The sequence below is a fragment of the Gouania willdenowi genome, chromosome 18 (assembly GCF_900634775.1).
Source record: "Gouania willdenowi chromosome 18, fGouWil2.1, whole genome shotgun sequence".
In the NCBI taxonomy this organism is placed as follows: domain Eukaryota; kingdom Metazoa; phylum Chordata; class Actinopteri; order Blenniiformes; family Gobiesocidae; genus Gouania; species Gouania willdenowi.
The window spans coordinates 17,814,023-17,958,201 of record NC_041061.1 but is presented as its reverse complement, the minus strand read 5'-3'; the positions used below and the strand labels follow the sequence as shown (position 1 = coordinate 17,958,201).

Genomic DNA, 144,179 nt, shown 5'->3' with positions numbered 1-144,179 from the left:
GGCCGAGTCTGACAAAGATATTGAATATTTTGAGCGTTGTAAAGTGGATGTTTTAAAAGAATATTGTAAGAGACGTGGACACGTTGTTACTGGGAAGAGGAAGAAAGAACTGGTGGCCCTTGCTTGGGCATTGTCATTTCAAAAAGCGCCTATAGTTTTGACAAAACAGCAGGAACGAAAGGCTGTCAACCTTGATTATAAATCTCTGCTCGAGATCGATGTTGACAGTTGATCCTGGGGGGATCGGGCATATTGTGGCGAGAAAGAAAAGGACGCCAACAAACCCCCGAAACCTGCTGGGTGAGAGACACCTCTCTAACATGTACACCACAATATAATATTTATATACTAGTTTACTAGTTAGCTTTAATGTAGTACAGTATCTGTCAAACTTACTGATTAAATCCATTCGGCACGACGTTCTGGATCTTTTATTCAGTAGGAAATGGGATGAGTACGTATGGCGGGTCGCATATACATCGTGAGGTTCCTTTATTGCACTCGTGAACGGGGCAAAACTCTTTCATCCACGTATTAAGCCCACGTGTACCGTTGGAACAGCCACGCACTGAACAATGGGACCCTGGCATATTGCCTTAAAACGACCTTAAGCAAAGTAAATGCCTAAAAGTCCGTATAAGTAGCCGGTTGTTCCGCTAGACAGGGGCTTTGTTGACACGCTGGGTAGTCGTGAACTCTGACCCGGATATATTGACCCGGGAATCGCGCATGCGTACTGATAATGCTGATTTGGCTTATTAACAAAGGTTTCCAACTGTAACTGTAAAAGTGAAACTTTCTAAAATAAAACTACAAACAAGTTGTCAGCAGTGTAAAAAACATAGAGCTACAGGTAGATGTGAAACTAAATAAAACAAACTCAAACCCTGGAACAGTCATGTGACAAATCAATCAATAGTTCTTGTTGAGAATTATTATTCTGGATACAGTGGAAACAGAAACTATAAAAAATAATTATATTGTGAACCTGTTTATATTGTGGGGAACATATTATATACATAAATGTAATTGAGTCTGAAGCCACAAAAAAACACCACTTTAAAAAGATAATAGACTAATATAAGACCTCTTTACAGTTATTTGACTCATTCTGTGCTAGTGCAACTCTGCGGCGATGACGCGCTGGTGACGACATAAACCAAGATGGCGGCGGCCCGGACTACAGCCGACATTATGTAATAAAGCCTTGAAAGTCATGGATATAATTAAAAGAGTGGATGGACAGATCCATAAACATGCAGACTTTCACACGGACACACACAGACTTATTAAACACACACGGACCTCAGTACACATGGTAAACGGAACAGGCTTCACCGCTCGGCTGGCACTAGGACCCAGAAGCAGAATAAGTGCGTCCCCTATCCAGCCTTCACAGGCTGTAATATCATCAGTTTATCATTTTACCAGTTGTTAGAGCTACTGTCTTTACCAGGGAGATAATATTTATTCCTGGTGATTGTTTTCTGGAGTTTTACTGGGATTTTTACCGGTGATTAGTTCATATCTCCCTTGCGCTCCGCGGTCCAAACTGACACCGTAGCCACACACGTATGAGTGTGTCACACACGTATGAGTGTGTCACACACGTCACATTAAGGAAGGTTGTGGTCATTATACGGGGTGGATTAAATAATGAATAAAGGATTGTTTTATCCCGTTCTTCTCCGTATTATCACATTATAAAAAAAGTTTAAAAATAGCAGGAATTAGTGCTGGTCTCGAACGGTCTTGACGGAAAATCCCGAGTCCGGGCAGCCCGAGTCCGAGACAAGACCGAGTCAAAATGCTTCAGAGTCCGAGACAAGACCAAGACCTTTAAAATTTGGTCCCGAGACCAAGACTGGTCTTGACCACAACAACACTACAAAAAATTCCTGCTATTAAAAATAGCAGGAATTAGTGCTGGTCTCGAACGGTCTTGACGGAAAATCCCGAGTCCGGGCAGCCGGAGTCCGAGACAAGACCGAGTCAAAATGCTTCAGAGTCCGAGACAAGACCAAGACCTTTAAAATTTGGTCCCGAGACCAAGACTGGTCTTGACCACAACAACACTACAAAAAACACAGAGCACACAGAGCTGTGTATGTCTGAAGAACATGCTTGGATAAAAATTAAAACAAAGAAGCTGATTTTCATCAATAACTTCAATGCACTTTGTGTTTTAATGAGAGAACATGTTTAATGTGACACTCTTTCAGCAGCTCAGTCAGTTATAGGGCTGTACAATATTATTTCATGGTTGAGTGAGGTCAGGTTGGAATGTCAATGCTAAATAAATATTTTCATGTTTTTATTTGATTTATTCTTTGAAGCATTAATATTAACTAGTACAGCGCCCGTCGGAAGTATGTATTTATATAGTGGGAGCTTAAGTGTGGTTGTCAATTATGGCCAAATGAGTATGTGTTTGAAGGTTGGATGTACAAAGAGGTGTACATACTCTGTACTGTTATAAAGGGGTATATTTGTGGGTGCAAAGTAAAATAGTGTGTGCAATTTCCCAGGTTTAATTCTATGGGACATGCACATGATAAATGTGTTTTTTTACTTATTTTTATTTATTTTTTTGTTTGGTGTATTTTTCTGTAATGTGTGTTTTTTCACGTCATTTTGTGTGTTTTTGGAGCCTTTTTGTATATTTCTTATTTTACTCATTTTTATTATAAATACTTTGTGAGGTGAGGGCATATTTGAGATAGCGTGCGTGCAACTCGCTACCTGTCCTCCTGGTTGCCGTAATGCGTGTGTCCCCACCCAATGCGTGCAAAAACAGTCCTGAAAGTACCACAACGCGACGTTTTGCATTACACTTACATAGCTTTTCGCAGTACAAAAATGTTACCTTCTTTTGTGGACTGGAAGAGGGTATTCTACTGATTATTAGAGGTTGTAAATAAACAGATTGGTGCGCTAGCACCCACTCACACTGAGGTTAAAAGCTGAATAGGTTTAATTTCTGGGTATATATAAATGTGCCGTCCGGGCTAAATAAAATGAAAGTAAACATTTTGCAACACCAAAGAAGTCCAAAAAAATGGATGCACACTCGAAGTATGTGGAACCTGTTAAAAAAGTTTCAGGTCGAACAGACACCGCGTCAGGGAGAAATTCACTCCACAAACACACACACGGTCCTGTAATTAATAGAAGGATTTATACAAATTGCAATCTTTTAATTAAAGTGGTTACTACTCGGGTTGGGCATCGTTTAGTTTAACGATTCTGATTCCGATTCCTGTTCTGAACGATTCTCGATTCCGATTCTTTGAGTTGTACTGGTCAACAGGTCACAGATTTCACAGGATAATTTTTTAATTTGAAAAAGCCTTTAAACAGGTAATTTTTTTACTCCACTTAGTTGATACAGTTTAATTTGGTTGCTGTACTGTAACTAGGGTATTCAATTACATAGGTCCCCAACTGTAACTGTAAAAGTGAAACTTGCTGAAATAAAACTAAAAACAAGTTGGCAACAGTCTAAAAAACAAAGAGCTTCAGCCCAGGTAGATGTGAAACTAAATAAAACAAACTCAAACAAACCCTGGAGCAGTCATGTGACAGTTCTTGTTGAGAAAGATTATTATTCTGATACAGTGGAAACAGAAACTATAAAAATAGTTATATTGTGAACCTGTTTATATTATAGAAAATATATTATATACATAAATGCAATTGGAGTCTAAAGGCACAAAAAACACCACTTTAAAAAGAAAATAGACTAATATAATACCTCTTCACAGTTATGTGGGTAATTCTGCGCTTGCACGACTTGAGGCGATGACACGTTGGTGACGACATAATCCAAGATGGCAACGGCTCGGACTACAGCCGACACTATTTAATAAAAGCCTTAAAAGACATGGATATAATGAAAAGAGTGGATGGACTAAGGCATAAACATGCAGACTTTCACACGGACACATCGAACACACACGGACCTCAGTAAATGGAACAAACTTGATTGGTTCATATCTCCCTTCCGCTCTGCAGTCCAAACTGAAACCGTAGCCACACACACACACACACACAAACACACACACACACACAGTTCTGAACGCAGATTATACAAACTCCACGTAAACAGAACACCGCGGAAAAAAACTAGTGAATCGAAAAAAAGAATCGAAATTGCAAACATCTTCATAACGGTTCTGGAACCGGACGTTAGGACGTTCTCAGTGGCCAACCCTAGTCAATACACATTCAAAGCTAGATATGCATTGGCGCTAATAATTTGCCAAATATTTTATTTATTAATTTATTTCGGTTTCAGCCAAAAAATTAGTTTTGGTGTATCCCTAATGAAAGGGGTCTCATCCTTTAGTTTGATGGAATGTTGCATGTCCGTAGTGAAGATCATGATGTGAGAATATCTTGGAAAACATGTTTAACTTGTCTGTCATACTAGCATCCAAGGTCAAAGCTTAGGTTAGAACTCGGCTGATTGTTTGGCTAGTAGACTGGCAGTGGCTATTGCAACTAGCAGTGTTTTTAGTCTGAACTATTTCTTTTACAGCACTAAGTTCACCAACGACACACCTAACAGGTAGGTAAACGTGTCGATCAGTCTCATTCCGTACCACTACAGGTATTCTGTAAGGGGAGTCTCTTGGGATATTAATGAGACAACATTCAACAAATGTTCTCCCAGGTAAGGATGACATGGTAGGTTTCTCAAGTAGGAGACATTTTTCATTGTTTATATTGCCAATATTTGCATACCCCTCTAGCACTAACTTTTCACCAGCAGGGATTTCACTTGGCCCATCATATCTTAGGTTGATAAGGCCAAGCTGGTCATCTAAACTTTGCCTATGCCTGATTTGTAAAGTTCTCAAGACTTGGTGTTAGCCACAGTAAGCACCATTATGAAATGCATTGTCATCACAAAACTGTTCATAAAATGGATCAAGAGTATTTGTTTCCGAATAACAGTGGGGTGAGACTATTTGAACGAACATCTGGCACTATAAGGGCAAGTGTTGCTATTTCAGGCTGAGTAACAATGAACTATTTTGGGAACTGGAGTGTAAATTAAACATACCCCAGGTAAGACACTGACTGGCCGTTTGCCCCCTCAATCTCTAGTAAGTCACCAACTGGTTGAATCGTCTGATCTGAAAGGTGACGATTATAAAAGGACAAGGACATGGTTGTTACCTGAGACCCATTATCAAGTAATGAGTTGCACACAAGCCCATTAACTTTAACATTAGCAGTGGTCTTGCTACCAACTAGCCCTTTAAGTAAGGTTCTGGTTTATGCCACTCTGTGCTCTTTTAACTTGGCTCTTGGTTTTGTTTCCACTTGTTTCCATTTGTCCCTCAATAGAACCACTGTTTAGTTTAAATGTTTGTCAGGTGTTGGATTGTCTTTTTGCCAAGCAAGTTGTTTCTCTTTTAACAGAGTTTTTTTCATTTACACTAATTTCGGATTGGAAGGATCATTACAGCTTGTGGCAATATGCCCATCCTTGCCACAGTGAAAGCAGTACCATGGTTTTGGCTTTGGTTTAACTGTAACAGATGTGGCTTCTGAGGTTGTTATCTTTTTGTTAACTGGTTTGTGTTTTTGTTTGTCTTTTTCCTTTTTCTTGGTAGGTTTGTTTGCTGCAGACATTAGTTGTTTAGGAATCGAGAGAGCAGCGATTTAAGCCTACAGTTCAACAATTTGCTTCTGAAGTTGTTGCATAACTGGTGGTTGGGTGGAGAAAAACTGAGGAGCATCAAATGGGTCAGAAAGATATGCTTCATGCACATTTGCTGCAGCTTGAGCTTTTGGTTTCTAGAACCCCAAATGTTGTTTCATCTAATTTGCTTTTGCAGTTTGTTTGTCCTCCTCTTTGCGTAAAAGGAGTAAAAACTCTGGAAAAGTGGGTGTGTTATCAGAATCAGAATCCTTTAATTGTCATTGTTACTCTTTAGAAGCACAACGAAGTTAAAAAAAAAAAAAAAAAAACAGCTCTCGTAAAAAAAAAGGGTGAACAGCAGAAGGTAGTGCAAAGATAATTAGTGCAAAAAACATTGAATCAAAGTCTGTAAAAAATTGCAAAAAAAAAATAGAAGAGTGAAGGACATTTTAATCTTAAAAACTGTACAGTCCCCAGAAGATATTTACAAGACAAGAGGTATATTTTACAAGAAAAGATTAAAACAGCAGATTCGGGGTTTGTTGAGGTTTAAGGCGTTCAGGGCAACAACAGCTCTTGGGTAGAAACTGTTTTTTGGTCTGTTTGTTTTTGTCTTGCCCTGAAACGCCTCCCTGAGGGCAAAGTTGGAAAAGGAGGTGACCGGGGTGTGAGGAGTCCCGAAGCATGTTGTGAGCTCTCCTGAGGCAGTGGGTGTTGTATATGTAGTCCAGGAATGGGAGAGGGCAGCCAATCAGACTCTGGGCAATGTTTATGATCCTCTGGAGCTTCTTCCTGTGTGCTGTGGTGCAGCTGGCAAACCACAGCGAGATGCCGCAGCTCAGCACAGACTCCACCGAGCAGTGGTTGAAGCACAAGAGCTCAGATTTTAAGTTGTTGTTCCTGAGGATCCTCAGAAAGTAGAGTCTCTGTTGTGCCTTCTTCAGGATTGCGGTGGAGTTAACAGTCCAGCTCAATTCCCCACTGATGTGGATGCCCAGGAACCTAAAGTCTGACACCATCTCCATCCCATCCCCATTTATGGTGATTGGTTGAATGACCGGTTTACACCTCCTGAAGTCGACAATCAGTTCCTTCGACTTCGAAGTGTTCAGGGTGAGGTTGCCGGTGGTGCGCCATTTTGACACCTCTCCACCTCCACCCTATAGGCCGTCTCATCTCCTCCTGAGATTAGCCCCACCATCGTGGTATCATCTGCAAACTTAACGATAGTGTTGCTCGGGTGGATGGGGGTGCAGTCACACGGTGCAGAGTAGGAGGCTTAGTACACAGCCCTGTGGAGAACTGGTGCTCAGTGCTGAGGACAGGTGGTGTCCTACTCTCACCTTCTGGGAGCGGTCTGTCAGGAAGGCCATAATCAAGTTGCAGATGTTGTGGGGGAGACCCAGATCCTCCAGCTTGCCTACCAGTGTGCTTGGGATGATGGTGTTGAAGGCCGAGCTGAAGTCCATGAAGAGCAGCCTTGCGTAGCTCCCTTGCTGTTCCAGGTGTGTCAGTGTGGTGTGCAGAGCGGTGGTGTCCTACGTAGACCGGTTGGCTATGTAGGCAAACTGATGGAGGTCGAATGTGTGCAGCAGGCATGATATGATGTGACTCCAGACCAGTTTCTCAAAGCACTTCATGATGATGAGGGTGAATGATACTGGTCGGTAGTCATTAAGGCTGCTAATATTGTCCTTTTCCGGCAGAGGGATGATGGTGAAGGACTTTAAGCAGGATGGGATGGAGCACTGGGAGAGGGACTGGTTAAAGCTTTTCGGGGGTTCACTGCCCTCAGGGCCCTCCTCACTTCCTGTTCCTCCATGGTGAAGGTCTGGCTATGGAGGAATGTCAGCTGCAGTGTGGGTCCCGCCGGTGTCTCAACCTCAAAACGGGCGAAGAAGTGGTTAAACTCCTCCGCCAATAAGGTGTCCCCAGAGATTGTGGTGGTGTTGCTGGATTGGAAGTTGGTGATGTGCTGGATCCCTTGCCACATCTGCTGGCTGTTGTTGCTGCTTAAGTCCTCCTTGATCCTCTGCTTGTAGACTGCCTTGGTCTCTCTGATGCCTCTCTTCAGAGCAGCACGAGCGCAGCTGTACAGCTCCTTGTCTCCAGACCTGAAAGCACTGTTCCTCTCCTTCAGCAGTTCCTTGACCTGCTTGTTCATCCAAGGCTTCTGATTTGGAAACACCCGGATGTGCTTATCCACTGTGACGGTGTTAACACAGTGTTGGATGTTGCCAAGTACTGCTGATGTGAATACCTCCAAGTCCTGATGGCAGAACATGTCCCAGTCTGTGCATTCAAAGCAGTCCTGCAGCTTCTGCGGAGCACCGTCAGGCCAAGATGTCATAGTCCGAGTTGTGGGGGGTGAACGCCTTTTCAGTGATTTGTATGCCTGAGTCAAGACCAGTGACATATGATCAGAGGAGCCCAGGTGGGGCAGCTGAGTGGTCCTGCAGCCACGCTTAATGTTGGAGTAGGCTTTATCCAAGGTGCTAGCTCCCCTGGTGGCACATTTAATGTGCTGGTGAAATTTAGAAAGCACTACTTTCAAATCAGCATGGTTAAAGTCCCCTGCGATCACATGCACTGCTCCGGGGTGATTGTTCTGTTGCTGGCTAAGTGCATTGTCCAAGTGGCTAAGATATCTTTTCGTTGCTCTAGCGGGAGGTTGTTAATCAGCGCGTTGTTCCAGAAGCCTCGACAAAACTGCTTTAAGAGCTGCTTGTCAGAATCCTGTGGTGAAATAGTTTTCATTTTCACAATTTGATTCAAAAAGATCTCTAGTCTTTGAAGATAGTTGGAAGGTTTCTCGCCTGAGTTTTGACTGACATTAAGGAACTGGGCTAAAAGTTTGTCCCCTTCTTCCACCGTAGCATAAGCTGAGTCAAGCAGGTCGATAAAAGCTTTTGGATTTGCATTGGGACCTAGTGATTTGACTACAGCAGCGGCAGGGGGAAGTAAACTATCAACAATACGTCTTACAAGCTGTGCACTAGAAACAGTTGGTTCGGCCAAGTGGCATCAATACTATTCCTCCAAGTATCAGGACTCTACACTAACATTTCCAGTGGTGGCACTGGTGCAACCACCTTTTTCAGTTGCTCACACCAGCACAGAATTTGATCGCATCCTTTTTTTGAACGGGGGTGTACAGCTAGCCACGCATGCTGATAAATAGTTGACTTAACTGGCGTACCGTAGTTTGTATGAAGTAAAGATTGAAGAAAGATTTGAGATATTTGCAAAATGTTTTCAAGTTTTAGTGACAATATTAAGTTTTTCTGCAACAAGCAGTGGCTGAAATAAGAAGTAATTTATTTTATTTCATTTTAAAAGAAGATATAGCTTTTTTTTAAAATAACAGCAAAGCATAACAGGTTACATGTATTCTGTTTTTTTATTTTGCAGAAAGGCCGTACTTGAATTAACTTAACAGTAGCATAACCAACTTTGCATCTGCATTGCTTCACCCCATGGAATTAAATTCAGAGGGTCCAGCTCTTATAGTGGGGTCTCCTAACCCTCTTCCCCTGGTCAGGGGTCTGCAACCTTTACTCTACAAGTAACCATTTAACCTCATCTCACCTGGATTAAAGCCAAAAAAAAATGCCTTCTCAATAAAGACAATACAGTGGTTTAAATTCTATAAAATTATATCAAATAATGTTTGACTTGATTTTTATTGATCATGTAAATGGAAACTTAACAGTTTATAATAAAATAAAATAAATTGACATCAAGAAATAAAACAGTATCTTGCATCTTCAAATTCTTAACACATCTCAGTTTACATGAACACATTGTTACATACATTTTTTAGTTAATGTATTTGAAAGGCTACAAAATCTACTTGAATTTGATAACACACAATCATGTGGTCATCACAAGCAAGCATGCATATTTAACCGGCACATTCGTGGTTAAATGAATCTGTCCCCACACAATTAAAATCTCTATTTTATTCTAGAATAGTGTTTTTGTTGGTTTAGTCTTAATAAGTCTTAATCTTACCAGGGATTTAAAACTTAAGGTTTGCCACAGGTGCAAGGAAAATTTATGGTCTGTAGATGTTGCAGGAGGTGAACTAGGAAGGTGCTGAGTCATTGCACAACGTGATTTATTTATAGGTTAACAAATTGTTATATCTTGATTTTATTTGTCATTCTTCATTAATATCCTCTGTAAAAAATAACTTTATTTCAATTGTTTTTTTGTTTGTTTTTTTAAGCTATAGGGAGCCATTGCAAAAGAGTCAAAGGGCCACATTAGGCCCCAGAGCCGCAGGTTGTAGACCGTCACTGCGCTCCGTGGGTTCTTCATTTTTACTGCTGCCCTCAATGTAAGCGCACACTCAGTGAAGGGCTCGTTATGCCTGGATCCGTTCGCCGACCGCGCGCACTCCAAAGGAGCACATTAGTGTTTACACTCGGCGCATTCACCGTTGTATGACCCAAAGCCAAGTTACGTGAGCGCACACCGTCTCCTCACCCACAGTGCGGAGCGAGAGAGAGAGAAACAGAGAGACAGAAAGAAGTGCACTCTGTGGGACGTGATGAAGCTCTGAGCCGCTCCGTCCAATATAATGTCACCCATACGCACTCACACGAACGCAACCAGATAAAATTTTCACTCGCGCACAATGAAAATATACTCCCATATGCGACCATTTTGGACGCAGTCTCAAGCAATGAATTGCTTTAAATACTCATGGAATTCCTTGTCTACATCAGTATTTGTAAAACCTGATACAATGACAGCGTTTGGAACCTAATACTTTCTCTCTCAATCACATACATTTTGGTATAGTGTACCAGTTCACACTTACAGGACTCAGGACACTTTTAGTTGTAAGGATCTCAGAGTTATCAAAGTTTAAGTCACAAGTCAGGGAGATAGTCTAAGTCAGAAAAGGTATCCAAAATAGGCTCTCGTTGGTGTCGGTCAGTGGGACTGACACAATCCTACCACAGAATCCATTGAGTGATGGGATGGAGGCTCACCATCAACTGGCTCACTGGTCAGCCTCGTTGAAAACCAGGAATGAAGCTGATGAGGTGGAGGCTCAAAGTTCAGCTGGGAGACTCGACATCAACTGAATCGAAGATCCGCCTCGTTGTAGACAAGGACTGGAGCTTCACTTTTTTCCACGCATCAAATAAAGACCTGACCTGTAATTACAAAACAGGTCTTCAGTTTAGGTTGTAATCCTATATTATCCATTTAGATTCAAAGTGTTGTACAGCATTAAAACGTATCTTTTCTATTAGAAAAACAAAATACTGTAGTTTACAGGCAGATAACTACAGTTATTTTCCCAACAATTATAACAGTGTTAGAATATATCATTCTAAACAAAATTAATTACAATGAAATGAAATTGTAATATCACATTTTACAAATTAATTCACCTACAGTATTTATAAGAGATACATTACCCTCTACGGTAAAGTGCATAACTTGTATTTTTCTACATGTATGGTCTCTCTTTTTAACCCTTTTCAACATAGGATTTTAGATTTTTAATGAGATAATCAAAATTAATTGTTTAAAAAAACAAATTAAATGAATCATTTACAGCTTTTCTGCTTTTTTTATTTTACCTTTCTGCTGAATATGGTGTTAACCTTCAGTCACATATAGAGAACATGACCAGGCACTTCACAGTGTAAAAGTCTCACAAGACATTCTTCAAAAACAACATAAAATGTGCAATACACTAAGGCTGAACGATTTACCTTAATGGCATCAATATTAAGGTTCTCACTACTGCAATAACTTCACCTCAGATGCTGGAGGTTTTTTCTCCGTCTCCATCATTTGAGTGATATACAGTATATGTTCACCAATCAGGATTGCCGAGAACCGCCTTCTTGGGCTGCCAGCCAATCAGAGATGGCTAAAGGACACACGCTTTTATGTGCTACAGCGAGGTTTTTTTTTTTTTGCTGGAGCAAGTCTTTGAGTGCGCTAAACAACTACTCTAGGGCCCTATAAAATCCACGTTAATGGAATCAGAATCAAACAATTAAAACAGAATCTACTGTTGAACGCTGAAATGGACAGAATTAATGATAACTTCTGATACTTTAAAATATTCTAGGCCCTAATAGTGAAATACCACTTCTTACACGAGATGTGTTTTGCACAATTATTTTTGTTTAATCATTACGGTCTGGAATGATGTCATCAGGATCATTTAAATTAGGTTAATTTAAATTAAGCTGATCAAAACTTAATAAACCTGATCAGATTAAATAAACTATTGATCCCTGAGGGGATGCATTTAAATGTATGAAATAAAAAAAAAAAAAAAAAAAAAAATGGGAATCAAATCGAAATATGTCAGAAAAATCACAATTAGGTTTTTTTTTGTCAAAATCGTGCAGCTCTTTAATGCTCCCTTAGTTGCAGCGAACATGGTCACCACGTGGTATTTCCACACACACTCAATTAAGAACACATGGAAGCTAGCTTACCAAGAAGGTGAATTTCACGGACGAAATCAGGTCAATTAAAAGTACCTGTTTGGTTCTCTGTCCTCTACAATGGAATTTAAACCAGTTTACACACTTAACAAAATAACTAATTAGATTTTTTAGCAAAACAAGCATATTTTCATACCTTTTTTTCTTGTTTCCTAACCTCATGGAAGGACAGAAGCTTCTGCTCCACCGTGTGTATTAGCGGTGTTAAGCTACATTGGAGATTTTAGCATACTACTTCCGGTCGTCCAAAATAAAGTTCCGGTTTTTCAAAATAAAACAGACAATATTTACAAACAAGGAAATAATAAGAAGAATGTTTTTATTAAATAAATAATAATTAATTAACCCTTCTTTAGTAAGGTTACATAATAAAAACATTTAAATACTTTAGGGCAGTGGTTGTCAACCTTTTTCTTGTTTTGACCCCAAATTCTGGTGACCCCAGGGACTTTCTTGGTCTAAAATATTTTTTTTTTGATCATGTTTGTTGTACTGTGACAAATACAGAGCATCCTGCATTAGTGGACAAAGTTTTTATACTGCATTTGAGAAAGTGAAAGTATAGAATACACTTGTTTGAGAATTTATTTGGTAGACATTTCATGCAACCCAATTAATTTCCAGGTGACCCCACATGGGTCATGACCCAATGTTGAAAAAAACTGCTTTTGGGAGACTTAAAAGGTGAATGTTTCATTTAAATTATTTGACAGAGATGTAGTAGTTATACTTTCAGTTTACAGACATACGTTTCCCACAGTTCTGTCAAGCACCCGAAGCTTTATGCACATATATGCCAGATTTACCTCTTTATTTATTTATTTATTTATTTAAATGATAAATCTACTACCGCTAACACTTTAAAAAGGTTAATCAAAAACAACAGAACTAAGGAGATCACGGCTAGTCTGAGTTTTTATCTTCTTGTCTGCTCTGTTTGAACCACCTCTCCTTTTTTCTCATTGAAACAGGATGTGTTTGTGGTCACATCTTTGTGTCTGTCAGTGGTTTTGTACAGAAAAGTCTGTAGTTGTTTTTAAACATATTATTTTTAATCTTTTTGAAAAAAAAAAAAAATAGCAATGACCCACACTAACATTTTACAAGCCACAAAATGATACCAGTAGAAGTCAAGTGACTGTTTTCAGCAACAAGTCTTTAGTGATGGAGAGTCACTCCATTTACACAGCTTTTGTATTTTTAGGACATTCTGTAGAACGAATAGAGAAATTTAATAAATTCAGTTTAATTACAAATAAAAAAATAACAACTTTATGTCCATTTAAGTTTTCAGTGTGTACACAGAGACACAAAGACTTAGAATTTTCATTTCTTATACAGGTGTAGAGAAAATGAAACAACTCCTTGAACAAATTTGTAATATTTGAATCACAAACCTGCTTTATAATCTCTTTGCCTATAGAATTACAATTTAAAGTTTTTTTTTTTTTTTTTTTACGCCTTACCCTTAAAAATAGAAATTCCTTTAGTTTTTTTAGACTTCCAAATCAATTCTTTAAATTTATGCCAAAAATTTTAAAAATCCAATCAAAAACTTTTTGCTGCAAAAATGTATGACTCTCTCCAACTAAATTTTTATTTTTTTTTTTTTCATTTTAAAAACTGTCGGCAAATTAAAAACATATCAGGTATGTTGAGTTTTGGGTGAATGAAATAAAATTAAACATCACATTTTCTGGGAGAAACTCATGAATACAAATGATTGCAGATCATTTTTCCTGTGCTGGAGATTTGAAGTTTGAGAGAAAAACACAAAACAATAATAAGGTTAAAATAGGCTGTAATGTTGTAGCAGAGGTGTGTGAGTTTCTTTGAAGCGACACCTCGACTGACAGCACTGTTTACCTCTCAGTGCTGTGGTAAAAGCAAAAGGTGAACTTTCCACTGATGGAAACTTCTTTCAGCAGTGAATGAAACTTCAAATACAAGCTTGTAATAAACCACAGGGAGAGTTCAGTTGATCTCAGTCTGTTCTCTACACAATACACACAACCATCACAGGTCAAGGTCAAATCAACCTGTTTGAGATGGACTTAAAAATCCTGCTTAAGACTTAGAAAAAAAGTGTATTGTGGGCAAAAACCAAATGAATAAAATTCCAGTAAGAAGAGAAGCAAAAAGCATTCTCCCCAAGAAATAAATGTAGATAAAAAGTCACTGCTGTAAATCTCCTTGTGTTTAAAGTTCTGTGGGAACTGAACAAATCTGTTCCCTCCACCTTTTAAAGACAAGACTGATCCGATCAGATGGAACATTTTACAGTATGGGAAATACAAAGTGTGTCAGGTCTTTGACCAAAGTGCTGACTTCGCATAATTTGGGTAAGGCCAATGCTAGGTTAAAGCTACAGTATGTAAGTTTCAAAAAAACCTAATCATCTTTGAACATATTGTAATCCAATGTGTTCTGAGTAGACAGTGAATCCCTGCTCCTTCTCTTGGCCCTGTAAATGAACTTTAGAAATCCAGGAGCTGGATTTCAGCCAATCAGAGATCTTTCTACAAACAGAGTACTCCATGCGCTGTTTTGGGTGTTACTATTGGCTGCTTGACTGAAGTCAAGCACACTCACGTACCGTCAATAGTAAAAGTGCAATGGTGGACGTTCCAGCAGAAGTCTCCATCGCAGGCACAGGGATTACACAGCAAAGCAAAGGAAATAGGAAGACTGAGGTAGAAAAGCAACATCTAAAGACACAATTATACAAGAGAGGAATGGACCACTTTGCATCTTTGTGGATCCCCCTGACTGTGCAGGGTCTGCCTCACGTACTGGCTTCAGAGCGAGAGTGTGAACAGATCATCACAGGTAAACCTTAGAGAAGCTTGTTCAAGATGGAGAGAACAGACGCAGATTATTTTACAGCCTTAATACGGAGTGATGGTTGTCAGACTGCCCTGAGCGGCAGCTGGGATCACAACCGCCTCTGTGAGCTGTGAGACGTGCATTCAAGCCAGAACACTCTGCAAAATGTAAGATAACTGTTAATGATGGGGGTATGTGCCATTCTGATGGATCGTATGCTGAGACGGCTTTCCGAGGATATCAAGGCACTTTGAAAGAAGAAGAACTTTTCGTTTGGAGAGCTGGAGGAACGTAAACAACGCCTGGAAAAAAAAGCCAGAGTGGATACGGATAACAACGAGAGAGAGGAGGAGTAATAACAGGAACAAGGACTGCAGATGAGAACACATCCAACACAAAAGAGGGACAAAAAAAACATAATTGTGGTATGAAGAAGATAAGAATGTACGACCAGGAAAGAAACATGCTTTGATGTCAAATTTACTGTATTCAAAACGGGACGGATTTAGATAAGCAAACTGCTTTTTTCGTCTCCCTTTCCTTTGCAACCATGTCGAAAATGAACTGAATAAATTAAAAATAAAAATAAAATAAAGTCCTTAAATTTGTCACTCGTCTCTATTGAGAAAAACTCACAAAGAGCGACACACAGGATGTCGTTAAGGTAGGTTAAGTTAAGTTTGTGTTTTGAAACAGGAAGCGGAGGCAGAATTCTACATACTGCAGCTTTAAGAGAAAACTTGATGAAAATGAAAAAGAAAAACAATGTCAACCAAGTACAGCTATGCAGATGACCTGGCCATAATGAAACTGATGGTTTAAATTGGTTTTAACTGAAGGAAAAAAGAAATGCTTTCAAAGTAAAAAAAAAAAAAAAAAAAAAAAAAGTCCAAATATGCATTCCCACACACTTCTAAGTGTGTCTACTACATGTTAACACCAGAGTACACACACTCGTTCTGTCTCTGAGTGTGAGATCTTCTGGGTGGGTTAAAGCTCAAAGCAGCATAGTTCAGGTCTTCTGTGCGTTGGCTGATGTCCTGATAAGGAAGAATAAAACATGTCAGAAACGTTCAGAGGAAGTGATTTAAAAGCATGCTGAGCTATTAAAACGTACCTCTGTGACTGATGCTGAAAAAAGGACCAAAGAAGACATAAAGTGTTTATCACGAAAAAAATCCACATTTAAAGAACAAAAAGGTGAAGAGTTGTAGCTATCGTACCTGTGGATCCTCTGCTTGTTTTCTTATGCATCTTATATATTAGATAAGTTAGAACAATAACCAGTGTGGTGCTGAGAAACAAAGCTGCACTCAAGATATACTCTGGAGTTGATTTATCTGCAGGAAATCAGACACAAAGACAAAATGAGGAAATGACAGTTTTGTAGTTTGAGCATTGGTTCATAAAATTGGAAGTGAAAGGTTTTGATTTATTGGTATATTATGAAATACTGCTAATTATTTCACTTATCTAGCAATTGTTAAAGAATCTCCTAAAACTTCTATTATTGATGATTATGTATTATTACATGTTCAAAAACAAAACCAGTAATGGAGGATCTTACCTTTGAGCTCCAGTCTGGATCCATTTCCAAACACGATGCGTCCACACACAGTAACTGCACAGTAGTAGGTTCCAGCATTAGACTGATCCAGGTTGTTCAATGACAGGTTGTAGACACAGGTGTGTGTTTTATTTGTTTTCCTCTCACACTGATCACTGTTGTCACTTTGGGTGTAGATGAGACTTGAATGATGATCCTCAGAGTTCTTGAACCAGTAAACACTGGGTTCTCCATCACAGCTCCCAGTGGATGCTGTGCAATTTAGAGTCACTGATTCTCCTGGATGGATTGTCTCAGAGTCTGATTGTTGGACCAAAGCGTTAATGAAAGAATTTGCGTCTTTTACAACAACAGTGGTTCCCTCTGAAAACTGCATCTTAAACTGATAGCTGTATTTTAAACAGTAGTAAGTAGCTGAGTCTGAAGCTTTCACATCAGAAATTTTTAGGTATAAAGTGTTGTTTCTCATATTTAATGTTAAGCGTGTGTAATTCATAAATTCATCATGGAACGTTCCTTCTTTTTTATATTTATGATATGTAGAAATTATCATTGGTTGTTTCCCCAGAGGCTGTTTGTACCAAAAGATCAATGATGCATCATCATCATCATCATAGAAACACTGCAGAGTTACACTGTCACCAACATTAACTGAAATCAAACGTCTCTCCTGATACAGAGATGAGGACGATGATTGACAGGTTTCTTGAGCTGAAACATGGAGAAAAACAAACACACCATCATTTACAGCTAAAGAAAAGTCTGAGTCTCTACAAAGTGAAGAGTATAAAGTTAAAGTGTCAGAAAGAAAACTCACCGATGCTGAGCAAACAGATCAGAGAGAGGACAAAGTGTGCACAAGTCATGGTGCTGGAATTCTGGGGTTGACAGGAACTGAAGCCGCTCTTAAGAACAAGGATTACACTTGATTGGTCGGACTGAAGTGACACTGCACGCCCAACTAAGGAAACATCATCACATGTTCACTGGTAGCTTTGATGTCAGCAGGTTCTGTACATGAGCAGATTCACTGCATCCACTGATAGAAGACTTTTATATTCAACATCTGGATGTAAATCACTGAAAATACACATTAGTCACTAAGAAACACACAGCTGATGATGTTATATAATAAAACTTTATTAATGTGCTGAGACAATGATGTAAATTGTAAAACTTTATATAATTCAGGACAGCATTATTTTAAAGTATAGCATACACTTTTGCAATGTTAGGTGTTTATTGGAATCAGATGTTGTTCTAATCCATTATTAGGAAATCCACTGTTTTCTTTTTTTTCTGTTGTTGAACACTTTTTGTACTTTTAAAACTGTGTCTCACATGACTAATGCAAAGTTTCTCATCATAATTTAAACATTTACCAATAAATAGTCAGTGGTCAGTTGCTCTTTGTGTGTTTAGGTGGGACTGCATGTTTTCTACATCCTGTAAAAACCACATCAGCCTCTGTCTGCACTGACTGTTTTCCTGTTACTTTGTTTGTGTCTCTGGTTTCTCTCTGTGAATGGGTTGTAATCTAGGGTACACATAACTTTTTGATCTATTGCTCAGAGGAGTACCTGGGGTTGTTCCTTGGTGCTCACGTTTTTCAAAAACCCCCTCACAGGAGGAACATAATAGATGGATGAATAAATAATGTGAAATATATTTTCATTTAAGCTGAATATGGTTAAAAAGCCTGTGTTCTCCAAAGCCTCAAAGAATATGAAGCTTTTAATAAAAGGACTGAAAACTAATCCTATAAATATCTGAAAACCAAATACAATAACATACACAGAACCTTTACTATTTTAAAACACTGATGGTTATGTTATCCTACAGAATTTTGTCATCATATAATACATTATATATTAAATAGTTTGTGTTTTTCCAAATAGATTTATCTTACGGGACTTCCTGGTAAAATAAAGGTTTGATAACCATTTTTAGTCTTTCACAATATGTGGTGGCACATTTAATGCTTGTTTTTTTATTTTATTTTTAAAATTAGTCACAATATTTTCTTTTTCAATAAAGGTTCCTTTTTTTGACTCATTTTGTTGAAATTTCCTTTAAAGGAGGCGCAATAAAAAAAAGTCTGAGAACCATCAAGTTAGTGTCAATGATGGATGAACTGCTCTCATGCCTGTGTAATGTGAAAAGTTGACATGGCTCAGTCTATACTCTGTTCTGGAATAATCCATCACATTAAAATGTGTCCAAACTTTGTTCATTTTTCTTTCACTCATTTCTCTCATCTCCACCTCTAAGTTTCTGGGTCTGAATAAATATCTTTTCATTATTTTTTTATTAATTCAGTTTATTTCCGACATGGTTACATTCACTTTTTTTTTTTTTTTGTACATGCCGAAAAAGGAGACGAGAGAAGCAGTTTGCTTATCTGGGTCCCGTCCCGTTTTACCATCGCAAATTTACATGGGTTTACATGTCTCTCTGGTCAAACATTCTTGAGTTCTTTCTTGTGTATTCTCATCTGTAGTCAGTGTTGTCTTGTTTTTATTCCTCCTCCTCTATCGTTGTTCGTGTTGGCCTTGTTCCCTGCCAGACGTTGTTAGCATTCCTCCAGTTCAAGAATAGTTCCTCTTTCGAAGGTGTTTGGAAGTTTTTTCCCTTTTCATCCATAATGTCACCACTCGGGAATGTCTCTTTTGGACACACAAGTTTGCAGCTTGTTTTGTCTCTACGTCAAGGTTAATCCAGCTGTTGTTAGTTCTATTGGCAGTGTTGTATTTTCCACTGTTAGATTTAACTTGTATAAACACATTATTAAATCTTAGTTCATAAGCAAGGTAGTAATTTCATTGTATTATATCTTAGTTCATAAGCAAGGTAGTAATTTCATTGTACAGGAAAACGTGTTTCTAACAGCACATATGACAATAAACACTTTGAATTTAAATTTAATGTAATCTTTAATCACCCCACCACCTAGGAATTGAAATGAATAAATGACAGACCTTTTTTACTCTTGGTTTCCACATTTAATTCAGTCTCCGTAAAATAATCACAGTCTGAGTTTTGTTTCCAGTGTTTATATAGATCTGGGTCCATATCCATGATTACCATCAGTAATGTTGTTGTTTAGGTGGATCCTTCGTATTTATTTATTTTATTTATTTATTTATTCAGTTCATTTCCGACATGGTTGCATTCACAGAAATTCATTTGACATTCAGAGCAAAATCACATCATTGTTTTTTTTTTTTTTTTGTCCTTTTTCATGCCGGAAAGGGCGACGGAAAAAAGCATTATGCTTATCTAGATCCGTCCCCTAATTTGAACACAGATAATTTTACATCCAACCTCGTTTCTTCCCCCTTTTTTTTTTTTTTTTTTTTTTTTTTTTTTGTGATGTGTTCTCGTCTGCAGTCATTGTTCCTGCTGTTACTCCTCATCACAGTCTTTTTCCCCCGTATTTCCACGAGCTTTCTTTTCCAGTCGTTGTTTACGTTCCTCCAACTCTCCAAACGTGAAGTTCTTCTTCTCTCTGAGAACCTTCATATCCTCTGAGAGTCGCCTCAGCTTACGATCCATCCGGAAGGCACATGCACAGACACATACCCCCATCATTAGCAGTCCAAAGATCATGACTCCTAGCAGATAGATTTTTACTCGTATTGTCTCTCTCCCTCCCTTCCTGTTCAATGTGCTTAGCTGACTCAGCTGAGTCTGCTCCCAGATGAGTTACATACAAATCTAAAATATATCAGCAACCAATAGGAAGCTCGCTCCCATCATTCACTTTTATCTATCCTCAAATCTTTGGTGTCCAAATGCAAATTTCAGTATTTGTTTTTTTTTTTTTTGCACCACTTATGTTCACCCCTGGTTATGGTCCTCCTTGTGTAATTCACCCTCTGTTCTGTTTGTGTGTTGATTCACAGTGATTGAGTAGTTTTTCCTGTTTCTACTGAAGTGTTTCTCATTCCTTGATTGCCTTTCCTGCACTATCCCAGGAGTGTTTGTTCACAATCTGTTTGCTGTTGGATTGTCCTTCAAGTCTTGAAGTATAGCTTCTCATGTTCCCAGGTTCTTCTAATGTGTTTTTTTGTGTTTTTCCCTGAGACCATTATTCTGATTACTGTTTGGACACTTTTTCACTCTTCAGTTTTATTGTGTAAAGACACTTCCTGTTTTCCTGTTACAAAACAACTCTGCACCCCCTCGACTCCAGCACCTCACCTCTCTGACAGAATAACTATGGCACTTTTTTTGCATTGCTGTATACCATATTAGTTTCATCTCTTGTACAATAAATCAATGAGCAGGAAAAAGTTGTGTTACTGTAGTTATTATTGAAAAGAAAAAGTTATAGTCCCATTGCATCATATTCAACAATGAAAAGAACTAATAACTAGTGTTTGTTTTGAGAACAAATTTTTATTTAGTTTTAGCCATAGTCTTTTTTTATTAAATTTGACTTTGATTAAGTCATCAGAATTATTATAGTTTAGTTATAATCACTAAATGACAAGGAGATTTTAGTCCACTAGAATATGAAACATAGTTTATGCAATGTTTTAAAGATTCAACTACCATTGTTTAACCTGATATGGAACAATATTATTTTTTGTAAATACACAAAGAAAGAGTCTTCTTATATCTACAAACACAATCAGCTTACTCCCTATTGGATCACTTAACGACTTGTCCCGCCTTCCACACAGTAAAAGTAAACTTTGTTCTGATAGGATTTCGTCCCATGTGACAAAATTACATTTTAGTTTTTATTAGTTAACCAACAAAACCACAAATTAGTTCATCGTTCATCGGCTCTACATTAACCAGTGAGTGGCTTGGATTTCATTGCGCCTCTGCACATTTTCTGGATTCACCAGAGCTGCACTCGGATGAGAGTCGCTTTCAGCGCTACTTCCGTCTCTCTCGTGCCCAGTTTGACAACCTGCTGACCCGCATCGGCGTGCGCATCTCCGACTAGGACCCCAACTATAGGCGCTATATTCCAGCAAAGAGCGCCTATTCAACTGTCTCCACCTCCGGTTAGTGTTTTTTTCTTCTTCTCATTATTCTGAAACATCATGGTTGGGGAACGCTCTTGATTGGTCGACGTGCCGTGATATGCCCCAAAAGTTCAAGAATCCCAACTCCAGCATTGGCCGCGTTGGAGGCGCCGGACGCACGCTTAAAGGCCCCGCCGCGTGAAAAAGCTTCAAAACGCGCCGCACAGGAGGCGCGGGATTCACAGCGGAACCTCCAACGCTCCCTAGAAGCATGTCCACCATGTATTGTGAATGTATACCTGCCGCTTTCGTTGCTTTCCACGTGTTTGGTGTGAACGCTACGTTCAGACAACAGGTCATTATGCACAATTCAGATTCAGATTTTTGTGTACATGTTCATATTACACAATAAGTGCAACTTCAATCAGTTTACAGAAGGAACTGAATCTGAACCACATGCGCAAAAATGATTCTGAGGTAATACGTGACGATACAGGCCATTCAAACAGCAGTGGCATTGAAAAATATTTAGATACAGTACATATCGGATTTCAGGGCACATATGAAAGAAGCCTCAGTCGTAATTAAAAAAATCTTATTTGTGCAATGTGAACGGTCATTAACAGCTCGGATACAATTTGCATATGGGCAAAAAAAAAAAATTTGAATTGGGTCGTATTTGCCTGCAGTCTGAGTGTAGCCTCACATGAACTACAGTAAAGCTCAACAAAATGAGGCAATTGGAAGCATAAACTGATTTGAACTTATTTTTATTCAACAACAATCCCTATTCACGTCTTAGCTACACCTAAACACAATTATATAAAATTTATACACATATCTCAATGAATATTTCCAAAGCACGGGAAACAATTTACAGAGTAAAAATTAGAAGAAATGAAATTATCATGAAGTAAAACCATAACATTGAGCTGCAGATATATTGATTAAAAAAGATTAATTATCAGAGAGACTAAAACTATCTAATTTTTCACTGTAGAGTACACACACTCAGTTTTGGTGATGTTTCGTTTCCGTCCTGTTTTGCTCACTTGAATAACATTTAAAGCTGCATAGTGAAGGATTTCCTCCTAGAAACAAACACATGAATCCATTACCAGTGTGCAGAAAAATACTTTAAAATACACTTTAGAGTCAGTGGTCACCTCTGTGTTTGGTGCTGATGATGATGATGACACGACTGGTCGTAAAATAAAAAAGATATAATTTAATTAGAGTCCAAAAGGTCAATATATGCAGCTTTGTGTTTAAATATGATGTCAGTTACCTGTGCGTTGGCTTTTCTTGTACAGTGTGTATAAGACGAAAGCCAATAATAGAATTAAAATGATGTTAAATGCTAAAGCTCCACCCAAGATATGCACCATCTTCAGTGAATGCTCAACAGCTGGGAAAAGTAGTAAAATCAATCAATTTGAGTTACAAAATATGTCAAAATGTAACACGAGAGAAGTTTCTCACCTTCACCGATGACCACAGTCGTGTTTCTGAAGAGTTTGTGTCCACATGAAGCAATAGCACAGAAGTTGAACCCAGCATTAATGTGATCTTTACCTTTTATCATCTCATTGTAGAGACACGTGTGATGGTTTGATCTGAGAATCCTTAAACACTGAGGGGTCAGATTTTCATGAGGGATCTTTGACTCTTTAACACTGAGTTGGTCCCAACAGCCTCCAGTGAACACTGTACAGTTCAGAGACTGGGATGCAGAACCATCGGCCGACACTTTAACGTCCAAAGCTGAACCTTTAACTCTGACTCTGGTTCCTTTCTCAAATGTCACCTTACCCAGCTCACCATGTGCACAAAAGTACGTTGCTGTGTCAGAAAACTGCACAGGTGATATTTTTATTTGATTATCACGTTCAGTAATCTCCTGTCTGAAACGTGGGTTTTCTTTAAAATCGCCATTGAAAGAAAAGAACTGACCCTGTTTATAAGCACTGGAGATGAGGTGCAGCCTCTGGTCCAATGTTTGCTTGTACAAAAAATACATCTTTGCATTGTTGTAGAAACAGGTGAGAGTCAAGTTGTCGCCGACTTTCACTACTATTAACTTTTCGTCCAGAAGAAGAGTTGAGTTCTGATTGGAAATTTCCATTAAAGCTGAAAAATAAAATTTAAAAAAGAGAGAGAAAGAATGAGTGTAATTAAATTTCACCCAAAGTACATAAATCAATTATTTAAAAAATAATGCGCACCTTTTTTGTCGAGGTTCAGCAAGATCAGTAAGAAGACCAACTGGAGAGGTGTCATCGTGTCGATGTTTGCCGTGTTGAGTGAGAAGCACCTCAATACATTCTTGTTCTCTTCACAGAGGGTGGGACTCACACTGCTGAGTGGAAACTTTACATTTCTGTTTCTTCACAGAAATCCTGTGTTTTGGTCAGACCTGAAGATTCTTAGGCAGCTCTGACGTCACCCTCAGTGACCAAAATTCTGAATTGTTTTGTATAGGTGAGACCAAACACTTTTAAGGAATGTGTACATTTAACATGATTTCCAGCTTTGTTTGCTCAAATGCAACCTCACGTTTTAAGGGAGCTCCTGCATGCAATACATTATTTTATCGTTATTATTTAATTAATCAATATATTTACTATAATTTTATTTATATATATATATATATATATATATATATATATATATATATATATATATATTTTATTCTACAAATAAACTTATTCTTTATTCTCACTCATTGGTACAAATATCATGTGATGTCATAATTTGAGTTTTTTGGCCAGATAAATTCTAATTTTATTTTCTAAAATTAGCTAGTTATCCTCTCCTTCTTTTTCTGTTCCTTTGCTAATGATGTAAAAACCACATTTCACAGTTCATCTAAAAAATATTTATAATAACTCCAAAAAGACAAAACACTTTTTATTGACTTCTGTCATAAAGTCTTCCCTTCCTAACCAATAGGTGTATTTCTACAATAATATCTTAGTCTTTCATTACAGTTTTCAGCCAAATTCTGGTGATATTAAATATTTACTTGATGTTTTATATATAAGGCTGGCATTATGCCGTCATAAGGAAGGCTGTCAATAAGTGTTGTTTGCTAAATTATGAAATCTTTGCAGCTAGTATGTCGGTATTTATTGGGTTAGGTGGAAGGATCTAGTGAGGTTAGGTAGGGTTAAACCTGATATATGCTTCTGCGTCAGGACCTATGCCATCAACGTGATGTAGCGGTTGGCCAACTGTAGTTCTGCGTCGAGGAAACACATCGCTATGCGATTGTCCGCCATGCCGCTAGAGGTTCTGTGTGTGTGTGTTTGTTTCATAGTTATAATAATAATAATTAAAAGCTCTCGTTTATCTTCCAGTCACAAAAAACAATGTTTTACATTTTTTAAGCATCTTAAAATGTAATGTATTTCTGGATTATTACTTAACTACTGTACCTAACCATGAGTGTATTGTTGGACACAAAAATGAAAACGGTTTCAAAACATAAAAACATGCAAACAAAGTATAAAAGTGTATCGAGCACACTTTTGAACGCTCCAGTCGACGGTCACGCTGAGGTCAATGGGGCTTTGACCCCGACGTAGAGTGGAGAGGGAAGCAGCGTGTTGGGAGCAGAGCAGCGGTGTAAAACTCGCTTTAAACATAACATCATGTCTGCTCCTCTGGTAGCCTCCACAGCACGTTGGTCATTGTTTACTGTTAATAAAACACACACACAAACACACTGTAGGTACAGAGACGAGGCAGAGTAGTGATAATAACAGTAAACACACACTTTTTGACTGTGATTGGCTCCGTTTGGCGGTGCTTCACGAGAGCTTTAGCCATGAAAAGAAATAATAAAACTCTGGCACTTTCTGTCCATCTCGGTTCTCTCTTTGACTCAATCTACTGTAGAAACAACTCTCGTATCGCTCCCCAAAACGATGAAACATAGCAATGTTGACTGGAAAAGCAGTGACCGGGCTGGGGTTTGGAGCCGACCAATAACAGCGCTTACGTTCCGCATCCCCTCGACGCCCAATCAGGATTTTTGGAAGGCGCTTATCAGGTTAAGGCTTGGGGGTTTACGTCAATGTAGAGCGCTTCGTGCGGCTACGGCATCGACCTGACGCAGAAGCCAGTGACCGGGGCTGAGGTTTGGAGAGGAGCAATCACAGCCCTTATGTTCTACGTCGCCTTGACATGTAGTCAGGATTTTTGGGAGGCGCACGTCACATTACAGCAGAGGGTCTATGTCTACGTAGAGCGCTAAGTGCGGCTACGGCGTTGATTTGACGCGGAGTCATATCAGGCTTTAGGGTTAGGGGTTATGGTAACAAAGGGTTAGGTTAACAAACATCACTCAATGACAGCTTTCATAACACCTTATTCATAAAAATGACAGCATGAAGTCAGCTTTATGTATAAAACTTCAAGTAAAGTGTTACCAAGATGGGTAAGGCACATTAGTGGTTTCTAAGGATACTGGACAGGGGACTCTAGGAAGAGTGTTTATGGTTCAGATAATCATGTATCCGTGAGGCTGGGATACATAACACATACACAACAACACTGCAGAAGCATCTTTTTTTAAAACCACAAAGAGAAAAGAAACGCCCACTTTTTTCACTTGAACTGTTCGTTGTGTCACCAAGCTGCAAAATAAAAAAAAATTCATCATCGCGTCAAGTATTTAGGACCATGTGTGGAATGAATGCAGCCACATATATACAAAGTTTTATATTTAACCATAGTCTGAGTTTGGCTAATGTTCCTACATGTAATGTTTTACTGGTTTTTATGATCATTCACTGGGCCTGTGGTGCTTTCAGGACCATAAGAAGAAACATATTTTTGGAGAACATGCAAACTCCACTCATTACTACACTAAGAACGTAACCTTTAAAAACTGACACACACTACATCCATCTCTGAGAAGTGACTGTTTTCAGCAGCTGTGTGGTTGACTGACAGAAGTCTGTGGTCTCATACAGGACGTGTGCAGAGTTTTCATGCACTGCTGTCACACTAGCATTGATGACCAGACTGCTTCACACCTATCACTCTGACTGTTGGATACATTAACATTAACTAAGGGTGCAGATCTGACTTGTAATGTTCATAAACAACTTGTGCGTCATACTTAAGGCCCGGGGGCCAAAACCGGCCCTTTAGAGCATCCAATTCGGCCCACAAGAGAAAAGTTGCAGAGAAAACATGAATCATTGTTAAAAAAAGACAAAACAAAAATTTTACTTCATGTCCGCAGTATTCACACCATAACAAGCAGTACAAAATGTATCACAAAATCTTTTCAAGGCAATAAGTAAAAATATGTGTGGACTCATTCTCTTTGGTTCAGAGCGCTTCATCAACCATTAGCATTAAAAAAAACTTAAAATGAATGTTTTTTTTTCTCAACTCCTGCCCTTTGCCCCTGAACCAAAATAAGTCTGACACTTCTGATATTGAAGGTTTTCATTTGCTGAAAGGTGTTGAGGCAAATATTTAAAGAGTAACTGAACCAAAAGGATTTGGCTGACATGAGTATGGGCCTGAAATTCAAAAAATGCCTTGATTATGGGTGGGGCTCCTGGAGCAGGTAAGCCATGCTCAATCTATACTATAAATTAACAGTCTATGCTACGCTAACTAGCTACTCAACACGTGTTATTCCTTTCTATTCACAATTATCTCAATCCAACTTACTCACTGCAGACTGGAGAGTCCACAGGTGCTAGTTTTTTATTGGAGAGGCTGGACCAACAGAACTAATTTGTGATGTAAGAATAACAACCAATAGCAAAATTAGAGTTTAGTTGCTGGGTTTCAAGCCAGAAGGCAGTTACTCATACAATTTAACAACAAAATGTACCAAATTGATATACTTTGACTAAATTGTCAAGAGATGGACAAGAATCAATCACCAACAGTTCTTCTTACACAAATACATTGGTTTCAACAGGAAAAATGTAGTTTTGGGATTTAGTTAGTCTTAAACACTGTAGATTGGCAAAGAATATTTGATCCAACATGGCTTGTTTTTCCCCTTAAAGAGTAACTAAGTTGATGTAAAATAAAATTTGAAGGAAGTCTAGCTGTTCACTGAGCTACTCTCACCAACTGTTCTCTGGTCTGAGATGTGACTGAGTGGGTGGAGTTGCTCAGAAACTGACGAGAAACATATTTAGCCAATGCATGTATGGGCATTGCTCTTGTTCTCTCTGTGGTTTCAACCAGGAAGTCTCTGTAGAGTCAGTACTCCATCCTCGCAGTAGGCCTTTGATCCTCAGGCTGTATCAAACTGTATGAAGTACGTTCAAGTCCCGACCACAGAAACGACACAAATGAGCCTCAATGTTCTTCTGCACTCTCCACTTTGGTCTTTCTTTGTGGCTGTCTGTTTTTAAATATTCAGATCTGGGTTTTTGTAATGAAAATAGTCATACTTGTGTTTGAGGACAAGTGTTTGGACCATTCATCAATTGACCAGTCATAGAGAAACATCTCTAACTGGAGGAATAACCATAAACCTCTGCTACAAAGGTGAGAGAGTGGAGAAAGTTTAAGGACAGATGTTTGATTTGTAAATATCCTAATATGTGGTTCCAAGAACACATTGGATTCCATAAAAAAGAAGTTAGTGGTATTTTTACTGTTTTTAGATACAGAAGAAGACTGGTTGTTTGTGTATGAGGTGAATGGGAAGCATGGAGGAGGTTCTTTACAGGTTTGGTGCTGCTTTTCAACAAATATTCAGGTAATCATCATAAATATATAATTGAAATTGTGCTAATCTTACTTCAGTAATGAGTCAAGTGCAGGAGTGACGTTTGCACATGTGGAAGTTAAACATTTCTCTAAATGATCACTTATGGAGTTTAAACATCAGATTTTCATCAGAGTTAATTTGATTTAGTTTTAGTCAGTCTTTTGACTAAAATGCAACTTAGTTTCTGTCAAAATGTAGTTATCAGGACCATTTGAGTTATAGTCTACTTTTAATCAACTAAATAGGTTCAGATATAGTCGACTAAAATATAAAAGATTAAATTACCATTCATCAACCTGACACAAGGATAGAAATGATAGATGTGATGAAATTGTAGTTTAGTTTTTATTCGGTAACAAAAATGTTCAAGCAAGTTCATTTTGTCTTCTTTTTGTGAAACAATATGTTAAAGTTTCATTTAACAAACCAAATGTTTTCAGGTTATTTACTTTAATCTCCTGACATGATTCGACTGCCAACTGTCAGTCTTCCTCAGTAGTTGCCTCTGAGGAAGGCTGACAGTTTTCTGTCAAAACATGTCAGGAGATTAAAGTAAATTTAAAAATAAATTTCCTGAAAAAAGTTGTCTGAATAAATGAAACTTAAAAATATTATTTAAAATATACACTCAATATACTTTGAGTAGTTTTCGTACACGTGTATTTTTTTCAAATAGTCTCGTTATTGTCGGTTTAAAAAAACATTAACACTGTTTTTTTATACTTTCATTACTGATCACAGCAGGTTGGAGACTTGTGTCCTAAGGTGGATGAAAGGTGCTACAATGGAACACAGTTTAACACATGGACAGGAATAGTAATGGAATCAATCCATCAACGTGTTGATTAGAAGATGCTGCAAAAAAAGATATTAAACTATATGTTAAGGTATCATTTTATTCAGTTTTTTTGCAGGAAATTTTATCTCCTCGCATGTTTCAACTGTCAACTGCCAGTCTCCCTCAGAGGTGATTGCTTTGATGCATCCCTACACATGTCAGGAGTTAAAATATCCTGAAAAAAAGTTGTCTGAATAAATTAAGTCACTGACTGTGATTTTAGAGCGTCAGAGGAATCTTCAGGTCTGACCAAAACACAAGATTCCTGTGAAGATACAGAAATGTAAAGTTTCCACTCAGCAGTGTGAGTCCCACCCTCTGTGAAGAGAACAAGAATGTATTGAGGTGCTTCTCACTCAACACGGCAAACATCAACACGATGACACCTCTCCAGTTGGTCTTCTTACTGATCTCGCTGTTCCTCGACAAAACAGGTGCGCAAAACAATTAAAAACCATTGATTATATATTAAAGTTAATAATTTCTTTATTAATAATATTCTGCTTCTATTTGAAATTGAACTACACCCTTCAGGAAGTTTGAAAGCTTCTCCTTTTCTTCTTTACAGCCTTTTCCGAACACACAACTGTTCATCAGGACAAAGGCTTCATAATAGTTGATGTTGGTAACAACCTGACATGTTTTTGTTCTTATAAGAATGCAAACCAATATTTTTGGTACAAGCAGACATTGGACCAGAGGCTGGAGCTTCTCGCTACCATCAACAAACACAGCACAACCAGTCATTTCTATGGCGATTTTAAAGATAACCGACGTTTCAGCCTCGAGATAAATCAAAGTGATAATTACCTAAAAATATCACCTGTGCAGCTTTCTGACACAGCAACGTACTTTTGTGCACACGGTGATCAGGTTAATGTGACATTTGATAAAGGAATCAGAGTCACAGTTAAAGGTTCAGCTTTGGATGTTAAAGTGTCGGCCGATGGTTCTGCATCCCAGTCTCTGAACTGTACAGTGTTCACTGGAGGCTGTTGGGACCAACTCAGTGATAAAGAGTCAAAGATCCCTCATGAAAACCGGACCCCTCAGTGTTTAAAGATTCCCAGATCAAACCATCACACGTGTCTGTACAACAAGATGATAAAAGGTAAAGATCACATTAATGCTGAGCTGAACTTCTGTGTCGTTGCTTCATGTGGACACGAACTCTTCAGAAACACGACTGTGTCCCACGTTCAAGGTAAGAAACTTCTGTAGAATTCACAGTTATTGATATTTCATTGTACTTTCTATTAAAACATAATACTCATCTTCCCTAGGTGGTAAAGACTCAAATCTCTTGGTGAATCTCTTGAGTGGAGGCTTAGTATTTACCACCATTTCAATTCTAATATTGGCTTTCATTTTATACACACTGATCAAGAAGAGCAGAAACCAACCTACAGGTAACTAACATTATATTTAAATATAAAACTACATGTTTTGACCTTTTTGCTTCTTATTACGATACCTTTCTGTTTTTTCAATCTAGAGTTTCAGCCCATATCTTCATCATCATCATCAACAAATGCAGAGGTAACCACTGTCTGACGCTATATAAAAACACATGACTGTCTTATATTTAAATTAACGCTAAATATGTTTGTTTCCAGCAGGAAATCCTTCACTATGCAGCTGTGAATATTAACCAACAGAGACGCACACGACGACAGCGAAACACCACCAACAATGAGTGTGTGTACTCCAGAGTTAAGCATTAGTTGATAGGCTTGTGTTTGTAACAGAGAGAGGCCTGAGGATTATCACAGCTTTAAATATATATTCAAAATGTATGAAGAGATGAAATTTATCAATGGAGATGAGGAATGATTAATGTTTCTGTTTGTATGTTAGTGTGTTGTATAATGTACATTCTGTGTTTACCTTTGTTGCTTCTTTTTTGACTTGTGTGTAATTTGTTTAGCTCATAAATAAAAAGTAGTTTTATTATTGTTATTACATCAGCATGAATAAATACTTCTGCTGTTTGAAATTAGTCACCAATTTGTACCTCTTTGCATCATAACGTTTAATAAAATAATATAAACAGTAAATGACTCAGGGTATTAATGTTATTGTTATTGCATTGTCACAAACTCAACCTCAGATTTAACAAAAATGTACACGTTTGGGCCAAAAGCTGTCCATTATTACCATAATTAGAGGAAAAAGGATGATTAGCCACATCGCTGCGGCTGTGAGTAATTACTCATCAGAAGTGCTCCCTAAGCCGCCCTCCCCTGTCTCTCTATATTACTGAGCCCACCCACACCCCACATGTATGTATGTGACATATTTACTGAACTATGGAAAATCCTACTTAAAATACATAAATGAACTTGAAAGTTGAAACACATTGCAGATAAGATACTTCTAATATGATTAAGATGATTATTTTATTCACTCTTTATATGGTTTTAACAACAACTAAAAGGTCCTAAAAACAAAACACAGTGATATAGAGTACATAGCAGTAGTATATAGTACTGTAGTTAGAGTCATGTAGTTTGTTTGTTTTTTAGCATGTGGTATTTAGACTAAATTCATCAGGAGCCAAATCTAAGCCTTTTGACTACCATTGCGGCCCTCAGCAGAAAGTAAAAATATAAATCATTGTGTAAACTGCCATATAATTCAGTTGTAGATATCATAGTCCATCCAAACACAAACACTCAATGAATCTCCACACTATTGACCATGGGTCATTGTGTTCCATCTTTAAATCACATGATGAGTCATTTTTAAACTGCAAATTGTTGAAAAAAACTCGAAATTTTTCCAAAACACTGAATTTTTCCCTAAATTTTCCCCAAAGGAAATAAAAGAAATTGCCACAAAATCAAGATGGAAGTGCAAACTTGAAATCTTGAATTTTTAAAACCTAAAAAAAAAAAATAGGGCACAATAATGATGAAATTGCTCATCTTTCCCACCTAAATTCTATGTCCCATATGAGATCAAACCGGTTCACCTTTCGACCCTGAACAAAAAAAAAGTGACACCCCTGCCCTAGAATATGAGAAAAGGTACATTTTCATTAAAAATAATACATTTGACTTCACTTCCCAATAGGGCTGCAACTATCGAATAATTTTGGAATCGAGTATTCTGTCGATTTTTCCATCGATTAATCGAATAAATTACACTTTTGTGTTTTTAAATAACTATATCAATAGTGTGTAATGCAACATGAAAGGCCTCTTAAAATGAGCATGCAATTGACTGTTATTCCTCTCAAAAAGCGTTTTTATTTCAACTCAACACTTCACGCTTAACAATTGGCTCCAAAACTAAGCCTGTTTAACAAATCTTTCTGTGAAAGCCCATATGATATAATAACAAAAAATGTACAGGTACAAAACAGAAAAAAAAGAGAACTTGCATGTGCAAGCCTTTAAACGAGCAAATGGTGGTTACAATGCAAAAAGTAAGTAAATAAATAAATACAAAATAAAAATTAAAAAAATAAGATAAAAGAAGGAAAATAATAGAAAAGAAAGATAATAATAAAATATAATAGTAATAAAAGGAAAATAGTGCAGTAGAGCATTAATAAGTAGTGCAGTAGAACATTTAAATTAAAGGTATGTACATGAACATTCTCAGTGTCAGATTGATCCAGGGTTGTTATGTTTGGTTCCAGGGTTTTTTCACAGAAACAGGACTGACACTCTTTGACTGTTTAGTGTTGATCAGAGTGACAGCCTGGGGGAAGAAACTGTTTTTATGGCGGGTTGTTTTGGCGTACAGTGATCTGTAGCGTCTGCCAGAGGGGAGGAGGTAGCATAATTGCAATAATAAATGCAACTGATGATCAAACGCGAGTTTTGAGATCATATATATAACCTGTGTGTGTGTGTGTGCTCGCGCGCGCGTGCATGTGCCCGCGAGCGGAGTTTGCGGTGAGGAGGGATAACTTATTGAGATTTTGGTGCATTTTCTTTCTCGTTATTTGTCATGCCTTGTTGGCACTGTCAGCTCATGACAGGCTATTAATAATTACAAGCACTGCACAAATATTCTGAAAAGCGATAGTGTCAGTAATTGTAAAAATACGTTACCTTGTTGACGGGCCGAGTCCGCTCGGAGAAGCACTGTTAACGTGGGGGTGCTTTCTATTCAGGTGCTGCAGCATCGAGGATGTACTGTTATGGTACGCCAGGTCCGTTTTGCAGTAAATACACTGCACCATGTTGTCCGCTTTACGCAGCGTAAAATGATTCCACACCTTGGACATTTTCTGTCTTTTAAAAGAACTTCTTTCATTTTCGGCCATTGTTTGTGTGTGAGCAAAATAAATACCGCCACTTGTTAAATGCGCGTCAGTATTACAGTCCGTGTGAAACAATGATCTCGGAGCTGCGGAGTGGTCTTCAAAGCGGGAGTGATACCATGGCAACGTGAATTAAACGAAGCCTCGAGGCAGAAAATTTGCCTCGAGGCTTCGTTTAATTACTCGAGTTACTCGAGGAATCGTTTCAGCCCTACTTCCCAACAACAATATCACAAACGCTCACTGTTTCCAGAAAACAGGTTTTAAGTGTCTTTAAAAAATTCACAGAAACTTGCTAAAAATTCATGTTTGCACCTGTCTTTGTGAAATATTGTTATGAAGATGAGACTTTGAGTCTCCCCTCTGATGGTGAGCTTTTGTGGTTGACCACTGTAGCTTGGTAGAACGAGACAGACAGCAGCTAGTGTGGTTTAAGCAGGATGCAGAAAGACATGTACTGAATATTAAAATTAGATCCTTCTCTGTAAACAGCAACAGCAACAAAAGTAGTATAAGTTTCACAAGATAGACATTCTGATATAGATCTACTGATAAAAAGACATGTAAAGGTATGAGGATTAGCTGGAAAAGAGCAGCAAAGACAAGAGTTTCAGACAAAAAGTACATGAACAGACTCAGGGACGACACAAAGAGGCTCAGTATGAATGTAGAAAAGCTTCAGTTCATGAGTCGCCATTTTACATATAATGTGTTAGCATTTCTAAAAAAAACAACACACACAATAGTAAATGCTGTTTGTAAAAATGACTTTAAGTTGTTACACTGTGTGTTTCTTAGTGACTAATGTGTATTTACAGTGATTTACATCCAGATGTTGAATATAAAAGTCTTCTATCAGTGGATGCAGTGAATCTGCTCATGTACAGAACCTGCTGACATCAAAGCTACCAGTGAACATGTGATGATGTTTCCTTAGTTGGGCGTGCAGTGTCACTTCAGTCCGACCAATCAAGTGTAATCCTTGTTCTTAAGAGCGGCTTCAGTTCCTGTCAACCCCAGAATTCCAGCACCATGACTTGTGCACACTTTGTCCTCTCTCTGATCTGTTTGCTCAGCATCGGTGAGTTTTCTTTCTGACACTTTAACTTTATACTCTTCACTTTGTAGAGACTCAGACTTTTCTTTAGCTGTGAATGATGGTGTGTTTGTTTTTCTCTATGTTTCAGCTCAAGAAACCTGTCAATCATCGTCCTCGTCTCTGCATCAGGAGAGACGTTTGATTTCAGTTAATGTTGGTGACAATGTAACTCTGCAGTGTTTATATGATGATGGTGATGATGCATCATTGATCTATTGGTACAAACAGCCTCTGGGGAAACAACCAAAGATAATTTCTACATACCTTAAATATAAAAAAGAAGAAACGTTCCATGATGAATTTATAAATAACACACGCTTAACATTAAATATGAGAAACAACACTTTATACCTAAAAATTTCTGATGTGAAAGCTTCAGACTCAGCTACTTACTACTGTTTAAAATACAGCTATCAGTTTAAGATGCAGTTTTCAGAGGGAACCACTGTCTTTGTAAAAGATGCAAAGTCTTTATTTAACGCTTTGGTCCAACAATCAGACTCTGAGACAATCCATCCAGGAGAATCAGTGACTCTAAAGTGCACAGCATCCACTGGGAGCTGTGATGGAGAACCCAGTGTTTACTGGTTCAAGAACTCTGAGGATCATCATCCAAGTCTCATCTACACCCAAAGTGACAACAGTGATCAGTGTGAGAGGAAAACAAATAAAACACACACCTGTGTCTACAACCTGTCATTGAACAACCTGAATCAGTCTAATGCTGGAACCTACTACTGTGCAGTTACTGTGTGTGGACGCATCGTGTTTGGAAATGGAACCAAACTGGAGCTCAAAGGTAAGAAGTGCTGCAACATGTCAAACTGTTTGATATTTTGTATCTATATTGATGTTTATGCCACATATGCAGAAAAAAAACAGCAAAATGTGTTGCTGTGCTTAACATTTTTAACGATTTTTAAAAAAGTGAAAATTAAAAACCTGAATATGTGTTTCTTATCCCACAGATTATTTATACTCTTCAGAACTGAAATATATCTTGGGTGGAGCTTTGATGCTGACCACCACACTGTTGATTTGTCTTTTTTTAATGATGTGTGAGAAAAAAATCAGCCAATCCAAAGGAACAACTACTAAGGTAGGATTATCTAATAAACATATATTATAATTAATTCTAATAAAGTGTATGAACTGACTGGCCTTTCTCACCGTTACATGGTTTCTTCCTCTTAGCAGAGAATCATCCCTGGCAGAGAAAATCTTCACCCACTCAACAGATCCTCAATGTGGAGGACGAACACAGACAGTGTGTGTGTTTACTACAGATTACACACAAGTTCACAATGATTATGTTTCATTCAGAATCAGATTTATCTGTAAATAAAAATTAAATGATGCATTGTGTATAGTGTAAAAGAACCCATTACTGTTTCCACAAGTTTTGCCTGAAAGCTTCTAAATCAGGGGTGTCCAATTCCGGTCCTCGAGGGCCACTATCCAGCATGTTTTAGATGTTTCCCTCTTCCAACACACCTAATTCAAATGATTAGGATCATTATCAGGCTTCTGCAGAGCTGGATGAGGAGTTGATCATTTGAATCAGGTGTGTTGGAAGAGGAAAAACATCTAAAACATGCTGCATAGTGGCCCTCGAGGACCGGAATTGGACACCCCTGCTCTAAATGTACTTAATAAAAGATCTGAGCTGAATAAAATGTCTTTCATGATCATTGATACTTTTATTGCCTTTTAAACATTAGCTACATAGCAAGATGCCTTCAAGAATCTAAGAATATTTTTTGAACAATTTGAGCAAAGTTTTGCTTATTCTTATAATTTTTCTGTCACACCAAACATGCCATATTTAAACCTATTTTCATAACTTATTCTTGCCATAATTTTGCTACTTTTAATACATTTTGTGCTACATTACTCCCATTTCTGCTACTTCTCCATCAAATTTAAATGCCTTTTGTGATTTTTTTTCTACTTTCAAGATATTTTTTACACTTTTAAACACTTTCCCCCATTTTTCCCACCAAATGTTGCATATGTTGACCCATTATTGTCAGGTTGAACCTTATTTCACCATATTTCATGCTTATTTTTGCCAATTTAACAACATTTACAATTTGTAATGCCAACTATTTGCAAGTTTAAACTAATTCCTACAATATTGACACTTTGAACCCTTTTCACCTCTTTTTCTGTCCATTTTCAGCCACTGTAATTTACAACTCTGATCAGAATTTATCCTTCAACTCTCACATAAAACAAACTTCAAGAACTGCCTTCTTTCATCTCCGTAACATTGCTAAAATCAGATCTATCCTGTCTCAGAGCGACGCCGAAAAGCTAGTCCATGCTTTTGTTACCTCTAGACTGGATTATTGTAATTCTCTTTTAGCAGGCTGCCCGAGCAAGTCGCTTAAGACACTTCAGCTGGTTCAAAATGCTGCAGCACGTGTACTGACTAAAACTAGGAGAAGAGATCACATTACTCCTGTATTAGCCTCTCTGCATTGGCTTCCCATAAAATATAGAATAGAATTCAAGATTCTTCTTCTCACTTATAAAGCCCTAAATGGACAGGCACCAGTCTATCTCAAGGGGCTTGTAGTGCCATACAATCCCCCCAGAACACTACGCTCTCAAAATGCTGGACTACTCGTTGTTCTATTTGTCTCTAGAAGTAGTATAGGAGGAAGAGCTTTCAGTTATCAGGCCCCACTTCTCTGGAACCATCTACCAACCACGGTTCGGGGGGCAGACACCCTCTCTACCTTTAAGGTTAGGCTCAAATCATTCCTCTTTGGTAAAGCTTTTAGTTAGGAACCAGCTCATAGCTCAGTTAATGATGCAATAGGCATAGACTGCCGGTGGGGGGGTCTGGCATGCTCGGTTGGAGAGAGGTTGAAGAGGGCGTTAAGAGAGAGGTCATTTAGGTTAGAGAGGGACCGGAGAGGGTCCCATTCCTCTCTCTAACACTCCCTCTATGTCTGCTTCTTCCCTTGTGTGTTTGCTCCTGTACTCCTTCTGGCTTTTGTCTTGCAAGTCCGTGGGATCCTCAGTGTGGAGTTACAGAGTCTCAACAACTCTGTCTCCACCCTTTCCTTTGCACACACCCAACACAGCATAACGTGGATGGCTGTTCATCATAGGAATGGGATCCACACAAGGTTCCTGCTGCTTAACAGAAGGTTTTCCTTGCCGCCATTATGAATTCATGTTGGGTGTGGGATACATATGTATGTGTATATACGTATATATGCATATGTGTGTATCCATAAAATGATAAGTCCATCCTTAAGACTGCTCTACTGTAAAGTGTCTTGAAATACCATTGGTTATGATTTGGCGCTATACAAATAAAAGATTGATTGATTGATTGATTGAACTCTGACCAATTTCTGTGTTTTTAAAAAAATCTAATTCCAACATTTTTGGTCACTTTTTACTCATTGTATTTCTGATTAAAACAAGAATTTACATCTTTAACATGACTATATACTATGGCTCAAATAATAATAAACTTCCTGGATAACAGTAGATATTAATCAGAATAATAAATAAATGTGGTTATAGAACAATGGACCATCATTTTGCTGACATTATAGATGGACCCCAAAAATCTCTCCCCTTTATTCCCCATCATTGATGGCTCTGTCTCCATATGACTGTTCTTTAATGTTCATGTCTGTGTTCAACCACCTTCAGGTACAGTGGGGGTCCCCCATTTCTGGAACCTTTATTTTGGGGGTCGTGGGCTGAAAAGGTTTAATAACCACTGTTCTACTCTATGCATAACTGCAAGAAGCATTAATGATTCAGGGCTAAAAAAAACAAAACAAAATAACAGCTTTTTTGTCAACTCAGCTTTTAAATACTCTATCAGCATATCTTCATCTATCCTCTATTGGTCACCACTGACCACTCAGCTCTCATTCCACGTCCATCCTTTGTTCATTAATGGAAACCTTTAGAAATGATGACAGTGAGCAGTTGGTCTGTGCAGCTCTGTACGTAACAAACTACTTCCTCTTTAAGTTCAGTGTTAGCTCATCTTTTGGCTCCTCAGCACCAACTATATCTCTAGATTATCACAAACACTCATACACGTCACTATCTGCTCATTAGTGTCCAGTTTGGAAGGACAACAGCCTCAGCAATGAAGCCCAGACAAGCATCTCCAAACCACTACCACCATCTCTTCCAGGAGAATCTAAAGTTAATCCCAGACCAGATAGAAACACATCAATGGGCCTTAGGTTGACACTGACCTTTCCTCTCTCACATGTCTAAACCACTTCACTAAGGAAGCCTGCCAGTGCTCCTTTATCAGAAACTAGAACCACCTCAACCATCTCCTAACATTTACATATCTATGATCATATATGATGAGGCTCTAAGCGTGTGAATAACAGGCTGACATGTCATTCAGGAAGAGCTGAACCATGAAGACATGTTGATGGTAGTCCTCTGTAGCTGTGTGGATCAAAGCTCTCCTTTCATCACGTTAACAGCAGAAAACAAACTGAGCTCTTACTAAAAACTCACTGTTCTCAGTCAGTGAAGCAGCTACTGTGGTTTGGACAGGATGTAAAAGTGTATGCACCGTCTCTCACAGACCAACATATACAAAATGTGTGTTTTTCTACTAATACGTCCTACCAATAACACTTCAAAATACACAGGAAATAAATGTAAAGTGAGCATGACACAATAACTGTTAACATGTTTGATATTCATAATATCTCAGGACTTGATGCTCAAAGTGAAGCAAAAAGAGCAACAAGTCTCCATACACACAATACAATGTACAGGATCATTGTTATCAAGAGTGTGTGAAATTAATCAGATCAAATCCTTTAAAAGCAAATATCAAACATTAGGACTATTAAAAGTAATTTAAACCACATTCCATTTAGATTTAAAAAAAAAAAAAATCCATTACAAGTGTCAGAAATAAATTTACTTTCTGTATTTAAACATAGATCCTAAAAAAAGTGTAAAATGTCATCTCAGCACATTAATAAAGCTTCATTATCTAACATCATCATCAGCTGTGTGTGTTTCTTAGTGACTAATGTATATTTACAGTGATTTCCATCCAGATGTTGAATATAAAAGTCTTGTATCAGTGGATGCAGTGAATCTGCTCATGTACAGAACCTGCTGACATCAAAGCTACCAGTGAACATGTGATGTTTCCTTAGTTGGGCGTGCAGTGTCACTTCAGTCCGACCAATCAAGTGTAATCCTTGTTCTTAAGAGCGGCGTCAGTTCCTGTCAACCCCAGAATTCCAGCACCATGACTTGTGCACACTTTGTCCTCTCTCTGATCTGTTTGCTCAGCATCGGTGAGTTTTCTTTCTGACACTTTAACTTTATACTCTTCACTTTGTAGAGACTCAGACTTTTCTTTAGCTGTGAATGATGGTGTGTTTGTTTTTCTCCATGTTTCAGCTCAAGAAACCTGTCAATCATCGTCCTCGTCTCTGTATCAGGAGAGACGTTTGATTTCAGTTAATGTTGGTGACAATGTAACTCTGCAGTGTTTCTATCAGAAGGATGATGGTGGTAATCCACTATTCTTCTGGTACAAACAGCCTCTGAGGCAGGAACCAAAGCTAATATCTACCCAGTTTGCATTTGACAGAAAAGGAACTTTTCACGATGAGTTTAAGGACGAAATACGCTTTACATTGAAGAATGAAAACCACAGTTTAATCTTAACAATTTACAACGTCCAAGTTTCTGACTCAGCTACTTACTACTGTGCTAAATCTATGCGTCGTTTTCACATGCAGTTTTTAGAGGGAACCACAGTTTTTGTAAAAGACTCAAATTCTTTCTTTGAAACTTTGGTCCAACAATCAGACTCTGAGACAATCCATCCAGGAGAATCAGTGACTCTAAAGTGCACAGCATCCACTGGGAGCTGTGATGGAGAACCCAGTGTTTACTGGTTCAAGAACTCTGAGGATCATCATCCAAGTCTCATCTACACCCAAAGTGACAACAGTGATCAGTGTGAGACGAAAACAAATAAAACACACACCTGTGTCTACAACCTGTCATTGAACAACCTGAATCAGTCTAATGCTGGAACCTACTACTGTGCAGTTACTGTGTGTGGACGCATCGTGTTTGGAAATGGAACCAGACTGGAGCTCAAAGGTAAGAAGTGCTGCAACATGTCAAACTGTTTGATGATTGGTTACATAAAGAACACATTTATAGTAAAAGTCTCTGACAGGGACTCAAATAAAACACCAGATTATAAATACAACTTCATTGTGTAACTTTGTTCATAATTATTTATGTACATATAATTTTACATTTGAGGAAGTTCTGGTATCAGGTGAGGCTACTGTTTAAGTATTGTGTATGCACGGAAAATTTTAAATCATAGTTGCATTTGTGGATTTTATTGCAGTGGATACAAATATCATTCCTGTGGATGCAAATCTGACACAATTTACTATCAAATTTAGGTCACAAAGTCACAGTAAAAACATTTGGCGATGCTTCATGTGCTGCAGCCATGAAAGGAAATAAAACTCTGGCACTTTTGTCCATCTCGGTTCTCCCTTTGACTCAATCCACTGTAGAAACAACTCTCGTATTACTCCACAAAAAGGTGAAACACAGCGATGTTGATGAGAAAAGGCAGTGACTAGTGAGGTTTAGGCGGACCAATCACAGCGTTTATGTTCCACGTCGCCTCGATGCGTAATCAGTATTTTTGCCTTTAGCTCTGAGAGAGTGGGCGTGTATGTTCACAAAGGCATGTGAGCGGCTGCTTCGCTAGGCCTCTCGGCCTATGTCATGAAATGGGCGTCACTCACACTGGGAAAGGCGGTGCTCCAGAGGAACCGTGCTTTTCAACTTCCGGGTTGAAAGAAAACAAGTAATATTTCTTAATAAATTAGTATTTTGCAAAATGTTAAATAATAACCATATGTTACTGTAGTTGACTTTGGAAGGTTAAAAATAGGATGATATAGGTCCTTTAAAATGGGGCACCAGATGAAACCTAGTCTCTTTTGGCTAACTCTGGCTGTTTATTCATTTTTAAAATGTCCCTTTTAAATTCAAATTCAATAGTTTGAGTTTCTAAAGGCTTGAACACATAAATGTATTGACTTCACACCACGCACAAACACTTGTTGCTGTCAATCTGCTAAACAGCAAAATAACATCAGCAATCCATCAAATTAATTTGCCTCAAATAAATGTGCAATTAAAAGTTCTGGACGAAAGTACAAAATATTGGAAAGAAATGAAAATATGTCACATTAGCACTTAATGTGATTTATTAAACCTGCAAAAGAAGTATTTCCTTCATTCCTCTTACTGTATATCCGTTACACCCGCAAAGCATCCAGCATTGTGTGTGACCCCACCCACCCATCACACAGACTCTTCAGCCTCCTGCCTTCTGGGAGACGGTACCAGAACCTCTGAACCAGCTCTACTAGACTAATGAACAATTGACTTGACTTTGATGTTTTTGTGATGATTTCATCTGATGTTCTTCTTGTTTTCCCTAAAACATTGGCTTTCTCACAAATCATCTCATGAGACGCACAAACAGCATGCTAACACAGCCCTGATTACTGTTTTTAGACCCAAAACTTTGATGTGACACAGAACTGAACCTCCTCTGTCTGTCTCACTGCAGATGAATCCAACTATTCAGTCTTGGAATATAGCCTGGGTGGACCTTTGCTAGTCACCTCCATTATAATAATCATTTTAATGTACAAGATGCTTAAAGCCAACAGCAGCAGGTCCACAGGTACGCTACTTAAACCACTTTCACTTTGGATTCTGTAAGTTTGGCCTTTTAGTGATAACTAAACAACTTTCCAGCTCTTCCAGCTACAGACACAGAGGTAGGTTTTACCTAATGAGCATGTTCTTCAGTAACTCACATTAAATGATGAAATCACTTTTCTGATCTGAAATCTTCTTCTTGTTAACAGGGAATCAACCAAAGCTCAGACGATCTGACTTATGCAACTCCGATTGTTTCTTCATTCACCAGATCTCAAACACGGAGGCAGGAGGAATGTGTTTACTCCCATGTAAAGATGTAGAAACAAACCAATGTAAAGCATTTTGTAGTCATACCTAAAAATATTTCCATCCCTAGAGGTTTTTAGAATATATACACTTTGTTTCATATTTTATTGTTGTAAAAGTTTTGTCATACAAAGTAAAAATGGCACCAAATAAAGACTTTTCTTTGATCATAGACCACTGTGTTAGTGTGTGGATCTATATATAGTGTGACATTAACAAATTACTTTAAGTTTCTCAGACACATGAACTCAACCTAACTGAGGAGGGAAAGAGCAACAAACAGCCAACTAATACATGGTTGGTGCTGGTACCGTGACACGTACTTGTACAGGTGGATGTGTTGTCACACTTGGTCTCTGGCTGTATGTAAACACATAACTTGATTAATCCTCTTATTTAACCAGAATCAACTCTTTATAGAGACCCTGAGCCATAACCATTACAGCAGAAAGCAGTCCACAAGCAGCTGTTGAGAATCAGAATATACTAAAATTATCCCGGGGGAAATGACTGTGTCACAGACAGGTTCAGAGAAACTGACTTTCAAAGAGACATGATTATTCCCAGGAAGAATGTTAAAATCTTCCCCAACAACAATCGTGCTGTGAATTGTCTGTTTTTGTCAGTGCTTTGTGGTCTGTTGTTTTAATGTCAATGTAAATGCCATCCTCTGTTTTTCACTGCAAAACAAATCTACCTACGGGTATTAATAAAGTCACCTGAACCTGAACATGTCTGTGTATTAGGCAGATCTGGAAAACATCAGCAGCGCAGGCTCCGTTAGTGGGGGAAGACCGCTGTTGTGCCAAATCTGTGACCCAACAAAATCTGTGACCGGAGGTGGCGACAATTCCAACCCCTACGACTTCTCAGCTGACATTTACACTCCCTTAAACATGATTATAATTCTTCTCTAGTCTGCATTTACTTCACCCACAGGAGTGTCATGTTTAAATAGCTCCTTAATAGCTAAGGAGAGGTTTTGCGCTCTTCTTCTCTACTGCCGAGAAGCCACAGCGGTCACAGATTTCTTCGGGTCACAGACTTTGGCACAACACCTGCTTCGGCGAAGGAAGCGGAAACTACCGTAAAAACAGCCCAAATAAAGTCTAACCGCCCGACTCTGAGAAAGCCTCGGGGCTTAACAGTTATTGTAGACTCACGGTAGGCAAAGCAGCAGTGTTCCTGGGTTTACTTACATTGGTATGCAAAAGTTTGGGCACCCTTGTAAATGTTCATGATTTTCCTTAATAAATAATTGGTTGTTTGGATAACAAATTCCAGTTAAATTTATCATATAGGAGACAAACACAGTGATATTTGAGAAGTGAAATAAAGTTTATTCGATTTACAGAAAGTGTGCTAGAATTATTTAAACAGAATTAGGCATGTGCATAAGTTTAGGCACCCTTGCATCTTATTGATTTTAATACTCTTAGCACTAATTATTGGAACTCAAAATTGTTTTGGTAACCTCAGTGATCCTTGATCTTAGGGTCTGGATTCTGGTGGGAGGTATTTTGGACCATTCTTTTCTGCAGATCATCTCTAGTTCAGTCAGGTTTGATGGTTTCCGAGCATGGACCGCCCGTTTTAAAGCACACCATACATTTTCAATAATATTCAGGTCTGGGGACTGAGACGGCCATTCCAGGATGTTGTACTTGTTCCTCTGCATGAATGCCTTAGTAGATTTTGAGCAGTGTTTAGGATCATTGTCTTGTTGAAAGATCCAGCCCCGGCGCAACTTCAACTTTGTCACTGATTCCTGGACATTGCTCTCCAGAATCTGCTGATATTGAGAGGAATCCATGCGCCCCTCAACTTTAACAAGATTCACAGTGCCTGCACTGGACACACAGCCCCACAGCATGATGGAACCACCACCAAACTTTACTGTAGGTAGCAAGTGCTTTTCTTGGAATGCTGTGTTCTTTTTCCGCCATGCATAACGCCCCTGGTTATGCCCAAATAACTCTATTTTAGTTTCATCAGTCCACAGCACCTTGTTCCAAAATGAAGCTGGCTTGTCCAAATGTGCTTTAGCATACCTCAAGCGACCCCGTTTGTGGCGTGCGCAGAGAAAAGGCTTTTTCCGCATTACTCTTCCATACAGCATCTCCTTGTGTAAAGTGCGCTGAATAGTGGAACGATGCACAGTGACACCATCTGCAGCAAGCTGATGTTGTAGGTCTTTGGAGCTGGTCTGCGGGTTGACTGTGACTGTTCTCACCATCCTGCGCCGCTGCCTTTCGGAGATCTTTCTTGGTCTTCCACTTCAGGCCTTAACTAGAACTGTGCCTGTGGTCTTCCAATTCCTCACAATGTTCCTCACAGTTGAAACTGAAAGCTTAAATCGCTGGAATAGCTTTTTGTATCCCTCCCCTAAACCATGATGTTGAATTATCTTTGTTTTCAGGTCATTTGAGAGGTGTTTTGAGGCTCCCATGTTGCCACTAATCAGAGAAGATGCAAAGAGGAAACACCTAGAATTTTCCTACTTAAATACCCTGACTCATGATTGGATTCACCTGTGTATGGAGATCAAGGATCACTGAGGTTACCAAAACAATTTTGAGTTCCAATAATTAGTGCTAAGAGTATTAAAATCAATAAGATGCAAGGGTGCCTAAACTTATGCACATGCCTAATTCTGTTTAAATAATTCTAGCACACTTTCTGTAAATCGAATAAACTTTATTTCACTTCTCAAATATCACTGTGTTTGTCTCCTATATGATAAATTTAACTGGAATTTGTTATCCAAACAACCAATTATTTATTAAGGAAAATCATGAACATTTACAAGGGTGCCCAAACTTTTGCATACCACTGTAGCTTCTATAGCAAGTCCATTTTAGTCAATGTGGCCCACCCACTTCATGATGTGCTGGTCAGCCACAGGAGCAGCTCCAGCACCAGGCTGATCCCACCACAGTGCACCACAGAACACTATAGAAAGTAATTTTTGCCTGTGGCCATCAAAACGTACAACTGCATACTTTAATCAACAGCTTGTGGATTGTACAGTTATTTAACAAACTCTTTAATTATGTACATTTTGATTGTTAATGTTTCTTCTTCTTCACTTGTAATAGTACCCCACGAGGGCACCCGCAGCAAATTTGTTCGTTGAGCCCGAGGGACACGGAGCAGACTTTTGCGGGGAGAAGAGGGTGAGACCCTGGCCCCCAGAGGAAGTGATGGTACTATGGAACTATGGTATTATGTAACATCATTGGCGTATCGGACACTATTTTTTTCCTTTAAAGTTGAGAGTGTGGCCAATGTGACGGTGTGCTTTATGTGTGGATTTTTCAGTCACACGTGTCCAGTGAAAGTGGGCGTTAAGAGACAGAATATTACTGAAAGGTCCCCACAGCGGAATGAATTAACTGTAACAGCCACTGAACATCACGGTGATCTGAACGTTCAGAAATGAGCTTCAGATAATGTGTGGAAAGTAAAAGCACTCACAGCTTTAATAACTCAGGACGGAGGAGTCATGGTCCGTAGGGTCGTGGAGGGAAATTGCGTGTGACAGCAGAAGTCATTCATCTGTTGAATATTTGTTTTTATTTATGTATTTATGTATAAAATAAGATTGCTGATTGTTTAAATAAAATAAAATCTCAGTAATAAATGGAAGTTTGTGGAGCAGTGCTGGCTCGTATGCATTTATGGTGGGGAGAGCTTATATAAAGTACAATAACTTTTAAAATGTAAGATGTCTCAGCCTGTTTTTAATAGTAGTTAATAATAAATGGCATAAAGTTGTCAAATCACTGCATTTAGTTTGTTCAAAGGTCATCGTGTTCGAGCTCTGACTCAGAGTCCGATTGACGTGATCACTGCTGAGGTGATGATGGACGGGAGCAGAGGGATGTGTATGGGGCAGTGAGGAGGAGACTTTATGTGGAGATGGAAACTCGTAGGTTGAAACTGATCAAAATCCACGGAAACCTCTGCGTGTGTATGTGTGTGTGTGTGTGCGTGTGTGTGCATTAAACAGGAATGTTTCTAGAAAATAAAATGTCACTTGATTAAATACCTTCTCATATAAACAAAAAAACAAAGACTATGAACATTGATGGCACATTCAATGTTTGATCTTCAAACAGTTGTTATGGATTGAATCTATAGGAAAATGTTTTGTTTAGGGGTGCACCGAAATGAAATTTGTGGCCGAAGCCGAATAAAATATAAACGCTTGGCCGAACACCGAAAGCAGTAAAGTTTTTCACTTTTTTTTTCAATAGTGCATAAATAGCCTAGAATAAATTTTTAGACATGTTTTTTAAAAAAGTAAATGTTTGTTGAATATTGTGACATTTTTTAAATATTTCAGTAGCCTTTGCTTTTCATAAAAAGCACAACAAAGTTTTTCATTTACATTAGCCCTTCAAATAAAACAAAACATGCATTCCAAAAATAAACTAAAGTGCATGAAGGGGGAGGTATGATGAAAAAAATTACTTTATAATGGTTTTGCTACAGTGATAAACATCCCTTAAGCCCATACCTGTCAAGTTTTGGATTTGAAAATAAGGGAAATTTTCTGGCGCCCACTACGAGCCGTCCCACCCGCCCAACCAAGCTCCAGTATCCCTTACGTATATTTTAAATCTAAAACATACTTATCAACCACTTACTAAATACAATGATGTGATTAGAATCTGGTCGGTCAACCTTTATTAACATTGAAATGCTGTGAACATTCCTACATGGGCGGGGCGATATGGACCAAAACATATACGATATAAATCTAGATAATTTTATCAAATGAAGTCTGACCAGAAAGACAATTCTGGGTTAAATTTGCTGATGCAAAATGCCACACAGGGACATTTAGTAACAAACAGCTGAACAATGTGTGCAGCTTTACATATTGTTCTGAGAAGTAAAAGCAGTGACTCCTAAAACTAGTATTTGATACATAATAAGCTATTATACATATACTGTATATTGATATATTAAATATTATAGTTTTCTAAATCGCAAAAATAGAAAACGCGATACATCTTGAATCTCGATATATTGCCCAGCCCTAATTCCTAAATTATAAAACAGCCTAAATAAAAACATAAATGTGTATATGAAGCATGTGTTTATTTATTATACTTACAGTTTATATACAAGTCAACACGTTGAATATTTACTGTTAATTTCACATTGCTTTTCTTTAAGTTAGACATTAACATTTTATTTTCAATAGATATTTTCTTTTAGTTTCTCATGCTCACTCATGTGGTTCTCTGGTATTCACTAATGACTTATTAGACACATTTATTACACTTTACATTTTTTAACACTTTTTGAAAGGAGGGTAGATTTGTGGAGCTTGTGATTGGCTTATTTTTCATGCTGACTTGCATCGTTCCTTCCACTGTGGGAGACGTTAAAATCTCAGTTACTAATCAAACAGAACGTGTAACTGTGTCACATCTAATGCTCTTTACGAAGGTAAACTTTGTGTCTCATTTTACAACGTATTTAAACGAGTTCTTTGTTTTTTTTCGCTGGAACGTCTTCATTCATTCATCATCTCTTTTCTGAGTTGTTTCCGGGTTTGCTGCCACTGTCGGCACTAATCTCGCGAGAGCTGCCACTCAGGCCATTTCAGGTGGCAGTTCTCGCGAGGCTAGTGACGGCGTTCAGTTTAGTAAGGCATCTTTTAATTATGATAACATTAAAATAGGGGATATTTACAGGAAAATACTAATACGGGAAGATGGCGGGAAAGAGGGGTAAAATACGGGAGTTTCCCGGCCAAAACGGGACACTTGACAGGTATGCTTTAGCATGTGAGCTCCTCCCTCTCCAACAAGCCAAGAGCTAAAACAACACTGCGGTTAAATATAGAATATATATTATACTTTATTGCCATATATGTAAATGCAAACTACACTACTGGACACCCAAACTGCACTACTTTTTCTGTTGCCGATCGTGTTGGGAGTCATTGCTTGGAGCCACAGCCATTGTTCACACACATCAGCTGTTAGCACTATGTGCTAATGCTACACCAGCCTATGCAGCGAGACCCTACATCGTTTGTGAACTGAGAAAGAAACAATGGAGTTGTTTACGGATTCGTGGTTCACAGCACTAACAACGAACTCGGTTGTAAAATTGGACGGCTTCCAACTTTTACGCGGTGACGGAGAGCGGAAAGGAGAGAGTCTGGCTGTGATTGTATGTGGAAACCAGGAGCTGTTGCTCTGCTGCTGCAGCAACACGCACACACTATTCTGACTCAAAATCACTGCACGTTGTTTGATTGCGTCACACGCTACTATTCGGCCTTGCTTTTAACTCATTAAACTGAAGTCTGAATGTGGCTTTTTTTGCAATATTTGGCCGAATATAAAAAACAACTAATACATGGTTGAGGCTGGTACCAGGACACATTGGTGGATATGTAGTCACACTTGGTCTCTGGCTGTACGTTAACACATAACTTGATGAACCCTCTAAGTAAACCAGAATCAGCTCTTAATAGACGCACACAGCCATAACCATCACAGCAGCAGAAAGCAGTCAACAAGCAGCTGTTCCATCAATGCTTCTCTACATAGACAGCTGAGAGAACAGGAAGTACAAGTCGCTCTCATCAGTTTTTATAGGAGACGCAGAGCATAGAGTGCTGGTTTGTGACAAATCAAACCACTAAAGTATCACAACCTAATATTTGTAGTGAAACACTAAATTTAGATTGTAATAGCTGGCTTACAACCCATAGAAGGCAGTCACTTTACAATTTTTACAACAAAATGTCAAGTCAAATTACTATAAATAAAATGTCGAGAGTGTGACTAAGATCAATCAACAACACTATTTCATACATTTGGGGGTTTAGTTCTTTAAGTAGACTTTTTACCTCCAGGTCTTCATTAACACCCCACATTTCACTAACTTGAAAAATATAACCTAAAATGGTTAAAAATAAATAAATAAAAAAAAAAAAAAAAAAAAAAAAAATGCATTGCTTTCAGTAGGTAAAGCTGCTGTTGTGGTTTTAACAGGATGTACATATGCATGCGCTGTTTCTCAGAGACCCTCAAATATCTAAAAATAGATCTACTAAATAACAAAATCAAATGGATTAAAATGTTTAATACCTTCTTTATGTCTCAGTACTTTCTGCTAAACGAGGAGCTCAAACTACATAGAGTTTAGAAAGACACAACCCAATGGGATATAGAGAGAGATATCAGGCTTTCCTCAATAAATATGTTTTTTAAATGTTTTACTTGTTTTACTAAAAGGTGGATCAAAAACATGTTTTTTATGCTGACATCAAAGCTACCAGTGAACATGTGATGTTTCCTTAGTTGGGCGTGCAGTGTCACTTCAGTCCGACCAATCAAGTGTAATCCTTGTTCTTAAGAGCGGCTTCAGTTCCTGTCAACCCCAGAATTCCAGCACCATGACTTGTGCACACTTTGTCCTCTCTCTGATCTGTTTGCTCAGCATCGGTGAGTTTTCTTTCTGACACTTTAACTTTATACTCTTCACTTTGTAGAGACTCAGACTTTTCTTTAGCTGTGAATGATGGTGTGTTTGTTTTTCTCCATGTTTCAGCTCAATAAACCTGTCAATCATCGTCCTCGTCTCTGTATCAGGAGAGACGTTTGATTTCAGTTTAATGTTGGTGACAATGTAACTCTGCAGTGTTTCTATCAGAAGGATGATGATGGTGGTAATCCACTATTCTTCTGGTACAAGCAGCCACTGAGGCAGGAACCAAAAATTATATCTATCTATTCATTTGAAAAAAAGGAACTTTCCAAGATGAGTTTAAGGACAAAAGACGCTTTACATCAAAGAAAGAGAACCACAGTTTAATCTAAACAATTTCCGAAGTCCAAGTTTCTTACTCAGCTACTTACTACTGTGCTAAATCTATTCATCATTTTGACATGCAGTTTTCAGAGGGAACCACTGTCTTTGTAAAAGACTCAAATTCTTTCTTTGAAACTTTGGTCCAACAATCAGACTCTAAAATAATCCATCCAGGAGACTCAGTGACTCTAAAGTGCACAGCATCCACTGGGAGCTGTGATGGAGAACCCAGTGTTTACTGGTTCAAGAACTCTGAGTATCATCATCCAAGTCTCATCTACACCCAAAGTGACAACAGTGATCAGTGTGAGAGGAAAACAAATAAAACACACACCTGTGTCTACAACCTGTCATTGAACAACCTGGATCAGTCTAATGCTGGAACCTACTACTGTGCAGTTACTGTGTGTGGACGCATCGTGTTTGGAAATGGAACCAAACTGGAGCTCAAAGGTAAGAAGTGCTGCAACATGTCAAACTGTTTGATGATTGGTTACATAAAGAACACATTTATAGTTAAAGTCTCTCACAGGGACTTAAATAAAACACCAGATTATAAATACAACTTCATTGTGTAACTTTGTTCATAATTATTTATGTACATATCATTTTACATTTGAGGAAGAATCAGTTCTGGTATCGGGTGAGGCTACTGTTAAAGGTATTGTGTATGTACAGAAAATTTTAAATCATAGTTGGATTTTTGAATTTTATTGCAGTGGATACAAAGATAATTCCTGTGGATACAAATCTGACACAATTTACTATCAAATTTAGGTCACAAAGTCACAGTAAACACATTTGGCGATGCTTCATGTGCTGCAGCCATGAAAGGAAATAAAACTCTGGCACTTTTGTCCATCTCAGTTCTCCCTTTGACTCAATCCACTGTAGAAACAACTCTCGTATTACTCTGCAAAAAGGTGAAACACAGCGATGTTGACTGAAAAAGACCGGGGCTGAGGTTTAGGCGGACCAATCACAGAGCTTATGTTCCACGTCGCCTCAATGCGTAATCAGGATTTTTGCCTTTAGCTCTGAGAGAGTGGGCATGTATGTTCACAAAGGCATGCGAGCGGTGCTTCACTGGGGCTTTAGGGCTATGTCATGAAATGGGCGTCACTCACACTGGGAAAGGCGGTGCTCCAGAGGAACCGTGCTTTTCAACTTCTGGGTTGAAAGAAAACAAATAATATTTCTTAATAAATTAGTATTTTGCAAAATGTTAAATAATAACCATATGTTACTGTAGTTGACTTTGGAAGGTTAAAAAAACATGATGATATAGGTCCTTTAAAATCTTGCCAGGGGCACCAGATAAAAACTAGCCTCTTCTGGCTAAATCTGTCTCATTTACAGTATATCTGTTTATTAATTTGAATTGTCCCTTTTAAATTCAAATTCAATAGTTTGAGTTTCTAAAGGCTTGAACACATAAATGTATTGATTTCACACCACGCACAAACACTTGTTGCTGTCAATCTGCTAAACAACAAAATAACATCAGCAATCCATCAAATTAATTTGCCTCAAATAAATATGCAATTAAAAGTTCTGGAGGAAGGTACAAAATATTGGAAAGAAATGAAAATATGTCACATTAGCACTCTCAATGTGATTTACCAAACCTGCAAAAGAAGTATTTCCTTCATTCCTCTTACTGTATATCCGTTACACCCGCAAAGCATCCAGCATTGTGTGTGACCCCACCCACCCATCACACAGACTCTTCAGCCTCCTGCCTTCTGGGAGACGGTACCAGAGCCTCTGAACCAGCTTTACTATACTAATGAACAATTGACTTGACTTTGATGTTTTTGTGATGATTTCATCTGATGTTCTTCTTGTTTTCCCAAAACATTGGCTTTCTCAGAAATAATCTTGTGAAATGCACAAACAGCATGCTAACACAGCCCTGATTACTGTTTTTAGACAAATCTTTGATGTGACACAGAACTGAACCTCCTCTGTCTGTCTCTCTGCAGATGATTCTAAGTATTCGGTCTTGGAATATAGCCTGGGTGGAGCTTTGATAGTCACCTCCATTATAATAATCATTTTAATCATTTTCATGTTCAAGATGCTTAAAGCCAACAGCAGCAGATCCACAGGTACGCTACTTAAACCACTTTCACTTTGGATTCTATGAGTTTGGCCTTTTAGTGATAAACATTTTCTCTTTCCCACAACTTTCCAGCTCTTCCAGCTACAGACACAGAGGTAGGTTTTACCTGCTGAGCATGTTCTTCAGTAACTCACATTAAATGATGAAAACACTTTTCTAATCTGAAATCTTCTTATTGTTAACAGGGAATCAACCAAAGCTCAGACAATCTGACTTATGCAACTCCGATTGTTTCTTCATTCACCAGATCTCAAACACGGAGGCAGGAGGAATGTGTTTACTCCCATGTAAAGATGTAGAAACAACCAAATGTAAAGCATTTTGTAGTCATACCTAAAAAAAAATGTCCGTCCTTAGAGGTTTTTAGAATATATATATATATATATGATTTGTTTCATATTTTATTGTTGTAAAAGTTTTGTCATACAAAGTAAGGATGGCACCAAATAAAGACTCTTCTTTGATCATAGACCACTGTGTTAGTGTGTGGATCTATATATAGTATGACATTAAACAATTACAGCAAACAACAGCATAGAGAATCACACCACCCACCACAGACTCATAAAACATCCTGAGCATTTTCCTGCAGATGTTAAAGGACCTCAGTCGTCACAAGAAATACTAGACACTGGCCCTTTTTGTAGATGGAGTCTGTTTTTTCCCCAGTCCCAGGTATTTTTACTCCAACACAATGTCCACACTGTCCCCCTGGTAGGAATCAGGCCTCACCAGTCTCCTGGTCCTCCTCACGTCTACAATCAGCTCCTTACTCCTTGTCACATTGAGCTGTCGATAGTTCAGCTCTCTACATGTGACAAAGCTGTCCACAGCAGTCCTGTAATCCACCTCACCCCCCTCCCTGATACATACAACCATCCCAGAATCATCAAAAACCTGTAGATGACAGGTATCAGTGCAAGAGCTCAAGTTTGTTGTGTAGAACATGGGTTCTTCACCACACCCAAAATAACAGGAGAAACTGCCGACCCCCACTATCAGTTTGCACCTCCGGACAAACTGATGGCTCCCACACCCTTCCCCTGGAGGAGGAAAAGAGGCCTGCTAGGTACTCTAAGCGCACCGGACAGGGTACCGGCCAGGGCAAAACCATCGTGCATTTGTCCGTCGAGCCCGAGGTACACAAAGCAGCCTTCTGTGAAGGGAAGAAGTTTTGACCCAGACCCCCACCGGAGGAAGTGGGGCGGCCCTGAGTCCCCTCGGTGAGGAAGAGGGGGGACCACCGAGCCATTGTGCTTGTGTGTGTTCTCAGCAAAATTTCTCCACTCTCCTCTGTTGCCCTCTCCATTGGCTTTTCTGTTTAGTCTTTGGTCGCTATTAATATTATCCAATGCTTAATTTTTACAATTTTGTCCCATGCTTAATGCAGTGTGTATAACTACTGCCTCACACACCCGTGCGTGTCTGTGATGTAGTAAATCTGTCGTTATCACCTTGAGGAGCATTCTTGAAATGCCACAGTCCACTTGAAATAGTCCACAATCAAGGACACATGGGGCGAGTCAACCTGCATCGCTGTGAGCGAATTCTCACCCAGTAGAGCCGGACGGATTGTGTTGAAAGCACTGGAAAAGTTAAAAAAAATAAACATGACTCTCACAGTGCTTGCCAACTTGTCCAGGTGTGAGCAGACATGGTTGAGCAGTAAGTGATGGCTTCCTCAACTCCAATCATAGGCTGGTAGGCAAACTGCAGTGGTCCAGGTGTGGTCCGACCGATGGCCGGAGCTGCTCCAGGATGAGTCTCGCAGGGACTTCATGATTTGGGAGATAAAGGCAACTGGTGTGTAGTCCTTGATGTCTTCTACAGCACCTCTACAGACTCAGGCTACAATATTCCACAGCACTGGGGGGCATACGTCTTTAGCACCCTGGGGCTGACGCCAGCTGGGCCTGCAACTTTGCCAGCGTGCATGGAGCCTCAATAGTTGCCTTTTTATCTGGTCAGCAGTGATGTTCCATCAATGCTTTTTGACAGCCAAGAAAGCAAGTAGTACAAGTCTTTCCCACCAGTTTTTATAGGAGGGGCGGGGCCAACAGTGCTGATCCGTGAGAAAAGAAGCTACCAAAATGTCACAAACCATCATTCTCAGCCAATAGTAAAATTTGATTGTAATATCCAGGTTTCAACCCAAAGAGGTCGGTAACTGTTATATTTTTAAAGGGGAGCTATGATGAAAACAAACACTTCATAATGGGTTTGCCTCAGTGATATACATCTCTTAAGCATCATTCAGAGGGTCAAAGTTGAAAAAGTAATGTTTCCTCCCTCCCTTGTTATTACACATTTTGTTAAAAGTCAGCTCAAAACGGGCGAGTTCAATTTGCCAACAGTTGACTTCACCTGCCGAAACTCCTCCAACTGACAATCCTCTCTCCTCCTAACATGTCGATCCTGTTGGGAGTCACTGCTTGGAGCCACGACACATTGTTCACACACATCAGCTATTAACACTCCGTGCTAATGCTACACCAGCCTATGCAGCGAGACCCGACATCGCTTGTGTACTGAGGAGGAAATGATGGGAATGTTTACGGATTTGTGGCTCACAGCGCTAACAACAGACTCGGTTGTGGAATTGGATGGCTTCCAACTTTTAAGCGTTGACGAACGATAAAGAATGATAAGCGTAAAAGATAGAGTCTGGCTGTGTTTGTGTGCGGATAGGAGAAGCTGCTGCTGTTGCTCCTGCTGCTCTGGTTCTGCAGCAACGCGCACACACTTTTCTGACTCAAAATCACAATAGCTGCTTAAATAGCCATATGTTTTACGATAATGTGGAGTTTGTTGGCTGAAATTTAGAACAAGTGTGTGCATAGCAAAAGATAATCGCTAGTTATCGCTGTTGTGTGTGGAGTCAGAGTCTACAGACACGCCCATTCATGAATATGCATAAGTAGGCCGCGAATCAGCCCATTTTTAAAACTGCTCAGAAAATGGCTTTTCAGAGGGCTAAAACTCCAGAAAACAGGCAAGTTTGGGGAAAAAAATCTCGAATACTATGTTGTTGGGGTTGTTAGAACAAATGGAGACGGGTGAAAAAAAGCATCAGACTGGACTTTTAAAGAAAAGTAGACCAAATTGAAATACTTTGACTAAAATGTCAAGTTTGACTATGATCGATAAAAAAAAAAAACACTACTTCATACTCAATTACATTTGTTTTCAGCAGAAAAAAGGTGATCTTGGGGTTCAGTTACTCTTTAAATAAACATTTTAACTTCATCACTACACCATCTCTCTTTCCTCTACTTTGTTTTCTCTGAAATCTGGTCACCACCAACACTTCACACTTCAGTCACTTGACAAATATAACCTAAGATGGTAAAAAAAAAAAAAACTACCTCATTGCTTTCAGTAGGTAAAGCTGCTGTTGTGGTTTTAACAGGATGTACAAATGCATGCAATGTTTCTCAGAGACCCCCAAATATCTAAAAATAATTCTACTAAATAGAAAAATTCAATGGATTAAAATGATTGATATATTCATTATGTCTCAGTACTTTCTACTAAACAAGGACCTATAGGAACACATTTATATATTTTTTTAAATAATGTATGTCTCAATCAGCCTTTAAAACGACTGTCTTGAAACTACACAAAGTTTAGAAAAAAGATATATGTTTTTTTTCGTAAAATGAATAAATCTTTTATTTGCTTGGCTAAAAGGTGGATCAAAAACATCATTAGTGACGAAACAAACTGAACCATTTCAGTCATTAACACAATCATCATCAGCTGTGTGTGTTTCTTAGTGACTGTGTATTTTAGTGATTTCCATCCAGATGTTGAATATCAAAGTCTTGTATCAGTGGATGCAGTGAATCTGCTCATGTACAGAACCTGCTGACATCAAAGCTACCAGTGAACATGTGATGATGTTTCCTTAGTTGGGCGTGCAGTGTCACTTCAGTCCGACCAATCAAGTGTAATCCTTGTTCTTAAGAGCGGCTTCAGTTCCTGTCAACCCCAGAATTCCAGCACCATGACTTGTGCACACTTTGTCCTCTCTCTGATCTGTTTGCTCAGCATCGGTGAGTTTTCTTTCTGACACTTTAACTTTATACTCTTCACTTTGTAGAGACTCAGACTTTTCTTTAGCTGTGAATGATGGTGTGTTTGTTTTTCTCCATGTTTCAGCTCAAGAAACCTGTCAATCATCGTCCTCGTCTCTGTATCAGGAGAGACGTTTGATTTCAGTTAATGTTGGTGACAATGTAACTCTGCAGTGTTTCTATGATGATGATAAATTATCAATGTTTTTCTGGTACAAGCAGTGTCTAAGGCAGGAACCAAAAATTATGTCTATCCACCATTCATATGACAGAAAAGGAACTTTTCATGGAGATTTTAAGGACAAAAAACGCTTTACATTGAAGAATGAAAACCAAAGTTTAATCCTGATTATTTCTGATGTACAAGTTTCTGACTCAGCTACTTACTACTGTGCTAAATCTATGCATAGTTTTAGCTTGGAGTTTCTAGAGGGAACCACTGTTTTTGTAAAAGATGCAAAGTCTTTATTTAACGCTTTGGTCCAACAATCAGACTCTAAAACAATCCATCCAGGAGACTCAGTGACTCTAAATTGCACAGCATCCACTGGGAGCTGTGATGGAGAACCCAGTGTTTACTGGTTCAAGAACTCTGGGGATCATCATCCAAGTCTCATCTACACACAAAGTGACAAGAATGTGTCACAGTGTGAGAGGAAAACAAATAAAACACACACCTGTGTCTACAACCTGTCATTGAACAACCTGGATCAGTCTAATGCTGGAACCTACTACTGTGCAGTTACTGTGTGTGGACGCATCGTGTTTGGAAATGGAACCAAACTGGAGCTCAAAGGTAAGAAGTGCTGCAACATGTCAAACTGTTGGATGATTGTGTTCATAAAAAAACACATTTAAAGGTACAGTCTCTCACAGGGGCTCAAATAAAACACCTGATTATAAAAACAATGCGATGTTGTAACCTTGTTTATAATAAATTATGAACATATAGTTTTATGTTTGAGGAACCATCAAAGGTTCCGGTATGGAGTGAGTTATGTGGATTTTATTGCCGAATCCAACACAAGTAATTACTGTAAAAAATACATCACAAAGGCAAAATCATCCAGTGTCGATGCCAACATTTGAAACAGAAGTTGTAGAGGAACAAAATACGTTAATTCACTTCTGTGTAAATATAATATTGTAGGGAAATGCAAGTAACAACAAAGTAAAGAGAGAGAGAGAGAGAATAGCCTAACGTGATTTTGTTTCCTTGTCGTGTTTATGTGACCGTTTGGGGCAATGTCCCAATTCTTCAACAACATCTCATGTTAAATGGCAATAATGCCTAAAATACTGGATGTCAACTGCTAACGCATAGGAGGTTTGCATAGGAGTTGTTTACTCGACAGTGACCTGTTGACAAAGTTTTGATTGTAATTTATCGTGTCATATTTGTATCCACAGAAATTAGATTTGGTTCCACGGCAATAAATTCCACAAATGCAACTGTGATTCGATGCACAAATTTTATGTGTACACACTACATTGATGACAGTAACCTTACCCTGTAGTTTGAGTTCCCAAAGGCTTGTACTCATAAAAAATGTATTGACTTCACTACAAGCGCTAACTTGTTGCTGATGATCTACTAAACAGCAAAATAACCCCAGCAATCCATCTAATCCATTAGCCACAAATAAATGTGCAATCTTTAAGGGCCTATGCTACGAAGCTAGATAATTATATCCTGGATTAATCACCGTTAGCGAGCTTCACCTAACCAAGCATTCCCCGTCAGAGAGAAGCTGTCCTACGAAGGTCGATAACAACACTAATTTAAGCCGTGTTTTCAGCTTCGGTACGTGCGCCCTCCCATAAAAAGGGTGGAGATTGCAGTGTCTGACCAATCATTACAAAGGTGAAAACTGGCAAAGCAACCTTTCTTCAAAATGGAGGAACAGCTTATTATCTTAAACAAATATAATGAATTTAAATCCATAATGACAGCAAAGGGCAACAGTGTTAGTGCAGTGCGCACCAGGAGGCGGAGCTTTTATACTTGCTCAGATCTGATCCACTTCATAACCTGGTCCCGACCAGGTTAGGTGTTGCTTAAGTTTAATATTACGAATAATTAAAATCCATAATTCAGACCAAAAACAACACTGTTGTTACAGAAAAGGCAGGAATGAAAAAACACAGAGAGGAAGCTGCTGACGCTGTTAATGCGTAAAAGCCAGAGATTATTTATGATATGAATCTATTGGACGATAAACAGAAAGCGCTTTGATCAGTTAAACTTTATTACAGCACACGCATTTCTATTCAAGTGGATTTATCACACACTGGGATGAGAGCACATTGTTTCACTGTATGTTCCTGCTGATGTTGTCAGCCTTGCTAGCGTATGAATGAATGAATGAATTAATTAATGATTTCACCGTCCGCACATACGGAGACACAGGCCTCATCAGCTGACTGTAGATCAGTCCATCAGATATAAATCTATATCTTTCCTAAAAGATGTCATTGATAAATGAAAGGATTGCATTTATTCATTAATAATCTTTCTTTCCTAAACGCAGCTTTCAGATCTGCACCAACCTGGATCTTCTAACAATGGGCAATGGTTTTCTAAGAGAACTGATTGGTCAGGAGGCGGGGCTTTAGTACTCGCTCAGATCCTAGCCAAAACAAAACCTGGTCCTGGCCTAAGTTACCATGGTGATTTAGCTCCATAAGAAGATAGCGAGCTTTGTAGGACAGCACACACCGATTAAATCCTGGAAGTTAGAGCAATAAGAGGTAATCTCGCTTCGCAGCATACCCTAAAAGTACAGGAGGAAGATGCAAAATATTGGAAAGAAACAAAAATATCTTTAGCACTGTCAATGTGATTTACCAAATCTGCAAAATAAGTATTTCATTTATTCCTCTCATCTCCATGGATGTTTTTATGATTTATTCTGATGTTCTTGTTTAAGGCAAAACATTGGCTTTCACACAAATCATCTCATCAGATGCATAATCAGCATGCTAACACAGCCCTGATTACTGTTTTTAGACACAGAACCGAACCTCCTCTGTCTGTCTCTCTGCAGATGATTCCAGCTATTCTGTCTTGGCGTATGTCTTGGGAGGATCTTTGATAATCACCTTAGTTATATCGATCATTTTAATCATTTTACTGTACAAGATGCTTAAAGCCAACAGCAGCAGATCCACAGGTACGCTACTTAAACCACTTTCACTTTGGATTCTGTAAGTTTGGCCTTTTAGTGATAAACATTTTCTCTTTCCCACAACTTTCCAGCTCTTCCAGCTACAGACACAGAGGTAGGTTTTACCTGCTGAGCATGTTCTTCAGTAACTCACACTAAATGATGAAATCACTTTTCTGATCTGAAATCTTCTTATTGTTAACAGGGAATCAACCAAAGCTCAGACAATCTGACTTATGCAACTCCGATCGTTTCTTCATTCACCAGATCTCAAACACGGAGGCAGGAGGAATGTGTTTACTCCCATGTAAAGATGTAGAAACAACCAAATGTAAAGCATTTTGTAGTCATACCTAAAATATTCATCCCTAGAGTTTTTTAGAATATATACCCTTTGTATGACAAAATTTTTACAGCAATAAAATATGAAAAAAAGTAAAAATGGCACCAAAATAAAGACTTTTCTTTGATCATAGACCACTGTGTTTGTGTGTGGATCTATATATATTATGACATTAACCAATTATTTCAAGTTTCCCACATACATGAACTCAACCTAACTGAGGAGGAAAAGAGCAACAAACAGCCAACTAATACACGGTTGATGCTGGTACCGTGACACGTACTTGTACAGGTGGACGTGCAGTCACACTTATACAAATAACTTGATTAACCTTCTTATTCGACCACAATCAGCTCTTTATAGAGATACAGCACCGCTGTCAGAAAGTCCTGTTTTACTTCCACATCGTCGCTGGCCTTGCAAATCAGTCCGTTTAGTCTGTTTGAATCTGTGACCCTTAGCCTTGTCCCCCAGCAAACAATAGCATAGAGGATCACACTTGGCACCACAGACTCATCAAACATCCTGAGCATTTTCCTGCAGATGTTGAAGTATCTCAGTTGTTAGAGGAAATAGAAATACAGTTATCAGTTAAAAGTGCAGTTTTCAGAGGGAACCTCTGTCTTTGTAAAGGACACAGATTCAAGAGGTTGCCAGGTTCTCCCTATACTCCACCTTCAGAGACGACCTCAGCCCCCAGATCCTCCTCGTCACCAGAATCCACGCACCATCAAAAGCTAAGTCCCTCCTCAGCACACAACACTCAGTTGGAGTCCAGTATCCAGCCTTTATCCAGTCTTCAGTTACAGTCCAGTTCCCAGTCAGAATCTCCTATCTTCCAGGCTAGATTTTCTGAGCCTGAGCTTTTAGCCTAGCATTCCTGTGTCTACTTGTTTCCAGACTAGCGTTCCTGTGTCTCCTAGCTTCCAGGCTAGCATTCCTGTGTCCCCTACCTCCCGGGCTAGCTTTCCAGTGTCCCCTAGCTTCCAGGCTAGCATTCCTGTGTTCCCCAGTTTCCTGACTAGTGTTCCTGAGTCTCCTAGTTTCCAGGTTAAGCCAATGCTGCTGGCAGTGCAGGCTCCCTGCACCAGGCCACCAACGTTGCCGCCAGTATCAGCTCCCGCACAACGCCGCCTGTTCCGGCTCCCCACACCAGGCCGCCAACGTAGCCGCCAGTTCCGGCTCCCCGCACCCCTCTTTTGTCTGTCTCGCCAGAGGTGGTCCCGTTTGTCTCGCCAGAAGAATCGCCTTCGTCTGGCCCGCCAGAGGTGTCACCATCTGTCTTACCAGATCTGTTTCCGTCTGGCCCGCCAGAGGTGTCACCATCTGTCTTACCAGATCTGTTTCCGTCTGGCCCACCGGCGGTGGCACAGTCTGTCTCGCCAGTCTGTCAACTCAGGTTTGAAATATTATTTCAGCATATCTTCATCTATCCTATATTGGTCACCACTGACCACTCAGCTACCATTCCACTTCCATCCTTTGTTCATTAATGTAAACTTTGAGAAAACATGACAGTGAGCAGTTGATCCGCTCAGCTTTATACGCAACAAATTACTTGCTCTTTGTTAGTTCATATTCTGGCTCCTTAGCACCAACTATATATTCACATAAGCAAAGACACTCATACACATCACTATCTGCTCATTAGTGTCCAGTTTGGAAGGACAGCAGCCTCAGCAATGAAGCCCAGACAGGCCTCTCTAAACCACTACCACCATCTCTTCCAGGAGAATCTAAAGTTAATCCCAGACCAGATAGAAACACATCAATGGGCCTTAGGTTGACACTGAGCTTTCCTCTCTCACATGTCTAAACCACTTCACTAAGGAAGCCTGCCAGTGCTCCTTTATCAGAAACTAGAACCACCTCAACCATCTCCTAACATTTACATATCTATGATCATATATGATGAGGCTCTAAGCGTGTGAATAACAGGCTGACATGTCATTCAGGAAGAGCTGAACCATGAAGACATGTTGATGGTAGTCCTCTGTAGCTGTGTGGATCAAAGCTCTCCTTTCATCACGTTAACAGCAGAAAACAAACTGAGCTCTTACTAAAAACTCACTGTTCTCAGTCAGTGAAGCAGCTACTGTGGTTTGGACAGGATGTAAAAGTGTATGCACCGTCTCTCACAGACCAACATATACAAAATGTGTGTTTTTCTACTAATACGTCCCACCAATAACACTTCAAAATACACAGGAAATAAATGTAAAGTGAGCATGACACAATAACTGTTAACATGTTTGATATTTATAATATCTCAGGACTTGATGCTCAAAGTGAAGCAAAAAGAGCAACAAGTCTCCATACACACAATACAATGTACAGGATCATTGTTATCAAGAGTGTGTGGAATTAATCAGATCAAATCCTTTAAAAGCAAATATCAAACATTAGGACTATTAAAAGTAATTTAAACCACATTCCATTTAGATTTTAAAAAATCCATTACGTGTCAGAAATAAATTTACTTTCTGTATTTAAACATAGATCCTAAAAAAAGTGTAAAATGTCATCTCAGCACATTATTAAAGCTTCATTATCTAACATCATCATCAGCTGTGTGTGTTTCTTAGTGACTAATGTGTATTTACAGTGATTTCCATCCAGATGTTGAATATAAAAGTCTTGTATCAGTGGATGCAGTGAATCTGCTCATGTACAGAACCTGCTGACATCAAAGCTACCAGTGAACATGTGATGATGTTTCCTTAGTTGGGCGTGCAGTGTCATTTCAGTCCGACCAATCAAGTATAATCCTTGTTCTTAAGAGCGGCTTCAGTTCCTGTCAACCCCAGAATTCCAGCACCATGACTTGTGCACACTTTGTCCTCTCTCTGATCTGTTTGCTCAGCATCGGTGAGTTTTCTTTCTGACACTTTAACTTTATACTCTTCACTTTGTAGAGACTCAGACTTTTCTTTAGCTGTGAATGATGGTGTGTTTGTTTTTCTCCATGTTTCAGCTCAAGAAACCTGTCAATCATCGTCCTCGTCTCTGTATCAGGAGAGACGTTTGATTTCAGTTCATGTTGGTGACAATGTAACTCTGCAGTGTTTTTATGATAATGATAAATTATCAATGTTTTTCTGGTACAAGCAGTGTCTAAGGTAGGAACCAAAAATTATGTCTATCCACCATTCATATGGCAGAAAAGGAACTTTTCATGGAGATTTTAAGGACAAAAAACGCTTTACATTGAAGAATGAAAACCAAAGTTTAATCCTGATTATTTCTGATGTACAAGTTTCTGACTCAGCTACTTACTACTGTGCTAAATCTATGCATAGTTTTAGCTTGGAGTTTTCAGAGGGAACCACTGTCTTTGTAAAAGATGCAAAGTCTTTATTTAACGCTTTGGTCCAACAATCAGACTATGAGACAATCCATCCAGGAGACTCAGTGACTCTAAATTGCACAGCATCCACTGGGAGCTGTGATGGAGAACCCAGTGTTTACTGGTTCAAGAACTCTGAGGAACATCATCCAAGTCTCATCTACACCCAAAGTGACAAGAATGTGTCACAGTGTGAGAGGAAAACAAATAAAACACACACCTGTGTCTCCAACCTGTCATTGAACAACCTGGATCAGTCTAATGCTGGAACCTACTACTGTGCAGTTACTGTGTGTGGACGCATCGTGTTTGGAAATGGAACCAGACTGGAGCTCAAAGGTAAGAAGTGCTGCAACATGTCAAACTGTTTAATGATTGGTTACATAAAGAACACATTTATAGTTAAAGTATCTGACATGGACATAAATAAAACACCAGAATATAAATACAACTTCATTGTGTAACTTTGTTCATAATTATTTATGTACATTTAATTTTATGTTCGAGGAACAATCAGTTCTGGTATCGGGTGAGGCTACTGTTAAAGGTATTGTGTATGCACGGAAATTTTTAAATCATAGTTGGATTTGTGGATTTTATTGTTGTGGATAGCAGTTGGCATCTAGTATTTTAATGCACTGGCTTCCAGTCAAGTTTCGAATAAACTATAAAATCTTAGTTCTTGCTTTCTGAGCGTTACATGGTCAGGCCCCTCAATACATCTCAGACTTGTTGTGCCCCTTCACTTCGGGGCACAGTCTTTAGTCTTCAGGTCAGAGTCTCCTAAAGATCCCAAAAACTACATTTAAAACCAGAGGAGACCTGGCGTTCCAGGCTGCCCCCAGACTCTGGAATAATCTGCACCAGTCTCTCCGGGAGCTCAACTGTGTGGACACTTAAGAAACTGTTGAAGACTTCGCTTTTCAGAAAAGCTTTTAGTTAACTGGATTTTAAGTTTTTATTAAATGGTAAATGGACTTGATTTTATATAGCGCTTTATCACCACACTGAAGCAGTCTCAAAGCGCTTTACATATCAGCTCATTCACCCATTCATTCCCACATTCACACACCAGTGGGACAGGACTGCCATGCAAGGCGCTAGTCGACCACTGGGAGCAATTTAGGGTTCAGTGTCTTGCCCAAGGACACTTCGACACATAGTCAGGTACTGGGATCAAACCCCCAACCTCTCAATCAGAAGACGACCCACTATCACCTGAGCCACGGTCGCCCTATTATCCTTTTTATGATGCTGTTCCTATGATATATATGCACTCATGTTTTATTATGCTATTATGATGCTGCTCTTTATTTCTCCACAGCTCTGTACAGCACTTTGTTATATTATCTACAAAAAGCGCTTTATAAATAAATAAATTACTTATCTCCAGCACATGTTGAAAAATTGACAATAAAGATGACTTTGACGTTTTGTGATGATTTCATCTGATGTTCTTGCTTTCCCCAAAACATTGACTTTCTCAGAAATCATCTCATGAGACGCACAAACAGCATGCTAACACAGCCCTGATTACTGTTTTTAGACCCAAAACTTTGATGTGACACAGAACTGAACCTCCTCTGTCTGTCTCTCTGCAGATGGTTCCAACTATTCGGTCTTGGAATATAGCCTGGGTGGAGCTTTGCTAGTCACCTCCATTTTATTAATAATTTTAATGTTCAAGATGCTTAAAGCCAACAGCAGCAGATCCTCAAGTACGCTACTTAAACCACTTTCACTTTGGATTCTGTAAGTTTGGCCTTTTAGTGATAAACATTTTCTCTTTCCCACAACTTTCCAGCTCTTCCAGCTACAGACACAGAGGTAGGTTTTACCTGCTGAGCATGTTCTTCAGTAACTCACATTAAATGATGAAATCACTTTTCTGATCTGAAATCTTCTTCTTGTTAACAGGGAATCAACCAAAGCTCAGACAATCTGACTTATGCAACTCCAATAGTTTCTTCATTCACCAGATCTCAAACACGGAGGCAGGAGGAACGTGTTTACTCCCATGTAAAGTATTTTGTAGTCATACCTAAAAAAAATTCCATCCCTAGAGGTTTTTAGATTATATACACTTTGTTTCATATTTTATTGTTGTAAAAGTTTTGTCATACAAAGTAAAAATGGCACCAAATAAAGACTTTTCTTTGATCATAGACCACTGTGTTAGTGTGTGGATCTATATATAGTGTGACATTAAACAATTACTTTAAGTTTCTCAGACACATGAACTCACCCTAACTGAGGAGGGAAAGAGCAACAAACAGCCAACTAATACATGGTTGGTGCTGGTACCGTGACACGTACTTGTACAGGTGGATGTGTTGTCACACTTGGTCTCTGGCTGTATGTAAACACGTGATTAACCTTCTTATTTAACCAGAATCAGCTCTTTATCGAGGCCCTGAGCCATAACCATTACAGCAGAAAGCAGTCCACAAGCAGCTGTTCATAATCAGATAGTGTTGTGTTCAAGACCACACTATCCGAGACCAAGACTTGCCTGAGACCAGAATGCACCGAGACCAAGACAAGACCAAGACTTTCGGGAGCCGAGACCGAGTTAAGACCATAAACATTTTTTTTTTAATTTAAAAATACATTAATAAATAAAATTATGACAAGGTTTAAAAGTTAAATAACATTCTCTCTTTAATTTTAGTTTCTTTTAAATACATTTGACGGACAAAAAAGGTGCCTGCAAAAAATTAACTAAAATATTAAAACTACTACTGCTACTGATAAATTCACAATTATTCTACATATTTGAAAACAAGCTTTTTTATGTCAGCTGAATGTACAGCAAGTGTTTAAAAGCATTTCTGCCAAGAAATAATGATTCTTGATTCTGATTCTTTGAGTTGTGCAGGTCAACAGGTCAGATTTCACAAGATTATTTTCTAGTTTGAAAAAGCCTTTATGCAGTCCATTTTTATTAATTCACTTAGTTGATATAGTTTAATTAGGTTACTGTAATGTAACTAAGATATTCAATAAGTGGATTCGGCATCTCGCTGCGCGCAAAGCATGCTGGTCCGGGTCAAAGGTCAGAACTACCCAGCTCCCGCCTAGCTCGTATCATAAAACGTAAATATGGCCGAGTCTGACAAAGATATTGAATATTTTGAGCGTTGTAAAGTGGATGTTTTAAAAGAATATTGTAAGAGACGTGGACACGTTGTTACTGGGAAGAGGAAGAAAGAACTGGTGGCCCTTGCCTCTGCATTGTCATTTCAAAAAGCGCCTATAGTTTTGACAAAACAGCAGGAACGAAAGGCTGTCAACCTTGATTATAAATCTCTGCTCGAGATCGATGTTGACAGTTGATCCTGGGGGGATCGGGCATATTGTGGCGAGAAAGAAAAGGACGCCAACAAACCCCCGAAACCTGCTGGGTGAGAGACACCTCTCTAACATGTACACCACAATATAATATTTATATACTAGTTTACTAGTTAGCTTTAATGTAGTACAGTATCTGTCAAACTTACTGATTAAATCCATTCGGCACAACGTTCTGGATCTTTTCTTTCAGTAGGAAATGGGATGAGTACGTATGGCGGGTCGCATATACATCGTGAGGTTCCTTTATTGCACTCGTGAACGGGGCAAAACTCTTTCATCCACGTATTAAGCCCACGTGTACCGTTGGAACAGCCACGCACTGAACAATGGGACCCTGGCATATTGCCTTAAAACGACCTTAAGCAAAGTAAATGCCTAAAAGTCCGTATAAGTAGCCGGTTGTTCCGCTAGACAGGGGCTTTGTTGACACGCTGGGTAGTCGTGAACTCTGACCCGGATATATTGACCCGGGAATCGCGCATGCGTACTGATAATGCTGATTTGGCTTATTAACAAAGGTTTCCAACTGTAACTGTAAAAGTGAAACTTTCTAAAATAAAACTACAAACAAGTTGTCAGCAGTGTAAAAAACAGAGCTACAGGTAGATGTGAAACTAAATAAAACAAACTCAAACCCTGGAACAGTCATGTGACAAATCAATCAATAGTTCTTGTTGAGAATTATTATTCTGGATACAGTGGAAACAGAAACTATAAAAAATAATTATATTGTGAACCTGTTTATATTGTGGGGAACATATTATATACATAAATGTAATTGGAGTCTGAAGCTACAAAAAAACACCACTTTAAAAAGATAATAGACTAATATAAGACCTCTTTACAGTTATTTGACTCATTCTGTGCTAGTGCAACTCTGCGGCGATGACGCGCTGGTGACGACATAAACCAAGATGGCGGCGGCCCGGACTACAGCCGACATTATGTAATAAAGCCTTAAAAGTCATGGATATAATTAAAAGAGTGGATGGACAGATCCATAAACATGCAGACTTTCACACGGACACACACGGACTTATTAAACACATACGGACCTCAGTAAACACGGTAAACGGAACAGGCTTCACCGCTCGGCTGGCACTAGGACCCAGAAGCAGAATAAGTGCGTCCCCTATCCAGCCTTCACAGGCTGTAATATCATCAGTTTATCATTTTACCAGTTGTTAGAGCTACTGTCTTTACCAGGGAGATAATATTTATTCATGGTGATTGTTTTCTGGAGTTTTACTGGGATTTTTACCGGTGATTAGTTCATATCTCCCTTGCGCTCCGCGGTCCAAACTGACACCGTAGCCACACACGTATGAGTGTGTCACACACGTATGAGTGTGTCACACACGTCACATTAAGGAAGGTTGTGGTCATTATACGGGGTGGATTAAATAATGAATAAAGGATTGTTTTATCCCGTTCTTCTCCGTATTATCACATTATAAAAAAAGTTTAAAAATAGCAGGAATTAGTGCTGGTCTCGAACGGTCTTGACGGAAAATCCCGAGTCCGGGCAGCCGGAGTCCGAGACAAGACCGAGTCAAAATGCTTCAGAGTCCGAGACAAGACCAAGACCTTTAAAATTTGGTCCCGAGACCAAGACTGGTCTTGACCACAACAACACTACAAAAAATTCCTGCTATTAAAAATAGCAGGAATTAGTGCTGGTCTCGAACGGTCTTGACGGAAAATCCCGAGTCCGGGCAGCCGGAGTCCGAGACAAGACCGAGTCAAAATGCTTCAGAGTCCGAGACAAGACCAAGACCTTTAAAATTTGGTCCCGAGACCAAGACTGGTCTTGACCACAACAACACTACAAAAAACACAGAGCACACTAAGCTGTGTATGTCTGAAGAACATGCTTGGATAAAAATTAAAACAAAGAAGCTGATTTTCATCAATAACTTCAATGCACTTTGTGTTTTAATGAGAGAACATGTTTAATGTGACACTCTTTCAGCAGCTCTGTCAGTTATAGGGCTGCACAATATTATTTCATGGTTGAGTGAGGTCAGGTTGGAATGTCAATGCTAAATAAATATTTTCATGTTTTTATTTGATTTATTCTTTGAAGCATTAATATTAACTAGTACAGCGCCCGTCGGAAGTATGTATTTATATAGTGGGAGCTTAAGTGTGGTTGTCAATTATGGCCAAATGAGTATGTGTTTGAAGGTTGGATGTACAAAGAGGTGTACATACTCTGTACTGTTATAAAGGGGTATATTTGTGGGTGCAAAGTAAAATAGTGTGTGCAATTTCCCAGGTTTAATTCTATGGGACATGCACATGATAAATGTGTTTTTTTACTCATTTTTATTTATTTTTTTGTTTGGTGTATTTTTCTGTAATGTGTGTTTTTTCGCGTCATTTTGTGTGTTTTTGGAGCCTTTTTGTATATTTCTTATTTTACTCATTTTTATTATAAATACTTTGTGAGGTGAGGGCATATTTGAGATAGCGTGCGTGCAACTCGCTACCTGTCCTCCTGGTTGCCGTAATGCGTGTGTCCCCACCCAATGCGTGCAAAAACAGTCCTGAAAGTACCACAACGCGACGTTTTGCATTACACTTACATAGCTTTTCGCAGTACAAAAATGTTACCTTCTTTTGTGGACTGGAAGAGGGTATTCTACTGATTATTAGAGGTTGTAAATAAACAGATTGGTGCGCTAGCACCCACTCACACTGAGGTTAAAAGCTGAATAGGTTTAATTTCTGGGTATATATAAATGTGCTGTCCGGGCTAAATAAAATGAAAGTAAACATTTTGCAACACCAAAGAAGTCCAAAAAAATGGATGCACACTCGAAGTATGTGGAACCTGTTAAAAAAGTTTCAGGTCGAACAGACACCGCGTCAGGGAGAAATTCACTCCACAAACACACACACGGTCCTGTAATTAATAGAAGGATTTATACAAATTGCAATCTTTTAATTAAAGTGGTTACTACTCGGGTTGGGCATCGTTTAGTTTAACGATTCTGATTCCGATTCCTGTTCTGAACGATTCTCGATTCCGATTCTTTGAGTTGTACTGGTCAACAGGTCACAGATTTCACAGGATAATTTTTTAATTTGAAAAAGCCTTTAAACAGGTAATTTTTTTACTCCACTTAGTTGATACAGTTTAATTTGGTTGCTGTACTGTAACTAGGGTATTCAATTACATAGGTCCCCAACTGTAACTGTAAAAGTGAAACTTGCTGAAATAAAACTAAAAACAAGTTGGCAACACTCTAAAAAACAAAGAGCTTCAGCCCAGGTAGATGTGAAACTAAATAAAACAAACTCAAACAAACCCTGGAGCAGTCATGTGACAGTTCTTGTTGAGAAAGATTATTATTCTGATACAGTGGAAACAGAAACTATAAAAATAGTTATATTGTGAACCTGTTTATATTATAGAAAATATATTATATACATAAATGCAATTGGAGTCTAAAGGCACAAAAAACACCACTTTAAAAAGAAAATAGACTAATATAATACCTCTTCACAGTTATGTGGGTAATTCTGCGCTTGCACGACTTGAGGCGATGACACGTTGGTGACGACATAATCCAAGATGGCAACGGCTCGGACTACAGCCGACACTATTTAATAAAAGCCTTAAAAGACATGGATATAATGAAAAGAGTGGATGGACTAAGGCATAAACATGCAGACTTTCACACGGACACATCGAACACACACGGACCTCAGTAAATGGAACAAGCTTGATTGGTTCATATCTCCCTTCCGCTCTGCAGTCCAAACTGAAACCGTAGCCACACACACACACACACACACACACAAACACACACACACACACAGTTCTGAACGCATATTATACAAACTCCACGTAAACAGAACACCGCGGAAAAAAACTAGTGAATCGAAAAAAAGAATCGAAATTGCAAACATCTTCATAACGGTTCTGGAACCGGACGTTAGGACGTTCTCAGTGGCCAACCCTAGTCAATACACATTCAAAGCTAGATATGCATTGGCGCTAATAATTTGCCAAATATTTTATTTATTAATTTATTTCGATTTCAGCCAAAAAATTAGTTTTGGTGTATCCCTAATGAAAGGGGTCTCATCCTTTAGTTTGATGGAATGTTGCATGTCCGTAGTGAAGATCATGATGTGAGAATATCTTGGAAAACATGTTTAACTTGTCTGTCATACTAGCATCCAAGGTCAAAGCTTAGGTTAGAACTTGGCTGATTGTTTGGCTAGTAGACTGGCAGTGGCTATTGCAACTAGCAGTGTTTTTAGTCTGAACTATTTCTTTTACAGCACTAAGTTCACCAACGACACACCTAACAGGTAGGTAAACGTGTCGATCAGTTTCATTCCGTACCACTACAGGTATTCTGTAAGGGGAGTCTCTTGGGATATTAATGAGACAACATTCAACAAATGTTCTCCCAGGTAAGGATGACATGGTAGGTTTCTCAAGTAGGAGACATTTTTCATTGTTTATATTGCCAATATTTGCATACCCCTCTAGCACTAACTTTTCACCAGCAGGGATTTCACTTGGCCCATCATATCTTAGGTTGATAAGGCCAAGCTGGTCATCTAAACTTTGCCTATGCCTGATTTGTAAAGTTCTCAAGACTTGGTGTTAGCCACAGTAAGCACCATTATGAAATGCATTGTCATCACAAAACTGTTCATAAAATGGATCAAGAGTATTTGTTTCCGAATAACAGTGGGGTGAGACTATTTGAACGAACATCTGGCACTATAAGGGCAAGTGTTGCTATTTCAGGCTGAGTAACAATGAACTATTTTGGGAACTGGAGTGTAAATTAAACATACCCCAGGTAAGACACTGACTGGCCGTTTGCCCCCTCAATCTCTAGTAAGTCACCAACTGGTTGAATCGTCTGATCTGAAAGGTGACGATTATAAAAGGACAAGGACATGGTTGTTACCGGAGACCCATTATCAAGTAATGAGTTGCACACAAGCCCATTAACTTTAACATTAGCAGTGGTCTTGCTACCAACTAGCCCTTTAAGTAAGGTTCTGGTTTATGCCACTCTGTGCTCTTTTAACTTGGCTCTTGGTTTTGTTTCTACTTGTTTCCATTTGTCCCTCAATAGAACCACTGTTTAGTTTAAATGTTTGTCAGGTGTTGGATTGTCTTTTTGCCAAGCAAGTTGTTTCTCTTTTAACAGAGTTTTTTTCATTTACACTAATTTCGGATTGGAAGGATCATTACAGCTTGTGGCAATATGCCCATCCTTGCCACAGTGAAAGCAGTACCATGGTTTTGGCTTTGGTTTAACTGTAACAGATGTGGCTTCTGAGGTTGTTATCTTTTTGTTAACTGGTTTGTGTTTTTGTTTGTCTTTTTCCTTTTTCTTGGTAGGTTTGTTTGCTGCAGACATTAGTTGTTTAGGAATCGAGAGAGCAGCGATTTAAGCCTACAGTTCAACAATTTGCTTCTGAAGTTGTTGCATAACTGGTGGTTGGGTGGAGAAAAACTGAGGAGCATCAAATGGGTCAGAAAGATATGCTTCATGCACATTTGCTGCAGCTTGAGCTTTTGGTTTCTAGAACCCCAAATGTTGTTTCATCTAATTTGCTTTTGCAGTTTGTTTGTCCTCCTCTGTGCGTAAAAGGAGTAAAAACTCTGGAAAAGTGGGTGTGTTATCAGAATCAGAATCCTTTAATTGTCATTGTTACTCTTTAGAAGCACAACGAAGTTAAAAAAAAAAAAAAAAAAAAAAAAACAGCTCTCGTAAAAAAAAGGGTGAACAGCAGAAGGTAGTGCAAAGATAATTAGTGCAAAAAACATTGAATCAGTCTGTAAAAAATTGCAAAAAAAAAATAGAAGAGTGAAGGACATTTTAATCTTAAAAACTGTACAGTCCCCAGAAGATATTTACAAGACAAGAGGTATATTTTACAAGAAAAGATTAAAACAGCAGATTCGGGGTTTGTTGAGGTTTAAGGCGTTCAGGGCAACAACAGCTCTTGGGTAGAAACTGTTTTTTGGTCTGTTAGTTTTTGTCTTGCCCTGAAACGCCTCCCTGAGGGCAAAGTTGGAAAAGGAGGTGACCGGGGTGTGAGGAGTCCCGAAGGATGTTGTGGGCTCTCCTGAGGCAGTGGGTGTTGTATATGTAGTCCAGGAATGGGAGAGGGCAGCCAATCAGACTCTGGGCAATGTTTATGATCCTCTGGAGTTTCTTCCTGTGTGCTGTGGTGCAGCTGGCAAACCACAGCGAGATGCCGCAGCTCAGCACAGACTCCACCGAGCAGTGGTTGAAGCACAAGAGCTCAGATTTTAAGTTGTTGTTCCTGAGGATCCTCAGAAAGTAGAGTCTCTGTTGTGCCTTCTTCAGGATTGCTGTGGAGTTAACAGTCCAGCTCAATTCCCCACTGATGTGGATGCCCAGGAACCGAAATTCTGACAGCATCTCCATCCCATCCCCATTTATGGTGATTGGTTGAATGACCGGTTTACACCTCCTGAAGTCGACAATCAGTTCCTTCGACTTCGAGGTGTTCAGGGTGAGGTTGCTGGTGGTGCGCCATTTTGACACCTCTCCACCTCCACCCTATAGGCCGTCTCATCTCCTCCTGAGATTAGCCCCACCATCGTGGTATCATCTGCAAACTTAACGATAGTGTTGCTCGGGTGGATGGGGGTGCAGTCACACGGTGCAGAGTAGGAGGCTTAGTACACAGCCCTGTGGAGAACTGGTGCTCAGTGCTGAGGACAGGTGGTGTCCTACTCTCACCTTCTGGGAGCGGTCTGTCAGGAAGGCCATAATCAAGTTGCAGATGTTGTGGGCGAGACCCAGATCCTCCAGCTTGCCTACCAGTGTGCTTGGGATGATGGTGTTGAAGGCCGAGCTGAAGTCCACGAAGAGCAGCCTCGCGTAGCTCCCTTGCTGTTCCAGGTGTGTCAGTGTGGTGTGCAGAGCGGTGGCGTCCTACGTAGATCAGTTGGCTATGTAGGCAAACTGATGGAGGTCGAATGTGTGCAGCAGGCATGATATGATGTGACTCCAGACCAGTTTCTCAAAGCACTTCATGATGATGAGGGTGAATGACACTGGTCGGTAGTCATTAAGGCTGCTAATATTGTCCTTTTTTGGCAGAGGGATGATGGTGAAGGACTTTAAGCAGGATGGGATGGAGCACTGGGAGAGGGACTGGTTAAAGCTTTTCGGGGGTTCACTGCCCTCAGGGCCCTCCTCACTTCCTGTTCCTCCATGGTGAAGGTCTGGCTATGGAGGAATGTCAGCTGCAGTGTGGGTCCCGCCGGTGTCTCAACCTCAAAACGGGCGAAGAAGTGGTTAAACTCCTCTGCCAATAAGGTGTCCCCAGAGATTGTGGTGGTGTTGCTGGATTGGAAGTTGGTGATGTGCTGGATCCCTTGCCACATCTGCTGGCTGTTGTTGCTGCTTAAGTCCTCCTTGATCCTCTGCTTGTAGACTGTCTTGGTCTCTCTGATGCCTCTCTTCAGAGCAGCACGAGCGCAGCTGTACAGCTCCTTGTCTCCAGACCTGAAGGCACTGTTCCTCTCCTTCAGCGGTTCCTTGACCTGCTTGTTCATCCAAGGCTTCTGATTTGGAAACACCCAGATGTGCTTATCCACTGTGACGGTGTTAACACAGTGTTGGATGTTGCCAAGTACTGCTGATGTGAATACCTCCAAGTCCTGATGGCAGAACATGTCCCAGTCTGTGCATTCAAAGCAGTCCTGCAGCTTCTGCGGAGCACCGTCAGGCCAAGATGTCACAGTCCGAGTTGTGGGGGGTGAACGCCTTTTCAGTGGTTTGTATGCCTGAGTCAAGACCAGTGACATATGATCAGAGGAGCCCAGGTGGGGCAGCTGAGTGGTCCTGCAGCCACGCTTAATGTTGGAGTAGGCTTTATCCAAGGTGCTAGCTCCCCTGGTGGCACATTTAATGTGCTGGTGAAATTTAGAAAGCACTACTTTCAAATCAGCATGGTTAAAGTCCCCTGCGATCACATGCACTGCTCCGGGGTGATTGTTCTGTTGCTGGCTAAGTGCATTGTCCAAGTGGCTAAGATATCTTTTCGTTGCTCTAGCGGGAGGTTGTTAATCAGCGCGTTGTTCCAGAAGCCTCGACAAAACTGCTTTAAGAGCTGCTTGTCAGAATCCTGTGGTGAAATAGTTTTCATTTTCACAATTTGATTCAAAAAGATCTCTAGTCTTTGAAGATAGTTGGAAGGTTTCTCGCCTGAGTTTTGACTGACATTAAGGAACTGGGCTAAAAGTTCATCCCCTTCTTCCACCGTAGCATAAGCTGAGTCAAGCAGGTCGATAAAAGCTTTTGGATTTGCATTGGGACCTAGTGATTTGACTACAGCAGCGGCAGGGGGAAGTAAACTATCAACAATACGTCTTACAAGCTGTGCACTAGAAACAGTTGGTTCGGCCAAGTGGCATCAATACTATTCCTCCAAGTATCAGGACTCTACACTAACATTTCCAGTGGTGGCACTGGTGCAACCACCTTTTTCAGTTGCTCACACCAGCACAGAATTTGATCGCATCCTTTTTTTGAACGGGGGTGTACAGCTAGCCACGCATGCTGATAAATAGTTGACTTAACTGGCGTACCGTAGTTTGTATGAAGTAAAGATTGAAAAAAGATTTGAGATATTTGCAAAATGTTTTCAAGTTTTAGTGACAATTTTAAGTTTTTCTGCAACAAGCAGTGGCTGAAATAAAAAGTAATTTATTTTATTTCATTTTAAAAGAAGATATAGCTATTGTTTTAAAATAACAGCAAAGCATAACAGATTACATGTATTCTGTTTTTTTTTTTATTTTGCAGAAAGGCCGTACTTGAATTAACTTAGTAGCATAACCAACTTTGCATCTGCATTGCTTCACCCCATGGAATTAAATTCAGAGGGTCCAGCTCTTATAGTGGGGTCTCCTAACCCTCTTCCCCTGGTCAGGGGTCTGCAACCTTTACTCTACAAGGAACCATTTAACCTCATCTCACCTGGATTAAAGCCAAAAAAATGCCTTCTCAATAAAGACAATACAGTGGTTTAAATTCTATAAAATTATATCAAATAATGTTTGACTTGATTTTTATTGATCATGTAAATGGAAACTTAACAGTTTATAATAAAATAAAATAAATTGACATCAAGAAATAAAACAGTGTCTTGCATCTTCAAATTCTTAACACATCTCAGTTTACATGAACACATTGTTACATACATTTTTTTAGTTAATGTATTTGAAAGGCTACAAAACCTACTTGAATTTGATAACACACTATCATGTGGTCATCACAAGCAAGCATGCATATTTAACCGGCACATTCGTGGTTAAATGAATCTGGCCCCACACAATTAAAATCTCTATTTTATTCTAGAATAGTGTTTTTGTTGGTTTAGTCTTAATAAGTCTTAATCTTACCAGGGATTTAAAACTTAAGGTTTGCCACAGGTGCAAGGAAAATTGATGGTCTGTAGATGTTGCAGGAGGTGAACTAGGAAGGTGCTGAGTCATTGCACAACGTGATTTATTTATAGGTTAACAAATTGTTATATCTTGATTTAATTTGTCATTCATCATTAATATCCTCTGTAAAAAATAACTTTATTTCAATTGTTTTTTTGTTTGTTTTTTTAAGCTATAGGTAGCCATTGCAAAAGAGTCAAAGGGCCACATTAGGCCTCAGAGCCGCAGGTTGTAGACCGTCACTGCGCTCCGTGGGTTTTTCATTTTTACTGCTGCCCTCAATGTGAGCGCACACTCAGTGAAGGGCTCGTTATGCCTGGATCCATTCGCCGACCGCGCGCAATCCAAAGGAGCACATTAGTGTTTACACTCGGCGCATTCACCGTTGTATTACCCAAAGCCAAGTTACGTGAGCGCACACCGTCTCCTCACCCACAGTGCGGAGCGAGAGAGAGAAAAACAGAGAGAGAGAAAGAAGTGCACTCTGTGGGACGTGACGAAGCTCTGAGCCGCTCCGTCCAATATAATGTCACCCATACGCACTCACACGAACGCAACCAGATAAAATTTTCACTCGCACACAATGAAAATATACTCACATATGCGACCATTTTGGACGCAGTCTCAAGCAATGAATTGCTTTAAATACTCATGGAATTCCTTGTCTACATCAGTATTTGTAAAACCTGATACAATGACAGCGTTTGGAACCTAATACTTTCTCTCTCAATCACATCCATTTTGGTATAGTGTACCAGTTCACACTTACAGGACTCAGGACACTTTTAGTTGTAAGGATCTCAGAGTTATCAAAGTTTAAGTCACAAGTCAGGGAGATAGTCTAAGTCAGAAAAGGTATCCAAAATAGGCTCTCGTTGGTGTCGGCCAGTGGGACTGACACAATCCTACCACAGAATCCATTGAGTGATGGGATGGAGGCTCACCATCAACTGGATCACTGGTCAGCCTCGTTGAAAACCAGGAATGAAGCTGATGAGGTGGAGGCTCAAAGTTCAGCTGGGAGACTCGACATCAACTGAATCGCAGATCAGCCTCGTTGTGGACAAGGACTGGAGCTTCACTTTTTTCCACGCATCAAATAAAGACCTGACCTGTATTTACAAAACAGGTCTTCAGTTCAGGTTGTAATCCTATATTATCCATTTAGATTCAAAGTGTTGTACAGCATTAAAACGTATCTTTTCTATTAGAAAAACAAAATACTGTAGTTTACAGGCAGATAACTACAGTTATTTTCCCAACAATTATAACAGTGTTAGAATATATCATTCTAAACAAAATTAATTACAATGAAATGAAATTGTACCATCACATTTTACAAATTAATTCACCTACAGTATTTATAAGAGATACATTACCCTCTACGGTAAAGTGCATAACTTGTATTTTTCTACATGTATGGTCTCTCTTTTTAACCCTTTTCAACATAGGATTTTAGATTTTTATTGATATAATCAAAATTAATTGTTTAAAAAAACAAATTAAATGAATCATTTACAGCTTTTCTGCTTTTTTTATTCTACCTTTCTGCTGAATATGGTGTTAACCTTCAGTCACATATAGAGAACATGACCAGGCACTTCACAGTGTAAAAGTCTCACAAGACATTCTTCAAAAACAACATAAAATGTGCAATACACTAAGGCTGAACGATTAACTTTAATGGCATCAATATTAAGGTTCTCACTACTGCAATAACTTCACCTCAGATGCTGGAGGTTTTTTCTCCGTCTCCATCATTTGAGTGATATACAGTATATGTTCACCAATCAGGATTGCCGAGAACCGCCTTCTTGGGCTGCCAGCCAATCAGAGATGGCTACAGGACACACCCTTTTATGTGCTACAGCGAGTTTTTTTTTTTTTGTTTTTTTTTTTGCAGGAGCGAGTCTTTGAGTGCGCTAAACAACTACTCTAGGGCCCTATAAAATCCACGTTAATGGAATCAGAATCAAACAATTAAAACAGAATCTACTGTTGAACGCTGAAATGGACAGAATTAATGATAACTTCTGATGCTTTAAAATATTCTAGGCCCTAATAGTGAAATACCACTTCTTACACGAGATGTGTTTTGCACAATTATTTTTGTTTAATCATTACGGTCTGGAATGATGTCATCAGGATCATTTAAATTAGGTTAATTCAAATTAAGCTGATCAAAACTTAATAAACCTGATCAGATTAAATAAACCATTGATCCCTGAGGGGATGCATTTAAATGTATGAAATAAAAAAAAAAAATAAAAAAAAAAATGGGAATCAAATCGAAATATCTGTCAGAAAAATCACAATTAGGTTTTTTTTTTTTTGTCAAAATCGTGCAGCTCTTTAATGCTCCCTTAGTTGCAGCGAACATGGTCACCACGTGGTATTTCCACACACACTCAATTAAGAACACATGGAAGCTAGCTTACCAAGAAGGTGAATTTCACGGACGAAATCAGGTCAATTAAAAGTACCTGTTTGGTTCTCTGTCCTCTACAATGGAATTTAAACCAGTTTACACACTTAACAAAATAACTAATTAGATTTTTTAGCAAAACAAGCAGATTTTCATACCTTTTTTTCTTGTTTCCTAACCTCATGGAAGGACAGAAGCTTCTGCTCCACCGTGTGTATTAGCGATGTTAAGCTACATTGGAGATTTTTGCATACTACTTCCGGTCGTCCAAAATAAAGTTCCGGTTTTTCAAAATAAAACAGACAATATTTACAAACAATTAAATAAGAATGTTTTTATTAAATAAATAATAATTAATTAACCTTTCTTTAGGCAGGTTACATAATAAAAACATTTAAATACTTTAGGGCAGTGGTTGTCAACCTTTTTCTTGTCTTGACCCCAAATTCTGGTGACCCCAGGGACTTTCTTGGTCTAAAATATTTTTTTTTTTTTGATCATGTTTGTTGTACTGTTACAAATACAGAACATCCTGCATTAGTGGACAAAGTTTTTATACTGCATTTGAGAAAGTGAAAGTATAGAACACACTTGTTTGAGAATTTATTTGGTAGACATTTCATGCAACCCAATTAATTTCCAGGTGACCCCACATGGGTCATGACCCAATGTTGAATAACCCTGCTTTTGGGAGACTTAAAAGGTGAATGTTTAATTTAAATTATTTGACAGAGATGTAGTAGTTATACTTTCAGTTTACAGACATACGTTTCAACAGTTCTGTCAAGCACTCGAAGCTTTATGCACATATCTGCCAGATTTAACTCTTTATTTATTTATTTATTTATTTATTTAAATGATAAATCTACTACCGCTAACACTTTAAAAAGGTTAATCAAAAACAACAGAACTAAGGAGATCACGGCTAGTCTGAGTTTTTATCTTCTTGTCTGCTCTGTTTGAACCACCTCTCCTTTTTTCTCATTGAAACAGGATGTGTTTGTGGTCACATCTTTGTGTCTGTCAGTGGTTTTGTACAGAAAAGTCTGTAGTTGTTTTTAAACATACTATTTTTAATCTTTTTGAAAAAAACACTAACATTTTACAAGCCACAAAATGATACCAGTAGAAGTCAAGTGACTTTTTTCAGCATCAAGTCTTTAGTGATGGAGAGTCACTCCATTTACACAGCTTTTGTATTTTTAGGACATTCTGTAGAACAAATAGGGAAAATTAATAAATTCAGTTTAATTACAAATATAAAACTAACATAATTTTATGTCCATTTAAGTTTTCAGTGTGCACACAGAGACACAAAAACTTAGAATTTTCATTTCTTATACAGGTGTAGAGAAAATGAAACAACTCCTTTAACAAATTTTTAATATTTGAATCACAAACCTGCTTTATAATCTCTTTGCCTATAGAATTACAATTTAAAGTTGTTTTTTTTTTTTTACGCTGTACCCTTAAAAATAGAAATTCCTTTAGTTTTTTTAGACTTCCATATCTCTTAATGAATCAATTCTTCAAACTTATGCCAAAAATTTTAGAAATCCAATCAAAAACGTTTTGCTGCAAAAATGTATGACTCTCTCCAACTTTTCTTTTAATTTTAAAAACTGTCGGCAAATTAAAAAACAAAAAAAAAGACAGAAAGAATTATGCCCAATGTCTGTTTTAAAATAAGTTGAACTTATCAGGTATGTTGAGTTTTGGGTGAATGAAATAAAATTAAACATCACTTTTTCTGGGAGAAACTCATGAACACAAATGATTGCAGATCATTTTTCCTGTGCTGGAGATTTGAAGTTTGAGAGAAAAACACAAAACAATAATAAGGTTAAAATAGGCTGTAATGTTGTAGCAGAGGTGTGTGAGTTTCTTTGAAGCGACACCTCGACTGACAGCACTGTTTACCTCTCAGTGCTGTGGTAAAAGCAAAAGGTGAACTTTCCACTGATGGAAACTTCTTTCAGCAGTGAATGAAACTTCAAATACAAGCTTGTAATAAACCACAGGGAGAGTTCAGTTGATCTCAGTCTGTTCTCTACACAATACACACAACCATCACAGGTCAAGGTCAAATCAACCTGTTTGAGATGGACTTAAAAATCCTGCTTAAGTGTATTGTGGGCAAAAACCAAATGAATAAAATTCCAGTAAGAAGATAATCAAAAAGCATTCTCCCCAAGAAATAAATGTAGATAAAAAGTCACTGCTGTAAATCTCCTTGTGTTTAAAGTTCTGTGGGAACTGAACAAATCTGTTCTCTCCACCTTTTAAAGACAAGACTGATCCGATCAGATGGAACATTTTACAGTATGGGAAATACAAAGTGTGTCAGGTCTTTCACCAAAGTGCTGACTTCGCATAATTTGGGAGAGGCCAACGCTAGGTTAAAGCTGCAGTATGTAAGTTTACTTTTTTTTTTTTTTTGCATCACTTGGTCAAAAAAACCTAATCATCTTTGAACATATTGTAATCCAATGTGTTCTGAGTGGACAGTGAATCCCTGCTCCTTCTCTTGGCCCTGTAAATGAACTTTAGAAATCCAGGAGCTGGATTTCAGCCAATCAGAGATCTTTCTACAAACAGATTACTCCATGCGCTGCTTTGGGTGTTACTATTGGCTGCTTGACTGAAGTCAAGCACACTCACGTACCATCAATAGTAAAAGTGCAATGGTGGACGTTCCAGCAGAAGTCTCCATCGCAGCGTTAGGCACAGGGGTTACACAGCAAAGCAAAGGAAATAGGAAGACTGAGGTAGCAGAGCAACAACCTAAAGACACAATTATACAAGAGAGGAATGGACCACTTTGCATCTTTGTGGATCCCCCTGACTGTGCAGGGTCTGCCTCACGTACCGGCTTCAGAGCGAGAGTGTGAACAGATCATCACAGGTAAACCTTAGAGAAGCTTGTTCAAGATGGAGAGAACAGACGCAATTTATTTTACAGCCTTAATACAAAGTGATGGTTGTCAGACTGCCCTGAGCGGCAGCTGGGATCACAACCGCCTCTGTGAGCTGTGAGACGTGCATTCAAGCCAGAACACTCTGCAAAATGTAAGATAACTGTTAATGATGGGGGTATGTGCCATTCTGATGGATCGTATGCTGAGACGGCTTTCCGAGGATATCAAGGCACTTTGAAAGAAGAAGAACTTTTCGTTTGGAGAGCTGGAGGAACGTAAACAACGCCTGGAAAAAAAAGCCCGAGTGGATACGGATAACAACGAGAGAGAGGAGGAGTAATAACAGGAACAAGGACTGCAGATGAGAACACATCCAACACAAAAAAGGGACAAAAAAAACATAATTGTGGTATGAAGAAGATAAGAATGTACGACCAGGAAAGAAACATGCTTTGATGTCAAATTTACTGTATTCAAAACAGGACGGATTTAGATAAGCAAACTGCTTTTTTCGTCTCCCTTTCCTTTGCAACCATGTCGAAAATGAACTGAATAAATTAAAAATAAAAATAAAATAAAATAAAGTCCTTAAATTTGTCACTCGTCTCTATTGAGAAAAAGTCACAAAGAGCGACACACAGGATGTCGTTAAGGGAGGTTAAGTTAAGTTTCTGTTTTGAAACAGGAAGCGGAGGCAGAATTCTACATACTGCAGCTTTAAGAGAAAACTTGATGAAAATGAAAAAAAAAAAAAAAACAATGTCAACCAAGTACAGCTATGGAGATGACCTGGCCATAATGAAACTGATGGTTTAAATTGGTTTTAACTGAAGGAAAAAAAAATGCTTTCAAAGTAAAAAAAAAAAAAAAAAAAAAAAAAAAAAGTCCAAATATGCATTCCCACACACTTCTAAATGTGTCTACGACATGTTAACACCAGAGTACACACACTCGTTCTGTCTCTGAGTGTGAGATCTTCTGGGTGGGTTAAAGCTCAAAGCAGCATAGTTCAGGTCTTCTGTGCGTTGGCTGATGTCCTGATAAGGAAGAATAAAACATGTCAGAAACGTTCAGAGGAAGTGATTTAAAAGCATGCTGAACTATTAAAACGTACCTCTGTGACTGATGCTGAAAAAAGACCAAAGAAGACATAAAGTGTTTATCACAAAAAAAAAAATCAACTTTTACGGAACAAAGAGGTGAAGAGTTGTAGCTATCGTACCTGTGGATCCTCTGCTTGTTTTCTTATGCATCTTATATATTAGATAAGTTAGAACAATAACCAGTGTGGTGCTGAGAAACAAAGCTGCACTCAAGATATACTCTGGAGTTGATTTATCTGCAGGAAATCAGACACAAAGACAAAATGAGGAAATGACAGATTTATAATTTTAGCATTTATTTATTTATTGATTTATTTATTTTTGAGCAATTTACATTTTACATTCCTACAACATTCACATTCACATTATTCTGTTACAGTAGCTCAAAAAGGGAATAGGCTGAAGCCAAAAGCTTATATACGCCTATCCCGTAATCAATATAATAAACGGTTACATTTCCTGGTGATATTGCACAATCCGCTTATATTCTAAATAATAATTAAAAAGGAAGAGAAAAAAACAAAACTCAATTCCAGTGGCGGGAAGTACTCAATTACATTTACTCACGTTCATGAACTTGAGTAACTTTTGAAAATAATTTTACTTCTTAGAGTATTTTATCCATACAGTACTTTCACAGTTTTACTATACTCTTGCGTAAACAAAAATAGTGGTTACATTTTCCATCCGAAGAAATAATCAAGCAACATAATGATATCCATAACCAGGCGCATGTACAGCTTCTGCATCATGCAACTGTTTACGTAGCAAAAAGAATTTAAATCCTTTCATCGGCACTATATTCAAGTAAAACTTTTTCTTTATACTTTTTCTTGAATTTGAAAAGAGTTGGGCACTGCTTAAGATCTTCCTCTAACCTATTCCAAAGCCAGACCCCTAGCACAGAAATGCACATCTTTTTTCTGGTTGAATGCACCATCTGCACTTTAAAGATCATACATCCTCTTAGATCATAATCCCCTTCTCTTAATTCAAATAGTTCTTGAATTTTAGCTGGTAACAATGATTTTGTAGCTTTGTATAACAGTTGTACCGTATAAAAGTCAACTAAATCATACAGTTTTAACAGCTTAGATTGCAGAAATAATTTGTTGGAGTGCTCATAATATCCAGCCTTATTAATTGTTCTGATTGCTCGTTTCTGGAGTATGAAAAGGGAATGTAATGAACTTTTGTAATTGTTACCCCAAATTTCTATACCATATGTCAGATACGACATGACCAAAGAACAGCACAGCAGATGAAGCGCTTTATACTCCAGCACATGCTTAGTTTGATTAATCACTGCAATACTTTTTGAGATTTTATTTTGAATGTGTCTGATGTGCGGTTTCCAATTCAGTTTATCATCAATAATCATCCCCAAAAATTTGTTTTCAGACACCTTTTCTATTGTAATATCATTTATAGAGATTACCCGATCCTGATATTTAAATTTACCTAACATCATTACTTTAGTTTTATTTAAGTTTAGTGAAAGCTCATTAATATCCATCCATGATTTTATCTTAGTCAATTCCAATTTTGCTATATCAATGAGATTGTTGAAATTATCATTAGAATAAAAAATATTGGTGTCGTCAGCAAATAATATCATTCTTAACACTTTAGACACATTGAATACATCGTTTATATAGAGATTGAACAATTTAGGACCCAATATAGATCCTTGAGGAACACCACAAACTATGTTCTGACATTTTGACTCCCACTCCCCCATCTTAACAAACTGCTGTCTCTCTGTTAAATAGCTCTGCATCCAGCTCCCAGCCACTCCTCGAATACCATATTTTTCCAATTTATTAAGTAAAATTGAATGATTTATTGTGTCAAAGGCCTTCTTTAAATCAATGAATATTCCAATTGCAAATTTCTTCTTATCAAGATTTGTAGTTATTTCTTCCACCGCTTCCAGAATTGCCATTGTAGTAGATCTCTTTTCTCTAAAGCCATATTGACTCTCATTCAATATCCCACATGTATCAATACATTTTTCCATCCTTTTGCTAAAAACTTTTTCTAATATTTTTGAAAATTGGGGGAGCAGAGAGACTAGTCGATAGTTAGTGAAGATGTTTTTGGATCCATCTTTGTATAAGGGTATTACTTTAGCGATTTTCATTTTATTGGGGAACGTTCCAGTTTGAAGAGACAGGTTACATATATAAGTTAAGGGTTTTACAATAGTGTCGATTACTTTTTTCACTATTATCATATCTAAGCCATGACAATCAATCGAGGATTTGTTTTTACATTTATTAACAATGTTAAGGATCTCAAACTCATTTACACAAGAGAGAAAAATGGTCTTTGGATTCCATTCTATCATTGATTCATTCAGTTTATCATTACTGTGCTTTGGAATTTTCTCTGCCAATTCTGGTCCAATGTTCACAAAAAAGTCATTAAATGTATTTGCTATATGCTGCATATCCGAGTTTTCTTCATTGTTGATAACAAAGGAATCTGGATATGACTTCTTCCTTTGGTTAGCTTTCAATAACCCATTTAATATGCCCCAAATCCCTTTCATACTGCTTATATTCTCATTTAATCTATCTGTGTAGTACTTTTTCTTGTTTACTCTTATAATATTTGTTAATTTGTTCTTATACGATTTGTAGCAATTTTCAGCTTCTTTTGTCCGCTGTTTTATAAACTTTCTATATAAATAATTTTTCTTTTTACATGCATTTATTAAGCCTTTCGTTAACCAGGGACATTTCGGAAGTTTCTTCTTTGTATAATATTGTTGCTCGGGGCAATGCCTGTTGTACAGTGAACAAAACCATTCTAAAAATATATCATAGGCTTTATCCACATTTCCCTCTGCATACACACAATTCCAGCTTTGTTTTAGTAGGTCAGTTTTAAATGTATTTATTGCATCCTCTGATCTTAACCGTACATAAACAGGATTTTGACTAATATCTTTCTTTTTATAGTTATCATCATAAATTGCAAAAACTGGTAAATGGTCAGATATGTCACATATCATTAGTCCACTGGCTTTAATATATTCTATCTTATTCGTAAAAATATTGTCTATGAGTGTGGCACTATTTTCTGTAACTCTACTGGGCCGAGTTATAGTCGGAAATAGGTTCATACTGTGCATTCGATTCACAAATTCATCTGTTACTGCATGTTTATTTGGATTCATCAAATCTATATTAACATCACCACAAATAAATAGTGTTTTATTTATGTTGGAATACAGTTTCTCTATCCATTCAGTGAATATTTCGATACTTGAACCCGGTGGTCTATATATGCAACTGATGATTATATTTTTTTTCTTTTCACAAGAGATTTTGATTGTGACAATCTAGTACATCACTTATTGTTAGTGACATACTTTCCACTTGTTTGTACTTAATTGAAGTATGGACATATATAGCCACACCACCACCCGTCTTATTTTCTCTATTCACATAGTTCAGATCGTAACCATCCATTTCAAATTGAATACATTTGTTTTCCTTAAGCCATGTTTCTGATATTGCTACAATACTATAAGGATGTTTAATTTGCTGAAAATATTCTTTTATGTGGTTAAAGTTTGCATACATACTTCTGCTGTTGAAGTGTATAAATGACAAATTCTCATCTGAATTGATCATATTATATTCTTTCTCTGAATAATATTTACAAACAATGTCATGCATTGGTTCATAAAACTGGAAGTAAAAGGTTTTGATTTATTGGTATATTATAAAATACTGCTAATTGTTTCACTTATCTAGTAATTGTTAAAGAACCTCCTTAAACTTCTATTATTGATAATTATGTATTATTACATGTTCGAAAGGAAAACCAACTATGGAGGAACTTACTTTTGCGCTCCAGTCTGGTTCCATTTCCAAACACGATGCGTCCACACACAGTAACTGCACAGTAGTAGGTTCCAGCATTAGACTGATCCAGGTTGTTCAATGACAGGTTGTAGACACAGATGTGTGTTTTATTTGTTTTCCTCTCACACTGATCACTGTTGTCACTTTGGGTGTAGATGAGACTTGGATGATGATCCTCAGAGTTCTTGAACCAGTAAACACTGGGTTCTCCATCACAGCTCCCAGTGGATGCTGTGCACTTTAGAGTCACTGAGTCTCCTGGATGGGTTGTCTCAGAGTCTGATTGTTGGACCAAAGCGTTAAATAAAGAATTTGCGTCTTTTACAACAACAGTGGTTCCCTCTGAAAACTGCATCTTAAACTGATAGCTGTATTTTAAACAGTAGTAAGTAGCTGTGTCAGAAGCCTTCACATTAGAAATTTTTAGGTATAAAGTGTTGTCTGTCATATTTAATGTTAAGCGTGTGTTATTGATAAATTCATCATGGAACGTTCCTTCTTTTTTATATTTATGATATGTAGAAATTATCTTTGGTTGTTTCCCCAGAGGCTGTTTGTACCAAAAGATCAATGATGCATCATCATCATCCTTCTGATATAAACACTGCAGAGTTACATTGTCACCAACATTAACTGAAATCAAACGTCTCTCCTGATGCAGAGATGAGGACAATGATTGACAGGTTTCTTGAGCTGAAACATGGAGAAAAACAAACACACCATCATTCACAGCTAAAGAAAAGTCTGAGTCTCTACAAAGTGAAGAGTATAAAGTTAAAGTGTCAGAAAGAAAACTCACCGATGCTGAGCAAACAGATCAGAGAGAGGACAAAGTGTGCACAAGTCATGGTGCTGGAATTCTGGGGTTGACAGGAACTGAAGCCGCTCTTAAGAACAAGGATTACACTTGATTGGTCGGACTGAAGTGACACTGCACGCCCAACTAAGGAAACATCATCACATGTTCACTGGTAGCTTTGATGTCAGCAGGTTCTGTACATGAGCAGATTCACTGCATCCACTGATACAAGACTTTTATATTCAACATCTGGATGGAAATCACTGTAAATACACATTAGTCACTAAGAAACACACACAGCTGATGATGTTATATAATAAAACTTTATTAATGTGCTGAGACAACACTGTAAATTGTAAAACTTTATATAATTCAGGACAGCATTATTTTAAAGTATAACATACACTTTTGCAATGTTAGGTGTTTATTGGAATCAGATGTTGTTCTAATCCATTATTAGGAAATCCACTGTTTTCTTTTTTTTCTGTTGTTGAACACTTTTTGTACTTTTAAAACTGTGTCTCACATGACTAATGCAACGTTTCTCATCATAATTTAAACATTTACCAATAAATAGTCAGTGGTCAGTTGCTCTTTGTGTGTTTAGGTGGGACTGCATGTTTTCTACATCCTGTAAAAACCACATCAGCCTCTGTCTGCACTGACTGTTTTCCTGTTACTTTGTGTGTCTCTGGTTTCTCTCTGTGAATGGGTTGTAATCTAGGGTACACATAACTTTTTGATCTATTGCTCAGAGGAGTACCTGGGGTTGTTCCTTGGTGCTCACGTTTTTCAAAAACCCCCTCACAGGAGGAACATAATAGATGGATGAATAAATAATGTGAAATATATTTTCATTTAAGCTGAATATGGTTAAAAAGCCTGTGTTCTCCAAAGCCTCAAAGAATATGAAGCTTTTAATAAAAGGACTGAAAACTAATCCTATAAATATCTGAAAACCAAATACAATAACATGCACAGAACCTTTACTATTTTAAAACACTGATGGTTATGTTATCCTACAGAATGTTGTCATCATATAATACATTATATATCAAAAAAACTAAAAGAATTTTTTTTTTAATTTATCATCATTTTTTTTCGAATATGCAAATAGTACAAGTCTTCCTGATTACTATTTAACAAGTTATCTGCACAACATAATTTCGAAATGAAGATTTTGAGGAAGCAAAATAATAATCAAGCATAGAAAAAAATAATAAATGACATTCAAAAAGGAGTGAGAAGAAGCTTGTTAGCTCACACCCCTTTGTCAAAATAAAATTAATATACAGCATACAGTATATATATATATATATATATATATATATATATATATATATATATATATATATATACACACACATGCATAAATACATATACACATTCATATTATCTACCTCTCATCACCATGCCACATCAATTAATAATTTATAATCACCATAATCATTAATGACCATAATCCCTGATACATTTTTATACATTTTCTTGAACTGGTTGTTATTTGAACTTTGCTTGACTTCCTCAGATTGTTCCACAACTTGACACCAGCAATAGATAAACAGAAACTTTTCAAGGTCATTCCGTCTGTTTTTTAAACATTTGAAGTTATGTTCCTCTCTTAATTGATAAACTCCCTCCTGATTCCTAAATACGTTTTGTGAATTTTCTGGTAATTATCTGTTTTTGCCGAATAATATCCATGATGATGGCTAATTTAGTTGACCTGCAGGATAGTGACTGTAATGAAGTTTTGTATTTCCCCAAACCTCAGGACAGTAATGTAAATATGGCAAAACCAGTGAACAGTGAAATGTACAAAGAGAATTATGATCCAGTAATTGTTTTACTTTGTGTATGACTGCCATGCTTCTTGAAACTTTGGTCTGTACATGTTTGATATGTGGTTTCCTACTCAGTCTGTCATTTACTGTAACCCCAAGAATTTAGTTTTCATGCATTTTTTCTTTTTCAATAAAGGTTCCTTTTTTTTTTGACTCATTTTGTTGAAATTTCCTTTAAAGGAGGTGCAATAAAAAAAAGTCTGAGAACCATCAAGTTAGTGTCAATGATGGATGAACTGCTCTCATGCCTGTGTAATGTGAAACGTTTACATGGCTCAGTCTATACTCTGTTCTGGAATAATCCATCACATTAAAATGTGTCCAAACTTTGTTCATTTTTCTTTCACTCATTTCTCTCATCTCCACCTCTAAGTTTCTGTGTCTGAATAAATATTTTTTCATTATTTTTTTATTTATTCAGTTTATTTCCGACATGGTTACATTCACTTTTTTTTTTTTTTTTGTACATGCCGAAAAAGGAGACGAGAGAAGCAGTTTGCTTATCTGGGTCCCGTCCCCTGTTTTACCATTGCAAATTTACATGGGTTTACATGTGTCTCTGGTCAAACATTCTTGAGTTCTTTCTTGTGTATTCTCATCTGTAGTCAGTGTTGTCTTGTTTTTATTCCTCCTCCTCTATCATTGTTCGTGTTGGCCTTGTTCTCTGCCAGACGTTGTTAGCATTCCTCCAGTTCAAGAACAGTTCCTCTTTCGAAGGTGTTTGGAAGTTTTTTCCCTTTTCATCCATAGTGTCACCACTCGGGAATGTCTCTTTTGGACACACAAGTTTGCAGCTTGTTTTGTCTCTACGTCAAGGTTAATCCAGCTGTTGTTAGTTCTATTGGCAGTGTTGTATTTTCCACTGTTAGATTTAACTTGTATAAACACATTATTAAATCTTAGTTCATAAGCAAGGTAGTAATTTCATTGTATTATATCTTAGTTCATAAGCAAGGTAGTAATTTCATTGTACAGGAAAATGTGTTTCTAACAGCACATATGACAATAAACACTTTAAATTTAAATTTAATGTAATCTTTAATCACCCCACCACCTAGCAATTGAAATGAATAAATGACAGACCTTTTTTACTCTTGGTTTCCACATTTAATTCAGTCTCCGTAAAATAATCACAGTCTGAGTTTTGTTTCCAGTGTTTATATAGATCTGGGTCCATATCCATGATTACCATCAGTAATGTTGTTGTTTAGGTGGATCCTTCGTATTTTTACTCGTATTGTCTCTCTCCCTCCCTTCCTGTTCAATGTGCTTAGCTGACTCAGCTGAGTCTGCTCCCAGATGAGTTACATACAAATCTAAAATATATCCGCAACCAATAGGAAGCTCGCACCCATCATTCACTTTTATCTATCCTCAAATCTTTGGTGTCCAAATGCAAATTTCAGTATTTGTTTGGTTTTTTTTGCACCACTTATGTTCACCCCTGGTTATGGTCCTCCTTGTGTAATTCACCCTCTGTTCTGTTTGTGTGTTGATTCACAGTGATTGAATAGTTTTTCCTGTTTCTACTGAAGTGTTTCTCATTCCTTGATTGCCTTCCCTGCGCTATCCCAGGAGTGTTTGTTCACAATCTGTTTGCTGTTGGATTGTCCTTCAAGTCTTGAAGTATAGCTTCTCATGTTCCCAGGTTCTTCTAATGTGTTTTTTTTTGTGTTTTTCCCTGAGACCATTATTCTGATTACTGTTTGGACACTTTTTCACTCTTCAGTTTTTTTTGTGTAAAGACACTTCCTGTTACAAAACAACTCTGCACCCCCTCGACTCCAGCACCTCACCTCTCTGACAGAATAACTATGGCACTTTTTTTGCATTTCTGTATACCATATTAGTTTCATCTCTTGTACAATAAATCAATGAGCAGGAAAAAGTTGTGTTACTGTAGTTATTATTGAAAAGAAAAAGTTATAGTCCCATTGCATCATATTCCACAATGAAAATAACTAATAACCAGTGTTTGTTTTGAGAACAAATTTTTATTTAGTTTTAGCCATAGTCTTTTTTTATTAAATTTGACTTTGATTAAGTCATCAGAATTATTATAGTTTAGTTATAATCAACTAAATGACAAGGAGATTTTAGTCCACTAGAATATGAAACATAGTTTATGCAATGTTTTAAAGATTCAACTACCATTGTTTAACCTGATATGGAACAATATTATTTTTTTGTAAATACACAGAAAAAGTGTCTTCTTATATCTACAAACACAATCAGCTTACTCCCTATTGGATCACTTAACGACTTGTCCCGCCTTCCACACAGTAAAAGTAAACTTTGTTCTGATAGGATTTTGTCCCATGTGACAAAATTACATTTTAGTTTTTATTAGTTAACCAACAAAACCAAAATTAGTTAATCGGCTCTACATTAACCAGTGAGTGGCTTGGATTTCATTGCGCCTCTGCACTGGTTCTGGATTCACCAGAGCTGCGCTCGGATGAGAGTCGCTTTCAGCGCTACTTCCGTCTCACTCGTGCCCAGTTTGACAACCTGCTGACCCGCATCGGCGTGTGCATCTCCGACTAGGACCCCAACTATAGGCGCTATATTCCAGCAAAGAGCGCCTATTCAACTGTCTCCACCTCCGGTTAGTGTTTTTTTCTTCTTCTCATTATTCTGAAACATCATGGTTGGGGAACGCTCTTGATTGGTCGACGTGCCGTGATATGCCCCAAAACTTCAAGAATCCCAACTCCAGCATTGGCCGCGTTGGAGGCGCTTAAAGGCCCCGCCGCATGAAAAAGCTTTAAAACGCGCCGCACAGGAGGCGCGGGATTCACAGCGGAACCTCCGACGCTCCCTAGAAGCATGTCCACCATGTATTGTGAATGTAAACCTGCCACTTTCGTTGCTTTCCACATGTTTGGTGTGAACGCTACGTTCAAACAACAGATCATTATGCACAATTCAGATTCAGATTTTTGTGTACATCTTCATATTACACAATAAGTGCAACTTCAATCAGTTTACAGAAGGAACTCAATCTGAACCTCATGCGCAAAAATGATTCTGAGGTAATACGTGACGATACAGGCCATTCAAACAGCAGTCGCATTGAAAAATATTTAGATACAGTACATATCGGATTTCAGGGCACATATGAAAGAAGCCTCAGTCGTAATTAAAAAAATTTATTTGTGCAATGTGAACTGTCATTAACAGCTCGGATACAATTTGCATATGGGCAAAAAAAAAAAATTTGAGTTGGGTTGTATTTGCCTGCAGTCTGAGTGTAGCCTCACATGAACTACAGTGAAGCTCAACAAAATGAGGCAATTGAAAGCATAAACTGATTTGAACTTATTTTTATTCAACAACAATCCCTATTCACGTCTTAGCAACACCTAAACACAATTATATAGAATTTATACACATATCTCAATGAATATTTCCAAAGCACAGGAAACAATTTACAGAGTAAAAATTAGAAGACATGAAATTATCATGAAGTAAAACCATAAAATTGAGCTGCAGATATATTGATTAAAAAAAAGATTAATTATCAGAGAGACTAAAACTATCTAATTTTTCACTGTAGAGTACACACACGCAGTTTTGGTGATGTTTCGTTTCCGTCCTGTTTTGCTCACTTGAATAACATTTAAAGCTGCATAGTGAAGGATTTCCTCCTAGAAACAAACACATGAATCCATTACCAGTGTGCAGAAAAATACTTTAAAAATACACTTCAGAGTCAGTGGTCACCTCTGTGTTTGGTGCTGATGATGATGATGACGCGACTGGTCGTAAAATAAAAAAAGATATAATTTAATTAGAGTCCAAAAGGTCAATATATGCAGCTTTGTGTTTAAATATGATGTCAGTTACCTGTGCGTTGGCTTTTCTTGTACAGTGTGTATAAGACGAAAGCCAATAATAGAATTAAAATGATGTTAAATGCTAAAGCTCCACCCAAGATATGCACCATCTTCAGTGAATGATCAACAGCTGGGAAAAGTAGTAAAATCAATCAATTTGAGTTCCAAAATATGTCAAAATGTAACACGAGAGAAGTTTCTCACCTTCACCGATGAACACAGTCGTGTTTCTGAAGAGTTCGTGTCCACATGAAGCAATAGCACAGAAGTTGAACCCAGCATTAATGTGATCTTTACCTTTTATCATCTCATTGTAGAGACACGTGTGATGGTTTGATCTGGGAATCCTTAAACACTGAGGGGTCCGGTTTTCATGAGGGATCTTTGACTCTTTAACACTGAGTTGGTCCCAACAGCCTCCAGTGAACACTGTACAGTTCAGAGACTGGGATGCAGAACCATCGGCCGACACTTTAACGTCCAAAGTTGAACCTTTAACTCTGACTCTGGTTCCTTTCTCAAATGTAACCTTACCCAGCTCACCATGTGCACAAAAGTACGTTGCTGTGTCAGAAAGCTGCACAGGTGATATTTTTATTTGATTATCACGTTCAGTAATCTCCTGTCTGAAACGTGGGTTTTCTTTAAAATCGCCATTGAAAGAAAAGAACTGACCCTGTTTATAAGCACTGGAGATGAGGTGCAGCCTCTGGTCCAATGTTTGCTTGTACAAAAAATAAATCTTTGCATTGTTGTAAAAACAGGTGAGAGTCAAGCTGTCGCCGACTTTCACTACTATTAACTTTCCGTCAAGAAGAAGAGTTGGGTTCTGATTAGAAATTTCCATTAAAGCTGAAAAATAAAATAAAAAAAAAGAGAGAGAAAGAATGAGTGTAATTAAATTTCACCCAAAGTACATGAATCAATTATTTAAAAAATAATACGCACCTTTTTTGTCGAGGTTCAGCATGATCAGTAAGAAGACCAACTGGAGAGGTGTCATCATGTCGATGTTTGCCGTGTTGAGTGAGAAGCACCTCAATACATTCTTGTTCTCTTCACAGAGGGTGGGACTCACACTGCTGAGTGGAAACTTTACATTTCTGTTTCTTCACAGAAATCCTGTGTTTTGGTCAGACCTGAAGATTCTTAGGCAGCTCTGACGTCACCCTCACTGACCCAAATTCTGAATTGTTTTGTATAGGTGAGACCAAACACTTTCACTTTTTTTTAAGGAATGTGTACATTTAACATGATTTCCAGCTTAGTTTGCTCAAATGCAGCCTCACGTTTTAAGGGAGCTCATGCATGCAATACATTATTTTATCGTTATTATTTTATTAATCGATATATTTACTATAATTTTATATATATATATATATATATATATATATATATATATATATATGCATTTTATTCTACAAATAAATTTATTCTTTATTCTCACTCATTGGTACAAATATCATGTGATGTCATAATTTGAGTTTGTTGGCCAGATAAATTCTAATTCTATTTTCTAAAATTAGCTAGTTATCCTCTCCTTCTTTTTCTGTTCCTTTGCTAATGATGTAAAAACCACATTTCACAGTTTATCTAAAAATATATATATAATAACTCCAAAAAGACAAAACACTTTTTATTGACTTCTGTCATAAAGTCTTCCCTTCCTAACCAATAGGTGTATTTCTACAATAATATCTTAGTCTTTCATTACAGTTTTCAGCCAAATTCTGGTGATATTAAATATTTACTTGATGTTTTATATATAAGGCTGGCATTATGCCGTCATGTGTTGTTTGCTAAATTATGAAATCTTTGAAGCTAGTATGTCGGTATTTATTGGTTTAGGTGGAGGGATCTAGTGAGGTTAGGTAGGGTTAAGCCTGATATATGTATGCTTCTGCGTCAGGACCTATGCCATCAATGTGATGTAGCGGTTGGCCAACTGTAGTTCTGCGTCGAGGAAACACATCGCTATGCGATTGACCGCCATGCTGCTAGAGGTTCTGTGTGTGTGTGTGTGTTTGTTTCATAGTTATAATAATAATAATTAAAAGCTCTCGTTTATCTTCCAGTCACAAAAAACAATGTTTTACATTTTTTAAGCATCTTAAAATGTAATATATTTCTGGATTATTACTTAACTACTGTACCTAACCATGAGTGTATTGTTTGACACAAAAATGAAAACAGTTTCAAAACATAAAAACATGCAAACAAAGTATAAAAGTGTATCGAGCACACTTTTGAATGCTCCAGTCAACGGTCACGCTGAGGTCATTGGGGCTTTGACCCCGACGTAGAGTAGAGAGGGAAGCAGCGAGTTGGGAGCAGAGCAGCGGTGTAAAACTCGCTTTAAACATAACATCATGTCTGCTCCTCTGGCAGCCTCCACAGCATGTCAGTCATTGTTACTGTTAATAAAACACACACACAAACACACTGTAGGTACAGAGACAAGTAAACACACACTTTTTGACTGTGACTGGCTCCGTTTGGCGGTGCTTCACGTAAGCTTTAGCCATGAAAGGAAATAATAAAACTCTGGCACTTTCTGTCCATCTCGGTTCTCTCTTTGACTCAATCTACTGTAGAAACAACTCTCGTATCGCTCCCCAAAACGATGAAACACAGCGGTGTTGACTGGAAAAGCAGTGACCGGGCTGGGGTTTGGAGCCGACCAATAACAGCGCTTACGTTCCACGTCCCCTCGACGCCCAATCAGGATTTTTGGAAGGCGCATGTCAGGTTAAGGCTTGGGGGTTTACGTCAATGTAGAGCGCTTCGTGCGGCTACGGCATCGACCTGACGCAGAAGCCAGTGACCGGGGCTGAGGTTTGGAGAGGACCAATCACAGCCCTTATGTTCTGCGTCGCCTTGACATGTAGTCAGGATTTTTGGGAGGCGCACGTCACATTACAGCAGGGGGTCTATGTCTACGTAGAGCGCTAAGTGCGGCTACGGCGTTGATTTGACGCGGAGCCATATATCAGGCTTTAGGGTTAGGGGTTAAGGTAATCAATCAATCAATCAATCTTTATTTGTATTGCGCCAAATCATAACCAATGGTATCTCAAGGCACTTTACAGTAGAGCAGTCTTAGGGACGAACTCTTCATTTTATGGATACACACATGCATATATACGTATATACACATACATATGTATCCCACACCCAACATGAATTCATCATGGCGGCAAGGAAAACCTTCTGTTAAGCAGCAGGAACCTTGTGTGGATCCCATTCCTATGATGAACAGCCATCCACGTTATGCTGTGTTGGGTGTGTGCAGAGAAAAGGGTGGAGACAGAGCCGCTGAGTCTCTCTAACTCCACACTGAGGATCCCACGGACCTGCTAGACAAAAGCCAGAAGGAGTACAGGAGCAAACACACAAGGGAAGAAGCAGACATAGAGGGAGTGTTTGAAAGAGGAATGGGACCCTCTCCGGTCCCTCTCTAACCTAAATGACCTCTCTCTTAACGCCCTCTCCAACCTCTCTCCAACCGAGCATGCCAGACCCCCCCCCCCGGCAGTCTATGCCTATTGCATCTTAATTATGAGCTATGAGCTGGTTCCTAACTAAAAGCTTTACCAAAGAGGAATGTTTTGAGCCTAACCTTAAAGGTAGAGAGGGTGTCTGCCCCCCGAACCGTGGTTGGTAGATGGTTCCAGAGAAGTGGGGCCTGATAACTGAAAGCTCTTCCTCCTATACTACTTTTAGAGACGAATGGAACAACGAGTAGTCCAGCATTTTGAGAGCGTAGTGTTCTGGGGGGATTGTATGGCACTACAAGCTCCTTGAGATAGACTGGTGCCTGTCCATTTAGGGCTTTATAAGTGAGAAGAAGAATCTTGAATTCTATTCTATATTTTATGGGAAGCCAATGCAGAGAGGCTAATACAGGAGTAATGTGATCTCTTCTCCTAGTTTTAGTCAGTACACGTGCTGCAGCATTTTGAACCAGCTGAAGTGTCTTAAGCGACTTGCTCGGGCAGCCTGCTAAAAGAGAATTACAATAATCCAGTCTAGAGGTAACAAAAGCATGGACTAGTTTTTCGGCGTCGCCCTGAGACAGGATAGATCTGATTTTAGCAATGTTACGGAGATGAAAGAAGGCAGTTCTTGAAGTTTGTTTTATGTGAGAGTTGAAGGATAAGTCCTGATCAAATAGAACCCCAAGGTTTCTAACAGTTGTGCTTTGTGCCAGAGTAATGCCATCTAGGGCAGTTATGCTAGCATAGGTTTCTCTAAGGTGTCGCGGGCCCAGTACAATGACCTCAGTCTTGTCTGAGTTGAGAAGAAGAAAATTTTGGTCCATCCAGGCCCTAATGTCCTTTAGACAGGCCTCAAGTTTAGATAGCTGATTTGTCTCACCTGGCTTCATTGATACATACAGTTGGGTATCATCAGCATAGCAGTGGAAGTTAACAGAGTATTTTCTCATAACATTACCAAGGGGGATCATATAGATACAGAAGAGGATTGGACCTAGCACAGAGCCCTGAGGAACCCGTAGCTTACTTTAGTGTACACAGAAGACTTATTATTCACGTGTACAAATTGGTTCCTGTCAGATAGGTAGGACTTAAACCAGTTTAGGGCAGTCCCTGTGATTCCAAGTAATTTCTCTAATCTCTCTAGTAGAATATAGTGATCTATAGTGTCAAAAGCAGCACTAAGATCTAATAAAACCAGCACTGAGAGTCGTCCTTCATCTGAAGCCCCGAGTAGATCATTAGTTACTTTAACTAGAGCAGTCTCTGTGCTGTGTTGAGCTCTAAAGCCTGACTGGAAGTCCTCGAACAGGCTGTTGTTTTGAAGAAATTCACAGAGCTGAGCTGCCACAACTTTCTCAAGAATCTTTGAAATAAAAGGAAGATTAGATATAGGCCTGTAGTTTGCTAAAGTGCTGGAATCAAGAGTAGGTTTTTTGAGAAGGGGTTTGATTACAGCTACTTTAAAGGACTGTGGCACGTAGCCTATTGATACGGATATATTTATTGTCTCCAACAAAGATGGGCAGACCAGGGGAACAACTTCTTTAAACAGCTTAGTTGGGATCGGATCTGAAAGGCAGGTCGATGGTTTGGAGGATGAAATAATAGAGTTAAGTTCCTGAAGTCCTATATGTGTGAAACAGTTTAGGTTAGGCCTATTTACATTTAATGGTACAGCAGGCCCAGGTGAAGGCAGGGAGTGGCTAATTTTATCTCTAATCTTGTGAATTTTATCGTTAAAAAATGTCATAAAGTCCTCACAGCTGAGGGCTAGAGGAATCATGGGCTCAATAGAGCTCTGATTTTGTGTTAGCCTGGCTACAGTGCTGAAAAGGTACCTCGGATTATTTTTATTTTCTTCAATTAGTGAGGAGTAGTATGTAGATCGACTATGTCGTAAGGCTGTCATGTATTTACTATGGCTTTCTTGCCAAAGTATTCGTGACTCCTCTGTTTTATTGGAGCGCCACGTTCTCTCTAATTTACGGGTTGTTTGTTTAAGTGTGTGTGTTTCAGAGCTAAACCACGGAGCTTTCCTCTGACGTTTAATAGTTTTTTCCCTCAATGGGGCAATTGAGTCCAAGGTGGATTTTAGTACACTAGCAGAGCTATCGACAAGCAGATCCAGTTGAGAGGGGTTATAATTAATGTCATAGTTATTTATTGGATGGTGCACTGAGTGTAAGGCAGCAGGAATGGCCTCTTTAAATTTAGCCACAGCACTGTTGGACAGATTTCTACTCATAACTATTTTATTGCACAGTGCGAGATCCTCTAGGATAATGTTAAAAGATATTAAAAAGTGATCTGATAGCAGAGGATTTTCAGGGTAGACTTTTAGTTCATTAATATCAAGGCCATATGTTAGAACAAGATCAAGAGTATGATTTAAACGATGAGTAGCTTCATTAATAGTTTGAAAAAAGCCAACTGAGTCTATTAGGGACATAAAGGCTGAGCTCAGGCTATCACTATCTTTGTCCACATGGATATTAAAATCGCCTACTATCAGTATTTTATCAGAACTGAGGACTAAGTTTGATATAAACTCAGAGAATTCTGATAGAAATTCAGAATAAGGGCCTGGAGGACGGTAAATTATCGCAAATAAGACTGGCTGGCAGGTTTTTGATTCGATATGAGATAAATTTAGAACCAGGCTTTCAAAGGAAGTGTAATTGGCCTTTGGTTTAGGATAGATTAGGAGAGAGGAATGATAAATAGCTGCTACACCACCTCCACGGCCTATGTCTCGTGGCATATGAGTATTTAAATGACTGGGAGGAGTGGCTTCATTTAAACTAACATATTCATCTTGATACAGCCATGTTTCAGTTAAACAGAATAAATCAAAGTTATTTTCTGAGATAAGGTCATTTACTAGTAGAGATTTGGATCTCAGTGATCTAATATTTAATAGAGCACATCTAATGGTTTTATGTTTTGGTGTTTCTAGATTTGAGATTTTAATTTTTTTCAGATTTTTATAATTGATAGCTCTTTTATTTTTATTTGATTTTATGTCAAAATCATTGTGAAATATGGGTCGGGGGACTGACACCGTCTCTATAAAATAATATTCATCACCATCACAACAGTTGTCATGGCGATGAACACAGCTATCATGATAGCAATGGGAGGGAAACTGTCCTAAGGCAAGCGCAGAGGGGCGTGGAGGACTCCCCCTCTGTAACATGGTCTCATTCATGAGATGTCATAAATGTGCCATGTTTTCTGATAGTAGAGATGCTCCCTCCAAAGTAGGATGGATTCCATCTCTTCCTATCAGGTTCGGTTTTCCCCAGAAGGATCTCCAATTATCAATGAAGCCCACCTCGTTTTCTGGACACCACCTCGATAGCCAGCGGTTAAATGATGACATGCGGCTATACATGTCATCACTGGTCAGATTTGGTAAGGGACCAGAGAAAATTACGGAGTCCGACATTGTTTTAGCATAAGCACAAACTGATTCAATGTTCACTTTGGTTGCTTCCGACTGGCGACGTCGGGAGTCATTAGTGCCGACATGAGGACTATCCTATCAAACTTACGATTACTCTTTGCCAGCAACTTTAGATTTGATTCTATGTCGCCCGCTCTGGCCCCTGGGATGCACCTCACAATGCCCGCTGACTTCGCTAGCTTCACGTTTCTCACTATGGAGTCGCCAATTATCAGAGTTTGTTCCCCGGTGAGTGTGTTGTCCTCACGGAGGGGGGAGAACCTGTTTGAGACGTGAACATGGTGGTGTCCCGAGCGGCTTTTTGACCTTCGACTATGCTTACCACGGACAGTAACCCACTCATTGCTGGCCGGGGGGGAGGCTAAGCTAGAGCTAGCACGGTCCGCACCGGCTAGGTCCTGCTTGCTAGCTTCGGTTTTGGTATCAGGGGTGCGGAACCGCTTCTCCAGATTGTTGATCCTCGCCTCCATATCTAACAGTACGCTACACTTTATGCAACTACCATTGTCCCTAAAGGAGGACGAGGAGTAACTAAACATCTGACACACCGGGCAGGAGAGCGGAGGGGAGGAGAGAGAAGCCATAGGTGCTAAATTTAAGCTAAACTAAGCTAAGCTAAGGACAAAAGGAAGTTTAAAGGAGATTGCACTGCCTATAAGAGGCGAGATTGCTTTTTACTTAACCTTCGTACGTTTAACTGTACGGTAAAAAATTATAACAAGTGTTTTCAAGGCTAGAATATCAATGACAACAAGTTTGATTAGAGTTAGCAGAACACAGTAGTAGAGCGCTGCAAGCAGGTAACAAAGGGTTAGGTTAACAAACATCACTCAATGACAGCTTTCATAACACCTTATTCATAAAAATGACAGCATAAAGTCAGCTTTATGTATAAAACTTCAAGTAAAGTGTTACCAAGATGGGTAAGGCACATTAGTGGTTTCTAAGGATACTGGACAGGGGACTCTAGGAAGAGTGTTTATGGTTCAGATAATCATGTATCCGTGAGGCTGGGATACATAACACATACACAACAACACTGCAGAAGCATCTTTTTTTAAAACCACAAAGAGAAAAGTAACGCCCACTTTTTTCATTTGAACTGTTTCGTTGTGTCACCAAGCTGCAAAATAAAAGAAAATACTTCATCATCGCATCAAGTATTTAGGACCATGTGTGGAATGGATGCAGCCACATATATACAAAGTTTTATATTGAACCATAGTCTGAGTTTGGCTAATGTTCCTACATGTAATGTTTTGCTGGTTTTTATGATCATTCACTGGGCCTGTGGTGCTTTCAGGACCATAAGAAGGAACATATTTGTGGAGAACAGGCAAACTCCACTCATTACTACACTAAGAACGTAACCTTTAAAAACTGACACACACTACATCCATCTCTGAGAAGTGACTGTTTTCAGCAGCTGTGTGGTTGACTGACAGAAGTCTGTGGTCTCATACAGGACGTGTGCAGAGTTTTCATGCACTGCTGTTACACTAGCATTGATGACCAGACTGCTTCACACCTATCACTCTGACTGTTGGATACATTAACATTAACTAAGGCTGCAGATCTGACTTGTAATGTTCATAAACAACTTGTGCGTCATACTTAAGGCCCGGGGGCCAAAACCGGCCCTTTAGAGCATCCAATTCGGCCCACAAGAGAAAAGTTGCAGAGAAAACATGAATCATTGTTAAAAAAAAACAAAACAAAAATTTTACTTTATGTCCGCAGTGTTCACACCATAACAAGCAGTACAAAATGTATCACAAAATCTTTTCAAGGCAATAAGTAAAAATATGTGTGGACTCATTCTCTTTGGTTCAGAGCGCTTCATCAACCATTAGCATTAAAAAAAACTTAAAATGAATGTTTTTTTTTCTCAACTCCTGCCCTTTGCCCCTGAACCAAAATAAGTCTGACACTTCTGATATAGAAGGTTTTCATTTGCTGAAAGGTGTTGAGGCAAATATTTAAAGAGTAACTGAACCAAAAGGATTTGGCTGACATGAGTATGGGCCTGAAATTCAAAAAATGCCTTGATTATGGGTGGGGCTCCTGGAGCAGGTAAGCCATGCTCAATCTATACTATAAATTAACAGTCTATGCTACGCTAACTAACTACTCAACACGTGTTATTCCTTTCTTTTCACAATTATCTCAATCCAACTTACTCACTGCAGACTGGAGAGTCCACAGGTGCTAGTTTTTTATTGGAGAGGCTGGACCAACAGAACTAATTTGTGATGTAAGAATAATAGCCAATAGCAAAATTAGAGTTTAGTTGCTGGGTTTCAAGCCAGAAGGCAGTTACTCATACAATTTAACAACAAAATGCACCAAATTGATATACTTTGACTAAAATGTCAAGAGATGGACAAGAATCAATCACCAACAGTTCTTCTTACACAAATACATTGGTTTCAACAGGAAAAATGTAGTTTTGGGATTTAGTTAGTCTTAAACACTGTAGATTGGCAAAGAATATTTGATCCAACAAAGCTTGTTTTTCCCCTTAAAGAGTAACTAAGTTGATGTAAAATAAAATTTGAAGGAAGTCTAGCTGTTCACTGAGCTACTCTCACCGACTGTTCTCTGTTCTGAGATGTGACTGAGTGGGTGGAGTTGCTCAGAAACTGACGAGAAACATATTTAGCCAATGCATGTATGGGCATTGCTCTTGTTCTCTCTGTGGTTTCAACCAGGAAGTCTCTGTAGAGTCAGTACTCCATCCTCGCAGTAGGCCTTTGATCCTCAGGCTGTATCAAACTGTATGAAGTACGTTCAAGTCCCGACCACAGAAATGACACAAATGAGCCTCAATGTTCTTCTGCACTCTCCACTTTGGTCTTTCTTTGTGGCTGTCTGTTTTTAAATATTCAGATCTGGGTTTTTGTAATAAAAATAGTCATACTTGTGTTTGAGGACAGGTGTTTGGACCATTCATCAATCGACCAGTCATAGAAAAACATCTCTAACTGGAGGAATAACCATAAACCTCTGCTACAAAGGTGAGACAATGGAGAAAGTTTAAGGACAGATGTTTGATTTGTAAATATCCTAATATGTGGTTCCAAGAACACATTGGATTCCATAAAAAAGAAGTTAGTGGTATTTTTACTGTTTTTAGATACAGAAGAAGACTGGTTGTTTGTGTACGAGGTGAATGGGAAGCATGGAGGAGGTTCTTTACAGGTTTGGTGCTGCTTTTCAACAAATATTCAGGTAATCATCATAAATATATAATTGAAATTGTGCTAATCTTACTTCAGTAATGAGTCAAGTGCAGGAGTGACGTTTGCACATGTGGAAGTTAAACATTTCTCTAAATGATCACTTATGGAGTTTAAACACATCAGATTTTCATCAGAGTTAATTTGATTTAGTTTTAGTCATAGTCTTTTGACTAAAATGCATCTTAGTTTCTGTCAAAATGTAGTTATCAGGACCATTTGAGTTATAGTCTAGTTTTAATCAACTAAATAATTTCAGATATAGTCGACTAAAATATAAAACATAAGTTTATGCGTTTTTCTTTAAAAAATTCAATTACCATTCATCAACCTGACAAGGATAGAAATGATGGGATCAATGCTTAAAATTAGTTCAGATTGGATTTCGTCCCATGTGATGAAATTGGAGTTTAGTTTTTAGTAGGTAACTAAAATGTTCAAGCAAGTTCATTTTGTCTTCTTTTTGTGAAACAATATGTTAAAGTTTCATTTAAAAAAAAACATTAACACTGTTTTTTTATACTTTCATTACTGATCACAGCAGGTTGGAGACCTGTGTCCTAAGGTGGATGAAAGGTGCTACAATGGAACACAGTTTAACACATGGACAGGAATAGTAATGGAATCAATCCATCAACGTGTTGATTAGAAGATGCTGCAAAAAAAGATATTAAACTATATGTTAAGGTATCATTTTATTCAGTTTTTTTGCAGGAAATTTTATCTCCTCGCATGTTTCAACTGTCAACTGCCAGTCTCCCTCAGAGGTGATTGCTTTGATGCATCCCTACACATGTCAGGAGTTAAAATATCCTGAAAAAAAGTTGTCTGAATAAATTAAGTCACTGACTGTGATTTTAGAGCGTCAGAGGAATCTTCAGGTCTGACCAAAACACAGGATTTCTGTGAAGATACAGAAATGTAAAGTTTCCACTCAGCAGTGTGAGTCCCACCCTCTGTGAAGAGAACAAGAATGTATTGAGGTGCTTCTCACTCAACACGGCAAACATCAACACGATGACACCTCTCCAGTTGGTCTTCTTACTGATCTCGCTGTTCCTCGACAAAACAGGTGCGCAAAACAATTAAAAACCACTGATTATATATTAAAGTTAATAATTTCTATATTAATAATATTCTGCTTCTATTTGAAATTGAACTACACCCTTCAGGAAGTTTGAAAGCTTCTCCTTTTCTTCTTTACAGCCTTTTCCGAACACACAACTGTTCATCAGGACAAAGGCTTCATAATAGTTGATGTTGGTAACAACCTGACATGTTTTTGTTCTTATAAGAATGCAAACCAATATTTTTGGTACAAGCAGACATTGGACCAGAGACTGGAGCTTCTCGCTACCATCAACAAACACAGCACAACCAGTCATTTCTATGGCGAGTTTGAAGATAACCGACGTTTCAGCCTCGAGATAAATCAAAGTGATATTCTCCTAAAAATATCACCTGTGCAGATTTCTGACACAGCAACGTACTTTTGTGCACACGGTGATCAGGGTAATGTGACATTTGATAAAGGAATCAGAGTCACAGTTAAAGGTTCAGCTTTGGACGTTAAAGTGTCGGCCGATGGTTCTGCATCCCAGTCTCTGAACTGTACAGTGTTCACTGGAGGCTGTTGGGACCAACTCAGTGTTAAAGAGTCAAAGATCCCTCATGAAAACCGGACCCCTCAGTGTTTAAAGATTCCCAGATCAAACCATCACACGTGTCTGTACAACAAGATGATAAAAGGTAAAGATCACATTAATGCTGAGTTCAACTTCTGTGTCGTTGCTTCATGTGGACACGAACTCTTCAGAAACACGACTGTGTCTCACGTTCAAGGTAAGACACTTCTGTAGAATTCACAGTTATTGATATTTCATTGTACTTTCTATTAAAACATAATACTCATCTTCCCTAGGTGGTAAAGACTCAAATCTCTTGGTGAATCTCTTGAGTGGAGGCTTAGTATTTACCACCATTTCAATTCTAATATTGGCTTTCATTTTATACACACTGATCAAGAAGAGCAGAAACCAACCTACAGGTATCTAACATTATATTTAAATATAAAACTACATGTTTTGACCTTTTTGCTTCTTATTACTATACCTTTCTGTTTTTTCAAACTAGAGTTTCAGCCCATATCTTCATCATCATCAACAAATGCAGAGGTAACCACTGTCTGACGCTATATAAAAACACATGACTGTCTTATATTCAAATTAACGCTAAATATGTTTGTTTCCAGCAGGAAATCCTTCACTATGCAGCTGTGAATATTAACCAACAGAGACGCACACGACGACAGCGAAACACCACCAACAATGAGTGTGTGTACTCCAGAGTGAAGCATTAGTTGATAGGCTTGTGTTTGTAACTGAGAGAGGCCTGAGGATTATCACAGCTTTAAATATATATTCAAAATGTATGAAGAGATGAAATTTATCAATGGAGATGAGGAATGATTAATGTTTCTGTTTGTATGTTAGTGTGTTGTATAATGTACATTCTGTGTTTACCTTTGTTGCTTTTTTTTTTTGTTTAGCTCATAAATAAAAAGTAGTTTTATTATTATTACATCAGCATGAATAAATACTTCTGCTGTTTGAAATTAGTCACCAATTTGTACCTCTTTGTATCATAACTTTTAATAAAATAATAAAAACAGTAAATGACTCAGGGTATTAATGTTATTGTTATTGCATTGTCACAAACTCAACCTCAGATTTAACAAAAATGTACACATTTGGGCCAAAAGCTGTCCATTATTACCATAATTAGAGGAAAAAGGATGATTAGCCACATCGCTGCGGCTGTGAGTAATTACTCATCAGAAGCGCTCCCTAAGCCGCCCTCCCCTGTCTCTCTATATTACTGAGCCCACCCACACCCCACATGTATGTATGTGACATATTTACTGAACTATGGAAAATCCTACTTAAAATACATAAATGGACTTGAAAGTTGAAACACATTGCAGATAAGATACTTCTAATATGATTAAGATGATTATTTTATTCACTCTTTATATGGTTTTAACAACAACTAAAAGTTCCTAAAAACAAAACACAGTGATTTAGAGTACATAGCAGTAGTATATAGTACTGTAGTTAGAGTCATGTAGTTTGTTTGTTTTTTAGCATGTGGTATTTAGACTAAATTCATCAGGAGCCAAATCTGAGCCTTTTGACTACCATTGCGGCCCTCAGCAGAAAGTAAAAATATAAATCATTGTGTAAACTGCCATATAATTCAGTTGTAGATATCATAGTCCATCCAAACACAAAAACTCAATGAATCTCCACACTATTGACCATGGGTCATTGTGTTCCATCTTTAAATCACATTATGACTGTCATTTTTAAACTGCACATTGTTGAAAAAACTCAAAATTTTTCCAAAACACTGAATTTTTCCCTAAATTTTCCCCAAAAGGAAATAAAAGAAATTGCCACAAAATCAAGATGGAAGGGCACAATAATGATGAAACTGCTCATCTTTCCCACCTAAATTCTGTGTCCCATATGAGATCAAACTGGTTCACATTTCGACCCTGAACAAAAAACGAGTGACACCCCTGCCCTAGAATATGAGAAAAGGTACATTTTCATTAAAAATAATACATTTCACTTCACTTCCCAACAACAACATCACAAACGCTCACTGTTTCCAGAAAACAGGTTTTAAGTGTCTTTAAAAAATTCACAGAAACACAATATTTTGTCTAATATTTAAACTTGCTAATAATTCATGTTTGCACCTGTCTTTGTGAAATATTGTTATGAAAATGAGACTTTGAGTCTCCCCTCTGATGGTGAGCTTTAGTGGTTGACCACTGTAGCTTGGTAGAACGAGACAGACAGCAGCTAGTGTGGTTTAAGCAGGATGCAGAAAGACATGTACTGAATATTAAAATTAGATCCTTCTCTGTAAACAGTAACAGCAACAAAAGTAGTATAAGTTTCACAAGATAGACATTCTGATATAGATCTACTGATAAAAAGACATGTAAAGGTAAGAGGATGAGCTGGAAAAGAGCAGCAAAGAGAAGAGTTTCAGACAAAAAGTACATGAACAGACTCAGGGACGACACAAAGAGGCTCAGTATGAATGTAGAAAAGCTTCAGTTCATAAGTCGCCATTTTACATATAATGTGTTAGCATTCCTAAAAAAAACAACACACACAATAGTAAATGCTGTTTGTAAAAATGACTTTAAGTTGTTACACTGTGTGTGTTTCTTAGTGACTAATGTGTATTTACAGTGATTTCCATCCAGATGTTGAATATAAAAGTCTTCTATCAGTGGATGCAGTGAATCTGCTCATGTACAGAACCTGCTGACATCAAAGCTACCAGTGAACATGTGATGATGTTTCCTTAGTTGGGCGTGCAGTGTCACTTCAGTCCGACCAATCAAGTGTAATCCTTGTTCTTAAGAGCGGCTTCAGTTCCTGTCAACCCCAGAATTCCAGCACCATGACTTGTGCACACTTTGTCCTCTCTCTGATCTGTTTGCTCAGCATCGGTGAGTTTTCTTTCTGACACTTTAACTTTATACTCTTCACTTTGTAGAGACTCAGACTTTTCTTTAGCTGTGAATGATGGTGTGTTTGTTTTTCTCCATGTTTCAGCTCAAGAAACCTGTCAATCATCGTCCTCGTCTCTGTATCAGGAGAGACGTTTGATTTCAGTTTATGTTGGTGACAATGTAACTCTGCAGTGTTTATATGATGATGATGATGATGCATCATTAATCTTTTGGTACAAACAGCCTCTGGGGAAACAACCAAAGATAATTTCTACATATCATAAATATAAAAAAGAAGAAACGTTCCATGATGAATTTATGAATTACACACGCTTAACATTAAATATGAGAAACAACACTTTATACCTAAAAATTTCTGATGTGAAAGCTTCAGACTCAGCTACTTACTACTGTTTAAAATACAGCTATCAGTTTAAGATGCAGTTTTCAGAGGGAACCACTGTCTTTGTAAAAGATGCAAAGTCTTTATTTAACGCTTTGATCCAACAATCAGACTCTGAGACAATCCATCCAGGAGACTCAGTGACTCTAAAGTGCACAGCATCCACTGGGAGCTGTGATGGAGAACCCAGTGTTTACTGGTTCAAGAACTCTGAGGATCATCATCCAAGTCTCATCTACACCCAAAGTGACAACAGTGATCAGTGTGAGAGGAAAACAAATAAAACACACACCTGTGTCTCCAACCTGTCATTGAACAACCTGGATCAGTCTAATGCTGGAACCTACTACTGTGCAGTTACTGTGTGTGGACGCATCGTGTTTGGAAATGGAACCAAACTGGAGCTCAAAGGTAAGAAGTGCTGCAACAGGTCAAACTGTTTGATATTTTGTATCTATATTGATGTTTATGCCACATATGCAGAAAAAAACAGTAAAATGTGTTGCTGTGCTTAACATTTTTAACGATTTTTAAAAAAGTGAAAATGAAAAACCAAAATATGTGTTTCTTATCCCACAGATGATTTATACTCTTCAAAACTGAAGTATATCTTGGGTGGAGCTTTGATGCCGACCATCACACTGTTGATTTGTCTTTTTTTAATGATGTGTGAGAAAAAAATCAGCCAATCCAAAGAAACAATCACTAAGGTAGGATTATCTAATAAACATATATTATAATTAATTCTAATAAAGTGTATGAACTGACTGGCCTTTCTCACTGTTACATGGTTTCTTCCTCTTAGCAGAGAATCATCCCTGGCAGAGAAAATCTTCACCCACTCAACAGATCCTCAATGTGGAGGACGAACACAGACAGTGTGTGTGTTTACTACAGATTACACACAAGTTCACAATGATTATGTTTCATTCAGAATCTCATGATCAGATTTATCTCTAAATAAGAATTAAATGATGCATTGTGTATAGTGTAAAAGAACCCATTACTGTTTCCACAAGTTTTGCCTGAAAGCTTCTAAATCAGGGGTGTCCAATTCCGGTCCTCGAGGGCCACTATCCAGCATGTTTTAGATGTTTCCCTCTTCCAACACACCTAATTCAAATGATTAGGATCATTATCAGGCTTCTGCAGAGCTGGATGAGGAGTTGATCATTTGAATCAGGTGTGTTGGAAGAGGAAAAACATCTAAAACATGCTGCATAGTGGCCCTCGAGGACCGGAATTGGACACCCCTGCTCTAAATGTACTTAATAAAAGATCTGAGCTGAATAAAATGTCTTTCATGATCATTGATACTTTTATTGCCTTTTAAACATTAGCTACATAGCAAGATGCCTTCAAGAATCTAAGAATATTTTTTGAACAATTTGAGCAAAGTTTTGCTTATTCTTAAAATTTTTCTGTCACACCAAACATGCCATATTTAAACCTATTTTCATAACTTATTCTTGCCATAATTTTGCTACTTTTAATACATTTTGTGCTACATTACTCCCATTTCTGCTACTTCTCCATCAAATTTAAATGCCTTTTGTGATTTTTTTTCTACTTTCAAGATATTTTTTACACTTTTAAACACTTTCCCCCATTTTTCCCACCAAATGTTGCATATGTTGACCCATTATGTGTCAGGTTGAACCTTATTTCACCATATTTCATGCTTATTTTTGCCAATTTAACAACATTTACAATTTGTCATGCCAACTATTTGCAAGTTTAAACTAATTCCTACAATATTGACACTTTGAACCCTTTTCACCTCTTTTTCTGTCCATTTTCGGCCACTGTAATTTACAACTCTGATCAGAATTTATCCTTCAACTCTCACATAAAACAAACTTCAAGAACTGCCTTCTTTCATCTCCGTAACATTGCTAAAATCAGATCTATCCTGTCTCAGAGCGACGCCGAAAAGCTAGTCACTGCTTTTGTTACCTCTAGACTGGATTATTGTAATTCTCTTTTAGCAGGCTGCCCGAGCAAGTCGCTTAAGACACTTCAGCTGGTTCAAAATGCTGCAGCACGTGTACTGACTAAAACTAGGAGAAGACATCACATTACTCCTGTATTAGCCTCTCTGCATTGGCTTCCCATAAAATATAGAATAGAATTCAAGATTCTTCTTCTCACTTATAAAGCCCTAAATGGACAGGCACCAGTCTATCTCAAGGAGCTTGTAGTGCCATACAATCCACACAAGAACACTACGCTCTCAAAATGCTGGACTACTCGTTGTTCCATTCGTCTCTAAAAGAAGTATAGGAGGAAGAGCTTTCAGTTATCAGGCCCCACTTCTCTGGAACCATCTACCAACCACAGTTCGGGGGGCAGACACCCTCTCTACCTTTAAGGTTAGGCTCAAAACATTCCTCTTTGATAAAGCTTTTAGTTAGGAACCAGCTCATAGCTCATAATTAAGATGCAATAGGCATAGACTGCCGGGGGGGGGGGGGGTGTCTGGCATGCTCGGTTGGAGAGGGCACTAAGAGAGAGGTCATTTAGGTTAGAGAGGGACCGGAGAGGGTCCCATTCCTCTCTCTAACACTCCCTCTATGTCTGCTTCTTCCCTTGTGTGTTTGCTCCTGTACTCCTTCTGGCTTTTGTCTTGCAGGTCTGTGGGATCCTCAGTGTGGAGTTACAGAGTCTCAACAACTCTGTCTCCACCCTTTCCTCTGCACACACCCAACACAGCATAACGTGGATGGCTGTTCATCATAGGAATGGGATCCACACAAGGTTCCTGCTGCTTAACAGAAGGTTTTTCTTGCCGCCATGATGAATTCATGTTGGGTGTGGGATACATATGTATGTGTATATACGTATATATGCATATGTGTGTATCCATAAAATGTCCATCCTTAAGACTGCTCTACTGTAAAGTGTCTTGAGATACCATTGGTTATGATTTGGCGCTATACAAATAAAAGATTGATTGATTGATTGATTGATTGATTGATTGAACTCTGACCAATTTCTGTGTTTTTAAAAAAATCTAATTCCACCATTTTTGGTCACTTTTTACTCATTGTATTTCTGATTAAAACAAGAATTTACATCTTTAACATGACTATATACTATGGCTCAAATAATAATAAACTTCCTGGATAACAGTAGATATTAATCAGAATAATAAATAAATGTGGTTATAGAACAATGGATCATCATTTTGCTGACATTATAGATGGACCCCAAAAATCTCTCCCCTTTATTCCCCCTCATTGATGGCTCTGTCTCCATATGACTGTTCTTTAATGTTCATGTCTGTGTTCAACCACCTTCAGGTACAGTGGGGGTCCCCCATTTCTGGAACCTTTATTTTGGGGGTCGTGGGCTGAAAAGGTTTAATAAGCACTGTTCTACTCTATGCATAACTGCAAGAAGCATTAATGATTCAGGGCTAAAAAAACAAAACAAAATACCAGCTTTTTTGTCAACTCAGGTTTTAAATACTCTATCAGCATATCTTCATCTATCCTCTATTGGTCACCACTGACCACTCAGCTCTAATTCCACATCCATCCTTTGTTCATTAATGGAAACCTTTAGAAATGATGACAGTGAGCAGTCGGTCTGTGCAGCTCTGTACGTAACAAACTACTTCCTCTTTAAGTTCAGTGTTAGCTCATCTTCTGGCTCCTCAGCACCAACTATATCTCTAGATTATCACAAACACTCATACACGTCGCAGCAGCAAAAGAGCAGAGCGGAGCTCACAGAGGAATTTATTTACTAAACATGAACTTTTTCTTCTGAGAAATGATACGATACCTCAACATCAAATTCTATCATTTACCATCTGACTCTGGCTCTGAGGTAATCATCTACTGCTTTTTTATTTGCTGGCTCAACTGGAAAGCTAAGTAGCAAGCTAGCTAGCTACAAGTAGCAAGCTAACTAGCAGAAGAATGGCTCTTTCCACAACAGAATACAGCAGTCTTCTCCAAAAGATTACTGAACTGGAGACTACAGTGCGAGGAATACAAGTAAACATTGAGGTTAATGGACACTGTGGATATGATAATGATACGACTGTGCCGCTGTTTCAAAACAGCAGAGTGGATAAAGCTAACTCGCTACCAGCCCGTGCTAACAAAGCTATCAGGCCTAGGGAGGATCCTGTTCCCGTTGATAAGCCAACAGGTGCGAGTCCTCCTTGGAATACTCTGGGAGCTAAGCCTAAGAAAAAGTCATATCCACTTCAAAGGCTAACGGGCCGAGCAAAGTGCCCTGATATCAATAATGAGACGGACTGGCCTGCACTGGCTTCTCAGACTGCAGCCTCAACATCGACTCCCTTGTCTGCCCAGGCACAAAAGTGGACATCTGCTAAAGGCAGGAGTATCACCAAGTCACAAACCCAGTTTCATGTAGAACTGGGTAATCGATTCGCCCCACTGCTGAATGACCTAGGATCTGGCTCTAATGAGGTCAACACACAACCTTCTGGAACTGCGAAGACTGAAAGTGCTTCAGGAAAACAAAAGCGACATGGTAGGCCAAAGCAACAACCTCATACACTGATAGTGGGAGACGTTTCTGTTAAAGATGCTCAGAAGATGTTTAGCAGCAACGTGAAAGTGATCTGCTTACCTAATGACACAGTATCAGACCTGGCTGACAAAATCTTGCATATCGTTGCAGATTACCCACATTTGAAAAATGTTGTGATTCATTTTGGGTTAAATGATTTAGCCAAGGAGGAGTCTGAGGTGTTAAAGCAGGATTTCACCCATCTGCTAAAAACTGTGAGCTGTTTACTGCCTAAAGTGTTCATCAGTGGCCCGATACCTCCAGTCCGCAAAGGAGATCTGAAATTCTCAAGGATTTACTCTTTGAATAAATTTCTGTCTTCGGCTTGTGCTGCCCTTTCACTAAATTTTATAGAAAATTTTCCTATTTTTTGGGAACGTCGTCATCTTTTTAGAGCAGATGGACTGTGTCTAAACAAGGCTGGAGTAAAACTCTTCACATCCAACTTGTTTTACTTCACCAGTCACACTGCTATCAGTTCTGATAAAGACAGAGGACAACATGTACCATCGGAGAACAAAACAACAAGGAAAGAACATGGAGTCGATGAGCTTCCAGCAAGAAATAAAAATCGCCAAAATGAAGAGGTCAACCCAACCCCCACATCTCAGGACCCACCTGCTTCACCCCAAAATTCACCTACTTCCACCTCATCCAGCTTCTCTCCTACCCCTGCCTTCTTGGATTTAACTGCCCAGATGAACGAGCTGGTTCTGGCTGGCACAAGACTGACACCCCACCCTTTACCCCACCATGGTCAATCTGCACCACCCATCCCTCCTCGACGATACCAGGCTCAGGATCACTCTTCTCCTCAGGCCAGCTGTGTTCATCTTAGAGCGACACAGGTCTGATGTGTGCTGGGTCCGGACTGCAATAGCTCTATTTTTAGGAACAACCAGAAAAAGTCAGGGCCTTATGGAGTTAATGCAGCTTCTTTAATTCCTGTGGTGACAGGTAACACAGGTAAAATTGTGAAATTAAAGAAAAGCAAAAAGCTTTATAGAGATAAAAATTTGACTCCTATAACATGTCATCCAAAAAGTCCACCAGTGTCTCCAGTAAAGTCTTTAAAATTAGCTCTTCTTAATGTTAGATCTCTTGTTAACAAGTCACTAATTATTAATGATTTTATTTTGACACATCACTTGGACTTTTTATTTCTTAATGAAACATGGTTGAATGATGGTATCAGTAATACTATTCTCAATGAAAGTGCACCACAAGACTTTATTTATTTAAATAAGTGTCGTACTTGCAGGAAAGGTGGTGGAGTTGCTGCCATTTTTAAATCAATATTTCAGTGCAAAGAAATAATATTTGGGGATTTTATCTCCTTTGAATATATGTCATTCTTACTGAAGGGTGATTCAAGAGTTCTGTTTTTAGTTGTTTATAGACCCCCAAAATATTCTGGAGAATTCATGGATGAGTTTGCTGAACTGCTGTCAGTTGTATGCACTGAATACAACTTTTTAATAATAACAGGTGACTTAAATATTCATGTAGACAATAACATGGACAATACTGCCAAAGAACTGTATGCTTTAATGGATACTTTTGGTCTTACACAACATGTGACTGGTCCGACACACACTCAAGGTCACACTTTGGATCTGGTTATCTCTAAAGGTGTTGATATCTCTGCTGTTGATGTAAGAGACTTAGCTCTATCTGATCATTTCTGTGTCTTTTTTTACCTAGAGACTGTAACATCTGTCCCCCCTAGTTATGTGTGTTTAAAGAAAAGGTACATAAATGAGAACACAAGTGCACAGTTTATGGAAGCCATAGCAATGACACCAACATTGAGTGCTGAGACAGTTGATGATCTTCTGGATGAGTATAATAGAAACGTCTGTAATGTCATAGATGTGGTGGCTCCAATCAAAACTAAGAGAAAACCAAACACACAGAAAACACCTTGGAGGAGGACTGAGATAATGCAGAATTTGAAATCTGAAGAGCTGAGCGTAAATGGAGATCAACAAAACTCCAAATTCATCTAGAACTGTACAAAATAAGTCTGCGAAAATTCAATGATGGCTTGTTCAAAGCAAGGCAGCAATACTTTTCTGAAATTATTGCCAAAAATGTCAACAACTCTCGCACGTTGTTTTCTGTAATTGAAAAGCTCACAACCCCCCCAGATCAGATAGCCCCTGAATTACTGTCAGCTGGAAAATGCAATGAATTTGCTGTATATTTCAATGAAAAAATACAATCAATAAGGTCATACATCAGAACAAACCAGCAAAATCACAAAAAGCTTGAACAGCTTCAACCACTGAGGGATGAGTCAACTACAATGTTATAGTTTATTACAGTGAACCCAAAAACAATAGAGGAGACTGTTCAGCAGCTGAATCCATCAACGTGTTGCCTTGACACAATACCCTCAAACTTCTTTAAAACTGTTGTAAAGTCAAATTGTCACTGATTTGTGTCAGATAATTAACTGCTCATTCCAATCAGGCACCGTACCAAAATCCCTGAAAGTAGCTGCTGTGAAACCGCTGTTAAAAAAGAAAACACTGGATGCCTCTATACTGGCTAACTATAGACCAATCAGCAACCTTCCATTCATGGCCAAGATCATTGAGAAGGTGGTCTTCAACCAACTGAGTCAATTCTTAACATTCAACAAAATATTTGATAAATTTCAGTCAGGTTTTCGTTCTCATCACAGCACTGAAACTGCTCTTATCAAAGTGATCAATGACATAAAGTTGAATTCAGGAAAAGTATCTGTTCTCATTCTGTTGGATCTAAGTGCTGCATTTGACACTGTAGATCATACAATTTTGTTGCACAGATTGCAAACATGGGTTGGACTAAATGGAAAAGTAATGCAATGGTTTAAGTCATACTTGGAGGAGCGAAGCTATTTTGTAAGCATTGGAAACTTTGAATCTGACAGATTACCAATGTCCTGTGGGGTTCCTCAGGGATCTGTTCTTGGACCCCTTCTGTTTAGCCTTTACATGCTTCCTTTAGGACAAATTTTACAGAACTGTAAGGTTGATTATCAGAGCTATGCAGATGACACACAACTATATCTATCACTGAACCCAGATGACCATGGTCCCATTGAGGTGTTGTGTGACTGTTTAGAAAAAATAAACTGCTGGATGAGTGAAAACTTCCTTCAACTAAACCATGACAAGACGGAGGTGATTGTCTTTGGTAACAAGGAAAAGAGGACTGCTGTCAGCAATTATCTTGAGTCTCGATCTTTAAAAGCTAAAGACCAAGTCAAAAACCTTGGTGTTCTGATTGACTCAGATCTTACATTCAGCAGTCAGATCAAATCTATCACAAAAACAGCCTTCTACCACCTAAAGAACATCTCCAGAGTTAAAGGTTTAATGGCTCAGAAAGATCAGGAGAAACTGGTCCATGCTTTTATCTCCAGCAGACTGGACTATTGTAATGGTCTTCTGACAGGAATCCCCCAAAAGAGCATCAAACAGCTACAGCTGGTTCAGAACGCTGCAGCTCGGGTCTTAACCAGAACAAAGAGGTCAGAGCACATTACTCCAGTTTTAAAGTCTTTACACTGACTCCCAGTCAGCCTCAGAATAGACTTTAAAGTTCTGCTGCTGGTGTATAAATCTGTGAATGGGTTTGGTCCAGAATACATCAGTGACATGTTAGTCAGGTATGAACCCAGCAGGTCTCTCAGATCTATGGACACAGATCAGATAGTGGAGCCCAGAGTTCACAGTAAACATGGTGATGCTGCTTTTAGTTGTTATGCTGCAAAGAAGTGGAACAAACTGCCAGCGGAGCTGAAGTCAGCATCCAATGTAAACATTTTTAAATCAAAGTTAAAGGCACTTTTTTTCTCTACTGCATATGATTGAGAGAGAGACTTTTTGTCATGTTGTTGATGTAATGATGATTTTACTGATGATTTTAATTGATTTTACTGATGATTTTAAATGTTCTTATTGATTGTAAACAATTGAATGTTTTATCATGTAAAGCACATTGAGTTGCCTTGAGTATGAAATGCGCTATATAAATAAATTTGCCTTGCCTTGCCTTGCCTATCTGCTCATTAGTGTCCAGTTTGGAAGGACAACAGCCTCAGCAATGAAGCCCAGACAAGCCTCTCCAAACCACTACCACCAGGAAAATCTAAAGTTAATCCCAGACCAGATAGAAACACATCAATGGGCCTTAGGTTGACCCTGAGCTTTCCTCTCTCACATGTCTAAACCACTTCACTAAGGAAGCCTGCCAGTGCTCCTTTATCAGAAACTAGAACCACCTCAACCATCTCCTAACATTTACATATCTATGATCATATATGATGAGGCTCTAAGCGTGTGAATAACAGGCTGACATGTCATTCAGGAAGAGCTGAACCATGAAGACATGTTGATGGTAGTCCTCTGTAGCTGTGTGGATCAAAGCTCTCCTTTCATCACGTAAACAGCAGAAAACAAACTGAGCTCTTACTAAAAACTCACTGTTCTCAGTCAGTGAAGCAGCTACTGTGGTTTGGACAGGATGTAAAAGTGTATGCACCGTCTCTCACAGACCAACATATACAAAATGTGTGTTTTTCTACTAATACGTCCTACCAATAACACTTCAAAATACACAGGAAATAAATGTAAAGTGAGCATGACACAATAACTGTTAACATGTTTGATATTCATAATATCTCAGGATTTGATGCTCAAAGTGAAGCAAAAAGAGCAACAAGTCTCCATACACACAATACAATGTACAGGATCATTGTTATCAAGAGTGTGTGGAATTAATCAGATCAAATCCTTTAAAAGCAAATATCAAACATTAGGACTATTAAAAGTAATTTAAACCACATTCCATTTAGATTTAAAAAAAAATCAATTTCAAATATTAGAAATAAATGTATTTTCTAAATTTACACATTAATCCTAAAAGAAATTGTGCAAAATGTCATCTCAGCACATTATTAAAGCTTCATTATCGAACATCATCAGCTGTGTGTGTTTCTTAGTGACTAATGTGTATTTACAGTGATTTCCATCCAGATGTTGAATATAAAAGTCTTCTATCAGTGGATGCAGTGAATCTGCTCATGTACAGAACCTGCTGACATCAAAGCTACCAGTGAACATGTGATGATGTTTCCTTAGTTGGGCGTGCAGTGTCACTTCAGTCCGACCAATCAAGTGTAATCCTTGTTCTTAAGAGCGGCTTCAGTTCCTGTCAACCCCAGAATTCCAGCACCATGACTTGTGCACACTTTGTCCTCTCTCTGATCTGTTTGCTCAGCATCGGTGAGTTTTCTTTCTGACACTTTAACTTTATACTCTTCACTTTGTAGAGACTCAGACTTTTCTTTAGCTGTGAATGATGGTGTGTTTGTTTTTCTCCATGTTTCAGCTCAAGAAACCTGTCAATCATTGTCCTCGTCTCTGTATCAGGAGAGACGTTTGATTTCAGTTCATGTTGGTGACAATGTAACTCTGCAGTGTTTATATCAGAAGGATGATGATGCATCATTTATCTTTTGGTACAAACAGCCTCTGGGGAAACAACCAAAGATAATTTCTACATATCTTAAATATAAAAAAGAAGGAACGTCCCATGATGAATTTATTAATAACAGACACTTCACATCGGATATGAGAGACAACACTTTATACCTAACAATTTCTAATGTGCAAGTTTCTGACTCAGCTACTTACTACTGTGCTAAATCTATGCATAGTTTTAGCTTGGAGTTTTTAGAGGGAACCACTGTCTTTGTAAAAAATGCAAAGTCTTTATTTAACGCTTTGGTCCAACAATCAGACTCTGAGACAATCCATCCAGGAGACTCAGTGACTCTAAATTGCACAGCATCCACTGGGAGCTGTGATGGAGAACCCAGTGTTTACTGGTTCAAGAACTCTGAGGATCATCATCCAAGTCTCATCTACACCCAAAGTGACAACAGTGATCAGTGTGAGAGGAAAACCAATAAAAAACACACCTGTGTCTACAACCTGTCATTGAACAACCTGGATCAGTCTAATGCTGGAACCTACTACTGTGCAGTTACTGTGTGTGGACGCATCGTGTTTGGAAATGGAACCAAACTGGAGCTCAAAGGTAAGAAGTGCTGCAACATGTCAAACTGTTTAATGATTGGTTACATAAAGAACACATTTATAGTTAAAGTATCTCACATGGACATAAATAAAACACCAGAATAGAAATACAACTTCATTGTGTAACTTTGTTCATAATTATTTATGTACATTTAATTTTACGTTCGAGGAAGAATCAGTTCTGGTATCAGGTGAGGCTACTGTTAAAGGTATTGTGTATGCACGGAAAATTTTAAATCATAGTTGGATTTGTGGATTTTATTTTTGTGGATAGCAGTTGGCATCTAGTATTTTAATGCACTGGCTTCCAGTCAAGTTTCGAATAGACTATAAAATCTTAGTTCTTGCTTTCTGAGCGTTACATGGTCAGGCCCCTCAATACATCTCAGACTTGTTGTGCCCCTTCACTTCGGGGCACAGTCTTTGGTCTTCAGGTCAGGGTCTCCTAAAGATCCCAAAAACTAAATTTAAAACCAGAGGAGACCTGGCGTTCCAGGCTGCCCCCAGACTCTGGAATAATCTGCACCAGTCTCTCCGGGAGCTCAACTGTGTGGACACTTAGGAAACTGTTGAAGACTTCGCTTTTCAGAAAAGCTTTTAGTTAACTGGATTTTAAGTTTTTATTAAATGGTAAATGGACTTGATTTTATATAGCGCTTTATCACCACACTGAAGCAGTCTCAAAGCGCTTTACATATCAGCTCATTCACCCATTCATTCTCACATTCACACACCAGTGGGACAGGACTTCCATGCAAGGCGCTAGTCGACCACTGGGAGCAACTTAGGGTTCAGTGTCTTGCCCAAGGACACTTGGACACAGTCAGGTACTGGGATCGAACCCCCAACCTCTCGATCAGAAGACGACCCACTACCACCTGAGCCACGGTCACCCTATTATCCTTTTTATGATGCTGTTCCTATGATGCATATGCACTCATGTTTTATTATGCTATTATGATGCTGCTCTTTATTTCTCCACAGCTCTGTACAGCACTTTATATTATCTACAAAAAGCGCTTTATAAATAAATAAATTACTTATCTCCAGCACATGTTGAAAAATTGACAATAAAGATGAATTTGACGTTTTGTGATGATTTCATCTGATGTTCTTGCTTTCCCCAAAACATTGACTTTCTCAGAAATAATCTCATGAGACGCACAAACAGCATGCTAACACAGCCCTGATTACTGCTTTTAGACCCAAAACTTTGATGTGACACAGAACTGAACCTCCTCTGTCTGTCTCTCTGCAGATGGTTTTAAGTATTCAGTCTTGGAATATAGCCTGGGTGGAGCTTTGATAGTCACCTCCATTATTTTGATCATTTTAATCATTTTCATGTACAAGATGCTTAAAGCCAACAGTAGCAGATCCACAGGTACGCTACTTAAACCACTTTCACTTTGGATTCTGTAAGTTTGGCCTTTTAGTGATAAACATTTTCTCTTTCCCACAACTTTCCAGCTCTTCCAGCTACAGACACAGAGGTAGGTTTTACCTGCTGAGCATGTTCTTCAGTAACTCACATTAAATGATGAAATCACTTTTCTGATCTGAAATCTTCTTCTTGTTGACAGGGTATCAACCAAAGCTCAGACGATCTGACTTATGCAACTCCGATCGTTTCTTCATTCACCAGATCTCAAACACGGAGGCAGGAGGAATGTGTTTACTCCCATGTAAAGTATTTTGTAGTCATACCTAAAAAAAATTCCATCCCTAGAGGTTTTTAGATTATATACACTTTGTTTCATATTTTATTGTTGTAAAAGTTTTGTCATACAAAGTAAAAATGGCACCAAATAAAGACTTTTCTTTGATCATAGACCACTGTGTTAGTGTGTGGATCTATATATAGTGTGACATTAACCAATTACTTTAAGTTTCTCAGACACATGAACTCAACCTAACTGAGGAGGAAAAGAGCAACAAACAGCCAACTAATACATGGTTGGTGCTGGTACCGTGACACGTACTTGTACAGGTGGATGTGTTGTCACACTTGGTCTCTGGCTGTATGTAAACACGTGATTAACCTTCTTATTTAACCAGAATCAGCTCTTTATCGAGGCCCTGAGCCATAACCATTACAGCAGAAAGCAGTCCACAAGCAGCTGTTCATAATCAGATAGTGTTGTGTTCAAGACCACACTATCCGAGACCAAGACTTGCCTGAGACCAGAATGCACCGAGACCAAGACAAGACCAAGACTTTCGGGAGCCGAGACCGAGTCAAGACCATAAACATTTTTTTTTATTTAAATATATATAAATAAATCAAATTATGACAAGGTTCAACAGTTAAATAACATTCTCTCTTTATTTTCAGTTTCTTTTAAATACATTTGATGGACAAAAAAGGTGCCTGCAAAAAATTAACTAAAATATTAAAACTACTACTGCTACTGATAAATTCACAATTATTCTACATATTTGAAAACAAGATTTTTATGTCAGCTGAATGTACAGCAAGTGTTTAAAAGCATTTCTGCCAAGAAATAATGATTCTTGATTCTGATTCTTTGAGTTGTGCAGGTCAACAGGTCACAGATTTCACAAGATTATTTTCTAGTTTGAAAAAGCCTTTACACAGGTTATTTTTATTAATTCACTTAGTTGATATAGTTTAATTTGGTTGCTGTAATGTAACTAAGATATTCAATTAACAAAGGTTTCCAACTGTAACTGTAAAAGTGAAACTTTCTGAAATAAAACTACAAACAAGTTGTCAGCAGTGTAAAAAACATAGAGCTACAGGTAGATGTGAAACTAAATAATTGTTGAGAATTATTTTTATTATTCTGGATACAGTGGAAACAGAAACTATAAAAAATAATTATATTGTGAACATGTTTATATTGTGGGGAACATATTATATACATAAATGTAATTGGAGTCTGAAGCCACAAAAAAACACCACTTTAAAAAGAAAATAGACTAATATAAAACCTCGTTACAGTTATTTGAGTCATTCTGGCTTGTGCAACTTGTGGTGATGACGCACTTCTGACGACATAAATCAAGATGGCGGCGGCCCGGTCTACAGCCGATACTATGTAATAAAGCCTTAAAAGACATGGATATAATGAAAAGAGTGGATGGACAGAGTCATAAACATGCTGACACACGGACGTATTAAACACACACGGACCTCGATAAACGGAAAACGGAACAGGCTTCACTAGACGGCTAGCACTAGGACCCAGAGGCGGAGTAAGTGTGTCCCCCGTACTGCATTCACATGCTGTAATATCACCAGTTTATCATTTTACCAGTTGTTAGAGCTACTGTCTTTACCATGGAGATAATATTTATTACTGGTGATTGTTTTCTGGAGTTTTACCGGTGATTAGTTCATATCTCCTTCTGCTCCACGGTCCAAACTGACACCGTAGACACACACACACACACACACACACACACACACACACACACAGCCTGAGTCCGAGACAAGACCGAGTCAAAATGCTTCAGATTCCATTTTTATATATTTTTTTGTTTTGTGTATTTTTCTGTAATATATGTTTTTTGGAGTCATTATGTGTATTTTTATATCTTCTGTTGTCTTTTTGTGCATTTTTGTATAATTGTAGTTTTTTTGTTGCCATTGTAGAGTGATTCTGGAGTCATTTTGTGTATTTTTGTATATTTTTTGGTGTAGTTTTGTGCATTTCTGTTGTCATTTTGTGTATTTTTTGTATATTTACTTTTGTGCATTTTGACTCATTTTCATATTTTTGTTGTCGTTTAGTGTATTTTTCTGTAATGTATGTTTTTTGGAGTCATTTTGTGTGTTTTTGGAGCCTTTTGGAATATTTTTGTGCATTTCCGTTGTCGTTTTGTGTACTTTTTGTATTAACATTGTTTAGTTTTTGTTTTATTTTACTCAGTATATTTTTATTATAAATACTTTATGTGTGGTGAGAGCGTGTTTTGAGATAGTGTGTGTGCGTGCGTGCACGAGACTCGCTACCTGTCCTCCTGGTTGCCGTTGTAAATGAACAGATTGGTGCGCACTGAGGTCAAAATCTGAATAGGTTTCATTTCTGGGTATATACGAATGTGTCGTCCGGGCTAAATAAAATGAAAATAAATGTTTTGCAACACCAAATAAGTCCAAAAAAATAGATGCACACTCGGGGGTAGGTGGAAGCTGTAAAAAAAGTTTCATGTCGAACAGACACCGCGTCAGGGAGAAATTCGCTCCACAAACACACACACACACAGTTCTGTAATTAAAAAAGGATTTATACAATTGCGATGTTTTAATTCAAGTGGTTATTACACATTCAGAGCCAGAAATCCATTGGCACTAATAATTTGCTAAATCATTTATTTCAGTTTCAGCCAAAAAAATTAATTTGGGTGTATCCCAAATGTAAACTTTAGGTGATTTACAGTATATAACCCCGGTTCTATGAGTAATATGAGTGCGATGTCTCACTATGTGATACACACTCCCTGGCGCCCTCAGAAGCACTTTTCTCAATCCGCCAAGCTCTGATTGGCTGGAGGGAACTTTCCACCCGCCAGGGACACTCCCACAGTCTATAAGATGGAGGGCGGATGTACAGTTCCTCATTCAAAATAAGCACCTCTTCTCACTCGTTCGAGCAAGAATGGTTGTCTGGTGAAATAACTCACTCCTGTGTGCTCCCTTCATAAAAAAACGGCCGATCAGCGGGAGCTGACTCACCGTTTTATCCCCAAAGCCCACATGACAGGCTGCGAGCACCGCCAAATACACTTTCACAGTAACACAGGCTACGCGCTTGTCAGTCACCGGCCCGCCCCTGGACAGCAGGTCCGCGTCTTCGTTCAGGAACCCCGAGAACAAGCGTCGCTCTCAGAGAGAAGAGATGATTGCAACACCACAGGATCAGCCTGCGCGCCAGCAGTAGCAGCCGACGGGAGCATATAAGCCAGCTTGGTGGTTGATATATGCTCACCAGGACATAATGTCCCCCGAGAGACGGGAGAAAGTAGATCAGCGAGAGGAACACCGCTGACATTACCAAATAATTTATGTGACAGTGTCGGAGATCTGCTTCCCAAAAGCCTTTCACCAACCTGCCCTCGAACACTTCATCCCAGCCAATCAGGGTGGCATCCATGGAGATCACGTTTCTGGGCAAATCGGTCCCCATGTAGACACTGTGCGTCAGGAAATCCGAGGCCCGCCGACGGTGCAGAGCTGCGCTGCACTCCAGCCTAACCAGAACCCTCCATGTGCCATGACGCAAAGGGCTGAGCCCATGAGAGGCCATCCACAGCTGGAATTCCTTCATGTGGAGGTGGCCGAGTCGGATGATGTCATAAAGCCATCAATCCGAGTAACCGGAGACATAATCCTATCTGAACAGATTTGTCCGGTCAAAACAGCGCGAGGCATGCCCACCCGCTGCGCCAACAGGTGTGCGGTGAGAGGCATCGAGCGAAGAGACAGTCCCAGAAGACAGTTTCCTGTGTAGGGGGCAACATGCTCTTTTCCACGTTCGTCATGAACCCTAGGTCGGAAAGGTGACGTAACAGAATGCGCGTGTGCGCTGTGGCAAATCATAGTGCCAAAAACAGTCAACCGTCCAATCAGGTGGCCAAGCGGATGCCCCGCCTCTTCAGCGGGACTATTGCTGCCTCTGTGGCTCGCATGAACACCCTTAGGCTCAGTGAGAGGCCGAAGGGGAGCACAGGGTATTCATGACATATCCACCGGAAAGCAAATCTCAGGTACTTTCTGTGAATGTAATGAAACGTGGAAATACGCATCCTTCAGGTCAACAGACAAGAACCAACCTCCCTGACGCACCAGGCGTGAAAAGGAGGCATGCGTAAGCATCCCGAACTTATATATCCTGAGAAATTTGTTCGTAGATCCAGGATAGGGGGGACCAGAAAATACCTGGAGTAAAAACTGCTCTGGGACAGTGCAGGTGGAACGATAGAGATTGGCTCTCTGCTGAGCAGAGAGCCAATCTCCTCCTGCAATACACGGGCCAGGTCTGGGCCTGAGTGTGTATTACACCGGCAAAACGGGGAGGGACAACCTCAAACTGCAGCCTGTAACCCGTTGATATCGTCCGCAGCACCCATGGTGGAGCTGCGATCGCTGCCCATTTCTCTCTCTTAACGGAGAGGGTGGATAGGCACTCCGGCTGGATCAACCATGGAGGCACCGGCCGTGGTACAGTGATGCCCTCTCCCGCAGGCAGGCTGCCAGTGGCCGGAGAAACCATTTGTGGGGTAACTGCGCCCTCTTGAGGCGATGGATTGCACACTGCCAGAAGGCCCAACCGAAAGGTGGTGGAGCCCTTTGTCGGCGGCAGCCTGCCCAACAGCAGAGGAGCCGACCCTGTCACGGCCGCGCCTTCTGCCGGTGGAGCAGAGCCATACCCCCAGGAACGAGCATGCAGTACGGCTTGTTTCGGGGGACAGCATGGAAACGGGAGCTCTGCAGTATCCAACCCAAAGAAGGCCGAGGCAGAAGTGCCGTGAGGAGCTCGTAGGGGGACCTAGGCGGACATCAGACGCGCCGGCCTACGACGGAGGCTGCGTGCAGCGAGCCGCAGTGCATCCCGTCCCCTCAGTGAGAGGAACCTCAGTTTCCATCGCCGCAACGCTAACGCAGGTGCTAGCAGGGATGCAGGACAACGTGCAGTACCACTTTCAGGTGGTGCTTTTTTGTTGTTGTACATATATTACAAAACTAACAATTATATATACCATTCAATATTCATTATTGTATGGTCTGTGGTCAAGGTCAATGATTCAACTGAATTGTTCTTAATTAATGAGTATATTGATATTTTAACACCTTATTTATTTAGGCTACTGTGGGTTCTCCCAGTCCATGTTAAACTAAAATATGTCCTTTAATGTAGAGTGTCTGTAAAAGGTGATTTTATGTTTGTCTAAAATAATACAGTGAGTAGGATACATGTAGCCATTGATTTCTATCTTCATTTGCATGTTTGGTGATGTAATCCAAAAGTAATTAGTTACATTACTTTAATATAGTGATACTTAGTAACTCACTGATTCCATTTTTTAACAGGTAACTTGTAATTGTACCGGATTACTTTTTAAAAGTAACCCTCCCAACCCTGGTCATAGAGGCTCAGAGCAACATCTTACCTCCAGATCTTCATTGAAACCATACTCTTTATTCACTTTAGACAAATACAACCAAAGATGGTAAAGAAAAAAAAAACCTCATTGCTTTCAGTAAGTAAAGCCGTTGTTGTGGTTTTAACAGGATGTAAAGTGCACGCACTGTTTTTTGGAGGCCCACGAATATCTAAAAATAATTCAAGTAAATAATAAAAATCAAATGGAATAAAATGTTTAATACCTTCATTATGTCTCAGTACTTTCTGCTAAACAAGGATCTCAAACTACATGGACTTTAGAAAGCCACAACAAAATGGGAGATAGAGAGAGATATGAGGTTTTCCACAATAAATATGTTTTTTAAATATTTACTTGCTTGGCTAAAAGGTGGATCAAAAAAAGTGTTTTTTATTAGTGACTGAACAAACTGAACCATTTCAATCATTAACACAATCATCATCAGCTGTTCTTTCTGACACTTTAACTTTATACTCTTCACTTTGTAGAGACTCAGACTTTTCTTTAGCTGTGAATGATGGTGTGTTTGTTTTTCTCCATGTTTCAGCTCAAGAAACCTGTCAATCATCGTCCTCATCTCTGTATCAAGAGAGACGTTTGATTTCAGTTAATGTTGGTGACAGTGTAACTCTGCAGTGTTTATATCAGAAGGATGATGATGATGATGCATCATTGATCTTTTGGTACAAACAGCCTCTGGGGAAACAACCAAAGATAATTTCTACATATCATAAATATAAAAAAGAAGGAATGTTCCATGATGAATTTATGAATTACACACGCTTAACATTAAATATGAGAAACAACACTTTATACCTAAAAATTTCTGATGTGAAGGCTTCAGACTCAGCTACTTACTACTGTTTAAAATACAGCTATCAGTTTAAGATGCAGTTTTCAGAGGGAACCACTGTTGTTGTAAAAGACGCAAATTCTTCATTTAACGCTTTGGTCCAACAATCAGACTCTAAAACAACCCATCCAGGAGACTCAGTGACTCTAAATTGCACAGCATCCACTGGGAGCTCTGATGGAGAACCCAGTGTTTACTGGTTCAAGAACTCTGAGGATCATCATCCAAGTCTCATCTACACCCAAAGTGACAACAGTGATCAGTGTGAGAGGAAAACAAATAAAACACACACCTGTGTCTACAACCTGTCATTGAACAACCTGGATCAGTCTAATGCTGGAACCTACTACTGTGCAGTTACTGTGTGTGGACGCATCGTGTTTGGAAATGGAACCAGACTGGAGCTCAAAGGTAAGAAGTGCTGCAACATGTCAAACTGTTTGATGATTGGTTACATAAAGAACACATTTATAGTTAAATTATTGGGTGAAGCTACTGTTAAAGGTATTGTGTATGCACGGAAAATTTTAAATCATAGTTGGATCTATGGATTTTATTGTTGTGGATAGCAGTAGGCATCTAGTATTTTGATGCACTGGCTTCCAGTCAAGTTTCGAATAGACTATAAAATCTTAGTTCTTGCTTTCTGAGCGTTACATGGTCAGGCCCCTCAATACATCTCAGACTTGTTGTGCCCCTTCACTTCGGGGCACAGTCTTTGGTCTTCAGGTCAGGGTCTCCTAAAGATCCCAAAAACTAAATTTAAAACCAGAGGAGACCTGGCGTTCCAGGCTGCCCCCAGACTCTGGAATAATCTGCACCAGTCTCTCCGGGAGCTCAACTGTGTGGACACTTAAGAAACTGTTGAAGACTTCGCTTTTCAGAAAAGCTTTTAGTTAACTGGATTTTAAGTTTTTATTAAATGCTAGTTTTTTATAGGAGGGGCGGGACCAACAGAACTAATTTGTGATGTAAGAATAATAGCCAATAGCAAAATTAGAGTTTAGTTGCTGGGTTTCAAGCCAGAAGGCAGTTACTCATACAATTTAACAACAAAATGCACCAAATTGATATACTTTGACTAAATTGTCAAGAGATGGACAAGAATCAATCACCAACAGTTCTTCTTACACAAATACATTGGTTTCAACAGGAAAAATGTAGTTTTGGGATTTAGTTAGTCATAAACACTATAGATTGGCAAAGAATAGTTGATCCAACAAAGCTTGTTTTTCCCCTTAAAGAGTAACTAAGTTGATGTAAAATAAAATTTGAAGGAAGTCTAGCTGTTCACTGAGCTACTCTCACCAACTGTTCTCTGGTCTGAGATGTGACTGAGTGGGTGGAGTTGCTCAGAAACTGACGAGAAACATATTTAGCCAATGCATGTATGGGCATTGCTCTTGTTCTCTCTGTGGTTTCAACCAGGAAGTCTCTGTAGAGTCAGTACTCCATCCTCGCAGTAGGCCTTTGATCCTCACGCTGTATCAAACTGTATGAAGTACGTTCAAGTCCCGACCACAGAAATGACACAAATGAGCCTCAATGTTCTTCTACACTCTCCACTTTGGTCTTTCTTTGTGGCTGTCTGTTTTTAAATATTCAGATCTGGGTTTTTGTAATGAAAATAGTCATACTTGTGTTTGAGGACAGGTGTTTGCACCATTCATCAATCGACCAGTCATAGAGAAACATCTCTAACTGGAGGAATAACCATAAACCTCTGCTACAAAGGTGAGACAATGGAGAAAGTTTAAGGACAGATGTTTGATTTGTAAATATCCTAATATGTGGTTCCAAGAACACCTTGGATTCCATAAAAAAGAAGTTAGTGGTATTTTTACTGTTTTTAGATACAGAAGAAGACTGGTTGTTTGTGTACGAGGTGAATGGGAAGCATGGAGGAGGTTCTTTACAGGTTTGGTGCTGCTTTTCAACAAATAATCAGGTAATCATCATAATTATATAATTGAAATTGTGCTAATCTTACTTCAGTAATGAGTCAAGTGCAGGAGTGACGTTTGCACATGTGGAAGTTAAACATTTCTCTAAATGATCATTTATGGAGTTTAAACACATCATATTTTCATCAGAGTTAATTTGATTTAGTTTTAGTCAGTCTTTTGACTAAAATGCAACTTAGTTTCTGTCATAATGTAGTTATCAGGACCATTTGAGTTATAGTCTAGTTTTAATCAACTAAATAGGTTCAGATATAGTCGACTAAAATATAAAACATAAGTTTATGCGTTTTTCTTTAAAAGATTCAATTACCATTCATCAACCTGATAAGGATAGAAATGATGGGATCAATGCTTAAGAATTGTTCAGATTGGATTTCGTCCCATTGTAGTTTAGTTTTTAGTAGGTAAAACTTTAGTAGGTTTTTAGTGAAACAATATGTTAAAGTTACATTTATCCAACCAAATTTTTTCAGGAAATTTACTTTAATCTCCTGACATGATTCGACTGCCAACTGTCAGTCTTCCTCAGTAGTTGCCTCTGAGGAAGGCTGACAGTTTTATGTCAAAACATGTCAGGAGATTAAAGTAAATTTAAAAGTAAATTTCCTGAAAAAAGTTGTCTGAATAAATGAAACCTAAACATATTTAAAATGTCAATATATTTTGAGTAGTTTTTGTTCAGATGTATTTTTTTCAATTAGTCTCGTTATTGTCGCTTTAAAAAAACATTAACACTGTTTTTTTATACTTTCATTATTGATCACAGCAGGTTGGAGACTTGTGTCCTAAGGTGGATGAAAGGTGCTACAATGGAACACAGTTTAACACATGGACAGGAATAGTAATGGAATCAATCCATCAACGTGTTGATTAGAAGATGCTGCAAAAAAAGATATTAAAATATATGTTAAGGTATCATTTTATTCAGTTTTTTTGCAGGAAATTTTATCTCCTCGCATGTTTCAACTGTCAACTGCCAGTCTCCCTCAGAGGTGATTGCTTTGATGCATCCCTACACATGTCAGGAATTAAAATATCCTGAAAAAAAGTTGTCTGAATAAATTAAGTCACTGACTGTGATTTTAGAGCGTCAGAGGAATCTTCAGGTCTGACCAAAACACAGGATTCCTGTGAAGATACAGAAATGTAAAGTTTCCACTCAGCAGTGTGAGTCCCACCCTCTGTGAAGAGAACAAGAATGTATTGAGGTGCTTCTCACTCAACACGGCAAACATCAACACGATGACACCTCTCCAGTTGGTCTTCTTACTGATCTCGCTGTTTCTCGACAAAACAGGTGCGCAAAACAATTAAAAACCATTGATTATATATTAAAGTTAATAATTTCTATATTAATATTATTCTGCTTCTATTTGAAATTGAACTAAACCCTTCAGAAAGTTTGAAAGCTTCTCCTTTTCTTCTTTACAGCTTTTACCGAACAACACACAACTGTTCATCAGGACAAAGGCTTCATAATAGTTGATGTTGGTAACAACCTGACATGTTTTTGTTCTTATAAGAATGCAAACCAATATTTTTGGTACAAGCAGACATTGGACCAGAGGCTGGAGCTTCTCGCAACCATCAACAAACACAGCACAACCAGTCATTTCTATGGCGATTTTAAAGAAAACCCACGTTTCAGCCTCGAGATAAATCAAAGTGATAATTACCTAAAAATATCACCTGTGCAGCTTTCTGACACAGCAACGTACTTTTGTGCACACGGTGATCAGGGTAAGGTGACATTTGATAAAGGAATCAGAGTCACAGTTAAAGGTTCAGCTTTGGACGTTAAAGTGTCGGCCGATGGTTCTGCATCCCAGTCTCTGAACTGTACAGTGTTCACTGGAGGCTGTTGGGACCAACTCAGTGTTAAAGAGTCAAAGATCCCTCATGAAAACCGGACCCCTCAGTGTTTAAAGATTCCCAGATCAAACCACCACACGTGTCTGTACGACAAGATGATAAAAGGTAAAGATCACATTAATGCTGAGCTCAACTTCTGTGTCGTTGCTTCATGTGGACACGAACTCTTCAGAAACACGACTGTGTCCCACATTCAAGGTAAGAAACTTCTGTAGAATTCACAGTTATTGATATTTCATTGTACTTTCTATTAAAACATAATACTCATCTTCCCTAGGTGGTAAAGACTCAAATCTCTTGGTGAATCTCTTGAGTGGAGGCTTAGTATTTACCACCATTTCAATTCTAATATTGACTTTCATTTTATACACACTGATCAAGAAAAGCAGAAACCAACCTACAGGTATCTAACATTATATTTAAATATAAAACTACATGTTTTGACCTTTTTTCTTCTTATTACGATACCTTTCTGTTTTTTCAACCTAGAGTTTCAGCCCATATCTTCATCATCATCATCAACAAATGCAGAGGTAACCACTGTCTGACGCTATATAAAAACACATGACTGTCTTATATTCAAATTAACGCTAAATATGTTTGTTTCCAGCAGGAAATCCTTCACTATGCAGCTGTGAATATTAACCAACAGAGACGCACACGACGACAGCGAAACACCACCAACAATGAGTGTGTGTACTCCAGAGTTAAGCATTAGTTGATAGGCTTGTGTTTGTAACAGAGAGAGGCCTGAGGATTATCACAGCTTTAAATATATATTCAAAATGTATGAAGAGATGAAATTTATCAATGGAGATGAGGAATGATTAATGTTTCTGTTTGTATGTTAGTGTGTTGTATAATGTACATTCTGTGTTTACCTTTGTTGCTTCTTTTTTGACTTGTGTGTAATTTGTTTAGCTCATAAATAAAAAGTAGTTTAATTATTGTTATTACATCAGCATGAATAAATACATCTGCTGTTTGAAATTAGTCACCAATTTGTACCTCTTTGCATCATAACGTTTAATAAAATAATAAATACAGTAAATGACTCAGGGTATTAATGTTATTGTTATTGCACTGTCACAAACTCAACCTCAGATTTAACAAAAATGTACACATTTGGGCCAAAAGCTGTCCATTATTACCATAATTAGAGGAAAAAGGATGATTAGCCACATCGCTGCGGCTGTGAGTAATTACTCATCAGAAGCGCTCCCTAAGTCGCCCTCCCCTGTCTCTCTATATTACTGAGCCCACCCACACCCCACATGTATGTATGTGACATATTTACTGAACTATGGAAAATCCTACTTAAAATACATAAATGAACTTGAAAGTTGAAACACATTGCAGATAAGATACTTCTAATATGATTAAGATGATTATTTTATTCACTCTTTATATGGTTTTAACAACAACTAAAAGTTCCTAAAAACAAAACACAGTGATATAGAGTACATAGCAGTAGTATATAGTACTGCAGTTAGAGTCATGTAGTTTGTTTGTTTTTTAGCATGTGGTATTTAGACTAAATTCATCAGGAGCCAAATCTAAGCCTTTTGACTAACATTGCGGCCCTCAGCAGAAAGTAAAAATATAAATCATTGTGTAAACTGCCATATAATTCAGTTGTAGATATCATAGTCCATCCAAACACAAAAACTCAATGAATCTCCACACTATTGACCATGGGTCATTGTGTTCCATCTTTAAATCACATGATGAGTCATTTTTAAACTGCAAATTGTTGAAAAAACTCGAAATTTTTCCAAAACACTGAATTTTTCCCTAAATTTTCCCCAAAGGAAATAAAAGAAATTGCCACAAAATCAAGATGGAACTGCAAACTTGAAATATTGAATTTTTAAAACCTAAAAAAAAAAATAGGGCAAAATAATGATGAAATTGCTCATCTTTCCCACCTAAATTCTGTGTCCCATATGAGATCAAACTGGTTCACATTTCGACCCTGAACAAAAAACGAGTGACACCCCTGCCCTAGAATATGAGAAAAGGTACATTTTCATTAAAAATAATACAATTGACTTCACTTCCCAACAACAACATCACAAACGCTCACTGTTTCCAGAAAACAGGTTTTAAGTGTCTTTAAAAAATTCACAGAAACACAATATTTTGTCTAATATTTAAACTTGCTAATAATTCATGTTTGCACCTGTCTTTGTGAAATATTGTTATGAAGATGAGACTTTGAGTCTCCCCTCTGATGGTGAGCTTTAGTGGTTGACCACTGTAGCTTGGTAGAACGAGACAGACAGCAGCTAGTGTGGTTTAAGCAGGATGCAGAAAGACATGTACTGAAAAATAAAATTAGATCCTTCTCTGTAAACAGCAACAGCAACAAAAGTAGTATAAGTTTCACAAGATAGACATTCTGATATAGATGTACTGATAAAAAGACATGTAAAGGTATGAGGATGAGCTGGAAATGAGCAGCAAAGACAAGAGTTTCAGACAAAAAGTACATGAACAAACTCAGGGACGACACAAAGAGGCTCAGTATGAATGTAGAAAAGCTTCAGATCATAAGTCGCCATTTTACATATAATGTGTTAGCATTCCTAATAAAAACAACACACACAATAGTAAATGCTGTTTGCAAAAATTACTAAGTTGTTACACTGTGTGTGTTTCTTAGTGACTAATGTGTATTTACAGTGATTTCCATCCAGATGTTGAATATCAAAGTCTTGTATCAGTGGATGCAGTGAATCTGCTCATGTACAGAACCTGCTGACATCAAAGCTACCAGTGAACATGTGATGATGTTTCCTTAGTTGGGCGTGCAGTGTCACTTCAGTCCGACCAATCAAGTGTAATCCTTGTTCTTAAGAGCGGCTTCAGTTCCTGTCAACCCCAGAATTCCAGCACCATGACTTGTGCACACTTTGTCCTCTCTCTGATCTGTTTGCTCAGCATCGGTGAGTTTTCTTTCTGACACTTTAACTTTATACTCTTCACTTTGTAGAGACTCAGACTTTTCTTTAGCTGTGAATGATGGTGTGTTTGTTTTTCTCCATGTTTCAGCTCAAGAAACCTGTCAATCATCGTCCTCATCTCTGTATCAGTGGGGACGTTTGATTTCAGTTAATGTTGGTGACAATGTAACTCTGCAGTGTTTCTATCAGAAGAACGATGGTGGTGATCCACCATTGTTCTTCTGGTACAAGCAGCCTCTGAGGCAGGAACCAAAAATTATATCTATCCATTCATATGACAGAAAAGGAACTTTCCAAGATGAGTTTAAGGACAAAATACGCTTTACATCAGAGAAAGAGAACCACAGTTTAATCTTAACAATTTCCAGAGTCCAAGTTTCTGACTCAGCTACTTACTACTGTGCTAAATCTATGAATCGTTTTGACATGCAGTTTTCAGAGGGAACCACTGTTTTTGTAAAAGACGAAAATTCTTTATTTAAAACTTTGGTCCAACAATCAGACTCTGAGACAATCCATCCAGGAGAATCAGTGACTCTAAAGTGCACAGCATCCACTGGGAGCTGCGATGGAGAACCCAGTGTTTACTCGTTCAAGAACTCTGAGGATCATCATCCAAGTCTCATCTACACCCAAAGTGACAACAGTGATCAGTGTGAGAGGAAAACAAATAAAACACACACCTGTGTCTCCAACCTGTCATTGAAGAACCTGAATCAGTCTAATGCTGGAACCTACTACTGTGCAGTTACTGTGTGTGGACGCATCGTGTTTGGAAATGGAACCAAACTCAAAGGTAAGAAGTGCTGCAACATGTCAAACCGTTTGATGATTGGTTACATAAAGAACACATTCAGGGTAAAGCAGGTCTCTCACAGGCGTGAATTAAGTTCCAGATTATAAATACACTGTTGTTTAACCATGTTCATAAGCACCTTGTGTAAAAGACAGATAATAGAAACAAATACTCTAAGACTGTAACTTTTCAAGCTGGTTTGAAATTGTGTATTTTTCTTCATGTTAGAGGATTTTTCACAACTTACATCTGGATATAAATGAAGCACATTTTTTCTTTGTAACTTGTAAAGCACAGCTTGACAACTGAGGAAGAACCAAATGGTCTGAGGTTTATAAACATGCTGATTTGACTGCATGATATTGCATTTGATCTCCGACCGAATATTACGTTATCAAACAGGTAAAATAACACTAGTAAACTGTTCAAGGCATTTGCCTCAAATCAATATGAAATATTTGCACCACTGTCAGAACATGTAAGATCATGTATGTTAAAGCACTATTGACTTTCTGTCTGATAGCTTAGTGGGAGGTATGATCAGCATGTTAACACAGCCCTGATGATTGCTTTTAGTTACAAAATGTCAACTTCACTTTATTGTTCCTTGAAGGGTGATTTGTTGTGCAGCATTTCATATTCTAAACTTTGATGTGACAGAACTTAACTTCCTGTGTCTGTCTCTCTGCAGATGGTTTCAACCATTGGGTCTTGGTGTATGTCATGGGAGGAGCTTTGCTCGTCGCCTCCATTATATTGATCCTTTTAATCATTTTAATGTACAAGATGCTTAAAGCCAACAGTAGCAGATCCACAGGTACGCTACTTAAACCACTTTCACTTTGGATTCTGTAAGTTTGATCTTTTAGTGATAAATATTTTCTCTTTCCCACAACTTTCCAGCTCTTCCAGCTACAGACACAGAGGTAGGTTTTACCTGCTGAGCATGTTCATCAGTAACTCACATTAAATGATAAAATCTCTTTTCTGATCTGAAATCTTCTTCTTGTTAACAGGATATCAACCAAAGCTCAGACGATGTAATTTATGCAGCTCCGATCGTTTCTCAAATCACCAGATCTCAAACACGGAGGCAGGAGGAATGTGTTTACTCCCATGTAAAGATGTAGAAACAACCAAATGTAAAATGGGATTATTTTATAAATATGGCATTTTAAACATCAGTTTACATCAGTCTGAAGCGGGAGAATAAAATCTGACCATTCTTGGAAATTTCAGGCCTGAGAGAAATAAGCAAACATTTAACATTGTTCATCCCAGGAGTTTTTTTAAATACTTATTTTGTTTAGAACCGTTCGTATTTTATTGCTGTAAAATGTCACAGTAACATACTATTAGCAAAAATCTCGCCAAATAAAAATTTTTCTTTAAACACAGATATCATGGATTTATATACAGTACGACTTCACACTTATAGTAAATCTGTAATTGTGATACTATGTATGTATGTTTGTATGTACACATTTAGCTCCAACTCATGATCCAGACCTCCACGGCAAATAAATTAACCCGCTTTGTTTATTTTTCAGTCCGTCACATTATGAAAAGTACTTACAACTAAAGAAAAACTAAACCAGAGACTGACCAAGATACCAACAATGACAGAACCAGGTTGGGTTTACATGACAATGACTGAGCAAGCATTCTGTGCACAAGCACACCTTACACAGTGCAGAGAAGGCAATCAGTAGATTGGGTACACACACCTAGGTTGAGACATGAGGGGGGAGGAGAAGAAACTTAACACCTACTCAGAAACACTGGCAAGATTGGGAGTATAGAACTACAAAGGAACCCTGACTCGCAGGCAGAGAAAGACAGATCAACAGACTGACTAAAGATTAACTCAAGATCTAAATCAAGGTAAACCCACTGAAAAAGAACTTTAAAAGGTTTACCAGGCATTCCCAGGCCAGAGAAAATTCATACCGTGTATATTGTGTTAGCCATTATGCCTCCTGTTGGATGTTCCAAAATTCCTCCCTCAGGAATCATGTCAGTCAATCCTGATTAAATAGTTGATAAGCCTCAACTTTCTCCCTTTGACATCAAAGAGTAGTGGCTATTCTTTGAGATTTTCCTGGATATTACTGCATCTCACCTTATTTTTAATAACAGTGGTTACTCTTCAGATGAATCTCAATTACGTTGTCTGGCCTCGTCTTCGTCTGTTGCCGGAGCCCCCGTTGCCTCTTCATATGTGGCAGACACCATTTCTTCACCAGCAGCCGTTGTGTCTAGAAAATTTGAAAAATACTTCAATTATGGGCGATGGGAGCTGCACATGCACAGAATTGGAGATCGACAACGACAAACACAAAGACAGACAGGGAAGCTCTCATCCACCACCTTAAGATGCTTAGACACATTGACTCAGCCTAACTGAGCAGGAAGAGAGAGAAAAACATACACAACTAATACACGACTGAGGCTGGCACCGTGACCAGAGGTGGACGGGGGGTGGGAAGGGGCCCAGGAGTCATCGACAGACCAGCCCACTCCATACGCCGCCAGCAACATGAGTTTCATGTCCTTTGATTAAAAAAACTGCATTTGATGTTGCTTTGGACCATAATCATATATCAATCATGAACTTGAACCCTACAGTAATAGATAATTACAGCAGTAAAGTGATTTTACAGCATGTATTGATTTAAATGCAAACACGTCATTGATACAATAAAATGTGGCTGACCCACCACCACCCCAACCAAGCTCCAGTATCCCTTATATTTTAAGATAGGTGTACAGGAAATCTAAAATACCCACTTGTCAACCACTTACTAAACACAATAGTGTGATTAGAATCTGGTAGGTCAACCTTTATTAACATTGAAATGCTGTGAACATTCCTACTAGGGCTGGTGATATGGACCAAAACCCATATCTTAATATATTTTTTCAAAATGGTGATATATGATGTAAATCTTGATAATTTTATTTCAAATGAAGTCTGAGCAGAAAGAGAATTCTGGGTTAAATTTCCTGATGCAAAATGCTCATTTATTACCAAACAGCTGCACAATATGTGCCACTTTTGGCTTTTTCTCCTGTAAGGGACAACAGTTGTGAGTGAGTTCTGTAGTGGAGCATGTTATGGGGAAGGTCTGGGTTAGAATGCACTCATTGATCCATCTAACTGTTCTCTACATGTTGTTCTGAGAAGTAAAAGCAGCGACTCCTAAAACAAGTATTTTTATACAAAATACAATATATATTACTGAACTATGTGGTAACAACGTTTCTGATCATTTCAGAGTTAGATTTGGAGGTTCATCTGTAGCTCAGCTCGTCTTCATTTCAGAACAAATCCAGTTAGATGTATTCATTCTATGCAAACATCAACATGATCAATATTATCTGTTGGTCCATCCTGAAATATCATTATACACCATTTACTTGAATTTATATTTGTTTATGAATAAATGAAACTATTATTAAGAAACCTTTTTTTCTATTCCTGGACAAAACAAGGCTCACACTTAATCAAAAGAAATTGCACACTCTTTATTCTACACTTTTTTTACCATATCTGAGTTACTATCTAGAAGTTTGAGGAAATACATACATGACGAACATCCAACCATTATTCATAATGCAAAAAAAAGATCCATCAGACTGATAAATAACGCAGGATACAGAGAACACACACATGGATTATTGTTAAAAACACCAGATTTGAAACTCCAGATCTCATCAAACGATGATTTATAAAGTAAAGGTTTACTTCCAAAAGCATTGCAGAAAAGTTTTTTTATTTTTAGAGAGAAGGGGAAAATAACTTAAGAGAACTACATTTCAAGATGAACAATGCTAGAACAACAGTCGAAAGGCTGAGTATAACAATATCAGGGGTTAAATTATAAAACAGTGTAAGTGATGAAATAAAACATAAACCAGTTTAAAAAGCTTTTTAAATCATATTGTTAGTAAATATAAGAAAGAAGAGTAACAATTTTACCAAGAACATGTCATATATACATTCATGTCTATGTACATATGTAAATATGTTTGATGTGAATGTATAAACTGTATATAACACTTGTGTAAATTATATATTGTTAAAATAGTAATACAAGCTAAATATGTGTGTGTGTGATTATCTAGAGAGCCTTGTTTAGTTTTGTTGTGATAAGGTAGGTTTGTATAAGCTTTGCTTCAACCTACACACTTGGAGCTTAAGGATTACACAATTGTTTGTTTTTGTATTTTCTTATTGTGGAGACTGCTGAAATAAATAATAAATTCAAATATTATTTTTAATGCTTCTATGCAGGAAAAAAGGAGGAAGATGTAAATGCAGATTTTCTTCCATGGAGCAGTCAGCGACACGGTTCATGGACCAGAACCTGCAGGACCAGGACTACGTCCATGGTCCATAACCTCCAGCTCATGATGAACTCCACAGCACTGGTTGGACTGGTGTTGGTTCTGGAGCAGATAGAGGCAGGCTTTGGCCCTTTCTAATAGAAAACCCACAATCATTTTTTAAGTCAATGTTAATATATATTGAGTTGGTTTATATATCAATTTTTACTTTGTGTAAATAAAGTTACTTATTTTGAATTCTACAAGGACTTTGTTCATTGTTGCCTACTTGTAAACACACATGTATTTTAGTTTTATTCAGAAAATTTAATTGCTCTTTACATCCACTTTTTGTAAGATAGAAATATAACCTGCTGTAGCACATTTATAGAATTGAAAAGTTCATACAACACTCACCTAATGAGTAGGACATTTAAATAGAATGCAATGGAGATTTCCTCAAAACAAAATTTATTGAAACAAATCAAACAGCAGCAATAGGTATAAAACAAATGTGGTTAAATAAGGTGTCGATCATTAATAACACAAGTTGAACAATATGATGACACATTTAAATACAGCATCTCTTCAGTCACACACAGTAGGTCCTCAGTCCAAATATAGATGGATGGAATGACATCAGGACACGTTAGTTTGACACAAACTTGCGCTGATTCTGGTCGTATTGAGTCGCAGCAGAGTCACGGACGTGCACAGTCAGCATTAAGAGCATCTATAATGATAAACATATCAAAATCAACTTAATTCTTTATCTGCTGTACTTATGCAGGTGTAGTTGAAGCTAAGTAGCTTAGCAAAGGCTAACACTAACACAGTCATTGTTAAGCAATAAAACGTCTTTGATAATTACCTGTGTTCACAAATATTGCAGATTCCTGCGACTCTGATGAAGACGGTAGAGTTGTTAAGCTGAATATTTACATAGGATAGTATTCATACGATGTCAACAGTCAAAACATAGGCTTCATTATGGCGCAAGCGTTCATGGGTAAACTGCTACGTAATCAGTGGCGTACTGACATATTGAGGTGACGCAAGGACGTGGCTCCAACTTGCCGCTGTTGAAGTGGAAAACCAAACTGGTTCTTCAGCTAAACAGGACGAGCTCTGAAGTAACACGAGCTCCAACTATATCTCCGAACGAAAAGCCCGTGCTCTTGGTGGAAAAGCCCTATGAGGGCACTTCAGGTGGCAGTTTTTGCTAGTGACAGCGTTCAGTTTGGAGAGGCAAAATACGTGAGTTTCCTGGCCAAAAGGGGATACTTGACAGGTATGTTTATTGCCCCTTTCTTTTTCTTTTTCTCATGGCCCAACCCAGTGGCCTGGCCTAACGGGGAAATCCCTGGTGTCCCCGTACGCCAGTTCACACTAGACCGCGACTTATCAGTGGATATGTAGTCACACTTGATCTCTGGCTGTACGTAAATACATAACTATAGGTCTATGAGTAATATGAGTGAGATGTCTCACTATAGGATGTTGCTTCTGCAACATTTCTCAGAATTCCTATTTCACTTTGCCAACCCTGATTGGCTGGTGAAGCGCATCAGTTCGATGGGGAAAACCTCCCACCTCCTATAAAAGGAGGGGACGAACAGGTGTGCATCATTCTTAGTAAGCAAACTTCTTCTCCTTGTTTGAGAAAGAACGGCAGTCTGGTGAGACATCTCACTCATATTACTCATAGAACCGGGGATACGAAAGTAACCTGAGGTTCTATTTCATAATATTTCGTGAGATGTCTCACTATGGGATATGGAAACTCCCGTAGTGCAGACATGCTTACCGAGCGTCACCAGTCCAGGGGGCAGGAGTCCGCTTACATCAGGACAGTAAGACCTTGCCACGCACGGGGCGAATACGTCCAGCATGTAAAAGCGGACAAACGTGAAGGGCAAGGACCAGCTCGCCGACGCACAGATGTCCTAGACAGACACTCCCCTGAACAAGGCCCAGGATGTGGCAAGACCCCAAGTTGAGTGTGCATGCAGACGGTAGGCGGTTGCAGACCCTGACACAAGTAAGCCAAAGCAATAGCCTCCACCACCCAGTGTTACAGGCGTTGCTTAGAGACAGGCTTCCCCTTACAGGGGTTGGCCCAGGAGACAAACAGCTGATCGCTCTTCCTGAGACCCCTTGTCCTGTCCATGTAAGTGCGGATCGCACAAACAAAACACAACAAATAAGGCTGCTGCTCACTCTGAGGCCAAAAAGGCCAGCAGATCAATGGGAAAACATAAACCCACAACCTTCGGCACAAAGGCCAGGTTGGGTCTCAGAATGATTCTCGCATCACCTGGAGAAAGCTGAGTGCATGACCGGTGACCCGAGAGCGCATGAATGTCACTAACTCTCTTGGCCGAACATGAGGCAGCAACAAAACCGCTTTAACAAAGGCAAACTTCCCACCAATTGGATTAAACGGGGGTCCCTTAAGACCCTCCAGAACCACCGCCAGATCCCATGGTGGAACCACCGATCTGGACACGGGGAGGAGCCTGCGCACATCCTTCATAAACCTACATATCAGCGGATGCTGACTTACTGGTTTGTACGCAAAGCCCACATAACAGGCAGCGATCGCCACCAAATATACTTTCACCGTGGAAAAGGCCTTGCATTTGTCAATCAAGCCCTGCAGGAATGACAGAAACACACCCACCGGGCACTGAAAAGGATTGTGGCCTCCCTGGAGACACCAGTCGTCAAACACCTTCCACTTAGAACCATAAAGAGATCTAGTGGAGGATGCCCGGGCGCTCTGTATGGTAGAGATCACGTCCTGTGATAACCCTACAACCAACAGATTGCGCCACTCGGGCCAAGCCCACAGCACCAGGCTCTCTGGGCATGGATGGAAAATCGTGCCTCCGGCCTGCGACAGCAGATCCCTGTGCAACGGGAGCTGCCAGGGGGGAGCACAGAGAAGCTGGTAAATTTCCATTAACCACTGCATAACTGGCCAGTGGGGAAGCACCAGGATAAAAGAGTGGCCACATTTCCTCACCCTGTGCAGGGTGGGAGGAATCAGAGCCTGTGGGGGAAACGTGCAGAGAAGTACCGTGGCCAACCGTGCTGCGTAGGGAGAAAAACATTGCACAATGCACGTTTTCTTCCCCGCGCCCACGATTATGATCCCTGGGATCTACGTCGCTCCCAGCGAGAGGAGACGTTCCACACTTCATAGGATCAGTCTGTGTGCCAGAGAAAGCAACCAACAGGAGCGCAACCCACCCTGCCAGTGATATTTGCCATGGTCGTGGTGTTGTCCATCCTCACCAGGACAAGATGTCCCTTGAGAGATGGGAGGAAGTGGATCAGCGTGAGAAACACCGCTGACAGTTCCAAGGAATTTAAATGAGAGCACTGGATCTTCCCTCGTGAACCCCACCCCAGCCTCATGTGTAGGCGACCCAGACGGATACCGAGGACGGAAGAGGCCATCAACCCGAGTAACCAAAGACATAACAGAGCTCTTCTGATGGAACAGTGCAAGACACGCTCTGAATGACCTCACCCGCTCCACTGACAGGTGCACGGTAAAAGGCACAGAGCTCAGGGACAGGCCTAGGTAGACTATTTCCTGGAAAGGGGATAACACCCGCTTCTCCGCGTTCACCATGAATCCGAGATCGGACCGATGATGCAGCACGATAAGTGTTTGAGCCCTGGCCTCTGTCTCTAATTGGGCCAGGAGCAGCAATCATCCAGATATGTGGCCAAGCCAATGCCCCACGTCCTTAGCGGGGCAATCGCCCCATCTGTACAGTGAGACCATCGGGCTCAGAAAGAGGCCGAACTGGAGTAAGCGGTATTCGTAGCATATCCCCTAGAACGCAAACCGTAGGTACTTTCTGTGATGTGTATAAATACGCATCCTTGAAGTCAACAAATGTGAACCAGTCACTCTGACGTACCAGACGCAAAAGGGAGGAATGAGTGAGCATTCTAACAGAGTATTTCCTGAGGCCCCTGTTCAGGGCTCCTAAATCCAGGATAGGACGGATCCCGGTCCCCCCTCGTTTGGGGACCAGAAAGTACCTGGAATAAAATCATTTTCGGGAGCGACCAGGAGGGACCACCGAGATCGCTCCTTTGTGCAACAGTGAGGCGATCTCCTCCTGTTACACAAGGCTGAATCTCCTTGGGCCAGGGAGTGTATTATGCCGGCAAAACCGGGAGGCACAGACGCAAACTGCAGTCTGTAATACCCAGGGCGGGGCTGTGAGCGCCTTCCACCTGTCTATCCTCAGGGAAAGAGAGGTCAGGTCGGTACCCTCACTGTGAGAGGCACAGTTAAACTGACCACTTCATCGGCCAATCAGGATTGGCAAAGTGAAATAGGTATTCTGAGAAATATAGTAGAGGTGACATCCCATAGTGAGACATCTCACGAAATATTATTAAATAGAACTTGATTAACCCTTTAAGTCAGTGGTCGCCAACCCGTCGATAAGCGATCAACTGGTAGATCAATGAAACATTCTTTGTACATTGCTTCTCCCGTGTATGAAAACGTGTGATTGCTGGGACACCTCATCCACACAGTTGCTCCGGTCAGAGAGCACACATACACAGCATGACAACAGTGATGACCTGTTCATTAGTTCACTGATGTAAAGGACAAACAATGTACCGAGATTGTATTTTCCTCACGAGCGCCAAACAATTGTGGGGTGTGACTCTGAATTTCCACTGGATGCGTACCTGCACCGAAACTGCTCTGCTGCGTGACTTCAGCACAATCTGCAGTCCAGCAATCCCGACCACCTACAGTTTTGCTGCGCATCTGTTGCAGCAAGCAGAGGGCATCAAGGACTCAGGAGATCCCGCTAATTCACATGTAATCGCAAAATTGATGTGTGATTCAACCATGGATAAATGCAATATATGGCCAGTTTAATATGCTAGTTACAGATAGCATTCTGGGTTCATTATTTTTGAATGTTGGACCAAAGCATTTCATGTAATTCAAATAAAGTTAGCCTAAAAGTGGAAGGAAATTCCATTTTGTTTTGGTTTTTTTTACACTTCATTGGGTAGGGATCTTGGGCTTGAAAAGGTTGGAGACCACTGCTCTAAGTAGACCAGAATCAGCTCTTAATAGACACACACAGCCATAACCATCACAGCAGCAGAAAGCAGTCAACAAGCAGCTGTTCCATCAATGCTTCTCTACATAGACAGCTGAGAGAACAGGAAGTACATGTCGCTCTCATCAGTTTTTATAGGAGATGCAGAGCATAGAGTGCTGGTTCATGACAAATCAAACCACAGAAAAATCACAAACCCCCATTTGTAGCGAAACGCTAAATTTGGATTGTATCAGCCGGCTTACAACCCATAGAAGGCAGTCACTTTAGAAATTTTACAACAATATCTCAAGT

The 144,179-nt window shown here is 38.8% G+C and overlaps 5 protein-coding genes, 3 long non-coding RNA genes and 1 gene segment (V, D, J or C); 6 read left to right on the top strand and 3 right to left on the bottom strand.

Moving 5' to 3' along the window:
- Positions 1–15,893: 15,893 nt before the first annotated feature.
- On the bottom strand, positions 15,894–17,585 carry LOC114480847 (uncharacterized). The gene is made up of 5 exons (XM_028475271.1): positions 17,352–17,585; positions 16,535–17,245; positions 16,191–16,307; positions 16,085–16,098; positions 15,894–16,007 (listed from the first exon to the last, which is right to left on the bottom strand). Exons 1-5 carry the CDS (start codon positions 17,398–17,400, stop codon positions 15,894–15,896), a joined length of 1,005 nt encoding a protein of 334 aa, XP_028331072.1. The 5' UTR covers positions 17,401–17,585.
- A 4,609-nt stretch (positions 17,586–22,194) lies between these two features.
- LOC114480203 (uncharacterized) lies at positions 22,195–23,807 on the bottom strand. The gene is made up of 5 exons (XM_028474117.1): positions 23,742–23,807; positions 22,999–23,646; positions 22,805–22,924; positions 22,683–22,717; positions 22,195–22,607 (listed from the first exon to the last, which is right to left on the bottom strand). The coding sequence occupies exons 1-5, from the start codon at positions 23,794–23,796 to the stop codon at positions 22,500–22,502; spliced, it is 966 nt and encodes a 321-aa protein (XP_028329918.1). The 5' UTR covers positions 23,797–23,807; the 3' UTR covers positions 22,195–22,499.
- A 6,437-nt stretch (positions 23,808–30,244) lies between these two features.
- Positions 30,245–30,849, top strand: LOC114480206 (uncharacterized). Its single transcript, XR_003676067.1, has 4 exons — positions 30,245–30,315; positions 30,395–30,520; positions 30,607–30,650; positions 30,731–30,849. It is a non-coding gene; the product is annotated as an uncharacterized LOC114480206 (long non-coding RNA).
- A 3,402-nt stretch (positions 30,850–34,251) lies between these two features.
- LOC114480846 (Ig heavy chain V region B1-8/186-2-like) lies at positions 34,252–36,524 on the top strand. The segment is given in 3 exon segments: positions 34,252–34,468; positions 34,575–35,285; positions 36,520–36,524. Coding segments are annotated over 3 exon segments (765 nt in total).
- A 3,208-nt stretch (positions 36,525–39,732) lies between these two features.
- On the top strand, positions 39,733–135,716 carry LOC114480202 (uncharacterized). The gene is made up of 5 exons (XM_028474116.1): positions 39,733–39,807; positions 39,914–40,627; positions 42,135–42,251; positions 42,326–42,348; positions 135,459–135,716. The coding sequence occupies exons 1-5, from the start codon at positions 39,759–39,761 to the stop codon at positions 135,570–135,572; spliced, it is 1,017 nt and encodes a 338-aa protein (XP_028329917.1). The 5' UTR covers positions 39,733–39,758; the 3' UTR covers positions 135,573–135,716.
- Positions 56,338–60,997, top strand: LOC114480199 (immunoglobulin kappa light chain-like). The gene is made up of 6 exons (XM_028474114.1): positions 56,338–56,563; positions 56,670–57,380; positions 59,632–59,757; positions 59,844–59,866; positions 59,957–60,082; positions 60,728–60,997. Exons 1-5 carry the CDS (start codon positions 56,515–56,517, stop codon positions 60,068–60,070), a joined length of 1,023 nt encoding a protein of 340 aa, XP_028329915.1. The 5' UTR covers positions 56,338–56,514; the 3' UTR covers positions 60,071–60,082; positions 60,728–60,997.
- LOC114480211 (uncharacterized) lies at positions 82,592–82,948 on the bottom strand. Its single transcript, XR_003676071.1, has 3 exons — positions 82,832–82,948; positions 82,724–82,737; positions 82,592–82,646 (listed from the first exon to the last, which is right to left on the bottom strand). It is a non-coding gene; the product is annotated as an uncharacterized LOC114480211 (long non-coding RNA).
- LOC114480204 (immunoglobulin lambda-1 light chain-like) lies at positions 117,811–120,351 on the top strand. Its single transcript, XM_028474118.1, has 4 exons — positions 117,811–118,044; positions 118,151–118,861; positions 120,214–120,244; positions 120,331–120,351. The coding sequence occupies exons 1-3, from the start codon at positions 117,996–117,998 to the stop codon at positions 120,219–120,221; spliced, it is 768 nt and encodes a 255-aa protein (XP_028329919.1). The 5' UTR covers positions 117,811–117,995; the 3' UTR covers positions 120,222–120,244; positions 120,331–120,351.
- On the top strand, positions 131,039–131,412 carry LOC114480209 (uncharacterized). Its single transcript, XR_003676070.1, has 3 exons — positions 131,039–131,083; positions 131,170–131,213; positions 131,294–131,412. It is a non-coding gene; the product is annotated as an uncharacterized LOC114480209 (long non-coding RNA).
- Positions 135,717–144,179: the final 8,463 nt, after the last annotated feature.

Excerpts from the sequence above, each read along its gene's own strand:
- LOC114480847 (XM_028475271.1), bottom strand. The coding sequence starts at position 17,400 with ATGACTTGTGCACACTTTGTCCTCTCTCTGATCTGTTTGCTCAGCATC. Across the intron at positions 17,246-17,351 it reads GATCTGTTTGCTCAGCATCG|CTCAAGAAACCTGTCAATCA; the intron begins GTGAGTTTTCTT and ends TCCATGTTTCAG. Across the intron at positions 16,308-16,534 it reads ATCCAGACTGGAGCTCAAAG|ATAAATCAACTCCAGAGTAT; the intron begins GTAAGATCCTCC and ends GATTTCCTGCAG.
- LOC114480203 (XM_028474117.1), bottom strand. The coding sequence starts at position 23,796 with ATGACACCTCTCCAGTTGGTCTTCTTACTGATCTTGCTGAACCTCGAC. Across the intron at positions 23,647-23,741 it reads GCTGAACCTCGACAAAAAAG|CTTTAATGGAAATTTCCAAT; the intron begins GTGCGCATTATT and ends TTTATTTTTCAG. Across the intron at positions 22,718-22,804 it reads CAAGAAAAGCCAACGCACAG|TCGTGTCATCATCATCATCA; the intron begins GTAACTGACATC and ends TTTTACGACCAG.
- LOC114480202 (XM_028474116.1), top strand. The coding sequence starts at position 39,759 with ATGACTTGTGCACACTTTGTCCTCTCTCTGATCTGTTTGCTCAGCATC. Across the intron at positions 39,808-39,913 it reads GATCTGTTTGCTCAGCATCG|CTCAAGAAACCTGTCAATCA; the intron begins GTGAGTTTTCTT and ends TCCATGTTTCAG. Across the intron at positions 40,628-42,134 it reads AACCAGACTGGAGCTCAAAG|ATGAATCCAACTATTCAGTC; the intron begins GTAAGAAGTGCT and ends GTCTCACTGCAG.
- LOC114480199 (XM_028474114.1), top strand. The coding sequence starts at position 56,515 with ATGACTTGTGCACACTTTGTCCTCTCTCTGATCTGTTTGCTCAGCATC. Across the intron at positions 57,381-59,631 it reads AACCAAACTGGAGCTCAAAG|ATGATTCCAGCTATTCTGTC; the intron begins GTAAGAAGTGCT and ends GTCTCTCTGCAG. Across the intron at positions 59,867-59,956 it reads TTCCAGCTACAGACACAGAG|GGAATCAACCAAAGCTCAGA; the intron begins GTAGGTTTTACC and ends TATTGTTAACAG.
- LOC114480204 (XM_028474118.1), top strand. The coding sequence starts at position 117,996 with ATGACTTGTGCACACTTTGTCCTCTCTCTGATCTGTTTGCTCAGCATC. Across the intron at positions 118,045-118,150 it reads GATCTGTTTGCTCAGCATCG|CTCAAGAAACCTGTCAATCA; the intron begins GTGAGTTTTCTT and ends TCCATGTTTCAG.